General features: G+C 34.8%; 1 non-coding gene across 1 annotated transcript; it reads right to left on the bottom strand.

Annotated features, from left to right (window-relative positions):
- Positions 1 to 92,343: 92,343 nt before the first annotated feature.
- LOC114514909 lies at positions 92,344 to 92,507 on the bottom strand. Its single transcript, XR_003686137.1, has one exon. It is a non-coding gene; the product is annotated as a U1 spliceosomal RNA (small nuclear RNA).
- Positions 92,508 to 144,179: the final 51,672 nt, after the last annotated feature.

Genomic DNA, 144,179 nt, shown 5'->3' with positions numbered 1-144,179 from the left:
ATTCAGAGAATATGAATATTTGAAAATCATATTATGCATTGCCATATCATCTGCAATAGTCTATTAATGCTAATTTTGCTATGTAGTTGGCAGAAATTAGATTTTTGTACATATTTTTAGATTTGCTAGATCAAAAGCAAATTGTATCTCACTGTTTATAAGCACAAGGTCATTATCAATTAGAATGATTTTATCTAAAAAAAAGTGTAAAATTAAAGAGCAAAAACAGGCACAAAAATAAATACCTACCTTTTTTCACTTCTCCCAGTTTCAAGAGTAATTGGCTTTTGATGCCCCATCAATATGATACACTCTGATTTATAAAACTACTAAAAACTGGTATGTGAAAATAAAATGTGCATGCACTTTTCAGCAAAATATAAGAATACATACATCCTTTAAAACAATCATCCAAAGCTTTACATTAGATGGTATATTTTGGTTTAAAATGAATTCCACCACAATTCTAACTTGTTGTAGGCACTAAAGTAGATATTGACTATATGATTTGCAAGGTACAGATTTTCTTAAGATACCAAATTATGGATATCTAATACTGTGGTTTCCAGTTTGTTAATCACACATTACTTTTTATTTGTTTTCATGTGATCATGCCCAAAACTCAAACCTTGCTAAAAGACCAACTAATATACTGTAATTAATATCTATTCTAAGGGAAAAGGGAGAGCCAAAGTTACATATTTTTTTCAGTAATTAATGCTGCAATTATATACATTTCTTTCCCCTTTGAACTCTGCATTAAGTTTTCCTCTTGGACTCTACTAATTTACATTTGTCATTTATTATCTATTCCACTTTGCTTTTGTTCTCCTTTTTCATTTAGGTCTGACTAAATACAGTGAAAATGTACATAGTTTAAGTGTGTAGTTTTATTATTTTTGATAAATGTATAAATTAAAGTATTATCCAATTAACTTGATATAATCAATATACAGAAATTTCCCTCACCATAGAAACTCCTCTCATTCTACTTACAATCACAATAAATTTGTTTTATTCCCACTTGAAAACTTCATATAAATAAAATCATAGAGTGGGTGATATTTTTGTATTTTTTTATCCTTTTTGAACTTAATCCTTGTTGTTTAATGCATCAATTATTCTTTTAATTGTTCAGTAGTATTCCATATTATATAAATACCTCAATTTGTGGCCCAGTTCTCCGTTAATAGGCATTTGGATTTTTTCATCTTTCACTGATATGAGTAAGGCTAATATAGAATATTCTTATACAGGCTTCTTGAAGATATATATTTTTATGTCCTTGGACAGTACTCAGGAATAGAACCTTTCAGCCAGAAAGTAAGTGAATGCTTACTTTTACAAGAAACTAACGCACAGTTTTCTAAAAGTGTTATAAACTTTTACATTTTCATCAGAAATGTTGGGGATTTCACATTGCTCCTCATCCTTGCCAAAATCGGATGGGCGAGATATATGCAAACTGTCCTTGTGTGTTTGAGGTGGTAAGTCTCTGTGCTCTTTCCATTTTCTAGGTGACCAATGATGTGGAGCATTACTGTAGGTACTGTCTGGGCTTTTTAAACCCACTTTCATGAAGTGTCTTTTCAAGTATATTATTTTTTCATTGTATTTTATTATTTGTGCCATGACAGTTGTCCCAATTTTTCTCCTTTTGACTCCCTCCACCCAACATCCCCCAATTCCCTCAGGCAATCCCCACACCTTTGTTCACGTCTGTGGGTCATGTGTATAGGTTTTTTGGCTACTCCATTTCCTATACTGTACTGTACATCCCCGTGGCTATTCTGTAACCACCTATTTGTACTTCTTAATCCCCTCACCCCTTCACCCATCCCCCCACACCTCCTCCCATCTTTTTTTATATTCGGTTGTTGATAGATATATATTTATTGCCATTTTGTTGTTCATAGTTTTGACCTTCTTCTTGTTCTTAAATAAGTTCCTTTAACATTTCATATAATGATGGTTTGGTGATGATATTCTAAATTTTCTATTGAACTGGTGGATTTTTTTTTATATTGAGTTGTATGAGTTTGTGTTTATCCATGTATAAGCTCTTTGTCAGAAATATGTATTACCGATATTGTTTCTCAGTCTGTAGCTTGCATATTCTTTTCCTTAAGAAGATTTTCACATGAGCAGAGGTTACTAATTTTGATGAAGTTTATTTTATTAAGTTTTCTTTTATGGTTAGTGTTTTGGTTTCCCTATGGAATCTTGGTTTATGTCAAGATTGCAAAATCTTGTTTTGCAATTCTTTGTTTTTTTATAGAAGCTTTTTTTTATAATGATGGTGAAAATGATTCATTCAAATTATTTTTTACAATATGGTTATCTGCTATTCCAACCACATTTCTTGAAGAGACTTTCTTCTTCTACATTGAGTATCTTTGGCTTCTATTTCTGGACTCTACACTCATCTATTTGTTTTAAAATTGCCAGTTAATAAACGCCTTCTTGATGACTGTAATTTTCTAAAATGTTCAAGTAGGTAATGCAAGCTCTGCAACATTTTTCTTCTTTTCCAATATTGTTTAGCTACTCTAAATCTTTTGTAAATAATACAAATTGTCCTTAACAGGTAAAAGAATAAAGAACCATGCTGTGTTTTTATTGGGGAATGTCACTCATCTATAAAAAGGATGAATCTGAAAAATGCTAAACAAAATAAGACAAGCAAAAGAAGTATTAAAAGATTTCCATTCATAATATATTTTAGAACAATCAGTATTTAATCTATAGTGAAGTGTAGAATATTAGATGTTTTCTGAGCTGATATGTACAGATCTACAACAAAGTGGCATAATGGAATTTTCTTGGGTAATGGAAATGTGCTATATTTTTACTGGAGTGCTAGTTATATGCCACCATTCATTTGTGAAATTCATTTCAATGTATACACAAAATATACACATTGATTGAACATAAATTGTATGGCAGGTAGAGTTTAAAAGTTACCAACTGTAATTCGTATTTGCTTTATTTTCTCCTTTATTTCTGACAGCTTTGATTTTATCTATTTGGAAATGTTTTAAGTACACTCACAGATAATGTTTCATTGATGAATTGACACCTATGTCATCATTAATCTTCCCCTTTATTTCTTATCTTTAAGTATTTTATGATTACTGCTGCATGGTGTATCTTTTTTACATCATTTTAGCAAAGTATATCTTTTTCTTTTAGCATAATTTAATTTCAAATGGGTTTCTTGTGGACAGCATTTGGTTGGGTCTTGCATTTTTATCTTTGTTTTAACCTTTAGCCAGAATATATAGCTTATTTATATATTTTTAAAGTCTTAGTTTTGAAATAATTCTAGATTCACATATGGTACTAAGAAATAATAAAGATAGATCAAATACTCATTTTACTTAATTTTCCCCAAAGATAGCATCTTGTGTAACTATATAACAAGTAGGAAATTGATATTAATAAAATCTTTCAACCTTAGTTATATGATACCAGTTCTTTGTATTTGTGTATGTATCTTTGTGTTTGTATTTATTTCTCTACAATTTATCACATATGTAGATTCATGTGACAACTGCCATAGTTAAGACAGAAAATAATTTATATCATGAAAGTCTTTTATATTGCTTTAATTCCACAGCTACCTCTTCCCTCCCCATGTCCATAATACCAGGTAATCAATAGTCTGGTCCCTATCTCTAGACTTTAGTCATTTCGTGAATTTTATATAAGTGGATGTGTACCATATACAAGCTTTTGAGACTGACATTTTCACTCAGCACAATATCCTTGAGAGCCATTCAAGTTATGGTAAATATCAAGATAGTGTCCCTTTATAATCCTGAGAAATACTCTATGGTGAATTATTTTTCACCCATTGAAAGATGTATGGATTGTTTCCAGTTTGGGCATATTAAGAATAAATGGCATCTGTATTCAGATTTTTGTGTGAAAAGTGTGTGTGTGCTTGTGTGTGTTCATTCATTCATTCATTCACTCAAGCCATGTTGATCAATGTGGGATATTTTATTGTAATTTCATTTTCATTTTTCTCATGGCTACTTATATCGAATACATTTTAATGTGTTTATCTGTAATCTATATGTGCTCAGTGAACTGCCTGTTCATGTACTTTTCACATTTTCTAACTGAATAATTTGTTATTTGCTGTTGAGTTTTGAGAAAGGATAATAGAGGATAATAGGGGGAAGGTCATCAAAGAACATGCAGAAAGGACACATGGACAAAGCAGAAGGAGGTAGGTTTGAGGGTGGGAAGCAGGAATGAGTGGGGCAGGGGGGTATGGTGGGGTGCAAATGGAGACAACTGTAATTGAACAACAATAAAAAATTTTAAAGAAGTTTCTGTGATGAATATCATTAAATTATTAAATCATAAATCAGTATTATGTAGCAGTTTCCAAAAATATAGGTTTCCAATCTATTTCTATCTTCCTTATTTATACAGATGTGCATAATGTAAGTAGAATAAAGGTGACCCTACAACTATAATGAGATATTAGGATGGATAATTGCAAACAGGTGCAGCATACTTAGCACTGGCAATTTTTTAAAACATGGTAGAAAAAGTTCAACTCAATTGGCTGCATTTTTTGTACTCCTCTGTAGAAATAGGGTGATATTCTTGAATAAGGGATTGTTTAAAGAATATAATTTCTGCTACTAAAGAATACCTTTCTGAACAGTATTCACCAAGAATTTTGACTGACCTAATTAAAGTTATGCTAACCTAGTCATACTTCTTACATTGTTCTTCATATTAGCCTTTCAGGGGGTCTCCTTTGCTATAGAGCAAGCCATGGCCAGGTTTGGCTTAAAGAAAATGAAATTCATTATGACAGTGATGACAAATTATCTTCTGTAAGAATTGTTTAACATAATGGGTCAAAAGAGAAGAAACTAAACAAAAGAAGGGAATGACATGAGTGAATAAAAAATAAAATTACATATTAAAAAATGAGCAATATAAGAAAATTTAAAAATTGAATAAAAAGGGAATGTAAAACTATAGGCATAATGAGCTTTTCTTGTCATTAAAGGCTATTACATTCTCATTTCTTTTATGATCATTTGTAGCATATCCCAGTCTTTAAGAACCTTCAACTTATTCAGCAAAAGCAATATATGCAAAATTACAGGAAACTCTTAGCTTTGAAATGATGGCTTATAGACCATAATGAACCACTAACTTTCTCTGACATAAGTTAATAGCAGTTAGTACGGGTTAAAAGTTCAGTCTGACCTACTATTTAATTTGCTCAAAGTTGAACTTCATTAAATGTTATATAAGCTATTAAAGATAAGTCCTATCCTTCTATAATTTGCCAATATCAAAAACTAGGAAGGAATTTTAATATGTTTTGACATTTCAGTGTTATTCACACGCTAATGACTTTGTTACATCTAGCTTAGGATAGAATCGGCTCAGGCATATTTAATATAAATGTTCTTATTATTAAAGGAAAATAATATCTGTAAATTGCAATTTGATTAATATTTACTTAACAAATATTACTGTGAGCATTGCCTTGGGAAGTCACTGTAAAGAAATATAGATGAAGAATATGAGGATATATGAGTATGAATGAATTTTCAGAAGAGTCAGACATGTCTATTACATACCTGTATACCTAAATTCAATTTATGTGCTTTACAAGAGAAATAAAGTAACTATATAATTTGTGCAGATAAAATTGATATAAAAGGTTCATGGGAATATGCAGATTTTCCATATGCTTTAGAGGGTTGGGTAAAGTTTAAATATGCAGGAAAAAAAGAGAAAGATAAATTCCAGTCTAAGAAAGTAGTATGGGCAGACGACAAGAAGTAGAAAAGATTAAAAATTTTGGGTATAGAAAAGAGTCTGAATTAGAAGGTCTTCTAATTCAAAGGTGTAGTAGACCATCCTGCATGGCATGGGCCCAGCCCCCAGTGGCAAACATTTACTGCAAAGTAGCTTCCTAAAAACCATGTTAAACCTTCCAAGGATGAGTGTAACCGGTTCAACTACCTTTGCCTTTTCATTTGCAAATATCCCTCTTCTGTGATGAGATTAGTGGCATTGGCTCCTTTGTTTTCTGTAAGACTTAACCACCTAAAGTGAACCTGTGCATAGTAAATGGGGACCATGATGTAATGAGCAGAGAAACACAATAAAAGCCTGTCACGGCAGAGGCCTTGGCTTTTCCTCCCCTTGATAGAAAAGCCATGCAGTCCCTTTTTCTCCACCGGACTCAGTAGTCCATGTGAATGTCTCATTTCATCCATAATGACGTGGACACTGCGGGCTGGTGTCAGCATCACAGGGATAGGAGATAGTATTGGAGAGATGAACAGTGCTAGGTTATGGATGGTATTTAATGAATGGCACATTCGGAATTATACATTGAAGATTGTATAAGAACGGCTTTTTCCTGGAATATGGATCTGGCACTTTTTAATGAATTGGAAGTGAGACAAAATGTTATATAGAATCTATTCAGGGATACTAGAGGAGACGAGAGTCAATGCTGACCTAGCTTGCTTTTGTGTCAGTGCAAATGAGGACAGAAGAAACTCATGTGATTGTATATGGAGGAATCACTAGGAATTAGCAGATTATTTGAATAGTGAAAAACACCCAAAGAAATAAAGAAATAAAGAGCACATGATAAGTTACATTTAGCAGTGAGTGGTTAACCTGCCAGAAGCAATGAAACTAAGAATTGGCATTAATGTTTATATAATGAGAACTGATTTGGCCTCTTATTCTATTTCAAACCCATGCTAAGTGTTAAGATAATGGCCATAGACATTGATCCTATTTTCAAAAAAAAAATGCATAAAGGAACATACTGAATGATGAGCATGTTCTGATTGTTTACTTTGTGGATGTCACAAGACTAAGCACCTTCTGCACATCATTATTCAATATTTCACTTAGTCCTAAATACATTCTCAAACCTTGTGATAAATACATCATTTTTAAAGGAGAAAAATGCACCATAAATATTTTTTTAAAAACTTGCCCTTGGATTGAAACCTGAAGAGCAGGACTCCAAAGACCATCCTTGAACACTGACTTTGATTCTTGTAATAGAGGAGGCACAGCATGCTTAGGGAGTAGGAAGAAGGGCATACGATCAGGGTGCAGGAAGCCCAGGAACAGATCTTATAAATAATAGAGTGCACTGATATTTGAGAAGTAAAAGACACTAAGTAGAGCCGGAGGGAGAGCTTCCAGGTCAATTACAAGAGATGATAATGTAAATAAAACTCAAATGCTTTCAAGACATGGTAAGGAAATCAGGCTTTAACCTAAGGGCAAGAGGAAGTTCTACACAAGTTGTAAGTGGAGAAGTAACGTGATTAAATTTGGGGTTAAAAAAATAACTCTGGCCGAAGTTAGGTGAACTAAATATGGGAAAAGGCAGTGAAACTGGAGGCAGGGAAAAGTCACTCATTTTCTTGTCATGCAATCAGAATTGCATAGACCATTATAAAAGCAATACCAGTTCCTGGAAATAGGACTAGCAGGGCTTACACATGAATTGAATGTGGGTTGGGGGAGAGGAGAAATAGACATCAACTTTCACATTCAGAATTCAGTATTGCATGAAGTAGAAGAATACAGGAAGGAGCAAGTGGTAAGATTGATGACATTTGCAACACCATACATATTAATAGAAACACGGAATGTAAATAAGAAACCCTTTGAAAAAGATAATGGTGCATTTTTCTCTAGATACAACTAATTTAAAATGCTGAGGACTCTGGGTAGAAATATCTATCTGGCACTTAGAATTAAAGGCTCTTGATCCACAGAAGAAGCATTTGCATATATCTCTCGGTTTTCAGTGGATTTTCCCACAGATTCTTCCCATGTGGTTCAGGGGGCACCTACTGATCTTTAAAGTAAATATGCGGACAAGGGCTGGCCAATGAGCATTTTCCTTTGCAGCCTTACATCTGTGGCAAGGATGGGCACATGACCCAAGCCACACCTACTAAATGCAATACAATTAAGCAGCTGCTTCTTTCCTACATTAGGAAAGCTGTGTGCTCTTCTACCTGGATTTCAAAGTCATGTGTGGCCTTAATTTTTAATGCATTGGTAAACACTTTATGAAAATGAATTACAAAACAGAAACTACAGAGAGGATGGATTCGACTCCTGATGTAATAACCAACTGAATCTGTCCATAGCTGGTACCAACTTTCTTTTCAGTTATATGAGCCAATGGTTTCTTTTAGAGTTAAGCTCATTTAATTTGTATTACTTTGACTTGCACCTCACTTGGTACTGACAAATGACAAATCAGGAGTTATTCACATGAGGTTACATTTAGAAGCCATGCAATGTGCAAATAAAGGGAGAATTATATATATCTTTAAAAAAGGCATCAGAGGAGTCAATACAATGGTAAAGGACCAGATAATCACTGAGAAAGTTTTCATTGTTGACAATAAATTTCAGACTTCAAAGATATACAATATGGCTTATTAGAAAATCAAGGGAATAATCTTTTTTTATATTTTAACACAGAAATACTTTCTAAAGAAATGTGATTGCTAAATAGATGTAGAGTTGGCTAAGTAGACAAAAGAATTCCAAAATAAGGTTTTTTTTAAATAATGGAAAATTTTGTGCATATTTATAATCTACTGAAAATAATTTATTGTACAGAGAAAGAATAAAGATGCCAAACAGAAAATAAATGACAGTGAATTCGATATCCAGATATGAAATATGAATTTAAAGAGATAAGTGTGATACATTTATTAATAACTCTAGAATAGTTTACCCTAAATTATTTATCAAATCTGATTTCGTTCTATTGTTCTTCCATAAAAATAAAAGCTTGTTGTAAATGTTGGTGACCTATTTACATTTCTGTCATACCTTTTGCATAATGTCTATAATGTTCAAATATTTGTTGATTTGCTATAGCTAATCCTAACTATATTTAAACATTTTTGTAATTATTATATCCAAAAGCAGTGGATGACAGTAGATACCATCTGCAACGTAAAATCTGTGTTCCTAAAAGGTGGGCATTAATATCACTTCTATCATATTAATATGCACTCTCGTCAAATATCTGTGTTTCTCATAATTAATCTAAAATCATTTATGTGGAATTTTGATTGATGTAGATAAATTGTGTCTTCTGAGATGATTTTGATAAAAAATTAATACTTTTTAAAGTCAACTATAAACACCAAGGTTAAAAAATCATTACCACACATTTGTCTTGCATCTTTATTTATCTTACACTAAGATTTTCTGCAGTTTGGACTTTTGGTGCCTAATGGGGTTTATCGGTGCTTTTGGGTTTTATATACCCAAGATTATCCAGATTTTCCTTTTATTCATATCCATCTGGTCAAGCGATCACAGCAGTATCTCTCCAATGTAGACCCCACAGCAGCTGTTCCCCAGCCTCCGGGTGTCGTTACTATAATGGTCGTAATCAGGGAAGCATCTGCAGGTTAGTTCAAAGTTTAAGTAGCAATCAAATCTGATGGCAAGAAATAAATCAAATAATTAATTCCTTTTTACTGTTGACACTATTACAGATATCTCCATTCCCTCTCCCCGCCCACTTTGTCTGTCTCCACCTGTCCCCTGTGCCCTTCCCTCTGGCCTTCACCACACAGTTGCCTGTGTGTGTGTGAGTTGTACATGCATGTTCTTTGACTAATCCCTTCGCCTTCCTTCCTCCAGTCTCCCCATCACCCTGTCTTCTGACAGCTGGCCAAATTTGCTATTTAATTTACAGATTTGGAAACTTATGGTCATCCTTTTTTTACAGCCTCTATCAGGCTTGACTATTATTTTGGTATTTGACATGTATAAGTGGTATCTATGGGTAGGATGTGGGGAGGAGAATATTTACATAAGAAAAATAATACAATTCAAGGTATTGTGTTAAAATTGAATAAAAGATGGAATTAGCAGAGTTATCTCCCCCAAATTTCTAGCAATTTACTCTTTTTCTTTTTTAATTTGATGTAGTCTTATATTGGATTTAATTAGGATTTATTCTAATTCAAATCCTTAGGTCTTCAATGCTGCAGAACAAGCTCTACGTTGCCCATTGTCCCCCTCTTCCGTCCCCATTCAGAGAGGTAATATGCTCTAACGTCGTGGTTCCCTCATTCTTTAAGCCCTAAGAGCTTTACAGGTTTGTCACTTGGTACCTTCAGCATATTCAAATCAAAAAGAATCAGGGGCCAGCTTTGAAAATCCCCTGAGCAGACAAAACAAGTTTAGTCATATAAAACAACACTAACTTGGCCGTTTTTTTTTCCTTTTGCCCCTGGCAAACCATAAGAAAAACATAAACTCTTTTGCAAAATTAATAAGAGCCAACCATTAACTAATTTCCTATCAATCAATAGTGTTCTAATATTATAACCAATCTCTATGAAGAAAAACCAGCCACTGTCTTCTCATTATAGAGCTCCTTTATAACAACATACACCTGAACCTCATTCCATCTTTTGGTTTCAGTGTGTTCCTTTTGCAAACTGTCTTTTGGGTGTGTGCACAAAAACATTTATTCATTATTACTTTCATGTTTCATCAGTTTTACCTCGGATATTTCTCTACCTTTGACAAATATAAGAGACAAACACACAAAACTCACTGGGTTTTGAGTGAATGGCCAGCAAGCAGTTGCAAGGTTCTATATTCAAGGTTCTTCTTAAGGGCTCCTGCAAATTTTCAGCAGCCTGGCATTCAGAAAAGGCACTGAGGGGACTTGACACTCACTCCTACAGTTCCATCTGTCCACAGGAGCAAAGTGTGAGGCCCCCAGGGCATGGCAATCTTAGGTTCCAGCCATTACTCCTAAGCACGCCTCTAAACAACAGGTGGTCTTAATTATCCGATTTGTCTCATGGTCTTACATTTAGCTGTCTAAAATCTGATGGTCACTTACTTCTTTAAAACTTTCAATCTTTTGAAAGGGATAATTTGGGTTATGTGTGTGGACTTTAAATTTTATTTTATATTCTAGATGAAAATGTACTACTTTATTTTAGGAGTTCTTTTCAAATACATAGTTATTTGATAATGTCTCTTATTTGAAGTCTGTCCAGAAAAAGCCCAACCATTGTCAATATAATGAGAATGGATTGTGCAACATTGATAGAACCTAGCAGCCAAGGAGAGTGGACTGGAATGCACATGTGTGAACAACAATGACTTCATTGACTTCACTATACTACTCAGTGGGGGTGGTAGATGCCATTGAGTGAGCATGTATACTGTGTGGCCATCACATTCAAAATGACTGAGCAAGTAGAGCAACGAATCTGCATCAAATTTTGCATTAAGCTTGAACATTCCTCCACAGAAACTATTCAGATGATTCAGAAGGCTGCTATGGGCATCTGGTGATTGGCAGCTTCATCACAACATGCCTGCTCACATATCATGTCTCATGAAGAGTTTTTGATGAAACACCAAATCACCCAGGTGATCAGCCCTTACAGACCAAATTCGACACCCTGAGACTCTGGCTTTTCCCAAAACTAAAATAACCTTTGAAAGGGGAGTGATTTCAGACCATTGATGAGATTCAGGAAAATACAACAGGACAACTGATGGTGATTGGAAGGACTGTGTAAGGTCCCAAGGTGCCTATGCACTTTGAAGTGGACTGAGGTATCATTGTCCTATGTACAATGTTTCTTGTATTTTTTTTAATAAAAGTCTATTTTCCATGGTACATGGCTGGGTACTTTCTGGACATACTTCATGTGGGGGGGGCACACCCACAATTTGGGAAATGTATGGGACATTTATGCACTTAAATTTTGTAGTTAAACACCTACATAATTTAATATAGTTAAATTATGTAGTTAAACGTATACTCACATGTTAAGCATTTTTACAATTGTTTTTTACATTTTTAACCATCCTCAGAGAGGTTTCTCCTGGCAAAGTCAAGTAGATTGATAAGCAATTATACCAGAATCTTTTAGATAGGTATAATTTATAGATATTTTACATAAAATTGCTCAGTTTTCCCCCAGAGAGCAGTGTTCTCTATTTACCTATAATTTTCCTCCTACTTGTTTATTTTGACATCTTCATTTTACACTGCTTTTAAGGCCTCCACAAAATTAACATTTATTAGGAATTTAGTTTATAATATCCTTAGCAGCGTGCTTCTACAAACATTACCCATTCTTTGATTGCGTATTAAAGATTGTAAAAGAGCTTGCTGAGACAGCTCTTGTAACAATATTTTTGCCAATATATCTCCTAGAGCAAAGAAACAAAAGAAAAAAATAAACAAATGGGACTACCTCAAACTAAAAACCATCTGCAGAGCAAAAGAAACACTCAACAAAATGAAAAGGGAACCTCCTTAAAGGAGAACATATTGTCAATGATACATCTAATAAAGGGTTAATATCCAAAATATAGAAACATTTACAACCCAATACCAATTAAAAGTACAGGTAAAAGATGGGCAAAGACTCTTCTCCAAAGACGATATGCAGATGGCCAACAGACAGATGAGAAAAAATTCTCAATGTCACTAATCATCAGAGAGATGCAAATTAAAACCATTGTGAGATATTACCTCTTACCTGCCTGAATGGCTACTGTCAGTAAACCAACAAACAACAGGTACTGGCGAGGATGCGGAGGAAAGAGGACCCTTCTGCACTGTTGGTGGGGATGCAGACTGGTGTAGCCACAGTGGGAAGCAGCGTGCAGTTTCCTCAAAAAATTAAAAGTGGGACTACAATCTGACCCAGTGATCCCACTTCTTCGAATATATCCTCAGAATACTTAGAACTTTTAAGAAAAGTAGTATTATGATATCTAATGTTTATGTCAAACGTACTACTTCTGTGGATTAGGATTTTATTCACAGAAACCTCACCACAAGTGGATGTTGATATATTGCTGCAAACTAAAGACCACTCGGCACCATCATAACGTTCAGCCTGTCGACTGTAGAGAAAGCATAATGTTCCACATTTTTCATGTTTTTAAGAGCTAGTGAATGCATCATTCTTTGATAAGTGCTCTGTTGTTGTTCACAATTTTAATACTAAATTAAGTTTCTGACTGACAAATGAGACCTAATGAACCATTTATAATTTATCTTTTTATGTAGTTCAAAGATTCTTATTAGAATTTGAATATGCTGGAAAATGTGAATAGAAGTCACAGGGAAAGCAACCAAATTTAGTAAGACACACCATATATTTAAAATGTTAAGCTATACATTTAGAAATTTTAAATTTTAATTAATGTGCATAAGGTACATTCATAATGGAAAAGAATATAGTAACACTGGCAAAATAATATGCAACTAAGCTCAATATTACCTAAAAATGCATAAACATTCCAATGTTGGTTAAAATAATAAATACGTGATAGTTAGAAGAACAACCAGAATTGGGTACAAGATTGATTACGATTGCTGCAATAGATGGATCGGAATAATAAACAGAAATCTCATGATTTTAAAGATGTTCTGTCACAATTACCATAATACATTGCCTAACTTTTCCAAGTATCAAAATAAAACCAGCTTACAATGGATACTGTAGAAATGTAGTGAATATCCAACTAACATTTATCTAGGATTTATTACAAAACATGCTGTGTGCTGAAAAGTGAGTCTAAGCAAAATACCTAACTCCTAAATATTATGGTAGATTCAGATGAGCATAAAAGTACTAAATAATTTCCAGACAGATCAAAATAAATTATAAAAGATAAATAATTATAAAATAAGAGATGGAAATATTCTTTACTCGTTCTATTAAGGAAAGAATGCTTGTTTACCACTGCACATCCATTAGGATGGCTAATATTTTTGTTTCAGAAACAGAAATAGCAAGCATTGGAGAGGATATAGAGAAGTCGGGACCCTTGTGCATTGCTGGTAAACTGAGCAGTCACTGTGGAAAACTGTATAGTGATTCCTCAACACATTAAACTCAGAGTCACTGTAAGATCCAGCAACTCCTCTTCTATGTTTACCTGCCCCCAAATTGAAAGCAGGATCAGAAACAGATAATTGTACACCAAAACTGCATTACTCACAATAGCCAAAAGGTGAACACAACCCAAGTGTCCATCTACAGATGAATGGATACATAAAACATGGCATACACATACAATGGAATATGATTAAACCTCAATAAGGGATGAAATTTGATACATGCTTCAAAGCCTATGAACCTTGAAAACATTATGCTAAGTGACATAAATTAGACAATAATGGCAACTATGGTATGACTCACTTATATTAGCTACTTAGCGTGCTGAAAAATCATGGAGATGGAAAGTAGAATCGTGTTTAGCAAGGGCTGGAGGAAGAAAGTACAGAGTTACTGCTTAATGTGTACAGAATTTCAATTTGGGATAAAGAAGTTAGTGGTGATGGTTACACAACAATGGTAATGCATTTAGTGCCAATAAATTGTACACTTAGAATGATTAAAATAAGTAAATTTTAGTACGTGTATTTCACTATATATGAACACAAACAAAAAAGAGTAATTCAAAGAAGGAGGAAGAGGAGGAGCCATGTCAAATATCCAATTAGTGATAGGGGCAGGGCTGAAAGAGCATTTAAAGAAGAGAAGCCTAGAGAAGAAAATTCTGGGCAAAGGCAAACATCTGAATGGAGTTCAGACTTGTGAAGTGCAGGGAACAAAAACGCTGTGGCTGGAGCATAAGATCTGTACATGGGTTTAAACTGAACTCCGCAAGAAATGTTAAAGCTAGTTAAGTATATCCATGAACGTCTGTCTTAGGTTTTGAGCATTATGTATTGTGCATGAGAATGAATGGCTATTTGCAGACACCTGAGGGGGGAAAACAAAAATCAAGGGCAGAACCAGCTGATAAAAGAAAAATATAATAGGATATACATAACTTCAGAACCTGCATCTGTGTGCGTGTGTTTAAGCAAATATACAGGACTGATTCAGACATTGTTTATTCCTCAAATACATGGGAATAATGACAGAGAAAATTTGGGATTGAGTTTTAAGATGGTGAATGTGGAAAAGGAATATAGATAGATAGATAGATAAATAGATAGATAGATAGATATAGCTTCATTATTTTTTCTCTTTAGTCTTCATTGATCAATTAAATTATTTCAGAAATTTATTGAGCACATTACCTGTCCTATAAAATAAGCTCCATAAGGGTCTAAAAGTAGATTCACTTCATTGACAGAGTATATTCTTGTACAGTTTCCAAACGGAGGCATCTGACCTACAGAGTGTACATGTCATCCATCAAAACATAAAAAGTGTAAATAAGGATGCTTGTTAAATAGATATTCTTTCTTTCCTTATAAATCTCACTTTCTGGACAAAAGTGTGTAATACGGTCAGACATATTTGTGAGTAAATATATGTATAATGAGTTTATATACTAAAGTTTTTAAGTATGCCAATAAAAATGACAGACAACTAGTTTCCCATTTTCTTTCAAGTGCTAGAATTTACTCAGCTTTATTCTTCAGCTTGAGGCCAAGAGTAGATAAATATCGAGATAATCAAAGAACTGCATTTCCCCCCACAGACTACTTCCATGACTCAAATATGCATACATTTGATGAAAGAAAAGTGCTTCCTCGTCTAGCAGTATGAAAGATATTTTAAAATGTTAATTTAAAACCAATTTAGGTTTTAAAATCAAGAGAGAAAGCAAGCATATTGAAATTCTTGCTAAAATTAAACATACATTTTTTCTCAAGCAACATCTGAAAGAATTCTTATATTTTTCATATATTCACAAATTTTATTTTTAAGGCAAGTGCAAATTCCCTTCTACATATAAAATTATAATATTTTAAAGTTCAAATATTTTAGAAGAAATATAGTATATGGGCATGGACAATAGTGTGGCAATTATTGGGGGGAGAGTGGAGGTGAAGGGGGTTAGGGGGACTAAATGGTGATGGTAAAAATAAATTAATAGATAAATGAGATTATATAAGTTTAAAACATGACCATGTACTACAACATACATTGTATTTTTTTCTGAGTCACTCTCTTTGTTGTATTTTTCCATTACCATTTAGTCCTCTTATACCTCCACCCCTCCCCCAGCAATCACCACACTGTTGTCCATATCATGTTTTAAATTTGAAAAATGTTTAAATGGTTATGTTATCTAAGATATAATTTTAGAAAATCTTTTGAACAGGTTTGAACTGTCTTTAGTATGTTCAGCCTAAATTATTGTACAATATATTCTTCAGCAAAATTTAGTTTCTATCTGGCCACGCTTATGGCTAATTGAACCTTCTACATACACCTTTATGCAGACTTGCTAAATGGAACTTCTTAACTCCACTAAAACGTCTTGGGGCTGTGTGCTTTTTATTCATGCACTGCTAGCAGATTTTGAAGGTGATGGGTAATTAATGACCAATCCATTTAAAGGTGATTTCCCTTTATTTTAATGGGTTTATGCTTCCCAAAATAAATATTCTCATGATAACACCTAATACATACTGTTATTCAACCTTGGAAAGTTACAATTTTGGAAATTTCATGCTGCTTCTTAGGAAACTTGAATCAACATCAACGCTTCTCAATTCAAAATCCTGAGAATACTTTTGCATCACAGCATGTCTACATTTCACACGATCAGGCCCTGACATCCGGGCGATATTTTTCCTCAACTTTGGCTGTATAAACCGTATGTTGTTATGTCACTTCATTAGTTAAGTCACTGATTGTGCACACAGTTCCTCTCAATAAATTATGCTATATGAGTAAGAATACTTTAAAATCTTATATTAACTGAGGTTCTTAACAGATATTACATAAAACAATTATTTGGATATCTAATCGAAGTGAACACTTGTCAGTTTTAGTCTCAGCAGTTTCAACTTATTTATCTTATTTAGATAAACACCAAGTAGGCTTCCTGTAAATGAGCAAGAACAGGAAATCAATTCGGGAGATGACTTGCCAATAAGGATTAAAGAACAAAGAATAAAAGGAGAGTTAATAGGTTAATTTGACATATCTCCCAAGACAAACTTCCCAAAATATCCTATAAAAATTACATATTATCCTATTATAATAGGTTTATAAAATATTACAAAATATCCTATTACAAAATTACATATTAACATTAGCCAAAATAAATATTCTATTTTTATAATAATGTATTATTTATTCCATAATGTAAAGGTTAGGTAGGTTAATACTAAATGTAATACTTTATGTGTGAATCTAGGATGCATAAAGAGATTACAAATGGAAATCTGGATAGGTGTATAGATGCAGCTTTTGAGTTATAATGCTAAAAATGTTCAATATCTGGCAAATAAATTTTGCTTTTTATACTATATTGATTGATATTTTAATTATTCTTTTTCTATTACTTTTCATAGAAATGTATATATGCAAGAAGGCTTAAAAATATGCAAATACTTTTTTATTTTACAAATGAGTCAACTGACACCCAAATTGCTTGTCAAAGTACCTACAACTATCAAGTGTGAAAATTGATATTTAACCCTTGATCCTCTGTCTCCTTGACTATTATTTTAGCATTATTCAATGACTATAAATGTATTTAGTTTACTTTAAAAGGCACACCTTTTCATTTAATACTTGATAAACCTGAATGAATGATCTTGAGCCTGCTATCCAATCTCTGCTTCTGCACTGACTTCTCATTAGTTAGATAACTACACTATGAATGGGAATATTTATGGGCACTAATATATGAATTTCCCTGAAACATCTAAATTACATAAGTTCATTTTATTTTCCAAGATACACAGTTACATAACAAACCAATAAAAATCAAGCCTCTTTGCCATAATGTCTTTTTGGAGGCAAATTAAGAAATTTATATTCTTATACTAAAAATTAAAGAATTCATATCCCTGTATAAAATATACAGGGATATTTTATATCCCTGTATAATTTAATCCCTGTGTTAATATTTCAGAATACTTTAATAATAAGATTGAGCAAACAACTGAAAACAGTTGAGTAGATGAAAAAAGAAAAACTTTTCTCCCTCTATGTTATACCTCAAGTGAACATTTTATGCGCTTAATATATAATTGTATTAGTAGCCGTATTATTTCCTATTATTTACTTTTCATTTAATATTACTCTGTTCTAGTGGAAATCTAATTAAACTGGTGCTTACCCACTGGTTTAATAACTATCCCAGGAATCCTGGTAGTGTAGGGGAACCACAATGGAGAAATTACTTGTAGGCTACATTATGGATCATATCTTCTTTCAGCGCTAAAAAACTATATAATTATGCAATTTCAACCTTTTGGAACAAACTAAATATTATAGTTGCTGATGACTTTCCTGTGCTAGTATTGGAAGAAGTGTGATAGTTCAATGCCTCTGTTTTTTTGTTTTTGTTTTTGTTGTTCAGGGCTTTAACATACCATCTGTGGCCGAGTGCATTTTCCAAGTGTGGCCACCCCCACGGTGTCCCCATGCAATACACTCTTGTGGTCTTACCTCCTCATCAAAATGTGAAGCCTTTAATCCTTACTTGTTAAGTCTGGGGAGACCTTACTGTTTGCAACCGAGAGAATATGGTATGACTTCAGAGCCTGGGTCAGAAAGGGCATGCTGCAGCCTGAGGCTCTCTTGGAATCGTGGTTCTCAGAACACTTTTTCTCATCCTATTTCCACTTTGATACCGATGTCACATTCTGAGAAGCCCAAGTCGCATGAAGAGGCCACCGATAGATGTTTTAGTTGACCATCCCAGCTATTCCAAATCTTCAGCTGACCCAGCCCAGGTGTGAAGTGTCAGTGAAGAAGATATCTGGGAAGCAAAATGCTTCAGGCCAAATTGTTCTAGCTTTCAGCCATTCAAGTCTTAAAAGACAAGGTGCTGGATATTGTAGAACAGAGAGAAACCATCACCACTGAGCCTGCTCTAAATTTCTGTCCAACAGAATTCAAAGATTGTAAACTTTTTGTGGTTTTACATCAGTAAATGCTGGGGTTATTGTTATGTAACAATAGCAGCTGGAATAGTAGTCTAAGGAAGATACATGTTTGGTGTGTAAGTTGGAGGGAGGCACCAAGATTTAAAGCTGTAGGATACAAAAGCTATATGAAAAAGAAACCTGAAGTGATGTCCTGGGTGATATAAACAATCATCGTGGTCATCCCACTTCTAACACAAGATGGTTGTTTGAAAACAGTGACTCGTTTAACCATATGCTTAATTATCTTTGTTTGGCCATCAGTGACCTCTGGGAAACATTGCTCTTAAATAGCTAGTATAAGTCAATTATCTCATAAGTGTAAGAATCCAGCTATCTTCAGCGAACATTTAAAGAGGAGTATTTCTTTACCAAGGTTCGTTCTTTGAGTGCTCAGTGGAAACACACAAGGGGGATTGTTTTCCAGGTAAAACATGTCTGTCCACACATGGAACACTCCCCATACAGATGAACCTGGTCTGGGAGCATGGACCTTCACAGAGCCTTGTACCGAAGTAACATTTTTGGTAAAAGCTGAAACTTATTCTTTCCCTTAGGACTGTCTACATGGTATATATAAACTCCTCTGCTTAGGGTCTCATCTGATTGAAATTCATGTCTGTGAGGGCTACCGCTTTATGAGAGGCTCACCTGGAGAAAGATCTTCAGGTTGTTGACAGAATTCACCTCCTTGCAGTTTTGGGATCCAGAGCCCATTTTCTTGCTGTCTGATGGCCAGAAATTGCTCTTACCTTTCAGAGACCTCTGGCAGTTCTTGGCCACAAGGCCATTTTACAACATGGTAGATTACCTCTTCAAAACCGGCAAAGAGGTCTCTTTAACACTAATCTACTGAGATGGCCTTACAACGCCATATAATTAATATTATGTTTATCACGCAAATTTGCCATATGACAGAATCTAATCACCAGAGTGACATCCCATCACCATTCTCAGATTCTATTGGTTTAGAATCTAATGACAGCTCCTGCCTTTACCCACTCCCAGAAGGAATTGCACAAGATTATATCCATTTCTGGGGCTGCCCTACAGTGTGTCCACCACAAATCCTTTTCAAAAAATTAGTATTGTGAAAAACATAATTATAGACACAAAAGCATATAGTGTCAACTTTGAAAAGCTGCATTTGAGATTCTAGAATCCAAGTATTTTTTTTTCCTTTTTCATCTTTCCTTAGACAAATAGATTTTTAGTTATTAAAACTATGAGGTCTGTCTGGATAAAGTCCAGCCATTCTTAACATAACAAGAATGATTTGCATGACGTCGATGTAACCTGGCAGCCAAGGAGAGTGAACTGGAATGCGCATGAGTGATAAATAATGACTTCACTGTACTAGTCAGTGGGGGTAGTAGATGCCACTGAGTGAGCACGTGTACAGTGTGGCCGTCACATTCAAAATGACTGAGTGAGTAGAGAAACAAATATGCATCTAATTTCATGTTAAGCTTGAACATTCCTCCTCAGAAACTATGTGGATGATTCAGAAGGTTTTTGGGGACAATGCAATGAGCTCAGCTCAAGTAAAAGTGTGGCGCAAACACTTCAAAGATAGTCAAGAATCAGCTGAAAGTGATCCACATTCTGGAAGGTCTGCAGCCAGCAGAATATCTGAGAATTGTGACCGTGTACCGGCTGCAATCAACAAAGACCAGCAACTGACAGTGTGAGAACTGGAAGCTGATCTGGGGATTCCAAAAACTACTGTGTCTGAGATTTTGACACAGGATCTTGGCATGAAATGTATGGTGGCAAAATTAATTCTGCAGCTTCTGCTCTCAGAATGAAGGAATATCCTGTTGCAGTTGCTAATGATGATTCAAATCACTACCAACCATATAATAACGACTCAAATGACAAAACCAGATTTCCTCAAGGATGTCTTAACTAGAGATAAATGGTGGGTCTATGACTATGATCTGGAAATGAAGGCCCAGTCCTCTCAGTGGAAGTCACCTTGTTGTCCATGCTTGAAGAAGCTGCAGCAAAGTTGCAGCAAGATCAAGACCATGTTAACTGTGTTTTTTATTGGGAACGTGTTGTCCATCACGAGTACATCCCTCCAGGCCCAACAATCAATAAGGAGTACTACCTCATTGTAAGTTCTTCATTGGTTGAAAGATGCATTATGACAAAAACAGCTGCAGCTATGGCTAACTGGTGACTGGCAGCTTCATCACAACAACACACCCATTCATGCATCACATCTCCTGCAGAGTTTTTGGCAAAACATCAAATCACCCAGGTGACTGAGCCCCCCTCTACAGTCCAGATTCGGATCCCTGAGACTTCTGGCTTTTCCAAAAATAAAATCACCTTTGAAAGGGAAGAGATCTTGGACCATCTGTGAGATTCAAGAAAATATAACAGGGCAACTAATGGCTATTCCAACAAAGGATTTTGCAGAGTGTTTTGAACAGTGGAAGAGACACTAGGAGAACTGTGTGAAGTCCCAAGATGGCTACTTTGAAGGGGACTGAGGTGTCATTGTCCTGTGTACAATGTTTTTTGTATCTTATGTCTTCTTCAATTTTCATATTACATGGTTGGACACTTTCTGGACAGACCTGTGTCTAGTATTTAAGCATTCCTTTGTGTCAGATATTATCTTGTCTCAATATATTTCATTATCACTATTTTATATATGAAGAAATGAGGCAGTGAGATACTACCAACTTACTTAAACTCACAGTTAACAAATGGAGAGTCGAAGAAAGGCAATTGTTTATACAACTCTTCACTATTTGTTTTTGTAACTGATGTGTTCCAGTAATTTAGACTAAGCATATTGTAGGCTTTAAAAGAACACCTAAAGATGAAATGTATGTGGTATGTTTATTAAATCCATATTTTTTCCTTTATGGTTACCAATACTTATATATTGATTTACATGAAAATAAAGTGCCATTCCATGGAAACTTTGATTTCTTGACTGACCACAGTTTATTTTGCATGGAGCACTCTCACACAGTGAATGATATAGAAAATTTAATGTTCTATTAAAACCCACCTGGTACAGTTTGCCACAACCTGACTTTTATCCTCCTGTTGTGAGAATCAGTATTACACACTATTCGCTTCCTACACAGTGTGTGAAAATTGATTACAACATATTCCCTGACCTTTTTATTGTGTGCCTGTGATGCTTCCTGCCCTTCTATTTTAATCTGTTTCTTTTAAGCATTACATTTCTTATTGGTTGTTCTCTATGTTCTCTACCCCAGGCTGTCCCGTTACCCTCAGTAAAATTGCCAGTGACACATTGAGTTGTTTTTTGCTACTAGTTTTAGTAGCAAGAACTTGCTGTCTCCCTCTCTCACTCTCCCTATGTCCCTCCCTTCCAACCCCTCTCTCTGTTAACTACTATTTCTCTTCCTTCCTTTTTGTTTTCCTCTCTCTCTCTCCCCATCTTTTTCTCTCTCTCCCTCTGTCTCTCTGTCTCTGTCTCTCCTGTGTCTCCCAGCTTCCTATTAAATACCATGTTTCACAAAGGAAATGATCTGCTATAAAGAGTTGTAAATGATGCATAGAGTTTAAACACAAGTTGTAATTAGATGACAAAAAATAAAAGAGGAAGAAAGGAAAATACAACTGTTGGTCAGTCACCATAGACCTAAATTAATTTGCTTGGTTTAAGTCAAGTTACAGTTACTTTATTATGTAAGTCTGACAAAAACTCAATTTTGCATTGGCTGTGTTTGTTTGTTTGTTGGTTGGCCTAGAATCAGCAGACTTGTGAACCACGGTGGTAGAAACCCCGCTCTGCACTGACCACAGAGACAGCCAAAAGATTGCTGTTGTACTTCTTACCCAAGATTCTTCCTAAATCATGACACCAGGTCTGCTTTTACTAATTTTATAATGTTCGTTTGTTTTCCATATGTTGGAGAAAAAAAACAAAATAGTTTGATAGGGATTTAGCAAAGATAAAGTTAAGTGAAGATCCATGCCCCATGTAATTTCATGTGGCTCACCAAGAAATGTTTGTACTTTCTAATTATTTGGTATCACTTAGAAAAGTTAGTTTAACATATTTGTCTATGTATGCATAAGCATAATATTGACTTGACTTCAGTATTTTATCCTTATTTAAACTTCTCTGGACTGTGGTAGTTAAAGCACTCTTCTACAGATTTGAAACAAGTGTTATGATTTCAAGTTCACTAACATCACAACACTCTAACAATTTTTTCAATCATCCCCAAATTGTTTTTAAACTTTGATCCTTTAAATTAAATTTTTATTTTCACATATATTATTAACTTTTAATTAAAGTATTACTCTCTGGATTATTTGGACCTTATATTTTTTTTGTTGCTATTATAGATTATTCTCTCCAATAAACCCATCTAGAGGAAAATATGTGAATATTTTGTTGCATTATAGGTATATTAAGAATAGATAAGGTGTTTTTATTTTTAACAAAATCACTATATTTAGCACCTACTATGTATACTTAAAGTGAAGATAAGTTTAACATTTTTGGAAAATAGGTCACACAATGAAATGATTTTGAATGAGGAAGCAGATTAATGGAAGAAAGAAAATAAATATAAAAAGTGAAAAGTGTTCATTTTTATTAAAAGTGATGAAAAACTTAATTGAAATGAAGTAACAAATATTCATTTATTCAAGTGCGCAATCAATGTCCTTAGAGCAGCTACTGTGTATCCTTTCAGTACAAAATGACACGTAACTTGTATAGACTAGATTCTAGTCATAAGAGTCAGAAAATAAACATTTACATTTATTTTCATATGGATTCCATTTGTAGGACATTCTTGAGAAGACAAAAGTATAGTAAAAAGAACAGATCATTGGTGGTCAGGGTTTAGAACTGCGGTAATTGGAGGTACTGTTTACATATAAATACACATGCTAAAATCCATAAAACTGTACACCCAACATTAAAGTTAATTTTAGTAAATGCTGAAATAAAATAGAACACAAAGTGGTACACTTTTCACTAACTAGAATGACTAAAATTAAATAAACTGATGATATCAAATTTTGGTTAATGGTGTGCAAAAATTGGACCATTTATTTACTGCTGGTAGAAAATTAAATTTGCAGAACAGCATTAGATAAATTTTGGTATATATACTACATATGAACAACCTATAACACAACAATTTGTATTCTATAAATACAGTGAACAAAAAATGTATATCTAAATTCATTAAAAATGTGTAATGTGTGTTTGAATAATATTCTTTATGATGAATGTTTTTGTATAATATACCCAAGGATGAAAAGAACCTCAAGCCAATTTTTAAAAATTGACTAATAACTTAAACAATGTTAAACTTAGAAATGTTTAATACCATTTTTACACTTAAAAGCATGCAGTGTAAAACAAAACAATTATGATTATTGAAATCTAAGATTTTAAGCATAAGATAGGAAGTTAACATATAAGTGAAAATACGGTTTTCCTAAATTAAAAATTAGAAATAAGAGTATCAAATAAAGGTGTATTCTCTAAAAACTCCATAAAAAAACTAGGTTTCTGACCTCTACTCACTGAAACATGGAAACAATGACTAATGTAATTACTGAAAATTACCCTTAGTTCCCAATGTTCCCTAAGTACCATCTTCCTCTAAGTGTGTTAGGTGCTTTGATGCCTGAAGGAGTAGGAATGGTAAAATGAAGCATCATTCTGTTACCTGAGACAGAAATCACAGATAATTGTTCAAAAATGTGCACATCTGAAAATCAAAAATAATATCTGACTGGATGAAGACATATCACACAAATATGATTAAAAACCTTTAATTAAAATTACACTAACAATGTTTTTGAATTTTAAAATATGTCAAACTCCCCATTTTTGACAATTCATTTGCCACAGAAACTACTATTGATTTAGAAAATTTATGTTTATGAATGCAACTTAAAATAATAGAGAGATAATACAAGAGAGTATAAAGAAACATCTGTGTTTTTATTTAAATTATAAAGAATGGAATCAGGAGCAAAACTTAAGACATAGGACTTATGTTACTTCAAAACAGTCAACTTGTTGTTTATAAATCTAAGCTCCAATCTCCAGGACTGGGCCCTCATTATCTGTTCTAGAAATTATTGTATTGGTATTCCAACTCTGCTTCTAGTTGTTTTGCTTTTCTATAGTATTTTCTTAACCAATAATTCTATATGCTCAATGTTGGAATTAAGTTTACTCTTTATCTCATAAAATATCTTTTCATTTTTCAAAAGTGATAATTGTCCATAGTGAGTTAAAATAAACTCTCCACTGCATTTCCTGAATCATCCTTAGCCTCCCTTCTCATGAGCCGTATGTTTCAATAAACCAAGGGCCTGCCGTACGTAAAAGGGCACCACACATATGGGAGGTGCCAAATAAATACTTACTGAGCAAATGTATAAATGCGCATTTAGAATAATAATATACTACCTAAAATTGTTATGATAAAGTGTGATATTTTGGAATGTGAATAGTATTAAATTGAACCTTCAAAGGGACAAAGCTATTTTCTACTTTGTAAATAGCCCCTAAAAATTACTACCTACTGAAAGAAAAGTTAAAGATAGCATTTTGTAAACAATCCTTTATCCTTAGTTATGATTTAAAAAAAAAAGAAACACAGTGCTTGAGACTTGAATAATAGATGTTAGAGTGAACTAAAAAGAAAAAATCCAAAAGTCATGAAATTATAAAAACAGTCTTCTGTGTTTTTTATATCTTAATGTATTATTAAACCATTATTGACATATTTTATCTAAAGAGCAACATATAGCATAAAGACATCATGTCAGTATTTTTATCAAGACTAATTACTTTTTTAATGCTGAGAACTAATTCATAAAGTACTAGAGTTTAATTTTATTCTTTATATAATATATTATCAAGTATTTTTTAAAAAGAATTTCCTTATTGTCTAAAGATTGGGTTTCATAATATGAAATATGTTTTATTATATTAATAGTCACTTAAATATTTTAGTAGAACATTAATATTGTATTTGCAATGCTGGAGAGGGAAACTTTCATTTTCTGGCACCATTGTCCAGTGTGGGGGAGTTTCTCTGGGTGGCACTGGGCACTGTTGGCCTTTATCTGAACTCCACGCTGTCCCTCCCCCTCAAAGGAAGACAGGTGCATCTCAGAGTGGAAATACTGAGAGAGGAGAAACTGATTATGTTTAGCCCAGCCCCTCCCACCACCATTCTATCACATCTGCCCATGATCACAGAGGATCTATTTTCATGCTTTCTAGGCTGTGGATTAGATTTTGTGGGACAGGTTCCTGTCACAGAGACCTCATGGATTCTAGCAATTTCTGTGCCTAAGTGAATAAGTTTATTCAGGGTGTAATATAAACAAGCCATTTTATTATTAAACCTGTAGCCATGTATGCAAACCTAAACTTTGTCAGTATATTATAATAAAACTTTTTATTCTACTCTCTTGAAGTCCATGACTCTCTATTAACAGAGGCTCCGCTCGTATAGAGGAAATAATTTCTTTTGTGGTTAATTCTAGATTCTGTCACATTTGTCTAGGAAGCCATGAGCAGAAACATAGAAAGGTTTTAAGAAATGGAATACGCATGCAAAGTCGAGTCAGGTATATAACTTTAAAGTTTGGTGTAACGACATTAGGCTCAACTCATGCAGAATTTTTAACAAATTATATTGTACCATGAGAATGCAAATAAAAGTGTGCTGTTAGATTTAAACAATGCAAATTTAGCAAGTGACGAAGGAAAGAAAACCACGGCTTGGCTGTGAACTAGAGTGCCCCCTTCCTATCAGCTCATTGCTGGGATACCCATAGTGTGGGACTCAGAAAGAAATAATAGTTTTTAAATATATTTTAAGAGAAAGTGTTTAAGCTAAGGGTTAACTTTCTCAAAGAGTCAGAAATATCTCAAAAAAAATTACAATTGAAACTATATGCCTAGGTGAATTTTCATCTGAATACGGTCAAAAATGTGTCATAAATATACTTTTTATGGACACTTTTTCATATTTAAATTTATATTCTAGGGTTCTGGTCTCTAAGCAACTGGTGTAGACTGACAGTCATCCTGGTAAAGCTGAAGTCAAACGATTTTCCCAGTAGACTCTGTTTAAGCAGGGTACACTTAAGACTGCCAGGTTCTTCAGCAATGATAAATCCCGGGTTGTTAAGAATATAACTGTGAGCAATGATTTTACCATAAGAAATAATGGTACCAATCACTTAGGTAGGAGCCTGTTCTTTCTTATTCGATGGTGGGCTTTTTAAGGGCCCTAGGAAGGACTTGTGGATGAGTACTAGGATCTCAAAAAGACAAACAAATCTATATCAGTTTGTTTCTGATATACTGCTAGGTTGTAACCCTTGAAGGATCCCTAAATCTACAGCATGTCTCAGGATTAGACCAAATATAAAGAAAAAAAGGAATTTTTTTCTACTTCAGTAATTTTACAACCAGATTATTTATTTTTTTAATTTATGATGAAATAATTATTTAATTTTAGACTTTATTCCATTGAAGATTTTGAGTTTAACCTACCTCAAGGTCCTATAGGTATCTTAAGTACCTTTAGATGATAATATCTGATCAATCAGTACATTGTCCTGGACACAGTAATGGTGGAAATTCAAGCTGAGAACATCTCATCATGGTTGGCATTTTGTTTTGGGGGTGTTTATTTTACTACTTAATCTCATTGTAAAAATTTGGATAATATACACAGATAAAAATTTAGACATTTTTGATCCAAAATTCAAGGTAGCCTTATAGTTAATAGAATTCTGTATATTTTTAAGAATAATTTCCTGTGGAAGAAATTTAACTTACCCTTCAGTAATCTTAGATGATCAGCAAATAATAGAGGCACATGAGACTGCAATAGCTCTTTGGAGACATCATGCCTACAGGAAGCTCAAGTACTTACTGAATTGTGTGTGTGTGATCTGTATGCTTGTGATGGATTGTATTTTCTATAACAAGATGCATTACCTTCCTGTTAAAGTTTTTTCTTCTTCTTCTTCTTCTTTTGAAACTCTCCCTACCAGGTCCCTCTGTCCCAGACCTCTGTGTGGTGTAAGATCATACTAACGTTCCTCGGTCCTGCCTGCGTAAATTCCTTTAGACCCGCAGTTCTCAGCTAGAGACCGTTTTGTGCCCAGAGAACATTTGATAACTTTTGCAGACATTTTTATTTTTTATAACTCAGAGGATGCTCCTGGTCTTACCCTAGTGGGTAAAGAACAAAGATGCTGCTAAACAACGATGCACAAAAAATTCCCCCTCAAAAAATACAAGAATTATCTGGTTTCAAATGTTAGCAATGCTGAGTTCTGGAAACTCTGCCTGGTCAATGAAATGTGTTCAGTGATCTGAACCACTTCTAAGCAGAAGATTTAAGAATGAAAGTACAATTCTGATTCTGATTCTACCTTCACTCCTCCACCGTGAGATCAGCGAAGGGATTCGGTGAGCTGCTGCTGTTATGTCTCAGACCCCCAAACAAAGACGACAGGGAATGGAGTCACAGTCAGCCAACAGTGAAAATGTAATGTAAGCCACATGTTTTAGGGGTCCTGTGTTGCCTCAGCACGATTTAATATAAGCTGATTAACTACCTATTATTTTTAGTAATAAACTTAACATTTTGATGTCTATTACCGTGGCTCCTGTATCTGTTTCTTAATTAGTTCTGATGTCAGTTGAGAAAGAAACATTTTATTTATTGCTCTGCATGTAATTTTAAGAACATGTGCTAAGATAAGGTTGCTAGCTCAGGAAAATGTGAACATTTCTATGAGAAGGGCTTTTATCTCTTGATGATGACAGACATTTTTAAATATGGTGGAAATCACCTTCATTGAAAGGCTAATGCATGCCAATGGTTGGCTTAACTAAGTGAATTATCTTAAATTTAATGTGGATTAAATACATTTTTGCTCAAAGCCCAGATAATTTGTAACTTACACAGTTCCCGGAGGCTAGTTCTCAACAGACTTGGGGAAATGAAGATTTGAGAACCATTTTCATTTGGGGTCTAGTAAACAGCACCCTATAGCTTCTTTTATGAAAGCAACACAATGAAAGTGACTGACTGGCAAGTTCAATTTTGTGGCAACATGGCTACCACAAAATTAATCTAAATAAAAGTCTCCTGCTCTGTAGTTCATGGTTCTTTCCATCAAGGAGAGCCAAAAAGCTTGAATATCTGTCGCCAAGTGTTACAAGACAGATTTGGGATCACTTGGTTTAAAGATCACTTTCTATTCTTCTGAGCCCATGACTTTCTTATCATTTATCAATGTATATGGTGAATAGTTACATGCGTTCGTTTATTTTATATTCTGCTTGGCCTCTTTGGTGTATTGCTCTTCGCCAGCCTGCAAGTCCCCCTGTGAAGAGAGTTATGCCTGATGAGTACTTATTTCAAAGTACCTGGCACATAGTGAGACTCCATGTTTGGGGATTGGGTTAATGGGCAACAATAAATAAATAAATGATTTAATTTGTGCTTATTCTCCAAACTGTGGTTAAAAAAAATCACAAACATGGAAAGCAGAGATTTAGACCCAGCCTTATTTTTCTAAGTGTACAAACTTTTGTATATTTATTTTTCTCTAAATCCACACTCCACAAGTAAGAGAAATGAATTATTTTATTGCAACATCATTTTTAGATCAGAAGTTGACCTCGTATTTCAAGAGATTTGGAGTGGATCATGGCTACTGAATTTCATAAAATGGACTTCATGACATTTCTACGAGACAAGCCAAGGAGTGTAAGAGCGAGCAGAAGGCAATCAGAGGTTAGAAAGTCAGCTCTCCAACCTAGAAAATTCTTACCTTTTGTCTTCATTACAAGTTTACACCATGTTGACATTTAAACTCTCAGCAGGCTCTTTGTTACATTGTGATTGTGAAATGCCTTTTTGAAACTATGTTATATCCCTTGGTTTCAGTTGAGTGATGGCACCTCTTCTATATTTTTGTATTTAGAATATCTAAAGTTACTCCACTAACATAAAGAAGACAATTTTCCTTGGATGTTTTAATCTCATTAAAAATTTTTAGAGATGTTAAAAGAGTTTTGAACTTCAAACTTCTTTATATTCAACATTACATTATTTTATCTTAAAGCCTTGCTTATTGCAGAGGCAATTTAATTTTGCAAAACCTTCTGTGATATTTAAATTAAAGTCTGGACTCCAGAAACCCACACTATGCCCCCGCTGATGTTATCTTGTTTGTGTCTCAGATCGCCACCTTGCTGAGCAAAGAGAAAGTGTTCCCTTGAATTTACAAATAAATAAATACACATTTTTGATGATCAGTAATTTTGTGTAATAATGGTGTAGTTTTCTCCTGTGATCCAATATAAATATACAAACCAGTTTGCATTCTTTTACTTGTGAGTATAAAGACTTTAGCCTTAAAAAAACTTCAGTTGAGTAGTTTCTTATTAGTCAGTTGAGTTTAAATTAAGTAAAATGTATTACACTTTCAGATCGAATTCTTCATTTTTAGTAAGAATGTGTACTCTTCTTGACTGCGACAGTTCCCTGGATCACTTTTCTACCCTGTATTTTACCACTATGCAAAAAGCATTGATTAGTTCTTAGGTTTTGCACTGATACAATCTAGAAAATGTTCACCTAGACTGGAAAGCTCCATTTAAAGTAACTTTACTTCCCAAAATAACCTGAAAGTGTTGAAAAGGTTAAAGGGCACTTCTTGATTTGGAGCACACTCTTATAAAGAGGTATTTAATCATAGAAAAGTATTTTTCCCAGACAAAATTTTTATCAATAAGAACATACAAAAACATGCACAACTGCTCAGCTTAACCCTTGCACTAACACACAGCAGTCTCTCCTTCTGCACTGCTTTCACACGGTGCTGCCAACACACTCCAGGAACAGGACAGTAAATGCATGTGAAAAGTTCGAAAAACACCAGATACACAAGGAAAGGGGTGCACACCAACCCCATGTTTATTTACAAAGGCAACGGTTTATGCACAGATGAATTAGCTCGAATGTTAAGAGTGACAAGAGCCTCAGAACAGTAACTTGGACCCCAGGCCCCTGGAGCCTGACCACCGTCCCGGGACAGAGGCTGTCCCACAGTGCCATCCAGGCAGGCCTCGTGCTATCCAGACAGAATATGGGAGTATTTTAGGAAAAACAGATCATTTGTCCGCCTTACGTGAGGAAAATAACCTTGGAGATGCTGCAGAAAACTCACATGTTCTTGCTGTTGCTTTTGTTGCTACATCATTGTTTTTTGTGTTTATTTTCCCTGATGCACTGGACTTGTCAGCTCATTTGGGTCAGTTTGGATTCCCTAGTTGAGTGTCATAGCCCCTCAGCAATCATACATAATGCGTCAACAGTAATGACCGTGAGAGAATTTAGACAATGCAGCGTGTTTACCGAGGCAACTTCATGAACTATCCTTCACAAAAATCTTTGCTCCTGATCACGGATGCATCAAAAATGGTCTTTATTTTCCCTCCATACTGCCATAGGCCAAATACGGAATGAGTCTTTAGCGTTCTCTGAGCTCCCAGAAATGCTCCTACTTCTCCTGCACTTTAATAAAAATCTCAAATTATTTAGCCTGTGAATAAGGGCTTTAAATCCAGGTTGAAGTATCAATGTGTAACCTACATGACACATATTTTGCCTTACATTTGTTCCTGCAGCAGAGCACCCACTGTAAGTCAGGCATTATGAAGATAAAGCAAAAACAAGACATCTCCTAAAGGATTTCATAACACAGAAAGGACACAGCCAATACACTGATAACTGACTTGACGAATTTCTAAAGTAAACTGAGTTATAAATGAATTTAATCATTTAGTATAAAAATAGGTTGAATCTTGTTAACACTTGTTTTTGTTTTCAATATCTTCTATAAATGTTTAATTCAACCAAAATCAATTCTAAGACTCAACTAACAGAGGTGACTGGAGATTCTACTGTAATCATTTTCTGTATTTCTTCTGTCAAAAAGAAAACAGTCAGTTATTTTACCAGTAACATTATGTTTACGTGGAAATGGCAGAGGAATTGAAATTCTAGACATGCAGACAAAACTATGGTGAACCACGAGTAAGTCCAGAGAACAGAAGGGAGAATCCTGCTATAGAGAAAAAGGGGGCATTTGGGGTGGGTGGTTATGAGAAGGGACCCCTGGGGGATACAGAGTTCAGGGGGGTAGTAATTTCTCATTGGCTGCATGTGGTTGTTTTTCATCGGCTTGTCTGTTGCTGAGCAATAAGAAAACTTGCCTTCCTTCTCCTGGGGTGGAAAGGTAAGCTTTCTCCCTACCAAATTTGTAAACGAAGTTACCATGGGTTGGGGAGGTGCATGCACAAGAGCTCCCCCTTCAGGGATTCCTGATCCACTTTGATTAAGGTCTTTCTTTACTCACTGCCGTACTTTCTTCAAGCTCAAAGTAGATGACACATAGAAGCTGTGTGGCTGCTACCTGAATATTCTCTTTCCAGGTGAAACACCTGTTTTGCCAGTTCCCACGGCAGTCCCAGGCCCACAGGCTCTGCTGTTTCAGGCCATGCAGGAAGCAGGCTAAACTTGGTTGGCCATGCCTGGAAGGAACAACGTTTAAGATTCATTCTACCTAGGTGAACCTCATAGTCACTTCCCCAGAGATGCTTGTACTTCCCAAGAATGCTGCTGCTTCTACTCATTGGTGGCTTTCAGCATCCTTCCAGTTTTCAAAAACTTCTCTTCCTTGGTCTCCTCCACATCCTTCCCCATCATTCCTCTACACCAGAGGTGGCAAACACAAGGCCCACAGTCCGATCCGGCCCTCGACCTTGTTTTACCTGACCCAGCACCTTGTTTCTACCTGGGAACAGCGCTGAGCTCCTTGCCCTTAGTTAAGGAGTGGTTACATTTATACAGTCCTAAAGTTACATTCTTCCCTTTGAGGGCACCCTTGAGGCCGATGTGGCCCCTGGTGAAAATGAGTTTGCCACCCCTGCCCTACACCAATGATTTTCAACCAGTAGTTTATGGGCACACATAAACTAATCGCTGAAATTCTACAGCAAACCAAAACAATATATTTTTTGTGAATCTGACAAAAAAAATAATTACAATTTGATTCACTCACCCAGACTGCTATTGCTGTGTTGGTTGTTGTCATTTTTTTATTTGACAATCTAAGGGAAAAGAGGTCAGTGCCCTTGACTAAATAATCAGGTACTGCATATTTTAAACATTCTTGTGGCACACCAGTTGAAAATTGCTGGCCTACAAGAATAGAATTAGAATAACATGAGTTTGTAGAGAAACCAACAAACAAAAAAGCCAAGAAGTACATTCAGCAGCTCCATGTTGAAGGAAGAATCATAGTGTATGCTAGGGCAGTTTAGCACAAGAAAGTCTGCTTGCTTCATGGGAGCCCGGGGTGAGGGAGGAGAGGATTTGTGCATAAAGCACTGCTTGATATTTTAGTTTATTAACATGATTAATAAACATATACCAAAGAATATGATGCCACACAAATGTTATGACAGAGGGAATCATCAGCCATGAGTCAAACAGAGAAGATACCACTAACCCCTGATCGTGGAGAAGTCGGGACAAAATTGAAAGATTTTGCTGGAAAGAACTCCAAAAGGATTTTCAGACATGGCTGAAGCTTAAAGGACAGAGTGTGTTAATCAGGTGGTTGAAAGGAATGGAGTTTATTCCAAGCAGGAGAAGCAGGAACTATCAGTGAACACTCCAATCTGTTTCAGGAATCACACTTAGAGCCCGCGGCAGAGAGAGCAAGGAGAGTGGTGTGACAGAGAAGGCTGGGAAAACAGCGGCCAGACCACAAGTGTTCTTATCTACTCTAGAGATTGTATTTTATCTTTAATAAGGCACTTCTTAACAATCTCATGGTGGAACCCTCGTTTTCTATTTATTGCTTTAATCATTACACTTTCTTTCGACTACTCATACACCTAAAATAAAACTGTGAGATTTTTAAGTGGAAAAAAAATATTTCACAACTACTTCCTAAGTGTTCATACAAGGTCATTTAAATAGTCATTCTCAGTAGTGTGATGGCATTGAATCTTGTTATTTACATTATGCATTTAGTCATGATTTATTTGTTTATTTTATTCAAGCTCTAATTTCCTTTTCTAAGCCACATTTTACATATTGACATCACTGAATTCTATTTTTCCCCAATTTTTAGTTATCTAATATGATTTTATTGTTTATAATTATATTAATAACCACTTCTGTGGTAAATATAATACATCCTGATTTATTTTTTTAAATTGAGAACATTTTGGCATAAAAGGTAATTATTAAAAAGCATTATAATTTGATTTAGTAGAGAAGAAACAGAAAACAATGTTACTTTCCCTGGCAAAGTATATATTGAATCAATTTCAGTTATGGAATAGTAATTATATTTAGCATTTGCTTACTCAAAGTCACAGTCACTCCAGAAATTTATTTTTTGTTTGTTTTTTTATAAGCAAAACAACATCACACAATATACATACTTAAATAGGGGACAAAAAGAATTATCTGCTTATTCACAAAACACTATATAGTGACTAGAAAATTATTAAGACAGTAAAGTACATTAAAAACAAGATAAATCACTATCTTATGTGATATTGTATGGTTCCTTTTTGTGTGTAGATTTAGTTCAGGGAAGCTGCTGAGACGATTCCTTTCTTCCAGTACATGAAGATGCCCATTCGTGTGTGTGCATGTGACTAATACAAGTAAATTAGCAAAGAGACTTCTAATGCCTCCAACTATCTACTCTCTGTGTTTTTTCTCTTTCCTTATGAATGCCCCCCCCCTCCACATTTATTCTGTGTATAGGATGAGAAGAAGAAGAAGAACAGAAGTGACCTTGGTCTCTCCTGAAGAGAGAAGTTCACAATCGACCACCTCACCATACGAGCTCAGCATCAAGAAGCCAAGAGAGAAACTTCTGCAGCCACTAGTTCCACAACCGTGCATCTTGGTTATGATGACATCCATGAAACAGTTGTTCTGCACTCTTTCTCTCTCCATGTAATCTGGCTCTGAATCAAGATATTAAGATAAGGAATCTAAACTATATCCTCAAACTTTCCGGACAGTTTTGGAAACGTAGTTTGTAAATTAGTAGCCTCCATATGCTAAAAAGGAGTCTGCAGTATCTAGCAAGAGAAATTGTGCGAAGATGTTCAACGCTACTATGTACCTCGAACCAGTCTCACACTAGTCTTAAATTCACTTCTTTTCAATTTGCCCACTAATTTCTGCCACCCCAGTGGCCAAATAAGATGAAATTCTGTTTTGACTTTGTGACTGAACCCTGACAAAATAAAAGTGAAAAAAGGAAGAGGGAAGCAAATGAAAAAGAATGAGCATTGATAATTGTTAAAGATGACAGTGGATAGATGAGGGTTAATTAAATATCTTTTCTAAAAAAATAAAGAGGAAACCTTAACAGTGAAAATGTTACAGTACAAAAGGGGGTTCCTCCCCACCTTCTGAGTTTGTTTTGCCTGCTGCCTGAGGAAAGATGTCTCTTAATACCAGAGATCAGTGAAAAGGAATGGGATTTATTAGTTATTTGAAATAACACAAACTGAAATTCCCCACAAATGCACACAGTCCTCCCAGCACCCTCCATGTGGCAAAAGGAAGCACTTTCAGAGCCTCATGGTCCTGATTCTCATCCAAGCCGCGTGGTCACAACCAAGACACCAATGCCGTGTGGTCCTAAACAGATGCGTGGTCCCAAAAAGAGAGACCCCCAATGGCTGTTGTGCCTCCGTTTAAATCCCAGCGCTAATCTTCCTCTGCAGCCCTATTTCCGGCTCCTCCCACAATTGGCCACAGCTGCCAGCATTCTGGGCAGGTGTGGCCCTGTGGTGTGGAGACAATTATCTCCAAGTTCTTCCGGACCCTATTACAAATCCCTATTTGGGGCTCCCCTCTTGGCTGTACCCTGCTACAAAAACAATACATTGAAAAAAATGCAGACTAGTTAGAATCAGAAAGCACATCAAACAACTCTGTCCTAATTTCATGTGGTTAGTCCCCAAACATCACTCTCTACTCCGTTAGACTACTTTGATATAATTACTAATTTTCTTTTTTTTTTTTTAAGATTTTATTTATTTATTTTTAGAGAGAGAAGGAAGGGAGGGAGAGAGAGAGAGAGAAACATCAATGTGCGGTTGCTGGGGGTTATGGCCTGCAACCCAGGAATGTACCCTGGCTAGGAATCGAACCTGGGACACTTTGGTTCCCAGCCCGCGCCAAATCCACTGAGCTATGCCAGCCAGGGCTAATTACTAATTTTCTTGATGATTAATTGTGTGTCTTAAATGACACTGGCCATTGTATAAATCATGTATTAAGTTCACTGGTTTAATAAGATGATTTAACAAAATGACTGATTTAATAAAATGAACAGGTTTTTATTTTGTTTAAAATATAAATAGTACCTCCCCAGTATAGAGGTAAGTCATAAAAGGCCTATTATTTAACTAACACATGTTTAAATGACAAGTGTTTTGCTACTGCCTTGAATCTCATTTTTTCTCATATGACTTCTAATCACATACAGTGCATTGGAATAGAATGGTAACAAAATTTAGAAACATATGCATGTCCTGCTCTGCACTTACAAAGAACATCTATCTGGTCATGACCCAGCCAGTTTATCACTTTGACGAGTTTTCCCACAGTTTACATAATATAATAAATAAGTAGGTATAAATGCCACATTAGGCTGTGATTTGTTAAATAGAAGATACACTCAGTCAATTATCAAACAGCTTTTCATGGGCTCCATTGAGAGTCTACAGAGAAAAGGAATGAAAGAGTGGCCTCTTCCAATGTTCAGCATTTCCACAGCTTCTCAAGAGCCGTAGCTACTTGGCCATGTACGCATAGAATCTGGACCCTCTCTCAAATTCCACTTCCCATTGGGAAAATAAACCCTGACATTGGACTCCCTCTTTCAATACTCGTATTACTACCCTTAAGCTACGTTTTCTCTAAAACCCATAAGTTTAACATTCCTGGGTCCTGCTTTTCCTCTCAGCTTACACCTAGAGTTTTTCATCATTTTCTTCCAACCCGTCACAGTCGTTCGGGTGTCCGGGATAAGAGCTGAGAGTGGGGAGGAGGAGCAGCTCTCCTCTGAAGCCCTCACAGCACACTGCCAATTATCTCTCTTTTCTGTCTGTTCCACTGAATTAAGTCCCATTAATAGGCGTTCCTCCACTTTCTCTTGGATATATGAGAAGCCCCAGGAAAGAGAATGCATTAGAAAAAGAAAAGGCACATCATCTCATTGATATTGGGCTTCAAATCTTCAGGGCAAAAAAATGACCAACTGAGCACGATGTCATTTTTATTAATCTAGAAAGACATGTGTGATAAAGAATTGGGTTAGCTTCTGTCCCTGGTGCCAGGGAAGTAACTTCATTTGGTGAATTTTATGCATTAACTTGGCTGGGCAAAGGTGCCCAGATATCTGGCCAAACATTTTCCTGGGTGTTTCTGTGAAGGGGCTTATTGGATGAGAGTAGCATCTAACATAGTGGACTTTGAGTAAAGCGATTGCTTTTCATAATGCATGTAAGTCTCATTCTGGGAGTTGAAGGCTTGGATAGAAAAAGGTGGACACTTCTGGAACAAGGCAGAATTCTGCTAGGTGGCTGCCTTTGGACTCAAATTGCAGTTCTTCCCCGAATCTCCAGCCTGCTGGCCTCCTCTACAGATTTTGGACTGGGCAAGTTTCTGCAATTGCATGAGCCAATTCCTTAAAATTTAAAAATTAAATACACACACACACACACACACACACACACACTTATATGGAGAGAGAGTGAGGAGAAAGAAAGATTCTATTCTGTTTCTCTGGAGAAACCCAGCCTGGTGCATTTAATTCTTTGGAATTTCCTAATGATAAGAGTGCTTTGTTTTTCATGGTGATCCTCTCATTATGCTAATGATTTGACTCAGGATGAAACCCTAAATAGTTCACACCAATAGGATGACTCAGGATGCCGCTGGCCATACTAGAAAGACCAACCATTCTATTACACTGCTCAGGCTTTGAGCCACCAGACCGCCAGGCGGAGACTGAGTCAAAGGGGCAATGGTTCATTCAATCATGCCTATATATTGAAGCTCAGTTGAAAACTCTTGATACAGAGCTTTCTTGAGTTTCTTTAGCTGGCTATACTCTTTAAGTATTGGCATACCTTTGTACCAAGAAGAAATGCTTCCCTGAGGATAATGGAGCTTAATGTCCAAAGCCCTTCCAAATTTTTCCTATGAGGATCTTCTTTTGGCTGGTTATCATTTTTATCTTCTTGCTGTAATACAGTGGAGTTGTGAGAACAGAACTGCAGGGAGTGCTGTGTAACTTTCTGGTGAATTACGGCGTCTGACGATAATTGTGAGAGGCCCCAAGTTTATAGCCGGTCGGTCTGCAGTGAGGGGAAGCCTGGGGACCACTGAAATATGGGCTGGTTTCTGAAGTAAGGGCAGTCTTGTGGATGACTGTGGGGTTAAACTTGATTTTGGCAAAATCATTTTAGGAAGAGATATGCTACATTAATTTTTAAGTAAAATATGTTCTTATTAAATTTCCAAATTATAAAGATTACATTATATTTTAGGCTTCAGGGGACTTATGCCCAGAAATATGAGTTGAATAAGAATCACATAAAGTTCTGACTGGAGCATGTCTATGGAATTTTTTTTTTTTTCTAAATCATCACCTTCACTTCAAAAACCTGTCTCCTTCATAGTCCAGCTATCTGACCTTGCCTAAATCATTTAACTTATTCCATGCTCAAGTTTTTTTATCTACAAAATAATGATGGATATCTACTCCACTTAGGTTACATAAGAACTACATTAGGTGATGTATGCAAAATAATTAACAAATTATTTGGCTCATAATAAGCTCCGGATAAAGTAAAAACCCTACTAAACATGATCACATTAATGTTTAACCAGAAATAAAGCTTTAACCTACAATTAAAAACTGAAATTGTACTAGCATAGTATGTACTTATAGGCACACCTACAGAGGAGGGAAACAGCAATGTTCTTTGGTGTTGGTTAAAGGAAATGGAGTTAAAAAATCTGAATCTTGAAAGGCATGAAATTTTGATTGACTTCGCACTTCTGTGAATTATTCTAGCACTATTAGCTTTTGTTTTATCTTTTATAAAAGTGGGGCTGTAATAGTATATTCTTAATAGGATAACCTTGAAAGAAGAAACCTTAACATAACATGAGAACCTAAAATGCTTGGAATAGATCAGTATAAGAAGGGTTCCACCCAGTCCAAGATAGGTCAATACAAGTCTCTCTTCTAGAAATGTGGACTTAGTATTCACTACACCTGCCTCAGTTAGATAATGAAAGTCAGTGATTTAGAATTGTAACTGTTACCAGGGCAAGACAAAGAAACAAAATTCTGCACAGAAGCTGTGATGAAAGGGAGAAAGCAAAATTCATACAGAGAGGAAACAAACAAACAACACCTTTTGAACTCATAAAAGAAGGAAAAATTAGTTCAATTTTTAAATTTTGCAGTTAACATGTAATCCAAAATCTATCGATTTTTTCTATTGCACTTTATGTTTATTTAATATTCCTCATATTTCCATTAAATTGTCTTTCTAATTAAATTTTTTGGTAACTCAAAATTAAGAATATTCATTACAACAAAGATATGAACTATGTACAGTTAATTAAATTGTATGTTAGTCTCAATGCAATTTTATCCCACTTCAGCTATTACCATATGTAAACATCCCAAATGTTTTGTTATGTAAGGGCTGATGAAGTCCCAGCCAGGCCCTGCTTTTGCATGTAGTTTCCGCAAGAAGTGGCTTCCTTCACGAAAACAAATAATGCAATTTAAAAATGGGCAGAAGACCTGAAGAGACATTGTCCCAAAGAGGAAATAAGATGGTGAATAGACACATGAAAAGTTGCTCAACATCGCTAATCATCAAGAAATGCAAGTAAAACCCACAATGAGGTATTGCCTCACACCTGTCCAAATGGCTACTTAAACTAAATGAAGTGTAAACTAAACAAATGAACAAACAAAAGAGTCTCACAGACAGAGAGAGCATATTGATAGTTGCCAAGGGGTTGGGCAATGGAGGGATGGGCAAAAAGGTGAGGAGGATTGTAAGGGTTACAAACTTATTTTATAAATAAGTCACAGGGGTGTAAAGTACAGCATAGGGAATGCAGTCAATAATATCACACTAACTTTGTATGTTGACACATGGTTACGAGAATTCTGGTGGTGATCACTTTGTAACATATACCAATGTCCTATCACCATGTTGGACACCTGAAACTAATATAATATTGCATGTCGACTATACTTTAATTAAAGAAAACTTTACACTCTAGAATAGAGAAAATAAAATTTTCCTAGGAGAGCTAAAGGCCATAAGAATCTCTATTTGAGGTTATGGTGATAAGCTGTATGGTTCACGTTTTTTTTTAAGGTGCTAAAATTTATGTTTACTAAATTATTTGTTTATTTTGTTACATGTATGTAAAATTTTTATAATGATATATCAGTGTTTAAACAAAGTAACTTCCCATATACAATATAAACTTGGCCATAGAAGATAAAAACATTATGTAAAAAAAAAAAAAGAGAGAGACAAAAGTGTCACAGGTTTGATTTCCAGTCAGGGTACATGCCTGGGTTGCAGGCCATGACCCCCAACAACCGCACATTGATGTTTCTCTCTCTCTCTTTCTCCTTCCCTTCCCTTTCTAAAATAAATAAATAAATAAATAAATTTTTTTAAAAAGCCTATAAAAAAAGAGAGAGAGATAGACACAGATATACCTGATTTCATGATTAATCTTCTGATAAAAATTGAAATGGATATAAAATATTGAGCATTTTCATAAATGATATTAATCAGATTACTTATTATAGTAGCATATATATATGAGTGATTCGAAGTAAAACTGAGTTATTATATTAAAACATGTCTAAAATTATGTTGAATCTGCCAGTTTATTAAGATTTTTTCTTTGATACCATTAAATAAAGGAGTGTCATTCTTGTATTTTGTCATGCTAGTATGTATATGAGAAGGGACCAAAACACCCCTGGAACTTATTTATAAAAAATGCGTGTTTACTCTTGCAGGTTTCAATTTCACTTGTCTTCAAAGTACTCTCCCTTTGATGCAATGCACCGATGAGACATTTTTTCCACTGCTGAGAAGAGTATTTGAACTCCTTGATTTTGGTGCTTTTTGGTGCTGCTGCTGTGTTTTGTTTCACCTCTTCCACATCAGCCACATGTTTCCATTTGAGGACTTTTTTTATCCAGGGAAACCACTAAAAGAAAGTCTCTTTGAGCCAGATTGGGTGCATAGGGAGTGTGGGGCATGGGCGTCATGCTCTTTGGGTCAAAAACTGCTGAACATTCAGCGCAAGGTAGGCAGGTGTGCTCACTGATCACCCATCATGCAACGGGCAAACACGTTAAAAGAGTCTTCCAAAAAAATTCCTCAAAGGCAAACAGACTCTCACAACAATGCCAGCTCACGCACTGATACAAACAGGATCCTACAACAGTCACCCAGTGGAGAAAGCCAGTACTACAAGGGGCCCACCCTCCAAATGTAATTCCAGTTCTATTTTGGTCCCCTCATATTTTTTTCTTATGTAAGAGTTAAAAGTCTATAAAATATTCTGAATAAACATTAAAGAAGAAGGATTTATGGATAAAATAATTTATCACCAGGATATCAGAAAATATTAAGTACAATTTTTTCTAAGAAATTTTAACACTGCTAGGTAGTAATAGTTAAACCTTAGATCCTGTCTATTTCAACATTTCACAGCAATCTAATCCACTCAGTATTTCTTGGAGAATAAAACTTCACATACAGCCCAGAAAGAATATACATTTTTTACCAGTGAAGATAATATGTTGTACTACAAATACCTGTGGCTTAAAATTCAGATTTCCAATTTGGAAATACTTAATCTATTTAACTCAAAATATTAATTTTATGCTTTAATGTCATTGTTCACATTATCAATTTCTTAAATCAATTCAGTATTGATTGACTACTATGCTTTACAATACACATTAATATCAATTCATAAAAATCTACAAACTCCTTTTTAAAGAAGAAGAATAAATATTTTAATGGTCAATACTATTGTTTTTCAATAATTCTGAGATGTCAAACTATACTTAGCAATTAGTTTACCAATTTTAGTATAATCTTAATATAGTAATAATAGCAGATAAATAACAAGAAAACATAGATATACTATAAATTTTGGAAACATTTTTTGGGAATCCACTTGTAATATTAAGAAACTGAAACAAGCATATTAAACAAAACCAAACAAACCCACTCTTTTCAAAGTAAACCATTAAAATTCAGCATCAGAGATTTAAAAAAAAAAACAAACCTTGGTACGTAAGTAGATCTGAAATGCTGCATTGCCTAAACACAAGAAAATGTTAATTTAATGTGATTTTTGTTTGAAATTTTTCTGTAAAAAGATAAATTTGTAAATTATGAAATATGTATAGGCAATTACTAACCAAAACCAAGTAATCAACAGGCGTAACATAATACTGACATCTAGTGGCCAGTAAGGCTAATTGCAGGGGGTCATTCTCATTCAAAGCGAAGTGTTAGTAAAAGGATTGTCGTGATTATTTAACTTTATGTTACTCGTGTGGGAAGCAATTATCTTATTGATCACAACATGAATAACAAATATAAGATTACAGATTGCTTTCTATTAATAGTATGTTTTTCTCTAATAACTCCCACAATTATTAACAGACTCCTAGTATATTAAACAAAAACCAATAGAGAATACATAAACCTTCTCAAGTTAATTAAATGAAAAAAATAAATTATTAATATATTAATTGACAACATTTGCCTCTTGATAAATAATCCCAAAGATATTTTCTGATTTTCAATTTCTTCCAAAGGCTGTTTTTCACATGCTCTTCTGCATTTGTAGCCGAGGCACCACCTATTTCAGCCAGGATAGGCTGTTACACAGTTTTAAATATCAACACGCACTTACTTCTGATTCAATTTACTGGTGAGCAGAGAAACTGTGCTCACCTGAATTATTAATGAGGCCAGGCAGAGCAGCTACCATCACAAAATTGCGATTTTTTTTTTTTTTTGTGGAGAAAGAGAAAGGGAAAGAACCTGAAATAATTTCCTATTAATTAAATGGGATGGTTCACGCGTGGCCCCAAGACTGTGCTGGTGGAACCAGGGGCTCAGCCCCACCCAGCAGCGGGGCCAGGAAGCGGTCCCTGCCCCTGCCGGCGCCCAGATGGGTGAGCAAGAAACACGTGACATCAGCTCCCCTGCAATCTCGCTGCTCCACCTCCTGTAGTCAGTCCTTTTCTAACAGTCATCGAAATATTCCAGTGCGAAGGTTTTTACCCCAAGTTTAAGTACATTTACGCTGATGATTTAACATTTATATTTCCAGCCTGTAAATTTCTTCAGCATTCCAGACCTATTTAGCCAACGTTTTACTCACTGTGTATATCTCTTTGGCAATACAAACACCTCACCCCCAAAATGGCTGTAGTAGAAATTCTGTTAACACTCCTTATACTTTTTTCTCTTTTGAAGTTTACCTATTTTTAAAAGACATCATTCTTTCAATTAAACTAGCCAAAAATCTAGCAATCATCCTTGAAAATCCTAGAATATCATTGCCTTCAATGATACTTTCTTTTCCATCCTAATGACATTCTCTTGTCCACAGTAAGAATCAAGGCTAGGTCCACAGAACAATCTAGACAAGCTACACAATTCAGAACCCACACACAATGCTAGGAAAATCAGCAGTAAACACTCATTTTAGATTTGAACCTAGGATACTGAAAACTGCGCCTATAGCCATTAAACCTTCCCACAGCTCTGAAAATAAATACATCAAGATAAAGAAAGGTAAGTCAATATACACAGTGAATCCATATCTTCCTACACTTATTTCAACACAATACAAATGTGATAGAATCTAACTATAGTCCGTGATTTTCATTTATATGAGTCAATAAATTTATTTATTTTATTTAAGAAAAACCTGTTATTTGTACCCAAACAAGTTCTAAGTGAAATATCTCATTCTGACATACATACAAACACATGTACTTACAACAGTATTATAACATTTGAATAATTTATATAATGCATTGTTACATATTACATCAATATACATTTTTATGATATACATGATACTATTGAAGCATTTATGAAAATTTTATAAAGTATTAGATACCCATATGTATGTGGATATATATGTATATATGCCTGTGGATATATATATATATATATATATATATGTATATGCTTTTTATAGTAGATAGGATATTTCAAGTTAGTGCAGAAATAACAAATGTTTATTAAATATCCAGGGTATTTGTAACCTAAATCAAGTTTGAGTCCGTATATTTAGAATGGCCTTTAATTTTAATTGAGTCTGTGGTTTTCTGGCTTCCATTTTAGGAATCAGATGTATGGAATTACTAGTCTTCAAGGTGACCTTTATGCATGTGTTTCTTCACACTAGAATGATTTTATAATTACATGTACACGATGTGTACGGTAGTTTCTATTTATGTGAGCACGTGACATGGGGCAGGGGCCCAGGTACAAGCTGCCTATCAGACACCTACTTTTATATCACATGGGTTAGGCAGTATTCACAAGAAAACAGTGGCTAAATATCGGAATGAAGGCCAAGCTATTTCTATGCATATAGCCCTATACAGGAATTTTTCTTCGTGACAGTGTGGATGGATCTGGAGAGCATTATGATAAGTGAAATAAGCTAGTCAACCAAAGACAAGTACCACATAATTGCACTCATATGTGGACTCTAACAAACAAAATGAACCAAGAAGCAAAATAGAGACAAACTCATGGATTGAGAGTAGGTTGAAAGCTGTGCGGGATGGGAGGACCAAGCAAAAAAGAAAAGAAAGAGAAAAGTCTCGTGGACACAGATAATGGTGTGGTGATTGATGGCAGGGGGCAAGTGGGAAGGGAAAGTGTACAGGGAGGGTAAAATGTGATAGAAGGGTTACCTAACATTGGTCCGGCTGCCTGCCCAAGAGCAGCCAAACTCCTGAGACAGGTGCTGATGAAAAGGAAAGGGGTTCATTCAGATGTTGGCCACGTGGAAGGTGGAGCACTCAGGTTTCAAAGCCCAGTTAGCACCTCAGAACCGGCAGAGGTTTTTACAAGGAGGAAAGGGAATGCAGAACAAAGAGAACCACAGGAGGGGGTTGAAAAGTTCTCTATGTGTAGACCAGCACAGTCCATTCCCATAAAGACCTCCAAACTGGTCAAGGGATGGTCTGAAGTGTGTCATCCTATGTTTGTGTGTGTGTGTTTTTTAACTTCATCCTGGTTTTTCACTGTTGAAGATCAGCAAATGTCCCAGAGCTGGAGGGACTGGGGGAGGGTCAGAGTCAGTATTTTCTGAAGTCAGTTTCTAAGATTGTTACACAAGAATGCTGTTTATCTGCAAGCTACATATTGTCAGAGTCGGCACTTACAGAAACAGTGTCAAAAGAATGTGGGGTGGGTTACAGTTTCCACTATTACAGAAAGAGACTTGGACTGGGGTAATGAGCACATACTACCGTGTACAGATGATGTGTTGTGGATTTGTGCACCTGAAACCTGTGTATTTTGTAAACCAATGTCACCCCAATAAATTTTAAAAAGGAAGAAAAAATGCTTCCTTTCCTAACCCCAGTCATTTTATGATGTAGTCTGGCTTGTTGAAAAAAGTGCTACACTAAGGAGAATATTTTAAAATAACTTTAGAAAGGACTTAATAAGAATTTACATATGTTTTGATTTAAAACTTATCCCTAATTTAGACAGACTGAAGTTGTTACTTCACTTCTCTCTGATCTGATGACTTGGCATCTTAAGAAATTAAAACCTACAGCTAGCACGAGTTAAATCAATTTACTCTGTTTAGTTTTTTTGTTGTTGTTTTTTTTTTTTAGGTTACCTAGAGGCTACGTATTCCTGGTACCCGAAAAGATGTCGTTCTTGTTCTCAAAGTCGGTATTTCTAAAATTATGCTTTCTGGGCCATAGGTCTGTAAATCAGATGATCTCATTGAGATTTAAGAATTTGCATTTTAAGCAATGTACCTGTTTTCTGTGTGCCCCTGTATTTAAAGCTTAACGCTCCAGCCCAGGAGCTTAACAACTGTTTAAAATATTTTTGTCCACTCACTGTATTTAATGCTCAAACATATTTGGTTGAAATCTTGGAATGTTAGAAATCTATTTTATTTTTCCATCTGTCTCTATTATTATTAATTCATTTATAGCTCAGGTGAAATTTCTATAAATTATCGTTGGCACTGATGGCATACAGGAAATTGTAAAATAGATGGACCCACTTGGGCATAAGATCTGCTATCTTAGAGTCCCGGGAAAGTGGGCAAGAGAAGGAATAGAGGAAGACTTAAAGGGTAGAATGTAATTGAGGATTTTGGAAGAGTTTACAACTAAATTAAGAACTGCAGGAGAAATTTTACCTGCCAGATTTCCCAGCACTGCCTTCCTGAGCTGTTTAGTAAAACAAAATTTCGTCTAATTAGCCTGTTCACATGAACTAGTGAGCTGGCGTGATCTAACCACTTGTTCACAACTCCTATTGTAGAATTGATTACCTCCAGGAATTAAGCTAGAGGCTTTGTATCAATTAGTAATTGTAATTGAAGCCGAATGTAATTAATTATATAATTTGAGGATGTTAATGCTAAATCCCATTCTAATTATATAATGAAACTGAATCATTACAGAGAATTTACTTACTTACGTATGAGTAAAACCTCTGTAAGGGATTTGTTGGACATTTTTATTAAGAGCAACAATAAAATTACTTTCACCTGTAGGATACATGTTAGACTGCAGGCAGTTATTAATTATAATGAATGAAATATGTCTCTCTCTTCTTAAATGATTACTGTTCTCTACTCCCTAACTCTACTTAAATATAATTATCTGGTTGACTGAAACCAATTTCTTCCATTTCCCTACTTTCCCATGGAAAGCCTCCAATAATTTTGAAATTTTAATTCACATAGACATTTTGTAAATAACTTCATATATTAAGTAGATTAGGTTCAGCAAGTATAATATACAATAAATGTGTAAACAGTCACCCACACTTTGCACATGGTTGATATTACAGGTTTACAAAGGAAACTTTTCCACAGTGTGGGGAATTTAATTTTTTTTTTCATAGAAAGCTTTAAGAATCCACTAACAAGAGATTAAGCCAAGCAATGAAAATAAAAATTATTTGCCAACTCATCATTAGTTTATTAGTTACTCATAAAAGAAGAATTTCCCATTATTTTGTATATCCTCAATGCCCAGCCCATTTGGCCCTATATTAATTATGCGGAAAGGTAATAATGGGGAAGACCCACTTCCATGACATCCATGTTCTACATGTTCATGCCGGAACTGATGGTGACTGAAGAAAGGTACTCTTGAGTGACGCCAGTAACTTCAGATGCACTTGAACTCAATCATCTCTCTCTATGTCTTCACTGACCTCTGCAACTGTTTCTCTTGCTTTATACCTTTCAATGTCCCATCGATATTACTGGATCTTTAGGTAAAAACAAGCACTTCATCTGAAATAATGGTAGCTATGAAAATGTTTGTGCTTGCTTGATGTCTTTGTTTTTCTTTCAAAATAGTAAAAAAAAAAGCTGAAACCCTTCAAATTATGGATGGATAATATATGCAAATTATTTTCATCTTTAAAACTGCTTTGAGGCAGAAACAAAAATAAATGTGATAGGTGACAGTTTTAATCTTGTTCCTGGATAAAGATTACTTTAAGTATGAGGTTCTATTGAATATTTAGTGGAATGTGTTTTGAAGGACATGATAGCATAGGCTTTGTGACATTTTCTTATACACTATTTCAGTATAAGTACGTACTTTGTTTTGTGGCCTGAGAGTGAATTTCCACTCCCTGAGTAGTGTTGATAAGGTCACAGGAGAGTCAATGTCACAGTGAGGTGATGTGACAAGTACTTGACCAAGCATGGCTTGCTCTAAAGATAAAACAGAGCTAAACAGTGGGAGTAGCCTGCAGTAGCTGGAATAGCCAAGAAAACAGAATGTCCTGTACACTCTCAAAAAGGAACACAAATACTTGATTTTATCCATGAGATTCTTTTTGGACTTCTAACCTCCAGAACTGTAAGACAACAAATTTGTGTTGTTTTAAGTAGCCAAATTTATGACAAACTGTTACAGGAACAATAGGAAACAAATACAAGTACTTGGCTGAATTAACAGACTGTCCTGTGCCAAAGTTTATTGCAATTAAATACAGGCAGCTGTAAATGACTTTTAAATAACACTTAATCTCTCTTCAGATAGGACTATGTATCCAACTTCTCAAAAAATATGGCAAAAAAAATCATTGGAATCTAGTTCTAGGTAGAAAAGTCCCTGCATTTCATACCAACAGCATTATCCATAGATGGAAACTTGAAAATTGGGTCTCATCAAATTTAAAACCATTTCCTCTGTGAAATACTGCAGAAAATACAATGTATAAACTGGGAGAAAATACTGGGTTGTGCTGGAGATTTCTCACGGATGATGCTCCTCAGCCTGTTGGCAGACCAGTTGAAGTTGGTAGCGATCAAATCAAGACATTACTTGAGAACAATCAGTGTTATTCCATGTGGGAGATAGCCGACATACTCAAAATATCCAAATCAATAAAGTTATCGGTGTAAATGAAAAGTATGTCTTTTAGTTTATGGAAAAAAAAACATACAGACTCTTTGGTCAACCTAATATTTGCAAGCCATGTATCTAGCAAAAATTGAATATTTAGAATCTCTTCAATCTCAATATTAAAAAAAAAAATCTAATTGAGAAATGAACATATGCTGTGGTCAAACAATACAGCCCATCCTTTGAGCACAGTAAAACTAGTAACTATTATTTCAATATCACATTTAGAACCTGTGGGTGTACATCGATTCAAATATTTTGTTTTATCATATATTCACTGTCAACACCAACCATAAATATTGACACATCGTTATCCCTTAACACGGACACTTATTGTCATGGTTTTGTGGGCCTGCATCAAGGTCTCCTTCACACTTGGCTTCATGGATATAAACTTTGTGTTCCTTAAGAGGTGATTAGCACTTAGTCTATTATCCTGAAAGTAACTACATTCCTTTCTTCCTTCTATAGTCCTCCCTTCCCAGGCAATAAAAACTATGGCCTTTTGTTTCTCTTAGGTTTTGTTATTCTTCCAAATCTCCACTCCTCTGTCATCCATTCTATTTAAACAATATATTGAAAATGAAGCTCTGGTTTTAAATAGGCTAAGTAAATGAAAAAGGAACTGTAGGTTGAAAATGGACCTTCAAAAATATCCATATGCAAATCCCTAGAACCTATGGATATGTGACCTTATATGGTAAAAAGGATTTACCATATACAAATTCCTAGAACCTATGGATATGTTACCTTATATGGTAAAAAATGTAATTAAGAATCTTGAATTACACAGATTGCCCCGGATCGTAAGTAGGTCCAAACTAATCACAAGCACTCTTACAAGAAGGAGGAAGAGAATGATGTGTTCATAAAGGCGGGTGGTCTGAGAAAAGGCTCATCCTGCCTCTGCTGGCTTTGAAGATGGAGAATGTGGCCTCAAGCCAAGGCAGGAAGGTGACCTCTAGAATCTGGAGAAAGTAAGGAATCAGAATGTTCCCTCTGAGATTCAGAAGAACCATCTCAGCCGCAACTTTAGCCAAAGATAATTTTTTAAAAAGTTTTTAATTATCAACTTTTCATATTATATACTTCTGAAGGCATTATTTTCATGTTTTATTGCATTGTCAGACAACACAAATAAGTCACCTAAAAAAATTAAAAATGAACCATTTGCCTTAATATAGGTATCCATTTTTAAAATAACATCAACATTTTGGGATTGAGGCTGTTTATTAAATTTTGTTTTAAATATTCATTTTTAAATATAAAGATAATTATGCTTAGATAATTTTGCTACTCAAGCTGAGATGAAATTCAGGAAGTTAATTTTTGTTTATTATTATACTTGCATAACTGACATAATTACATTTTAGTAGTGCTATACTAAAGCACAAAGCTAAAATAAATTCCAACATGAATAGTTTTATATGTCTTTAGAGATATTATTTGAGTTACATTTGAGTTAAGATACTGAGGTACTTATTTACTACCACCATAAGGAGAATATCTGAAAAAAACACTTTTAATGTGAACCATTGAGCACATAGTCGACTACATATAAAAATCTTGCTTTATTTGTATGGGTATGATAAATATCTTGAATGTTATTTTGAATACTTCTAGTTTTTGAACTATAGTTGAAATGTAATTAGTTTAAGTTCCTCAAGGCTTATTGCAAAACTATATATGTTATGACTAAAATATTATGCAAACATTTTAACTTTGAAAATTGAAGCATAATAAATATTTTTTAAACAGCATGTACCACAACTGCATTGCAAAGAAACTTTACAATATGAACATATCCACAAAAGCTCTAGATATCAGAATAGAAAACATTATCTGAATCCCAAAAGCCTCATTTGTGTTTTCTCCCAGTCATTGAACCCATCAAAGATAAATATTCTGACTCTAACATAATTTGTTTTTGCTCTTTTAAAAAGTTGCATGTGTAAGGAATGAATACAGCATATACTATGTTGTGCCTGACTTTCTACATGCAACATTATGTTTGTAAGTTCACAAGTGGCATTGCCTATAACAATAATTTATTTTTAATCCTTTTTTGATTAAATTAAATGATTATGTAAATATTCCATGAAATAGTTATTAAATGCACCCTAGGTATAGGTGCTTCTCTCTTTTTATTTAGAGCTATTTGAAATAATGCCACACTAAGTGTGCTTGTGTACATCCTTTCAAATAAGCTGGCCCATCTGTGGGTTAAATTATTATTGCTAAGAGTGGAATCACTTCATTGTGTAGTAGAATATGGTTATGATCAGTTTTGGTAGACAGTAATAGTTTTCTAAAGTGGTGATACTGATTTATATACTTACCCACATTACATGATGTGTTTAAATACTATTACGAAACTTAATTTTCTTCAAAATCAGCTATTCTCTTTTATTTGCTTTCCCATTTTTATATCTTTTCACTTATAAAATGGGCTAAAACTTGCAGAATTCAGTTAAGTAGATAGAGAGGTAGCAGGAATATTCATCTTCCCCTTGAAATCAAAGCAAATTATATAAATAAATTTTTTCCAAGATTTATATAGGTATGTTTTATAGTGTAAATATAAATAGCATTTATGATTTAAATATTTTAGAAGCTATCAAGCATAATTTCTGAATTACATAAGGTAAATGATTTTATTTTCTCATTTAATTTAATGAGTTTATATCCATTAAATTTAAAAGTCCAAACTTTGAAGTAATAACCATATTAAAACTTTTAATAACATATTCATGTATTAATATAGAAGCGACTTAAATTTGCTAATATTTTGCATTTATGATTGTGAGAGTGATTGGCTTCTTACTCCCTTGCCCTGTAATATGTTGGTTTGATTTGATTGATTCAAAATTTTTGCTGTTGAAGTAATTTATACTTAGATGTAATTTTGTGAAAGTTTTTCGTATTTTGAGGTTAATTCATTTAATAGCTATAGGCATTTCCTGATTGCCATTTTATCCTCTTATCAGTTTTATTAAGTTGTATTTTTCAATGATTTTATACAGTTCATCTAAATTTTAAGTGTTGTCAAATTTTCTTCAAAATATACTGTTCTATCTTTATATTATCTTTAAGTTCTATAATGATAATTTTATTCTTAATGATATTTTCTTCTTGGTTGTTTATACTGTAATATATACATCCTGAAGCACCTAATAGTGTAATGTATAGACTTAAGTATACTTGACTGCACACATCATGGCATGACATAGAACACGGCCTAAGACAATGAAACTTATGTAAACTATGGGGACTACAGCAATGTTTCCAGGCCATGGATTGCTCAAGTTTCCCTTCTATCAGAATCACAGAGCTAGAGAAAAGAGTGACATGGTACTGTTTCCCAAGCAGTAAGAAGTCAGAGATCTGGGAAACCAATGGAGTTCTAGTGGTCTCTCTTCTTGTTATCCAAATGGGATTTTTGCTTCTCCTCTCCACGGCCTTGGGTTAAATGAGCTTTGAGGTGCCAGTAACTACAGAGTACTTTTATCAGGTAGCACATCAGCCGAATTAAAAACTGAATCTACCATATGGATATTTTAGGCTCTAACAAGTCTAGTAGACAGAATTACTGGATCGTCTTGGAAACTGGGTAACTGTTATACAATGCAGAGAAGGAAGTTCTGTTATTATGCTCCATTGCTAATATTATTGGTCTTTCTGAAAATACTTACAACCACTAAGGGGTTAAATTATGAGAGTATCAATTTTAGGGTCAAACCACTTGGTAAACATCTCGGACACACCATGTTGCTAACAGAAGGTGCAGAAACAGGAAATGGGTGGTCCGGACAGGAAACTCCGATTATCAGCATAAGTGCCTATGACCAACAGAAGATATGACTAAAGTAGTTATGCTTTAAGTTGATTTATTTGATTTCTCCTCTTAAATTCTCACACTTTTTTTACTAACTTATATGTAGGCACCAATGGTTGTTAACAATTTAAATTTTAGGTAGGAATTATATTCATTTCTGAGAGCTACCATAACAAAGAACCACGAACTGAATGGTTGAAAACAACCAAAATTTAGTTTCTCAAAGCTTTGCAGGCTAGAATTCTCAACTCAATATGCTGGTAGGGCCGTGCTCCCTTCAAAGCCTCTTGTAGGTGTTCCTTCCCTGCCTGTTCCAGTTTCTGGCCTCTGCTGGGGATGCTTGGGAAGTAGCAGCACAACTCCAGTCTGCTGTCTCTCGTAAGGGCAGTTTTATTTTTAAAATAAAAAAAATAAATAAAATAAGAGGCATACTCCCCCTGTTGAAAATAAGGAGATTGCTCTCCCCTTCTTTTTCCTAGAATTTATACTTTAGAGAACTTGAATTTTTAAGTACATTGTCTTCTTTGATATTTAATAGATTACTTTGAAAACTAGATAGGCCTTTTGTCAGCTATGCAGTGCAGGAATGTCTTTCTCAAAGAAATGGAGGCCATCTCTGAATTGTAAGCATCAAAAGAAATAGTTTTTTTTTTCTTTCTCAGGATAAAACCAATTAGTTGCCAGAAGATCACCTCAATTGTCACATAATTAATATGAACTATGTGTGATAAATAGTACAGTTAAGTCCTCTTACTTGAGGACTATAGATAATCTTGAAAAATATATGAGATGAGTTGTAACTAAGAGTAAGATTTCCTTCTGTTCTGTTTCTTGCTAATAAGAATGAGGTTTCCTTCTGTTTTGTGATCTCTGAGTAGATTATTTGTTCTGCACATCACATTCCATGTAATGCTCATTTAAGAATAACAATATTAGACAATTTCTTTACTACCTTTGGGAAGAGAATTTCTTGGTTGGTAGGAGATTTTGTTTTTGATTAAATTTCCTCAGCAATCTTTGTATGACTCTTTCTCTGGGTCTCCATCTTAACATGGTGTTCTCTGTGTGTGCCTGTGTCCACATTTCCCATTTTCTATAATCATGAGTCATTCTGGATTAGGAAGCTGATGGCTTTATTTTAACCTGATGGTATCTTTGAACACTCTCTTTCTAAGTGAAGTCACATTCATAAGTACCAGGTGCTAATGTTACAGGGTGCAGCCAAGAGGGGGGACCCCAAATAGGCATTTAAAATGGGGTCCAGAACTCAAGGTGTCCAGGAGATTTTAAGGTGTCTTCACCCCTTCCCCCACAGGTGTGAGTTGGGGGAAGGGGCACACAGAGCAAGAACATGCAGGGCAGCTTTGCAGCTAATCCATGGCATGGTCATTTAGCATACCTATAGCCTTTGGCTGGTCACTTAGATATGCTAAATAGCTATGGCCATACTCAAGGCCAGGGGGATGGAAAGGGACCTTCCTCCCAAGATGGGACCTGGGAGGCAGGTCCCCTGAGTTACAGCGCCTGCGTGGGAGCTGGGAGAAGATTGGCTCCATGACATGGGGTGACACCTGCCCAGACCCACGATGGCGACCAGAAAAGCTGGAGAAGACAGCAGATTGAGGGCAAGTGTGCCCAAGTGTAGGAGGAGTCGGAAATGGGGCTGCAGAAGAAGATTGGCGTGGGGGATTTAAACACGGACACGGCAGCCATTGAGGGAGAAACCACGTGGCCTTGACAGAGTGGAGACTCCTGCAGCCCTGAGAGAGGGAGAACCACACAGCAGCCCTGGAGGAGAGAACCATGCAGTTTTGGCAGAGTGGGGACTCTCCCTTCCTGCAGCCCTGAGAGAGAGGACCACATGCCTGGCAGATTGGGGACCCCCACAGCTTTAGGAGGGGGAACCACCACCTGGTTTTAGCAGAGATCCTGGTGACTCAGCTGAGGGTGCCGGGAATCCAGGGAGGTCTCCTAGTCGAGATGGAGTTCTAACTGGGAAGAACCAGAAGACTACCTAAGCCATGGACTTCTATTTCCTTTCCTGAGATACGGTACTCTGGACTGGGCAAAGGGGGAAGGAAGGAAGGACTGTGTGTTTGTGGGTGTTTTTAGGGACTTTAGGATTTTTTTGATAAAGACATTAGGTCACTACTTTAAGTTAGTATAGCATTAAATAAACATTTTCTTTCCTTTTCACGAATCTCTGGCATTGAGAGACGTCTTTCCTAGGGCGGCGGACATAACGGACCGGGGCCTTCTTTTAATAATAGTATATTGTCCCAGGCCCCCCCTTGTGTGTTCTGTAACACTAAGACCAATATATTTTGTGAAGAGAAGAGAACACAATTCAACCCATGACAGGAGTATACTTGGGTTGACATCACTGCATAATGGCACAGTAGTTGATAGGACATTGTGCTTCTGGGCTTTAGAGAAAAGGTTTATCTTCTGGCCAAAGTTCAAGGGTGGATGCTGTGAGACAAGAGGGTAGACTGATGTGAACATCCTTTTGTTTCTTTACTCTGCTCTACTCTGTGTCTTTGATGTGTGATTTCTATATATGACATTACCTGGAAATCACATGTCCCTTCATTGAAGTTATATTCAAACATGAGAAAAAGGTGGGAGGAGTTTCAAGAATAAAAAGAGAGGTTGGGTTATTACCATTCTTCCTACATGCTAGTGCCTCGGGTTTTTTTCACCAAAGTCTACAAATACTCTTCAGTGGTCATCTTCTACAGGTATAGTACTTGCTTAATTCTAACAGTCTCTCTGCATGACTCTTCAATGCCAAGTGTGGTATGTTCCCATTGCCCATGTTAGACCAAGAGTTCTTCTTCTCCATTCATAATCTCCCCTCACCTCATCCACATTTGTAATCCTTATATTATATATGTTATATATATATTGTATGTTATATATATGTTATATATTATATATAACATTATGTAAATATTATAAATATTTGGTATGATATTATTTCCAGCCATGGCCCTGATGATTATATCTACCTTATTTTAAATAATATATCTGTAAACTTACTTCTACTTGAGCTTATTAGTAAATTATTTCTTCATGTCCTTGTATGAAAATAACATTTTGCTTCTTGTTATTAAGAGACTTAAAAGGGAAAAAAATGTCTGGCAGCAATGTTTCAAAATAGGAAGACCCAACCCGTATTTGGGTGAGCCTGTAAATGTCTGTAAATTCTTGACCCGAGGTTGGAACTCAGCACAGTGGGCTGCACTGTCCATGTGCAAGAAAAGACAGTGCAGGCCAAGTAAGCCATTGGCTTCTGATCTTTTCCCACTCAAGCACACAATAATGCTTTGTAGGCCTCACAAAAACAGATGTTCTGGGCATGTTCTAAACCATGCATGGCAGCCCAATTATAATTGTAAATCAGACAATATCGGGTTTCTGCTTAAGTGAGATAATTGTATTATTTTCTTATTTAGATCTTCATTCTTCATGGTTATAAAACCTGCTCTACCGATTGTTTATAAACAAATTCTTCCCCAGAAAACAAACAATATCTCTGCACTCTGCACTCTGATAATGTTGCTAGGATTCTTGAAACTCATTCTTGTTTCTCTTTTTTTCTTAATTCAAAAGTAGCATAGTCCCGGCTGGTGTGGTTCAGTGGATTGAGTGCCGGCTTGTGAATCCAAGGGTCACAGAATCGATTCCCAATCTAGGGCACATGCCTGGGTTGCAGATCAGGTCCCCAGTAGGGGATGTATGAGAGGCAACTGAACACTGATGTTTCTCTCCCTCTCTTTCTCTCTCCCTTCCCCTCTCTAGCAACAAACAAATAAAATCTTTAAAAGAATAAAATAAATTAAAAAATAAAAATAGTATTAAAATATTTTATAAGTTTCTTATCTTTTTGTATACTTGTCATTCTTACACTTATCAAACATAAGATTACTAATAAAAACAAAATATTATCTTATATTCCAGATAATAAAAATGCCCCCAAAAGTATATATATTCATAAGAGACCCCAAACTGTTACTGTCCTTGGGAGCTCTGGGATTCAGGTCCCGCCTTGCTCTCAGGAGACAGCACTGAGCAGACTTACAAACCCCCTCTCCAAATCCCCTCTCTGTGCAAGATGTTGGGAACCGCCCTGCCTGGTATCAGAAGCTGTAACCCCCGCCTAGGCTAAGGCTAAGGGAATGCCCTTGGAACCGTAAGCCAGCAAGGAGACAAAAGCTTATCTCCCTGGCAGGAATGCTGCTTCTGCTGCTTTATTCATAACTGAACCCCAAAAAGCTTGGTCTGTTAGCCAAAGACGGGTAAGATTCCCCAAGGGGGGAATGATCTAAGACAGGCATGATCACTTGGGAGGCCCCCCAAAAGAAGGACTTGGGGGGCTGCAGCAAAACGGGGTGGCAGACCCTCGCTCCTCAGCTTTGACATATCCTGAGTTCTCATTGTTTGGGAGAAAATCTCCTTATCTCTTGGTTGCCTTAGTTCCCTTGCTCCACCTAAGCCTGAAACAATGACAGGGTGGTGCAGCTCTGTGCTGAAAAGGGCAGATTCCCTGGGTGATCAGGCCTAAGAAAGAATATGTAAATTACTGTGAAACCTTCTTTGTTTAGAATGCTCTCAGTTGAATGAGAAGGGTCCTAGGAGGAAGTCTTACAGCTCTTTTACCCTGACTCAAAATAAACCCTCAGATTTCCTTGTTTTCTATGGTTCCTTACTTCCCCCTAATGAGTACTGTACTTTACCTGAATTATTATGCAAAATGAGCCCAATAAAAGCAGGTATGGATGGTAAATTGGCGCGCTCCCCACTAGGGGGGTGGCCATTTCGTCCCTACTTCTCCACAGAAACTAGTTTGTCTCTGTGCATATTTTTTCTCTCGTGTTTTCGTCGAGCCATCTGCAGCGTTCCATGATCACTGCTGGTCGGTGACCCACGCATCACAAGCTCCCTTGACTTTTCTATTTCAGGGTGGTGTCACCCTGCACTACTGTATCTGGAAGGTATTTTGCTATAAACGAATCTCTCAGAGGCAGTTCTGTCCAAGGAACCATCCACTAAATCTCACTGTGCAGCACTGCCTTTCTCATGGCCATTCCTTTTCCTCGATCAGCCCCAGATCCTCAGACTTAGCACATCTGCTCTCAGCCAGCGTCCAGCCAGGCCTTCACTTGTGCATGGTGGGGGTATCTCTTTATTCTCAGGCTTTTCTAAGCAGTGGAATACTATTTATTGTTTCTTCATACCTGTCAGCTTGGTGGGGAGGGAATGAATCTATTTTAAATCAAAATATCAAATAATGTTTAACTAAAATATTAAATAATAAGTAAATAATGATTAGATAATGATTAAATCATAGAATGCTACAGGCATACCATAAGGAATCAGACTAGTAGAGTAAGATTTATGTAAAATTTTTTACTTTTAAAAAGAAAGCATTCATTTTCTTTAGTTTTATATATATTTATATATTTGTTTATATGCATCTATATATTTTTGGTAAAGTGTATGGAAATGATTTTTAGAAGTCTGTGCTCATCTGAATAGTCTCCTTTTTCCTCTAGTCATTGATACTTAGCATTTTAAATAATCTCATTCTCAGTGGGCCCAGGGGCTGTCATATTCTTTTCTAAAACTACAGGGGTGTCAGAGTTTCAGGATAGAATTATTAAAATAAAACCTTATACTGATACCCAGCATATCAGAAAATCACTGTTCTATAACAGCTTAAAAGCTCTGGGCTTTGTTAAGAGCATAGCATCACAGCTTGTCAGAATCATCAACCCCCAACTGGGACTGTGATAGAAGAGTTTAAAGAAGCACTGTTCTTTCCAGCGGAAGGAATCAATATTTAAAGTGGTAGTTTTCAACCTCTTTTATACTTTTCTGAATCAAGTTACTTAATTATTTTACTCTGGGAAAAACCACTCATTAAGTGCAATCATTGTATTCTTTTCCCAAAAGCTAACCTTTATAAAAATAGCTTTTACTTAAATATTTCTTCAGTTTAAGTGTGTGTGTATGACTAAAGAACAGGTAAAGTCATCGTACCTAAAAGTTTAAAAAATAAATTTAAATGGTAACAAAGGAAGGCTTCCTGCCTTTTCCAGTTTAGTTGTCTGTAGTCTCAACATCAGGTAATTATATTAGGCAGAATGACAAAACTTATTTAATAAATTGTCCATGTCACCCCATCACTAAATTAAAAGTGAATGGCAAATTATTGCTCAGTTTATATGGAGAACGCTTGCTTTCATTCTGTCCAAGCATTCAGTTGGGGGAAACAATTTAAATATGACACTTTTCATATTTGCTTTGATTAATACCATCATTATTTAAATATTGTTCAAATGAGATAACTTGTTGGATGAAAATTATAACGTTTACCTTCTTAAGTAGGAACATGTACTTCATCCCAGGGTTTGGAAACTTGTGTCTCTGTTTTAACTTGGTTGATGCTGTACGTGAGCCACCTGTAGTCTTCAGGTGTGAACAATTCTGGTGTCCAGGACAGTTTCCAGCTCCCACTATTTCTATCTGTCTGAAGAATTTCTGCAGGGACAGTTACTGGGTCCCATCAGATCTTGGAGTTCACAACTGGGAGAAGCTCTCAAAAAAGTACATACTAACTTCTTGATATTCAGTGGATTGACAAATATGTGTTCTTCACTATTTCTCATGATGCTAGCAGGCTCAATAACAGCTTTACTGACTTCTTTCTGTTTTGATTTCAATTTCCCACTGCCCTCCTAGTGATTCTGCACCTCCAAAACAAAGTACTTATATCAGGTCTGTTTAAAACACTCATCAATTCTTTCCCTTGCATCAACAAATTTTTAATTTCCACTTGTTTATTCCCAAGATAAATATATTTTCACAATAATAACCCAGGATAGTTCCCCCACTCACTTCTTTTTTTACAAGTGTATACTAGTTACTTATTTTTAAAGTTATTTTATTGTTGTTCAAGTACAGTTGTCTGCATTTTCTCACCCCCTCACCCCAGCCATCCCCACCTCTCCCCCGTTCTTCCATACCCCCTGGGTTTTGTCCATCTGTCCTTTATAGTTGTTCCTGAAAACCCTTCCTCCTCCCCCCATTTCTTAAACATCATATTTCCCTCCAGATGTTCTCATTTCCCTGCTCACCTTAAATAATCTCCATAGCATTTCTACGCTATCTCTTCACATTTTATTTATTCTTCAACCCTCTCCAATCCAGCATAAGGCTCTAAACCCTCCAGATTATCAAATGCGTTCTTTACAAACTAACTTTATTTAAAATCTAGTTGATATTTTTTCTGTCTGCATCAATTTCAGCAAAAGTTGGTACTATTAATCACACCCAGCTTCTTGCGAACCTTTAAGTTTGCTCTTAGAGGCCTCTGAAACATTCATGCCATTTCCTGTCTTCTCCTTTGATGGTTTATCCTCATTGTGCATTATAAAAGCCATACACGTCTCTTTAAATTTTATTCTTTCTTATATTTGTAGGAGTTAACCATTTACCCAGAAGCTCAAGACAAAATACTCATGAGGTCTACAGAACTCTAAGTATCACCAATAATTAATGTATTGAGAAAAAACCCTCCTTGCATATTTATAGTTAGCATTTAATTTTTTAACTTTCTTTAGGCTTTTAACATTTTCTCAGTCTCATCCTGACATTCTGGACCAAGTCACCATCATTTACAGCCTGAATAATACAATGAATTCCCACTTCCTAGCTTGATTCTATCCTTGCTGCCTCTCCCTAATGTGTTCTTCACAAAGGAATCAGGGTGATGGTTTTTTTCCTACCTTTTTTTCCCCCACAAGCCCCATGTTGTTAGGATACAATTTCAATTCATTCTTGTAGCCCAGAAGTCCAAAAGAATCTGGCTTTGCACTAGCATTCAAATATTATGTCTTGAAATTCTTCCTCTTCTGTGTCAGCTTTTGCCATATAATCACAGTGGGTAGAATCAGGTATTGTGAGACTCATGTAAAGAAGTGAAATGAAAAAATACTAAAAAAATAAAATAAAATAGCTTGTCCAGGCCAATAAGAATAAAAAGAAAGAGTATAAAGTACAAAAATATAAAAAATAAATTATATATGAAAGTGAATACTAATTTAGAGCAAAGGATCAAAATTAATTACATATATTTGAAGACTTACAAATTCTAAGAACATTACAAAATATAAAAAATACAATATTATTATTAATTAACTGCATGAACTATTAACAACATTTTTCCTGTGTTTGATTGTTGGACACTAACTGTATTTTCATCACAGTATTTTGTAATGTAATATTCTAAAGGAGCCAGTAGAAGGGTAGTTCAGTCTCACATCATGATTGGTATTTGCTCTTATGTATCGTTTGATGCGTGAGGTGTGAGAATACAGACACAGACTTACTTTGGTTTGTGTGTCTGTCAAAACACAGATGCTGATTACTTTAATTTGAGGTTATGCCAATCAGAAAAGAAAAAGAAAGATAATGGACAATTGTAGGGGACCGGTTTGTTCCAGTCTGGCAAATGTGACTCAGCTCTGTATGGAAAACCTACAGAAGCGAAGTGGTGGGCAGGAGCCAGACCTTCAAACCGAGTTTTCCCGTGGGAATCAGGCCTAGAGAATGCATACTGACTGTTATGGCTTGCTCTTGCTAAAACTCCATCACCCTGGTCTAAAACAACAAATGTGTATTATCTATCTTCAAGGTAATTTCCAAGGCTTGTGTGAATTTTCCCAAGGACAGAGCTAATCACCTTGCCACCATTCCCCTCTGCATGTTATTTTCATTTCCTTGAATGTACCTAAAATGTAGACAATAATATTCTATGTAATAGATAATAAATACTTCTTTGATGTAAGACTTGAGAAAAATAATAAAAGCTTGTCTAGGCAAGGGTCGGGGTGCTCTCCTCTTGAGAGAGTGGCTGCACCATTCCCTTTTTCTCCACAGGATTGCTGTCACCTGTGCATTTATTTTCTCTTTTAGCCATAATAGGTGGACCCTGCTGGCCGGAGTCTGCCACAGGTGATAACTTCCATTTCAAGTAGGCATCAATGAGAATTAAATCTTCTCTATTTTGATTGAAGAATTTTCTGCCAGCTGCCTCCTGCTTGTGTTTATTTCAAATTTTGTTTCTCTTCCATTATACCTCACCCTTCTAATATATGGCACCAAAAATCCACAGCCTTTTCAAGGTCATAGGTGTATCCACAAAATGAATGAAGAATATTCCTAAGAGCCTTTTTATGCAAGGATGGTTAGCAATAACTGTATACTAAAGAGCTGTAATATATACACATATATATTTATATATAATTGGAACTTATAATAAATATAATATGATTAGAAAGAATAATATATATTGTAATACATATATAATATATATTTTTCCCAAACAGGCAAAAATACCAGTTATTCAAGAAGGAAAAGATAATCTGAGTGATCTCATATCCATTAAACAAATTAAATGGGTACTTACAAGCTTTTCCACAAGAAAAAATTCTAGGTTCACATGGATTTACTGGTGAATAAACATCAAACAATAAAGGACAGATTCCTCCCAAAAATTAACAACAAGGTAATACATCTCAATTTATTCTATGTTGTCAGTATTGCCTAATCAAAGATATCAAAAGAAAGGAAAGCTACATATTATTATCCTCATGAACATAAATATAGAACTTACAAACAAAATTTTTGCAAATCAAATACATCTATAGATAAAAGAGACAATGCACTATATTCACATGAGATTTATCCCACTAATATAAGGTTGGTTTAACATTTTTAAAAATCAACCAATGTAATTTACAATAATAGCAAACTTTAATAGAAAAATATGATAATCTCAAATGATAGAACAAAAAGCATTCCATCAATTCCCACATCATTACTGATATAAAAAAAGAAGTCTCAGTACTCTAGGTGTAGAAGGTAGCTTTCTTAACCTGAAGAAGGGCATTTATGAAGAACATAGAGCTAACATCATTCCAAAGAGCAAAATATTTTCAAGATCGGAAGCAAGTATATTCATCCTCATTGCTTCAATTCAACATTGTTCTAAACGTTAACGTTGATGCAATATGGCAAGCCTATGGAAAACAAACAAGCAAGCAAACAAACAAACCAAAAGCCATTAGATTGGAAAGGAATCAGAAAATATTTCCTTTATTCACAAATGACACGAGTAACTATATCAGTGATTTTCCAGTAGAGATATTACCACCAAGGAGACGTGACCGTATCTGGAGACATTCTCCATGAACACAGCTAGCAGAGTTTTATTGGTATCTATGTGCAGAGGCCACGGATGCTGTTAAATGTGCTGGAATGCACAGGACAGCCTCATGCAGCAAGTAAGCACACAGCACATCATGACAACTGCATTGCTGTGGAGAAATTATGTTCCAGTAGGAAATATAATAAGCTCTACAAAACAGCTAGTAAGACTACTGAGTTTAGACAGATTTGCAAAATATAAAATCAATGTACATATATCAATTATATTTGTATATAAGAGCAATGAACATTTGGAAATTTAAACTTTAAATTATCATATGCCAGAGTATCAAAAATATGAAATACTTATGGATGTATAATGGTTCAAACACTTAGAAACCTGACAGTTTCCTAAAAAGTTAAATAGTTAAATACACACATTCTATACAACCCATGTAAATATTTACATCTATATAGATATTTACATCTATATGGGTCACATAGATATTATTCTCTTCCTGGATATTTACCCAAGAGAAATGATAGTATATGTTCCTACTGAAATTTGTATATGAATGTTCACAATGGTTTTACTGTAGTATCCAAAAACTGAAAACTAACCAAGTGCTTATCAATTGGTCAATAAACAAATTGTGGTAGATCTGCACAATGGAATACTATTCCGCAAGATATTTGTACCCACATCAAATTTATGATCCTCAAAATATTATAAGTATGCTGAACATCAGAAACCAGATCATTGCCACCAACAGCACCATAAAAGTACATAATATAGGATTCAAGTTATATAAAATCCTAGGAAATAAAACCTAATGTGTGATGACAGAAGACATATGGTTTACGGGGGCAAGGACCATGAGGGGTGGAAGTCAAAAATTACCAAAATGGCATGTGAAAATGTGTTAGATTCTGGATAGGTTCAATATTTTAAATATGGTTTCAAAACTCATCAATTTGTAAATGTTAAATATGTAAAATCTATTGCATGCAAATTATACTTCAATAAAGTTGTTACAAATCTAAGTAAATGCATATTATTCGTCTTCAAATTATGGCAATTTACCTTCAAATATTTTCATACCGCTTTATTTTTACAGATCTATAGAAAAATAAATGGCCGTTTTCTTTTTTTGCCTTTGTGCTATCATTGTACATTTCCCCAACATTTGCAGTAAAACTCAAAATATGTTGTTTATTTTTAATTTAAATTGTAAATTATCCTTTAATGTTCTTGAAAAGAGAAATAAAAAGATTTTTAATTGACCTACATATTTACAATTTCTTACATGTTTTATTTCTAATATCTAGATTTCCATTCATTTGATTTTCTAGAATTCATAACTATAAAACTCAATTTTCTTGTAGGTACAAAGTGCATAAGTTCAGATCACTTTTTTAGGGCATCAGAAAAATACAATACTGCAGGGGAGTGCAAAAGTTTTGAAATATTCACTTTAAGTCATAAGAGGTAAATGACAAATATGTTAATCTGCAGACTCTAGGCAAGAATGACACATTTCACTGCAGGATGTGCTTAAAAGCTTATGCAAATGACATAATTTCTTCATTTTTAGTAGCCTGGCCTCTTTAAAAGACATATAAATATGAACCTAGCATTTCTATTGTGTTTTAAGTTAGCATATTATTCTAAATTGTTCTTAGTCAATGTTTGGGGAAATTTTAACACTTTAGATATATTAATAATTAATAAGAATATTTTTATAAATCTCGAATGTATTTTACAGTATACTTAATATATTAACAATTTAGTAAGTATGCGAAACACTTCAAATAAGCAATATATTATTTATAATGTTACTGTATAAGCATGAAATAAAGCAAAGATTACATTCATATGCAAGAAAGGTTCTTAGTATGGTTCTTAAGTTAACCTCTCTATACTTGAGTTGGCGATGTCAATTTCTGTAAATGAACAGCTATTTAGAAAGAATGAAAGCTACTTAAATTCTTGATAGCTTTTCTTTTTTAATAGATGGACATTTCTCAAAATAAGTGGCAAAGTGTTAACATTCTTAATAATTACCTGACTTAAGCAGTAAAATAGTATTATTAACAATAGTATTTGAGCCCCAGCTGGTGTAGCTTAGTGGATTGAAAACTGGCCTGCACAAACCAAAGTGCCGGGGCCAGTCACAGCATACGCGCTGGTTGCAGGCCAGGTCCCCAATAGGGGGCACGCAAGAAGCAACCACTCATTGATGTTTCTCCCTTTCTCTTTCCCTCCTCCTTTGTCTAAAAATAAATAAAAATCTTTTTAAAAAAACAATAGCACTTGAATACTTAGTATTTTAAACAATGTGTAAAGAATTTATAGTACTTAACTAATTTAATTTTATGACATACCTTTGAGGGAGACACTATTAACAACTTTAAGAAATGGATGAGGAAACTGAGTTGTACAGAAGTAAATACTACATGATACTAATCTACCAAGTGGGGATGCCATGTTTTGAACATAGGCAAATGAAATGCAAAGTCCACCTTCTTTAAAAAAATTATTTACTTACTTACTTGCTTATTTGATTTTAGAGAATCAAACTGATGGGAAAGAGAGAGAGAGGAAAACTGAGGTGCTCATCATCCATCGGCTGCCGTTTTCACGCATCCCTACTGGGGACAGAACCAGCCACCCGGGCCTGTACCCTGATCAGGAGTCGAACCAGCCAGGGCGCATATTCTGAATTAGTACGCTTAATGGTAGCTTTGAGACATGAGAACAGCAAACACAATAAATTTACTTCCGTTAAAGTCTAACCTTTGCTGGTCTGCTTTCGGAGTGTCGATACTTGTGTAAGACTTCCAGCCTGAGCCCAGCGCCAAGTTCCTGGATGGCAGTCGCATGCTGCTGCCACTGTTGCAGTGGTGCTTGGGTGTCCCAGCCCTGAAGCACCACGGTGATTGTGACAATGCCATGAAATTAGCTACCTTGGAAATGAGAAGTGCTGAAGAAAGCACATCCATCATATGTCTGTTTTTCTAGGAGCTTAGGACCTTCTGACAATAGCTGTACGTTTCAAGGCTATAGCTCAAAATTCCACGACATTGAACAAGAATGTCAAAATTGACATCGCACATTTTACCCTACGGCAGCATGCCTTTTTATATAGATGACTTCATCTGTTGCAAAATGTGCTCTAATTTAAATAGCCTCCTCAAAGGCCTTCGCATTTAGCCCTTTTTCTTAAATTTGGAACTAAAACGAAATCTTTTGCTTGTGGTTTCTATGGGGGATGGATGGTTTTGGAAAAGTAGAATAAATAAAAAAAAGTAAAAGTTCCCTGACCTCCCTCTATCCCAATTATCAGAAACTCAACATCGTGACAAATTTATATCACAAAGTATTCACTGTGAAAACTGTGATTATTTTAAGGAACTGGAATGGAAGATAGTTTTAAGAAGTGGGAATGTTCTGTGACTTACAAGATGATAAATAAAAATATTTTTTACATATGTAAGGTATATGAGATCTGTGTAGAAGGTTTCCAGCTATGTAATATGAAAAAATAGAGACATTTTTTGAAGAAGATACAACATAAGAAACATTGTACGTAGGACAATGATGTCTCAGTCCCCTTCAATATGGGCACCTTGGACCTCACACAGTTGTCCCAATTGTCATTAGCTGCTCCATCATATTTTCTTGAATTTTGTCAATGCTCTGAAACCCATCCAATGCTGGATTAATTAAGGTCCATCCTTAATGATTATGCTAGTAAAGTAAGTCAGACACAGAATTTATTTATCTTATAACTGAAAATTTGTATTCTTTGACCAACCTCTCCCATTTTCCCCACCACTCAGTCCCTGCCAACTATTATTGTAATCTTTGTTTTTATAACTTGGATATTTTCAGGTTCCACATATGAGTTAGAATGTATAATATTTGTCTTTCTCTGTCTGATTTATTTCACTTAGCATAATGCCCTTAAGGTCCATCCACGCTGTTGTAAATAATAGGATTTCCTTGTTTTTTTATGCATGCTTAATATTCCACCATATATATCACATTTTCTTTACCCATATCTCTATTGGTGGATGCTTAGTTTGTTTTCATGTCTTGGCTATTGTGAATAATATTGCTGTACTAAATATGGGAGTCTAGATATATTTTGAGGTAGTAATTTTATCTCCTTTGGTTGTACACCTAGAAGTGGGATTGCTGTATATTATGGTAGTTTATTTTTTAATTTTTGAGGAACCTCTATATTGTTTTCCATAGTAGATGTACCAATCTACTTTCCTATGAACAATACACCAAGTTTTTTTTTCTCCATATTCTTACTAACATTCTTTTATTTGTTGTATTTTTAACAATAGCCATTCTAACAGGCTTGAAATAATATTTCATTGATTTTGAACCTTTTTTATTCATGTACCTGTTTGCCAATTGACTGCTTTCTTTGAAAAACAAATGACCCTTCAAATACTCTTTATATTTTGGATATTAACTCTTTATCAGATATATGGTTTGTAAATATTGTTTCCTATTCCATAGGTTACTTTTTCATTTTGTTGATGGTTTCCTGTGCTGAAGTTTTTATGCATAACGCATTTCCACTTACTTATTTTTGCTTTGTTGTTTTTTAATCAGGTTGTTTTGAATAGTTTTGAATGTCATATATGTCTAAATTTTATGTATTTAGAACTTTATCATAGTATCATATTTAATATGATATAACTTTATTAAAAGCTATGATATATTGTAATTGGCAATGTAGAAAATTCTACACTGCTCACATGAACTACCCAGGTTATTATAGTTGGAAAGATAGTTACAGGAGCAGATTCCATCTGATCCTTCCAGTTAACTCCGCTTCACTTCCAGTAGGAAATCACAGTGCTACATGAATATATCTTGTGAATTTTTAATATATAATCTCTAGTCAACTGCTTTATCCTGAAGCTATGAAGCTATTTAACCTCAAATTGCTAATATTTATTGAAATGCAAATATATTTTACTCTTATTCTTAATATTAACTTTGTAATTTGAACTAAAATCAATTTGTGAATTAAAGTAATATTTTGTAGCATTGTAGATATTGCTTAAACTTTAAAATCTGTTAACCAAATAACTTTACTTCTAGAAAAAACTTTGGAAATGAGCTATACGATTAAGAATTTCTATCCATAGATGTTCATTATAATGTTATTTACATTGACAAACAGTGGGGGATATCTGTATAGCAGATATTAGGAGACTAAACAAATTATTCCAAAGATTAGTATTATGTATCCTTTATGAGTTTCTACTAAATCACATGCCCAGGAAAATCTTTATGGCATATGTTACTAAGTGAAAGCATAGGTTGGAATATATAAATTGTGATTCCAAATTTGCCAGAAAGAGACAAAGGAGAAGGAGAAATAGAGAGAAAGCTGTGAAGAGTTGAGAAAACCTTTAAAATGTATCCTAAGTGTTTTGATCTATTTGTTTTGTTTTATTCCTTTTTTTGGTTGTGTTATTGTAAACTGAATTATTACCTTAATTTCAGTTTTGGGATCTTCAGTATACTTTATTGAAACACAAATGTTTTTAAACAACAATTTCAGCAGCATCATGTTTTTAAGAAAACATTTTCATCTTGATTAGTAATACAAAATTTACATTCTTTTCAAAGACCAACTTAAGGACAATCTCCACTTTGATACATTCTCTAACAACTCATCCTTATGGTTACATGCCTTCATTAAATGTTCAAGGATATCAATCATTGCTATCATCATGGAATGACTGACTCTGTAATATCATCTATACTCTACATTCACCTTGTAATCTGCCTAAAACTGCCAATTCTTAGGGCTGCAAAACAAGAATAAGTGAATAATACTTCAGTAATGAGGAAGTAAGGTCCTAATGAGTGAAGAAATGGGGTATTATTCCAGAGTTTTCTGATTGATTACTTGTTTTCTTTTCTCTTTGTTCTGGTTGATTAACCACTACAGCCTTCTCCCATAATCATATATTAATATCCTCTGTGTACTTTTCCTTATCATTTTTCTATATGATTATATGCAACAGCAAAAAAGAAGAAAACCCGAAATTTGATTTAATGAAAATGTTTTATTTACAAATAGAGCAGCAAGTAATCCCTAGAATCAGGGCAATGAGCCACAGCTTGATTTTTCTTTTTTCTATTTTCTATGGCTTCCTAATTATTGTTATTTACACTCTGTTATCACATTCACAAAACATTCCTAAATGTGAAAAAGAGAAAAGAGGGGTGTTATGTTAGTTATTTTATATTGCCATAAGTGATTTGGTGGTTCAATACGAGGACTTTGTACCTGTAAAAGAAAGCATATTGCATGCACATGCATATATTTTCTCTTTGGTTACTTAAAAATAAGGAAGAAATTATACTACCTTTAAGTTTATTAATTTCTGCTTTTAATTTGCTTATAATACATTTAATTTCAGTATTTTACTTTATATTCATATACTCAGAGTAGGGAGTTTCTTTTCAAAACTCAGCATCAATGTGAAAATAAATTTAAAATATATGGCAATGACTATGTGGCCCTTTAATGACTATTTTTATCATCCTTTTTGTTCTCATTCTCATTATACTTCCTCTATGTATTCAAGGAAATATCCAAACTTATGAGAGCAATTTGGAAGAATGAGTATGCAACTTTGACCTCTATTTTATAAATAAATATTTCTGTCATTGCAATAAAATTTCATTAGACATTGTAATAAAAAAGTATGATAAACTTTAATAAGTAGAGGGGAAAAACATTCTCTTCTGCAAAGCTCTGATAAGAATTTGTTTCTATAAGAGACTTTACCCCTTGGTAATTGGAAAATTCTAATCTTTACATATTAAAGGCCAAATGTAGTAATATATTAGTCTCATTATATTTCTTTGGGAAAACTGAGAAATTTCACATTACATGTGTGTAATGACAATAAAATGTCACATCCACATTTTATAAATATATTTGTCTTTGAACTATTGAAATTTAAATAATTTTAGTTAGTGTATGTTATTTACTTTAAGATTATCAACACAATAACATGTTTTAAATATTATAATGTATATGATCTGACATATAAATGCCTATAACACAATCATGCTTATTAGCATTAACCATTAAATAAATGCAAATTAAACACCCTGTGAGATATTATTGCATAACTACTAACCCAAGAGAAAAGTCAAAATTGGCTGTTCATGATGAGTGTTGGCTAAGATGTGTAACAACAAGAACTCCCAGACCATACTGGTGGAAATTTGAAATAGAAATCCCACTTTAGGAAATTGTTTGGTGATATCCTAAAGACTAGTAGTATATTCACCTATCATGTGGCTCAGCCATTTTACTCTTAGGCATATACCCAAGAACAATGAAACTGTATGTACATACTAAGACTTGTTCATACATGTTCTTGTTAGTGTTATTACTAAGAGCTTGAAGTAGAAGCAATTTACATGCCAATTAATAGATAAATGGATGAACAAATTCCTATACACTCTAAAATGGAATACTGCTCAATATAAATAAACAAGTATTTTCTGAGTACGAATCTCAGAAATAATTTTACTGAGCAAAAACAAACAACTCAGAATGATTTGCACCTTCAGTGACTAAAAGTCTATATATAGGTAGGCGCTAACAGAACTGAGGGGATAGCATGGAAGACAGTGGAGGCGCAATGAAAGGGGATGGTTTAAAAACAGATAAAGGGACACTTTTAAAGGTGTTGTGAATACTAATTTTGGTGATGTTTTCCATAGTGTATACATATAACAAATGCATCAAGTCATACAATTTAAATATGCACCAATTATTGCATCAGTTCCACAGCAAAGAGCTGAAAAACAGCAGTGGGCGGGTGGTGTCCATGTATTTCATGAGGATGTTCTACGGTAATGATGGCAGTTTTTGTCCAGCCACTTAAGAATGAACAAATTACTTTATTGCAAGAAATGTTCTTTAATCAGTTTTTCAGATCTTTGTGTGATAACTATCAAGTTAAAGTAAAAAATGGGATTTAATTTTGCTACTTTGAAACATTTAAACCTGAAGAAAATGAAAAGTACAAAGAAAAGAATTAAGAAATCAAATTCAGGTTAACCAGCCATAATTAATGAATCACTTGATTAATTCATCCATTCACTTACCCCTTCAGTAAAACCCTAACATATATCTATTACATGTTCCAACACTTGGTTCTAGGGTATAAGACAAAATAAAATAAAATACATACTTGGTATCAAAGAACTCATGTTTTAAAATTCTTTATATATCAGAAATCAGATAAACAGTTACCTCAATTTCCTTCTGGTTTTTATTTATTGATTTGGCTTATATTAAAATATTTAATAGGTTAGAAAACTATCTGATGTGAAATAATTTTCTAAACAAATAATTTGTACCAAGTTTTACATCATCCAACCCTTTTCCATTGATTTATGATGCTTTCATCAAATTATATTCACACATCATATGTAGTAGATTTTCTTGCTAGATATTCTGTTCTACTTCCTTGTCCTTTCTGTTGCTTCATCTGCCTTTATTACACCACTTTATTTTTATATAATGTAATATCTATAACATATGTAATTATATAAATAAAATTGATATGTAGGGGGTACTTCAACCTAAGGCATTATAAAGATGACAAAACCAAAATGTATTAATATGACAACATATAAATACTGGTAGTCCTTTTATAAGTTCATTTTCCATAAGACTTTAAAAACTCTCAGCTCCAGCAAAATTAAAAAAAAACAAACAAACTTTAGTTTGATTCTTTACCATGCTCCTTTTATTTTTTATTATAGTGATTTAAATTCAAGTTGTTTCCAGCTCAACTGGATATATTGCCATTTACAGCTAATCCTTGGTCTATAATAGTACATTGGTTTTATCAGTTGATTTTTATAAAGGCCTTGTTTGGCAAGATAGAAACCTACTTTCAGTATTCTGCAATCTTTTGTCTTGAACCTTGATTTTTTTCTATAACAGTCTATGCATTTTTGTTTGCTGTAGACATTAGTGTTTTCATCCAGATTTTTATTTTAGCTGTGGCTGAGAACTAGATTACATTTGCTTTCTTTGACTCTTCAAACTGGGACAGAGAATTGAACCTTGAATGAATACCCCGACATGAAGTGATGCTTTAAAAAGCCATATCACTAAAAATCAGGATGAATCAATAATTCAGTAGACTTTAGAAATTCAATTTTTCATAACAGGTAGTCTATATTTAAACTCTAGGAAGACAAAGAATCCAACTAAAACATGGGCAAAGGGCCTGAACAGACACTTCTCCAAGGAGGATATACAGAGGGCCTGGAGACATATGAAAGGATGCTTAGCATCACTAGCCATCAGAGAGATGCAAATTAAAACCACAATGAGATACCACTTCCCACCACTCAGAATGGCCACCATAAACAGATCAACAAACAATAAGTGCTGGCGAGGTTGTGGAGAAAATGGAACCCTAGTACACTGCTGGTGGGAATGTAGATTGGTGCAGCCGCTGTGCAAAACAGTATGTAATTTCCTTAGAAAATTAAAAATGGAATTGCCTTTTGGTCTGGCAATTCCACTGTTGGGATTATACCCTAAGAATCCTGAAATGCCAATTCAAAAGAAACTATGCACCCCAATATTCATAGCAGCACAATTTACAATAGCCAAGTGCTGGAAGCAACTTAAGTGCCCATCAGTAAATGACTGGCTCAAAAAATTATGGCACATTTACACAATGGAACACTATGCAGCAGAAAGAAAGAAGGAATTACTACCTTTCAGGGCAGCATGAATGGAACTGGAGAGCATTATGCTAAGTGAAATAAAACAGGCAGTGAAAGACAAATACCACATGATCTCACCTATAAGTGGAACCTAATAACAAAACAAACAAGCAAGCAAAATATAACCAGAGATACTGATATAAAGAACAAACTGACAGTAACCAGAGGGAAGGGGGAGGATAATAAGGGGGGAAAGAATGGGAAGGGCCATCAAGGAACATGTATAAAGGACCCATAGACAAAGCCAAAGGGGAGAAGGAGCAAGAGTGGGAAGTGGGCGTGGGTGGAGTAGGGGAAAGTAGTGAAGGGAAAATGGAGACAACTGTACTTGAACAATAATAAAAAATATATTTTAAAAAACACAGATCTTCACAATGTAAGACACTGATATAAACATTGTGTATTGATAAAGTTTACCATCATAATGGTTTTGAAGTGTTTATCTTCAGAGAATTATTTTAATTGCTCGCTGGTTGCCATTCAGGTAAGTATCCCATAAATCAAGATATCTGTTCAAGTTTTCCTATTATTACTTTCTGCATTGATCCTGAAACCTTGATTTTCAGGGCTTTATTATGGGATTATTTTAAGCAATTCAAGTATATTGAATTGAGACTGCCACTAATGGCTTGTACACATACAATTATATGATATGAATATTCAATGTTTTTGAGAAATTTCCATTGAGTAATATGGTCACATTAAGCCCTGCCAAATTCTGGGTAATTTCAGATAATTTCTGAGGAATTCTTTCTATAATAATATGCATATCATAATAAAATATCATCATTTAGGAACAACATAATTGCTTCTGTTTTAAATGGCATAAATACTCATGCTGCATTTTTAAAAGTTAATTTTCCTGAATTTTGTTTTTTCATAAATATATTTGTATATTCAATTTAAGCTATCATTTCATGTGTAATTATTTTCATATTTATTAAGGATGTTAGAAGAGTTGATATTGTTTTTCTTCCTTATTAATATAAAATAATATCATAACAATATTAACTACTGTTCATTTGGTTATAATGAAATTGCAGTGCAAAAGTTAATGGAAACCTCTTCCAGCTTATTTATTCCAGTTCTAGAGTTTTGATAAGTCTAGGAAATCAGAACTAACTGACCTCTATCTCATCTAAATAAACATTAATAAAATGAGTATTTTGCAGAACATGATTTCCTTTAATAAAGAATATTGGTAGGGCTTGAAATCTGAAAATCGTTTCAAATTTCAGAACCCCTAAAAAATAGATTCAATTCCAATGTTCATTTGTGCAGAAATATAAAACATTCATCCAAAACTATTCTTATGTAAGTTCCTAGTCAAATTTAAAATGTATTAAATAAAATAATTTTTCTATTAAATCCCAATATATTTATTAACTCCAAGAGATATAAATGACTGTGATTCTACTTTCCTCCACAGTGATGGTAAGTGCACATTCAACTATTCTGGCATTCTTGACAAACTTAGAAAATATGACTGACATGCCCCAAGGAAATCTCATTAAAAGTCCATTGACAAAAGGGTAGACAAAATACTAAACATTCCTTCTGATAATTGCTCTTATTTTAGATTATCTGGTAGCTTATATTTAAATATAGATCTCTACTATGACTTTAATGTTTGCAATTGCATTTTACCAAAGGGATGGTGATACCATTTGACAACAGAGCTCAGTGACAGACATCCATCGACGGCATTTTCCCTGGTCCAATATAAAGCTATTATTATATTTCTTGTTATATTTGCATTCATGGTAATACATTGTTTGAATTTGTTCATTTACTCATTATCTCCTAATAACAGAAAGGGACATTTTTAATAAAAAAAAATTTAATGGACCATACTTTTAAAAATTGTAGTAGTATTTATTGTGCTATGTTAAAACAAGCAGTGCATTTTCTTCCAAAAATATGTGACACAATGTAGACACATATTTGTATCATTATAATAAATATAATAAAAGTAGACCTTTTCACATTTAAATAATAATGTATCTCATTCTGAATATTAGCCAGGCACAATGGGCACTAATGAGAGGATGTCCATTCTCTCATGATAAAAAGTTAAATTTATAAAAAATACTCTGTAATTCAGACTTTATAATTATCTTCACTTAAAATAAATAAACTAAGATTTTAATTGACTAATCCTTGACTAAGGCAGGATATAGGCACAATTAATCCTTGCTTTCTTTTAGTTTTCTCTAATTGCCTGGTTTTCACTTTTATGAAATGCTGGCTCTATCATTAGTTTGGCATCAATGATTGAAGGTACGCCAGCCATCAGATAAAATGTGCATAAATTGGAAAAGATGCCCATGCTCTTCAGTAGAGTGAAGCAATGTACCCAAGGTGTTCCCAGGTGCTATTGTTTCATGTCCAATTAGCAGATTGGCAATCAGCAATTAGCAATCACATTCACAAGCCATTCACCAGTATGGGGTTGTGAGCAACGTAACTCTCTTGGAATAATCAGAATTTACCACTGAAGGTGGAAGTAGGGTCGGCCTACCATGAGTTACCTAGATGGCCTTGGAATTCTGTTAGGAAGAAGAAACCAGGGAATTTACATTTTAAGTAAACCACTAACAGTGTCTGCTACATATGTCTTTGGGTAAAAAAATGGAGAGAGAAATGCAGATGTATGTTGTGAAAGTTGTGCCAACATTTGTGTGCTGTATGCATGCATTTGTTGAAAATGAATATGTTGGCAAAATATGGAATATAATAGAAATCTGAATAAGATATAAGATGCTAAATAGTATAAACAATAAAAATAAAGTTTAAAATGAGGCATAAATTATATACACATATTTCAAATTATTTTGTGCTTAATTTTATCTGATTAAAAAGGAGAAATCTGAAAACTGTTTTATGATGTTTTAATTTCTCTGTGGACACAAAAATTGATAATTCAAGGTAAGTTTTATTATTAAACTACTGAAGGTAGCCAAAAATATAGGCATTTTACTATTATTTATATTATTAATTTAGGCTGTGAAATAATTCTGTACCATTTGTATAACTTTGGTAATCTTAGTTGGGAAAAGAAAAAGAAGTCAAAAGAGAGAAATAGGACTCAATGTGTCCTCCTAACACAGTGCAATTAGTACCATAGTAGAATACAGATCCAGTGCTGGTTCTTGAGATAATCTTAAGTGATAAAAGTTCAGAGTGGAGGGCAGCCGAATTAGTTAATACAAGCCAGGTTATAACCCAGATCACGGTGTTGTAGGACAAGAATAGTTTATTTCTTATTCATAGATACTCTGCTATAAATTAGAAGTATGACTCTGAAATATAGTGACTTAGGTTTCTACACTCTACCCAATACAGGTGGTATTGATACCACCATCTCAGTATTTGGAACTGAGATACTGAAGAGGGAAAAAGGGGCAAAATGACCTTTAATTGACTCAGCTGGACACATATCACTTCAATCCACCCAACAACAAAATAATCTGTATGCAGTAAAAGAGAATATATGGGTAGTCAACATGCACTAACTGCAACAGAAGGTATGGCTGTGTGGGTGGGGGCCTAAGAAGTTAAGAAGGAAGGCAGGATGCAAGAGGTAGTATTAGATTTTATAAATGTACCCCAATATCCATGTTTCATCTCTTGAGTGGTTATTCTTCCATGCTTATCTGTATGATTTGCTTTGACCAGTAAAACAATATCAGAAGGGACATTTCACTCCTGATAAGAGCCTCAAGATCAAGCTGACACCTTCTTTAACATCCTTTATTCATACCCTGACCACTGAACATGGTCCAGATAATCTGACTAATCAACACTTCAGGTGACAGGGAAGGTCAACTGAATGGCCCTTTGGGCTTTCTTTTTCTGGTTTGGGTTTTTAATAATTGTCTCAGCCACCTCACAGACACGCATTTCTTTCATCACTCATATGAATGCTAACTCACATGAAACTCCAGGGGTGATACTTGAGGGTCACCGGACCCACACTCAAATATCTGGTGGAGAAAGTGACACTGAGTGAGCTTTAGACTCCAATTTGTTCCAGCTCCTAGGGAATCTGAAGAGCTCAGAGATTACCAGCAGATTCTAGGCAATGCCTGCGCTATAGTGCCTCAGTGGGTCTTTGGACTCACTATGCAAGGGCAAGCTGGTCACTTCACATCTCTGAGGTCAGTTGCTTCAGCTATCAAATTGAAAAAAAAATGGTAGTATTTAATTCAAGGATTGTTTTGTTAGACTATATCTTCATTATACTATTTAAATTGATGTCACAGTAAAGTTACACACTCTTACATAGAACTAACTATGTTGTCAAGGAAAACAATCACTTGATGATTTTAACATTTAAAATATAGACTGATTAGAAATATCACTAACACATTTTTAAGATCAGTATCTTAATTTTTTTAAAATACTAGGATTGCAAAAGTGACCTGGGTTTCTTTTCTTTTTTAAGATTTTATTTATTTATTTTTAGAGAGCGAAGGGAGGGAGATAGAGAGAGAGAGAAGCATCAATGTGCGGTTGCTGGGGGTCATGGCCTGCAATCCAAGCATGTACCCTGACTGGGAATCGAACCTGAGACACTTTGGTTTGCAGCCTGCGCTCAATCCACTGAGCTACACCAGCCAGGTGACCTGAATTTCTATAACTGAATGCCACTGTCCTAAACTAATGTAATGTCCTCTTTTAAAAAGTCCCTTCTTGTTCTCTTTTTTTCCTTTTTTAATCTAAGCTTTTTTTTCTTTTTTACCTTCAAAGCACCATGTGGAAGGAGGCAAAAGAGCCTAGACGTTTTTTGGCCTGGGTCTGTATATACGTGTTGGTGGTTTCAGATGCATAATTTTGTCTGTATTGACCAGCTGCAGGATGCAATTTGTGCTTTGACCAAGTTTAAAAACCCTTCAGAATATCTAGTGACTTGAGGTAAAGGTATCCAATCCCAATTGGGTCTTCAAAGCTCACTTATACACAGAAAACAAGCTGAAGACCTATTGCCTTTTTAGACCCAGGGTAAAGGAGTCACAAGATATATTTTCACAAGGGCAACTAAACCAGTTGAAGTTTATAACATAATAAAATAACAGAAATAACTGTTTCAGGGCGACAAATGGCAGTGATCTCACTGTGTTACCACAGAGGTTTAAAATGTTAGAGGAATTTTGGTGCATAGGCTATAATTGTTCATGACAAAATACTCAGTGGACACATGAAAAAACAAAAAATGGTGCTCCGAGGACCAACAACGATTCAGAAGACTCTAGAGGTAGTATACCCTTGGTAGTCATTTGCTTTAAATTATGTTTCTTTTGCCAGTCAGAAAGCAAATTACTCATTGGAAAAGCTAATCACAAATATATTTGTCAGAAATAAAAAATCTCTAGTAAACACACTTCATGAAGACTGCAGGTTTTTTTAATTATTTGTTTTAAATTTTAAATATAAATAGAGGATCCTGTTCAAGATTTTTCATAAAATAAATTTAAAATCCAACAGTAATGTTTTTAAAAAATGAGTCAATTTTAAAAGCAGATGATTCTGATTCTATGTTTCATGCAAAAATGTTTACTAGCTCTGAAGAATATTCAAATTAATCTTTATAAAGCAGACTTTCATTACATGGTTGTGTTAGTAGAGGTAACTAGTTAAGAAAGGGAGCAAATAAAATCAGACAATAAGGCTAATAAACTGGGGAGGTGAATTGGACATTAATCCTTGTTTACTAGGAAACTGTAACATTCACAGACTCCACAAGGGACCATACATCCCTTCCCAAGGGACTTAATGCCCAACCATCCCCAAACTGGCAGGAAAAATCTCCCTGGGAGACATCTAGCCAGATAGCAGGATTAGCAGAGGAAGGAGTAGGAGAAGTTCCTTTGCTTGGAGCTTGCGCAGAGGAAACCAGAAGACTCAGCTGGACTTTGAGGAACAGTAGAAGCCAATATGGTAATGTAAAGGGATGGAGTTTAGCATGGGAAAATCTGGAAAAGGGATTGGATTGGATGAGGGCATGGAACCCCAGAAGATCCAGGAAAGGGACTGGCTAGCAATGGGGCCCAGCAAAAGATGAGGACAACCAAGAAAGTAGGTTGCAGAGTTTGAAAGAAACCCTGCTCCTCCTGGAAACCAAGAAAATATATGTAGGATTATCAGGGATCTCAGAGTCATTGCTACTAAAGTCTGCCTGCCCTCTACATCCCCAAGGACATATTATTTCCCTTCATCCCAATAAATCTTGTCACTATGTGCTTAAACTTCTCCCACATGTATGTCCTTTGAAATTACTTTCTCAGGACACCGCCAAGAATTCTTTCAGCAGCAAAAGTTGTATATGAACATTAATATTTAATGCATACTGTATACATATAATATCAGGCAATGGATATATTCTTGGACATATAAAGTGGCATTTCAAAAATCTCAAATCATACTAAAATATGAAATCATATGAAAATCAAATTAAAATGCTAAACTTTTCAGTTTATATGAGTCATTTTCTCTTGCATTTTTTGGGTCTCAAATTGCGTATCTACAGGCTAAGTAATAATGACTCAAGTCCTGAGTAGAAGAACCTGTGTTTCACAGAAAGCAATTCTGGAGCTTCAGTTGAGCTGGAACTAGTTAGTATTGAATAAATCAGATGGTGTATCCATTTAAACCTTCAGTGTAGATTTTTAAAAAGTTCATGTATTTCAATAATTATTCAAATAAACAGACTGGACAACTCAGATATCTAACAAATTTGTGGAAGCCTTTCAGATTAAAAACAAACAAGCAAAATCATAGAGCTATGTATGGCTACAATTACCAAACTATTTTTTACAGAAAATAGAGACTACAGACACATTTTTGGAGAAAAGTTTACTTGAGTGTAATTCTCTCCTAAGATAAACAATATTTATTCATTGTTTAGTTAGTTGCTGTAAACTAAGAATTTTAAGTTCCTTAGGAGGTTGACTACAAAGTATGGTTTGTTTTTATATAACAGACACTATACAAGCACAGTCAACAAACAGATACCAATCATGCAGAGTGACCATGAATGTCCAGAAAATATTCCTGTAACAGAATATAAAGGCAGGAAACCAATAATCTCACGATATAGACAATTTATTTACAGATATCACAAGCCTAAAGATACAATTTTATAACCAGTACTTTTCTTTTTTCTTCTCATCAAGAAACATTGAAGTCTTTATCTTTTAAAGATAGCTGGAATTCAAGTCAGGATTTTTAACTCAAGAATAAAGTCTGGCAATACTTTAATTCATTCTCTAGGTATTTTGCACTCACAATCTATATGTCTTAATGTAATGATGTTTCCTATTATAGTACAAATCAATACTGTACATAAGACAGAGTAAAATGATATAAGCAATGTCTTAAAACTATCTCTTTATTAAGCTTCATTTTTGTTGGACTACAACTAAGGTAAATTATTAAGTTTATAAATGTCAGTATCCATCAAGATGTTATTAAATTATCACCCAAAGTAAGGAATTGATAATATTTACACAGTCACATTTTACTTAATTTTCTAGTCACATTTGTGATTTTTTCTAATAATAATACCATTATCACTGCATATATTTATTATTTAAATAAGCATACCAGCTAATTAAAATTCCTTTATATTTTCATGTTCACTCTGTGCAAAATGTCTTTACTCATATAATATCATTAAGATACACTGCTAGACTTTATCATTGAGAAAGTAAAATCTATCATTAAACCATATAATGGAAATAACAATTAAAATAAGTTATGTAATCAAATAGAGCTAGAGGAATTAAAGTATATGACTGAAAAAAATGAAAGCAAAAGAAAGTAAGAAAAAATATGGATTTTTTTACATGGTCACACATTTTGCAGTAGCAAGCCTGTCTCCTTCTTTAGCTTCACTGAATAGTGCTGACAGGAACTGGCAAAGCCTTGTAGTCAGGAATCACAGACCGTAGTAGATGGATTGGGGATTTTTAGGGCAAGGGAGATGCTTTCAGTGAAAGCACCTATTTATCAGCCTTTGACAACCCTGAGTCTGCAGGAAACACCAGGAAAGGAGGCAGATAGCAAATGACAATGAAACAAGGAATGGAAACTGAAGATTTACCTTCTGATTCTATGGCTAGTTAATTGTCAAAGAGGGAAAATTACTGTAATATTTTTTAAAACATTGGGTACTTTGTATATTATATACTTGCATATTATTCACTCTAATGTATTTAAGTGTATGAAACAATTTTTATTGAATGTCACATATAACTTCATGTAATTTTTCTTTAATGCAATGAATTTAATGTCTTTAAGTTATTTGATAACCTTATTGACTTTAATATGAGTGTTATAAAATATTAGAGTCTATCTTAAATGCCCCTGTAATTGAAAAATATGTATCAAATGTACATGAAGGAAAATAAATATTTGAATCTGTTTAACATTTATTCAAATAGTATAACTGACTGACGATATCTATTGATATAGATTGATTCTAACATATTTTAATACAGACCAAGAGGTTTCCAAAATAATGTTAAAAATTGATGCCAAATGCATGATTCTTACTGTGAAAATATTGCTTCATGTTGACCTATAATGTTACATACCAATTGATTTTGAAGATGCCCCATAATTCACAGGTCATTTTTTGCATACAGTTAGACTTGCAGGACCTTCAAAGTTTTAAGCATATTTTGTTCCTAGATATCACATGTTGAAAGTATAGTACTATCAATTTCAAAAAGTGAGATCTATGATTAAACCTTTATGGAGTATTTAGTTTTACTGCCACCACCACAACCATCACCACTACAGCTGCTACCACTAGTAACTACTACTGTTAGAACTAATCTAACCTTCAGTGATGAAATGTATCGCATAAGACTTCAAGGTAGCCCTGGCTGGTGTGGCTCAGTGGATTGAGTGCTGGCCTGCAAACCAAAGGGTCACTGGTTCTATTCCCAGTTAGGGTGCATGCCTGGTTGCAGGCCAGGTCCACAGTAGGGGGTGCACGTGAGGCAAACACATATTGATGTTTCCCTCCTTTTCTTTCTCCCTCCTTTCCTGTCTCTGTAACAATAAAAACGAATAATATGTTTTAAAAAAAGACTTCAAGGTAAATGTTACTTTTTAGTTAAAACCTTCTTCCTTAACACCTGATGATGAGAGAAACTTTATCATGAACAGATACAGTTGCCTATAGAGCATAGATAAGGTTAATCCCAACAAATAAGTGGTGTCTGACTCTCTCTTCTATAATCCAGCTCCTGTCACAGTGCTCATGGCCCTACCTTGAATTACAGCAAGATATGATTGCAGCTGCTCTCCTCATGCCTCAGGAGTTAAGACATATCCAGCCTCCCCACAGATGTAATCAGTCGTAGCTCTTTTAGGATCTTTGAGCTTCGCAACAGTGCCCCCTAAAGAGGGGATTGATGGACCAAGTAATCTTCAATAAACCACAAAAGTCCTTCTTCCTTTTTCAGGCGAGTGCCCTAACCATGTGGACATAACAATTACTATCCTCGCTTCACATCTGCCTTAGTTGGATTGGCAAGCCCTTACTCCAGAATTCATTTCAAAAACAAAACCAAAAACATGTTTCTCATAAAAGAGAATGTTGCCATAGGAGCCTATTAAGTCAATTTGCTTCTTTATCCCCACTCCCTGCTAACTGATGCCTCTCCTCTGGAATAACAGCATGTCTAAACTGGGCAGTGAAAGATAAAAGGGCTGGAAATCTGCTAAAATTGGCCTACATAACCATTAAAGTGACTCTTCTATGTTTCAGGCAAAAAAAAAACCTCATCTCCTTCAAAATGGATAATTCCCCTATATTCTTCTGTCTTTAATGATGACATTTTTGAAAACTACAAGCTATTCATTTAACAGAAACATCTCCATTTGGGTTTGTCTGATACTTCTGTTCCAATTGTGTTTTCTTAAATTCTGTATTTATCTATTTGTAATCCATTCATCATAGGTCAGATAATATTACTATATTTTCCTTTATTCTGTATTCTTTTTTCATTGTTGAAGTACAGTAGTCTGCATTCTTAATACTCTGGCATTTGTGGCTTTGCTGCCTGGGTAAAGACTGTCCCTCTCTGAGCTAGCCAACTCTTAGCAAAAGGCTTGCCTGGTAGCATGCTTTTTATAGGCAAACTAACCAATCTTGAACCCACAGCACCAACCATCTCCTTATCAAACTCACTCACCAAGCCATCATTACACTTGCCTTAAGCCACCCACGGGCAGGGCCAGGCACCTGATGACTCTGATAGCCATAGTGTGCTCAGCACTTATTCAAAACAGCCAGTCCTAAACCATTTCATCTGCTTTCCCTTGTCTTCTTTATGGGAAACACCAATAAAGGTTCTGGCCAGGGCAACCCCCTGGCTCCTCACCAATACAGTTTTCTTGTGGCCTGTAAGGTATGACATGTCTCTTCTCTCAGGCTGACAGCTGTCCAGAGAGGGTAGCTAGGGTGGGTGAGGGTGGAGGGATTGAACAAAAAATAAAAGGAAAGAGAAAAAAACTCATGGACGCAGACAATAGTGTGCTGATTGTCCTAGGAACGAGGGCACGGGGTGAGGTGGAGGAGTTATATGGGGATAAATAGTGGTAGAAATTTGACTTGGGGTGGTGAACACACAGTACAGTGTTTTGTGGAACTGTGAACCTGAATTTTGCATAATTTTGTTAACTAGTGTCACCCCAATCAATTTAATCAAAAGAAAAAAATAGAACCATGTTGACAAAATTGTGAAGAAATCAACTATTTACACATGAAGTATTTTTTAAGATACACAAATCCATTATTATTCTGCCAATTACAGATGATTAGAATGAATAGAGCATACAGGTATATATATATATTCTTTCTCTAAGGTGCACTGCTGTGGTTTAAAAGTTTATGTCCCTCCAAAATTCATATGTTGAAATCCTTAATGCCCCATGTGATCATATTAGGAAATGTGTCCTTTGGGAGATAATTAGAATACAAGGGTAGAAACCTCATGGATGAGACTAGTGCTTAAAAAAAAAGATTTCAGGAAGATCCTTGGCCTCTTCCCGCATACGCAGCCCTTGGTAAGAAAAAAGAAGAGTGTCCTGGCCGGAGGACTGATCTTGCTGGTTGGTGCCTTGACTATGGGTTTCACAGGCTCGGGAAGTGTGAGGAATAAATTCTGGTTGTTTATAAGCTGCACAGTCTGTGGCATTTTGTTATAGCAGCCTGGATAGACTAAGACGTACATAAAATCCAAATGGACTTGAAAAATAGACCTCAGCAAATCAATACAATATAGGAGTAAGTGATTGGATGAATTATTAACATTAACATAAATAAAACTGGAAAAAATAAAATAAAATTGGGGAAGATAGTGATATTGAAATTGATGATTAGTGTTGTGGTAGGCAGCCTAAAAAATGGGGCCTAAGAGTTCTTGCTTTTTGGTATTTAGGTTCTTGCATAATTCTTTCCCCTCCAGTGTAGGCTAGGTATATTCACACACTTCTAATTAAGTGAAGTTCTGACACATCACATCTGAGATTAGATTATAGAGTGCAGCTTCTGACTTGTGCCTCATTCTAATTCCCTCACTTGGTTACTCTACAGAAAGTCAGTTGACATGTGAGCTGAATTATGGATAGGCCCATCTTGCAAGCTGCTGATGTGTCCATCCAAAACCAGTGGAAACCTGAGACCTGCCAAAAGCCCAATGAGTAAGTCTGGGAGCAGATCTTCCCCAGGTTAGACTGGGATATGACTGCAGCCAGGGACAACATCTTGAAGTATCGTGGGAGACCCTGAGCCAATGACACCCAGGTTCTTGACCTTCAAAAAATGATAGATAATAAATAGTTGCTGTAGTAAACCTGTAAGTCATAGGGTACTTTCTCCATAGCACTAGTTAACTACAATTCTACAAATACCTTCCTCATTTTATGCAAAGGTAACTACTTGTTTTTGAGGGTCCCATGACGAGTAAACAAAAGACAATCTCAATGACATTTAAAGTTATAACGTTGTCCAAGATCGTGGATATTATCAAAGAAGTATGCTTTTCTTTATTTATTTACATATGCTAGGAGGGTGGTTAATGAAAAATAGTAAAAATTTCTGAGCAATTGTATAACTAAGCATCACTTAAAAACTCAGTCCTATGAGGTTCTGATTAAGGTAATCTGAGCTAGCATACAAGATTCTGGATATTTTAAAACATTTCACAATAATTATGGTATAGAGTCAGATTTAAATGCAATGCTAAATTAATATTTTATATTACAAATAAAATACATATAATTCATGAAAACATTATAATATAGTCTTACCGGAACATAATAATTATAAAGCCCAGTCTAAATTAACACACCATCATACTGGTCTGCTAATTTAGCTTTCAATATAAAACAAGGGCCATAAAAGTGTATTTAGTTAGTTTCATTGTAACATCTAAGTCTGTAGCAAAACATTGCAAGTCTTCCAATCAATAAAGTAATATAAACTGAACACCTGTCAGGTTCTCCATTTGATCCCATAAAATCCCTTCCTCACCCCAAAATCATTGTGTTAGGTGGTTTATATTAAAGTGGGATTTGAGAAATAAATTTCACTCCAGTTTCTACAGATAAAAAATGGCAAAAGTATGATTTGTACTTGGGATGTCTACCCCCAAATGTACTATATCTTGTAAACTATAGAGTGCGGATGCTTGGTAGTGTTAGGTACATGGTTACATTGTACAAGTATCACAAAGCAACTTAAATTTCAATTCTGTTGATTGTGTCTTGAGGCAAAACTTACTGCGTAAACTTATTATGGAACAAATTTATATTCACCTGGGGAGCCTCTTCTTAGGAAATCAGGCTGTTTCTTAAGCTCATGTTATCTATCACTTTAAAACAAGTAAGAGAGGACAAGTGGAAAATGCAATGTTCAAACAAGAATTTAGACATTTCAAATAATTACGACCTGCTCATTTATCCACATATGTAAGGAGTACACATAAGAATAAAGTGATATGGAACCAGTGAAATGTTCTTACTTGGATTTCCTGCTACGGAGAGGGAAATTGACAAAAGGCCCCAGTTACAGTGTCCCGAATCCACCCCCACATTCGTGATGAAGCCACACTCCTCACAAGCTGCTTGAGACTAATTACTAAGAGCAGCAGGAGACACTAATGCAGGCCTATAACTACAAGATGTAAGAGCTCTTTGATGGGATCTTTCACTCCAGGACTTCATCTTTTTTAGATTGGTGCTCCAGGCTGAGTACCTGCCTACCCAACCCTTCTTCTCTCTCCTCCACAGAAGCTCTGAAGGCTTTCCTCACCATCTCTGGCTTCCCCCCTTTTTACTGCAGAAGGGATTTTCTTCAAAAAATATTTTGTCAGTCTAATCCAGCTAGGGTGGCTGCTTCTCAGAAGACCCTCACTAACACAAGTGATGCCAAAACCATCCCCGTGGAGGGATGTTTTATAGAAATGCAATGGGTCAGGCATTTGAAAAACACATGGGGAACTGTATCAACACAGAGAGTAGAATTAGCTTGTTTCTGTTAAATTGCATCAATGCCCTGCTGAAGAACAATAAGAAACCTAGTCTTAACACACAGTTAAATAATCCACATAAGCCTCAGATGGTCTCTTTGGTAGTTTGCCAAGAAGATATTTTTTGTCTTGCAGTTGAAAAGTATATGCAACTAATCAGCACACTAAAGATATGGTAGATTTGGCATTTCAGAGCCATTTAGATGTTTGGCCAAGTTAGGTAAGTCTGTTATGGTAAAATGATGATGGGGTTTGGACAAACCAAGAGCTTCTAAGCATGGAATAAAGAGCATTTGCGTGGCTGCTTCTGAGAAGGTTTATTTTGTCTTGATGGACAGCCAGTCAGAGCCTGTAGATGTGGTCCACCATTCCCTGACAGGACATAAAACTTCTGCCATGGTGGAAGAGGTAGCAGCCATCTTTCCCCTGTAAAGAAACTGGTGCCACATTGAGGAATTGTCCCCACCCTTTTTCCTGGCTACCCAGACAAATAAGTAGGACTAAATCCCAGTATAAATAAAATATGCAAAAGGAAAAAAATACAGACATAAAAGTGTTGTAGGAATTAAACAGCCAATATGGGAAGAACCAGAGAAATAACCCTAGTGTTAAACTAGGTTATTTTATGTGTAGATGCTTGGTCAAAACTTGGAGCAGAACTGGATAAGCCAGAATGTATTGACTTTGAATTTTAGGGTGGGGGGGCTGGATTTAACACCCTTGATACTACAGACATTTAAAGAACTTAAATACATGGTGTCCAGATGGTGGGACCTATCACCTACGAATGTTCATGGGTCATGGAAAATCCATGGACCTAAACGTTTTCAGTTTAGGTGCACTGTTCCGCTCCATATCCCAGGTGACCTAGAAGTCAGCTTTGTCTGGAGCCAGGATAGGATTAAGCTCTGAGGCAGATTCAGATACTGACACCAGCAACACGGCCACACAGGCCATATATTCTGCAGACCCTATGATGTTCAAGGTTTCAGTGGTAGAAAAAGATGCAATGTGGAGCTTAAGGCAAGCTCTAAAGGCAGAATGCAAATGCAGACCTCTTGGATTCTGGACGGCCATTCTACCCACAGAAGAATATCACACTATTTGCACAATAGCTCTTGGCATGACTCTGAGCTCTACTGAAAGAAATTAAGCCCTGGACCGTGGGAGATCAAATATCCTTGCTGCTGAAACTATATTTTAAGTTGGGTTCTGTTGATCTTCTAAATTATAATGTAGTATAAACCCAGACACAGACCATCATATTGTGAAAACGGTACACTGATCCCAGCCAGGACTGGAGTGTACAAAGTTGCAGAGCCTCAGACAACCCTGTCACCCATCACAGGTTACCTAGTCGACCTCACACCTATAGCTATTTGGGTGGGATGTGGAGGGTATATGACCAGCATTAACCTTAATGTCATAAGCCTATAATATTTTAAATAAACATAACTTGTTTGGCGTGATCAGGATATTATCAGAGAAATGCATTACTACCCCGAAAGATGAGGAAAAATGGTATTGTATGTGGATGTGTATATGTTAGACTGTAGTGTTACCTTTAAAAACATGGACTGCATTATTCAATTGCTCTTTGTAGTGCATGTAATAATTTTGTTACTTGAATTGGCTTAAATAAAATTGACAGAACATAAAAAAACTGTCAAATGAAAAAGTGGAAAGTTTACACTTTCCACTGTACTCAGTGATATTTATAATTATGGGCTTAAATGCTTCTAGGTGTTGCTCTGTCCCCTTTCTCTTTAATTCTCTAAATGCTTGTTTCAATTTTTCCCTCACTGAATACTGTCTTTAATCTCCTGCTGCCCAAATTTTGAGATGTTTATTTGACTATTTATGCCACTTAAGGTTTCTGAACAATTAAGTTTCAAAAATCATAGAAATTCGTTCTTGGTGTTTTGTATGAGGTCCCCTCTCCTAGACAAAGAACTCACAGCTAATGAGACTGTAGGAAAACATGAAAGATTTTTCTAAAACTACATGGTTAGAGTAAAGACAGAAGTAGATCCTAGTAGAATTGATTATTCCAAGAAGGAACAGACTGCTTATTAAACAAATAAAGAAACAAACAAAAAGAACAGAAAAAGCACTGTCCACTATATTCTGTAATTTATGCCATTATTCCAGAGATTATGATGTAATAGACAGATGTCAGAATGTGACCTTTAATATTAATGTGATAAACTAGATTGAGCAAATTGAGTTAAAAGTAACTCTTAACACGACAGCAAATTCAGGGATGGTTTAATCAGAAAGGATGTTACTCAATAGCGATTTGTAAAGGCATTTAGTTGAGTATTTTGTCTGAAAGAAGAGCAGAATAATACCATTATGACTCAGGCTCATTAGTCATTCTATTATAAGTCAGAAATCATTATCTGTGGTAAAATATGTATTGAATATAATTCAAGGTCTTCCACTGAAAAAGATCTAAGCACAGAAATCTCAATTTTAATAACTTAATATCCAACCAGATCGATCACATCTTTTCCTTCTGGTCTGTATTGTCTATGTCATATCATTCATCATGTAACACTTAAGTTGTTTATTTACTTATCTGCTACCACTATGAGTTTCTTCAAAGCAAGGATATTTTTAAAATTTGCATCTATATCTCAGTATTCTATAAAATGCCTGGTATAGTATGCTGTAAAAATGATTTTTCAGTAAAGAAAAACTCCAAACCAGAGATTTATTAGAAGACATTCAGGATTCATCACAAATGAAATACGAAAAGAGGAAAAATAATCTATCTAAAGGTTTTTAGGTCACAAATAAGAGAACTTTACACAGAAGGGCAAAGAGGTAACATACTAATTGGAAGCATCTTTTACAAAGTACAAGTTCAGATCTACTCAATTCTGAGTTATTGAGCTACTGACCAAAATTAAAAGTCAAGTGTGAGTAAGGGTCTAAAGCATACTTCAGCCTGTAGGGGAAAGTTGAGAGTGTGAAACTTTAAAAATATCGTAAATAGCAGTGTGGAAACTATTTCTTGTGTGCATCTAGCAGACATGAATTTTCTGTACCATAATAAAATTAGATTATACATATTGTAATGATAAAATAATTAAATTATGTTTTTAAACTATTTAACACATAGTATTTTAGTTATAAATGTGATTTAAGTATAAAGTAAGAGAACTGTAAAATAGCAGGAAGGAAAGAAATAGGTAGGATAGTTCAAGGTTTTAATGTTTATTTTAAAAAATACAAATAAAATTCAATAACAGGTAAAACAAAAACAATGGCAGGTCTTTATATATTTTTTTTTAATTTCCTATACTTTGTACTAATAGAGGTAATTAGCAGAGTTTTAAAATATATTTAATTACTTAGGTTAAAATGTAACTATCTAAAACAATATGAAAAGCAGAGCAATGTAGGAAAAAGGTGAGTTTTTCACATGAAATATAAAAACAAAATGCATATAACAAATAATGGAGTAAGACACTGAAGCATAAAGCTATAATTATGTGTTTCACTTTTTTTTTTTTAAAGATTTTATTTATTTATTTTTAGAGAGGGAAGGGAGGGAGATAGAGAGAGAGAGAGAGAAACATCAATGTGCGGTTGCTGGGGGTTATGGCCTGCAACCCAGGCATGTACCCTGGCTGGGAATCGAACCTGGGACACTTTGGTTCCCAGCCCGCGCTCAATCCACTGAGCTACGCCAGCCAGGGCAGTGTTTCACTTTTATAACTGTAGCCATAATTCCATGATAAACAATGACAAGAAAATATTCTAGGGAGATAGTGTTTATTCTCATAATATATTAAAGTCTTAAAGCATCAGGTATTAGTCACTGAATTACTTTTTTCTAGGCAGTAAATGACAGCCCACTTCTCAGGCAGAATTAATTTAGTGCGTTATGTTTTCAGAACACACAAGGTAATGTCAAACTATGAAATAATTGTCACATAATTAGTTTTATTAATGTTAGTAATATGGTCATGCGCTACCCCATAATCAAAAAAAATTATTCTCCTAGTAAGTCAGTCAGTAAAAATAAGTTAAGTGTTTTGGAAGCTAATTAAGTTGGTGAGTCTACCAAGCATCATTTGACATACTCAAGTTGCTAGATGGCACCATTTACGTGGCAGAGGCTGACCCAAAAGATTCGTATGCTACTCTGCAATTCAAAATTAATGAGTTTTTGTGTTCTCTGAAACTTTAACTGTATAGCAGGCCTCACCTGAAACATGCTTTTATAAACATTTAAGGAAAATACATTTTTTTGAGTAATTATCTCCACTATCATACTATTGTGACCAGGACGAGGACTGTTCACCCCTGCATACTGAGCACAGGCGCCATTGGGTGGATTCTAATGACACAGAGGGACATTCAGAATGATGCCTATGACGGAATTAATAGATGGGAAACTTCTGTGTGCCGGAAGTATCTTTATGAAAGCCCTTCATGTTCTCTATTTCAAGTAGAGAACAGGCTGACAGTGACCAGAGGGGAGGGGGGTGGGAGTTTCAGGGGAAAAGGGGTAGGGTTTACAGGAACAGGTATAAAAGACACATGGACAAAAACTAGGGGGGGTGTGGAAATGGGAGGGAGGTGGGGAGGGCTGGGGCAGGTGGGCTGGGATGGGAGTAAAAGACAGAAAACTGTACTTGAACAATTAAAATAAAAAAAAAGAAAGCTCTTCATGCAATTAATCGTGTTCATTTACAAGTTACATTTTAAAATATCATATAATATTATAATACCTAAAATTAGAAATCATGCTTACTTAGTTGTCTTCCTTATTTTTCATCATTAAGAAATAATCACTTGGGTTGGGAGGATGGGGGAAAAAGGTGAGGGGATTAAGAAGTACACATCGGTAGTTATAGAAGAGTCTCAGGGATAAAAATCAAAACATAGAGAACATAGTCAATAAAGACACATACTAGATTTATCAGCATGACCACTTAGTAAGGTATGTAATTCTAGTCACTGGGTTGTACAGCTGAACCTAATGTAATATTTTATATTATCTGTAATAAAATAAAATTATAAAAAATGAAATAATCACTTACAGGTTTTTCTTTTTGCCATGACCATGTGAAGAAGAAAATTTAAAGGAAAAACAATCCAAAGAAAAGAGATGAGACTTAGTAACTTGGTCTTTTAGAGAAATTTATACTGCACTTGGGTTTTCCTAAGGAAATGCTGGACATGCTGAAGTCCCTAATATTACTTCCTGCAAAATATAAGCAAAAAAGTAGACTCACACATGCTCTGCTTTTTATTACAATATAGATTTTTGTTCCTTCAGACAACACCTTTTAGTTATTTATGCATTTATATGGGGATAATATCTGAAAGCAAATACATGTGCTGGTACTTTGTAAAATCTATGAAGCCAATTTGATTTTATTTCTTCTGTGTCTTTATGATATTGAGACTTATCTTTCAATATTTCTGAATGTTAGAATTAATGATCACAGGTTCATAAATGCCAGAATACAAATGATAGATGTTTTGATCGATAGTTTGTAATTATTTGTTATGAAAATATAGTGAATGGTGACAATGTAAAATATCAAGTTCACAATGTAATATACAAATTTACAAGATTAAAAATGATTTAAATTTCAATGAACACACTGGACAATTTGAAAATGCAGTTAAGATGACAGACTATAGTTTGGAAAATGAGTAGAAGATAATGTTTTGAAATAATAATATAGGTAAATATACAGAACATTGACTCAAGGAAATCTGAAATATATTTAAAGGGTATTTTGAAATATTGTTACAATCAACATTTTTACTTCTTTTGAAGTTATAAGACTTATTTGGTCTCTCTCCCACAGATACTTTACTCGGTTATTTCTTCTATGTTTCTAAATTCTGATAATAGAAGCCTTACTTATACCCCAAACCAAAACCTCTCCGAGTTACTCACGTGTCATGGCTAACAGTAACACTCGATGACCAATTGATAATAAAAGGTTACCAGCCTGTGTGTAATCCTTATTTCCTTCCCCGAAGATACCCAGGTACAAATGGTGTGTAGTTTAGTCAAATATTCTAAACATGCAAACTGGATCTCTTTTTTTCCCCACTGGGGAGGGTGCAAACACAGTCCCCCACTAGCAAAAATTATGCAGTTGAGTTGCCCACATTTCAGAAAATCGCAGGGGTCAGCATATCCAGAGTGCGATGGATAACCCTCTCCCTGGGAAAATCACCTTCGTGATCATGGTCTTTCCCCTGCCAGGTAAGTATGCCAACTGGATCTCTTGATAGCATTTATTAACAGATGTTCACTTTAGCAGAATGTTCTCAGAAGGACATACCTGATTTGTCTACACTGCTTATGACAAACACACTTGGAACTTATGGATTTGTGTGGTATGGTACTCTGGAACATTTTAGATATGCAATTATCAGCGTGAAAGTATTTGTATTTTCTTATCATGCTATTATAAATGTATCGCCTCTTAGCTACAATTTTACTTGTAAACTACTCTGTGAAAATGGATCTGGGTCCTTTCAAATATTTGCTTTTCCTATGCCAGTTGGCACCAGGTTTTGCCAACAGAGAACACTGCCAGAGAGTTTTGTCTTCTATATTTGGTGCACTGGCTTTGCAGGCTCCTGCAGTGTCCACAGCTTTTCTAGTGCCGAATTCTCCCAGAACAGGGCAGGCAGCAATATCTGACAGCCAGCAGCTTCCTTTGTCACTTCCTATTCCCTGGTGGTTTTGTAAGAGAGTGACTCTCCCAGTGCTCAGCTTGTGCAGGGCAGGGAAGTCAACAGCATTCAGCAGGCGACTGATTGTCCCAGAGTCTCTCTGCCATGGCTTCTTCCGCAGTAAACAATGCCCAGCAGAACTCTGAAATGAACAGCTTCACCCAGTACCAAGTACCAAGACTGTTTTCTAGCCAAGTGCCAGAAGGCATATTTCCAGCAAGTTCTGTTGGCATGGCATCACAAAACTTCTGTCATTCACTAGGCCATAGCTGTATCCTCTCCAATACACTGGGAATCTCATTTCTGAGAGATAAGGTTCTTCATTATGTAAACTATCTTAGGCATAACGCTAGTGACTGCTTCTTAAATCTGTTATTTCTGCATTGCTATTTCTCTTTACTTGCTAATATCTCCTTAACATAATCACTTGTTATAGTAATGATCCTTTATATAAAACTTACACTGTTCAAACGACTATGTGGTTTTTTTCTCCTGTTTGGACACAGAATGATACAATCCAAAACACTCTGTGTGTTTACAACCTCAAGTCGTGTCTCTCTCCAATCACTTTTAAAGCTTAATACAGTGGCAGAGTTTGATTCTGAGTGAGGTATCTGATTCTTGTGAGTCCAATTTTATACAGGGTTAGCTGGAACTAATGCCATTGAGTGTGGTTAGTAGGGTACATGAACGTCTCGCATGAAATGGACAGCAATTTGAACATTTCACCTAAAATATCATATGGTGTGCTTGAGTGTGACATTGTTATGTTACAGAATTACATGCTTATGATTTTGTAATAAAGGATTTTGATGTAATAAAACAGAGGCATTATTTGTGCTGGACACACTCTCTCTCTGTCAAGCTATAACACAAGATCTATACATCTTCACATGATTTGCTCCATTCAGTTTTTTGTTCCCTTTCCAGTTTGTGCTCCTACCCCATCCTTGCTTCACCTCCTAACCACGCTTTGTAAGGTTAGAAAAGTTGATGCAGGTCCAATTTTCTATACCTGTCACATGGGGGAAGCAACCAAAATAAAAATACTTCAGCACAAAAGAATAAGTCATAAAGAATAATTATTTAAGGACACCATATTGAACAGCTTTTGTTTGCTCTTTTGAAGAAAATGTTCCAAGTCAAACAGAGTTATTTCCATTATTATTGTCATTTCTAGTTCTCATTGATAGTGGAGTAAATGGGAGGAAAATCCATTGATTTTACCTAGAAGGGCAGTGCTTTACTTGGTGTTTATGCTCCCTAGGGATGATTGATCCAAACCAAAATAATAATAATGAAAAATAATTTGTTGCTTAATTTCACACTAGTGAAAACTTTCTTTGTGAAAAATACATTTGGCAGACAATAGTGCAGTGGTTGCCAGAGGGAAAGGGGAGGTGGGGGGACACATTAGAGGGTAAAGGGGATAAATGGCGATGAAGGAGACCTGACTTTGGGTGGGCAACACACAGTACAATACACAGATGTTGTGTTATAGAATTGTGCATGCAACCTATATAATGTTGTGAAGCAATGTCACCCCACTAAATTCAATAAAATAAAAAAATATATATGTTTAATATCTGATTATAACATTGCAATGCTGATAAACTAAAAAAATACAGTGTTCTTGATAAGTTCCTATTGAATAATAACTCTTCTTAGGAAATTTAAATATGTATCTGCAGAATTATTATTTTTCACTTGAATATCTTATTAAAAACTCACATACAATACACCCCAACAAAAGTCTTTATCCTCTAATACTGCACTTGTCAAATAAACAACCAGTGTTTCCTGTATCTGTAAATGTCACCAAAACTTACCCAACTACTGAAGGACAGAACTTAGGAGTTAAAAAAAAAATGTTCCTCTTATTCTTTGGAAATTTTGTGGTAGAAGACAAGATGAAGTAATAAAAGGCTGAAGGCTCGTTTAAGGATCCTTTTCTTTTTTCTGTCTGTGAAGATACTTGCGTAAATTATAGGGAATTAATATTTCCCAAAAGGTGTACCCTTACTCTACCCACAGTTTATTGAGGTTGTATAACTGGAGAAGGTTGGCAGTGTGAAGACAAATCACCTGCAAACTAGAGGGAAAAAAACAAATAACTTCTAGAAAAGGTAACTCTCTGTTAAATTGATCTTATTTAGGTTATTTATTTTTTAAATGAGACCAGATATCTGAATTGGAACCATGCTTGCCCCCATAAAGATCAGCAGACATTTCTGTATACATATCCCCCACCCCCAAATAAATGTATACCAGATAAAGAGCTGTATAGGTATAAGAAATTGTATTCCAACAAATAAGAAAGAAAAAGAAAGACAATGAAAAAAAAAAGGAAAAAAGCACATTCTTCAGAAAGTGGTACAAATTGATAGAGATCTATTTAGCTGGACAGAAGGTATCGAACCATGCAAAATTCTCCCTAGGCCAGGTACTTGAACAGACTCGCCAGACTTTACACAGCATATTCATCATCACTGTTATTTCAGGGAAAGATTACGACCAGCAAAAGAAAGAGAAAACAGGTGAGCATCGTAGGCCCATGGCACATCCCATGTGTATGTCCTCAAGGATTTTTATTTGCAGTACATACTACACTGTCTTTAATTTGACCATCAAGATCTGTGCAAGAAACCTTGTCAATAAATCAGGCTTGATACACTGTTTAGGTCTATTGTAAACTGTTATCAATTACATTGACCCTCGGTGTACAACAGGCTCTCTAGCTGGGAAGGGCCAAGACCTACTCTCAGCCTGGGCTATGAAATTAATTCCCCTCCTGTGGATAGATAGTGTGGAATGCTCACTCCAATACTGGCTTTGCTCTGTCCAGCTTGCCATTCCAGCACCACTGTGCCTTCCTGCTTCCAGGGTTTTAGCCAGCCCTTCGGGTCCGATGGGGCTGGAAGACACACTCAGGGACAGGGGGACCTGTGATAGATCCAGTTCCTTGCCCAGACCTGGGAAAACCAGGGTCTAGGGCCAGCAAAACTCCTCATTCGAAGATCCAAATCAGGAAAACTTGCACCCTGCCATGTTACCTGGTCTGAGTGTGATCCCCACTTGGTTTTGTAGATGAGCCACACCACTGATGGAGATTGCTGCTTGGGCATTGCAGGTATGAATTGATACCCACTATGAAATAGTATGGAGGATCCTCAAAAAATTAAAAATAGTATTACCATGTGATAACAATTCTACTGCTATGAATATAAAGGAAACAAAAACTAGCTCAAAAGATATTTGGATCCCCATACTAATAGCAGCATTATTTATAATAGCCAAGGTATAGAAATAACCTAAGTGTCCACAGATGGATAAATGGATAAAGGATTTGTGGCTGTTAACCTGAAAATGTAGGAGATAGTAATAAAAAAAAAAGGATTTATTTGGGAGCAAAGGAATTGCAATTCAGGAAGTACACATTCAGGCAGAAGCTCACAAATGCCCCCACCCCACCTATTGTGTGGGAAAGAGGCTCAGGATTTTAATCTAAAAAAGGAAAAAGATGAGGTACGTTATATTTTTCAAAAAGAGTTCATTGATGCCATATGAGGTAAGGTCAGACTTGTGCTACATAGATTAGCTTGAGATTTGGTCATCAGGCAAAAAGCTAGATGTCTGTTTCATTGACTCCATAGTGATTTGATCATCAGCAAAGTCCTAGTTCATCAGTCTTCACAAGTGGGATAGTATCCTTCTTTCTTCTTGTAATGTTGGTGGTTTGATTCATTTCAGAAGGTAAAAGATATGCAAAGCAGTTCATCTAAAATGGCTACTTTGGCTCTATTTTTCTAGTTTTAAAATTTATTTGTTGGTTTTAAAGAAAGAGGATGGGAGAGAGAGAGAGAAACATTGACCTGTTGTTTCACTTGTTCATATATTAATTTTTTGCTTCTTCTATGTGCCCTGACCAGGAATTGAACCCCCAGCCTTGACCCACAACCTTGGCATATCTGGATTACACTCCAGTCAACTGAGCTACCCAGCCAGGATGAGTCATGTTTTGTTAAGACAGTTATACCAAAAGATCTTGGGAGTCAGAGGCCAATTTTATATTTCTTATACAAGTAAAGGGGAGCTAATTCATCACTTTGCATACACATTTTTCTTCATCTTAATTAATTGTATATTGATGAAATATTTTGTTTCATATGAGTGTTTCCTTAAATAGTTTTTTTTTTTTTTTTTTATACAGAGTTAAAATAAAAGCATGTTAGACTTCCTAACTCGTATCATAGTTAATGGCAAACCAGATTTGGACAAGGTTTTCTTAAATGCAAACCTGTGGTTAATTTTACCAAAACATTCCCCTATAGAGACAAGCAATAATCTGGTTGGAAATATTATTAAGTAAAATTTTCAAAAATATTTGCATAACACTCTCATGAAATCCTCCATGTAGGAATACTGCCTCACTGAGTAGAGTGAATTTTACTTGGTGATTGGAATGAAAAAAGAATGTTAATAGTTATCACTATTTCCATTAATTAAAAGTGTTTTAGGAATTTCAGTTTTCAAATTCAATTAGTAAAAATACATTTTAATCTACTGCCTTTATGGATTAAATGAATTTTTTTAAAACCTGACACATAAGAGCCATTACTTTAGTTAAAAATAAACATATCTCAGAGTTAACATCTGAAATGACATTAACTAAATTCCTATTAGACATTCTACTAGCAATGAGGTAAACATTATCACAACGTTAATTTAATGATGTGACTAGATGTAGCTTTAAAGAAAACATAAAGCACTGTAACTACACTGACTGGGTGTGGAAAGTATAAGCAGCAATATAGAGACTTCATATTTCTTCTGCAAGAAGGTCTAGTGATGTACGATAACAACAAAAAGGCTGCAGACTAAACTAATTCTGTCTCCAGGGAAGAGGGATGGGCAAGCACATTCTAGCAATAGTGCGGATGGATTCCAAGGCTAAGAGTACAGGCCTGAAGAAATTAGTTTTTGAGGTTACAAATTAAAGGAAACTAATTATGCATTTTTATGCTTTATGTTTACTGCTCAGCATTGTATGTTTCCGTAATAATTAATGTCAAAAATTAGTGTTATTTTACCAAAGAATAACTCACAAGCATATGTGTCAGCCACACTGTTAAAAATTAAGTTTATTTGTGTGTTAGGGAACATGCCTAATAGCATTGAATTAATCAACACTTTATTTAGAAATATTTCTCTTATATAAAAGAAGTCTGGATGTAAGCAATTCAGAATTAAGCATGTCTATGGAGTTCTCTATATTCTATTCCCATCATTACACGTGGTTTCTATACCCATCACCTAATGCTTTCCTTTGACTTCCGGAACTCCAACCATAGCAATGCAGGCGAGCATAAGAAGTAAAGAGAGAAGCGCTGACTCTTCCCTTAAGAATTTGCTCCACTAAAGTAGCTCCACAGAAGTAATCTCGCCCAATGCCTGCACTTACATCTCCATGGCCAGAACGTAATAATGTGGCATAAAATGTTTCACAGTTGAAATCTGAAGACATACTCCTTTTATTCCATCTAGGGAATGTTGTGCTCAGGTTTCTTAAAAAGTGGTGTAAGTTTTTAAGGGAACAAGGTAACATGGATGTTGTAACATCAAAATATGAAATGTCCCACCTGTAAACCAAACACCTGCTGGAGCATTAAACTAAAAATCTGCAGATTTCCAATTATGTAGACAGGGCGAACTAAGCCAATAAAGGTTAAATGACTTTTGCAAAGTCACACCAATACTTAATAGAACCACAAGAATATAAATCTTGATCTGGCCACTAGTTCATGACTGATTTGAACATAATATGCCACCTTCAAATTTAACCATTTTTAACCAAGTACAAAAATGAAATTTACATCTTAGGCAAACAAAAAAGTGGCCTTTAAATCTTTTTAAAAAGCTTTTTAAGTCAATTTTTAAGTATAAAGTAACAAATGAATATAACTGCCCAAATCAGAAGTGTTCATTTCAATAAGTTATCACACAATGAAAAAAATCTATAATTACCCACCAATTAAAACTATTTCTGCAATTCCAGATGCCTCTAATATGGCACCTCTAAATCAATAGTTCCTCTCTCCACCCAAAGTTAGGTATGAGCCTGATTTTTAACACCATAAATTAATTACATACAACTTATATTTAGATAATGTTTGTATATAATATTTATTTATGCAATGTTTATTTACATAAATTATATTTGTATGTAATGTGTTTGTGAAATATATCCTTTTATGTAGCAGTAACTCATTCATCTCCTTACAGTACCATTTTTTAAGGACATTTATTATTTTTTTAAGATTTTATTTACTTATTTTTAGAGAGAGGGGAAGGGACAGAGAAAGAGAGGGAGAGAAACATCAATGTGTGGTTGCCTCTCACACGCCCACCACCAGGGACCTGGCCTACAACCCAGGCATGTGCCCTGACTGGGAATTGAACTGGTGACCCTTTGGTTCACAGCCCATGTTCAATCCACTGAGATACACCAGCCAGGGCTAATGGTGGTTTTAGGAACAGTGTAATCAAATTGTTAAAATACTGGTGCAATCCACTGAGATACACCAGCCAGGGCTATGTAGTACCATTTGTACAGTTCATTCAATGTTCTGCTGTTAGACATTCATATCATTTCAATGTTTTGACTGCTGCCTCTATGAACATTCTTGTACATGGGTTTTGGAGCACTTATACAGGCACTCTTCCTATATAGTATTAGGGAAGAATTGCTGAGTTATACTATTTGTAGTATTTGATTTTGTTAAACTCTTCAAATTGCACCAATTTTACTTCTACCATTAGCTGCTGAGAGTTCTACTTTGCTTCACTTTCTTACCAAGACAAGAAAGTCTTGTATTCATAAATTATTTGTAAATTAATTCATAAATTAATTTGTAAATTATTTATAATTTATGTTATAAATAAATAGTTCTCTACGGTTACACAGCATTGCAGAGAGACGGTCAGGTGTTTCTATTCCTGTATTGGCATTCCTTGGGTGAAAACTCTTTCCACCTCAGGACAAATGCTTAGGAGGCTGGCAGCAGAGTAGCCAGAAGCACTTCAGCAGCTGAAGAATGAAATCATTTAGTAGTGAAGGGGCGTATGCCTGATGCATACCAACGCTGCTTTAGTCCGGCTCTCAAGTATGTGGTAACGGTGGTTTTAGGAACAGTGTAATCAAATTGTTAAAATACTGGTGCTATTTAGAGGTAAATGCCTTTTCCCCTTCAAAAATACTGACTTCATGAGCCATACCGATGTTGTACTAAAAACGATTATGGGCATGAAGAGACCTATCCCTTTAGATCTCTGAAAGAATGCATGTTGCATTTAATGTAACTCGATTTGGTCTTTTAAACTTTAATTCAAAACCAAATCGCAGTTTCAATGATTAGAAATAACTTTGCTTTAAAAAGGGATTCAGGCCATTGCTAATGTAAAATCAATTAGGCATGTCACTCCTTAAATCTTAGAAGAGTAACTAGTTAATACTGTTATTTCCCTGAACTATGATTAGATACAGGTTTTACATGTGACTTATTTGATAAGGATGTCTTTTCCAATGTCTACAAATGCAACACTACTAAACTTGTTCTAAGAAATGCTATGTAGTGATAAAAGAGATATCATTTATTTTTATCATATTTTATCTGGATAGTGTCATTGTTACTGTTTCCTTTTATCCATCCTAAATATGTACTTTTAAAAATTTGAGCATATAGATTGAATATATACACATAGATAATTTTCTTCTAACATCATTCTAATATTAAGGTGCCAAAAGCATTAACAGAGAAAACATATCCCATGTGATAAGTTCTCCAAACATTAATATTGTTGTTATCAGAATCACAAAAATAGGAGAAACTTTATGAATGTTAAAACAGAGAGGCTACTAGATTTTTTTAAAAAAGGCAATATCTTAATGCTTTGTAAAAAACAAGCAGATTGAGCGAACAGTTAAAGCAGCAAGTAGTCTTCTGTGGTTATCTTTTTGTGAAAGACGTCTTGACCTGTCCAAGTGAAACCCAACAGGATCATGCAAATACGCACAGTACAGCCCTGTAGAAACAGTCCATTCCCCACAAACCTCCACCTATAAATTCTCTATCATTTTTAGATTATGTCAAATTCCAACTTTTAAGAAATTACACCAGAATCGTTCAACTGGACATCTTCCAGTCTTTTCTCTCTGTGTCTCTTGTGTTGTCACCTTATATGTTTTCACATTCATTTTGAGATACTTCTTGCTGTCCACAAAAATGCATTGCTTTAGAAATTTAAATTTGGTTTGACCAGGGATTTTTGAACATTGTCTTGCATTTGATTGGTGTATAACATTTATTTATTGAGTAATGATGTCTGTATCTAAGCAATTCTAATCCAATTTTGTTTTAAATTATCAATCTAAAACTGGGACTTTCAATGAACAGAGATGTGCCTCAGTTACTCTGAGGATATCCTATAAAATACATATTAAAATATAATAAAATACATATTTTACTATTTGCATAAGTAGACAATTTGTGGAAGTGTTTAGGTATGAGCCATAGTTAAATGCATGTGTCTTTGTGTGTGTGACTTCTTCCCAAATTTCATGGTGAAACAAAAGTATTTCAGCAATGTCCATACATTGTGGCTCCACCATAAATCAGTAATTTAGGTCCACTGCCTTCACATGTGTGTGTTTGTGTGCGTGGTTTCCTTCTTGCTTTAAAAACGGAGAAACAATTTCTGAGGACTTTAAGTGATTTACATAAAATCGTAGACATAATACATAAAGCGTACTCAAGCTCAGGTGGTCTATATTTATATTGTTGCTTGTATTATTTTTCTCTTGGTTTCTTCCTGCTGTCACTAAATAATTTGCTTCTTGTTTTGATATTTACATAAATTATTTTTTATGTTTGTAATCTTACATACTTTCAAGTGATATGCCACTTCATTTATTGATCATTTATTTACATATTTATTGATAATCAGTAATAAAAGTTAAAGTGTGCACATTTCTAATATATGTCAGAGATGATCTACTTAGAACCTGGGTCATTTTATTGTCTGCTTTAAATTTCATTGTAACATTGGAAATTATAATTATCTTGAATCATTATTGATTGGCAGATAGTTATAAAACCTTTGTATGTACCAAAGAATATTTCAATTATTATAAATCTGAGAAATATTTTGAAATATTGTATTTAAATCAATATTGTATTTGTTTAGTATGAAGATTTCCTGGTCAACTAGAAGACTCAACGAATAGTTTTTAACTAATCATGTGCTTCAGATTTGTACTTTAATATATTTTTGGAACTGTATTATAAACAAAACTTTTCTCATAGGTGCTCTTTAACAAAATCAGCCCTGGCTGGTGTGGCTCAGTGGTTTGAGCACCAGCCTGCGGAACCAAAGGGCCATCAGTTCAATTCCCAGTCAGGGTCATATGCTTGGGTTGAGGGCCAGTTCTCCAGTAGGGGGCACACCAGAGACAACCACACATGGATGTTTCTCTCCCTCTCTTTCTGCCTCCCTTCTCCTTTCTCTAAAAATAAATAAATAAAATATTTTTAAAAATCATATGATAGTTAATCAGCAGAATGAGTGTAAACATACTCTTCAGTGAGCTGGCCCTCCCAGACTGAGCCAGTAGGAAGCGGTTCGTGTGAGTGCTGAACTTGGAAGGATCTCACTTTGTGCCGGGGCTTTTCCTCAACCAGGAGCAAATTTCATTTTTATAACTTTGCAGAGAAGATCCCTGACTCAAAATCTTAGGATGCATAAATCATTCAGCCATTATGAGTGCTATCCATCCAGCACTGCCCACTGGGCACAGCTTTCTATGAGAGCAAAGGAACCTGGGAATCATGTGTGCTCTGCTCCTTCTCTTATTGCCCGTCCTCCCCTGTACCCCTGCTCCAAACAACCCCCCTATATTTTATAATTATACTAAGTGGGAATGATAACCTGTGTGTTCCAGTCCTTCTGCAATTAATGATGATTAAACAAATTACTGAACAAATATAGCCCTTCAAATAATTATTTTAAAATACATTTAAGAAGAGAACGTTAGAAATATCTATTATATATCTTTAAGAAGTCAGTTTCACTTATTTTTCCTATGTATTCACCATAAAAATTAATCATTAAAAACATTTTCTTTTGAAAGAGGATTAGTACATAAAATAAAATATAGGTATGATATGAGGTAATCTCTTGGAAGCCCAGTAACAATTTTAGGGAACTCTTGAGGCAAAAACAGAGACTCTCATTAATATCACTAGCTTATTTGGAAAAGACAAAAGGGTTCTAAAATGTAATGGCTACAATTCTTCAGAAGCACCCATCTGGAAAAACTCTAATATTTATGCTAATATAATTCTGTTCTTAAGCACATTATGGCATGTGTGTTTGTGTGTGTATCTTAGAATACTGTATTGCTAATGTAGCATGTAAAATATGAGGCTATTTTTAATTTAAAATGTTCAAATTTGAATTATAATCTATATAATTTTATGTACTTTCCATCTATAAGTAAAAATGCAATTTCATGCATTCTCCCAGTTATAATAGTTTTCTACATTAATAAAAATAAAAAAAACAAAGTGCTGGTTTTTAGGTTTTAGTTTTACCTCAAAGAAAAATGAGTGATTATTACTTTCTCAGAAATAAAATGTTTGAATGTCATTAAATTGTGATAATAATAACAATAAAGGCTGTGCCTTAAGATACAGCTTAATTTGCTGAATGTGGGAGATATAATATTTCAGTAAATTAAAAGAGAATAAACTTGTTTTCAATTTTGTTTATTTTTCAAGCTTTCCCTATGAACAGTAGGAGAAAACTTAACATATGTCAAGCCCTTGCTACATGAACTAAAAGCTCCAGCCTCCTCTTTTTTAAAGTGCAGAACCTGGGGACTTCCCAGAACTTTTCAGAGCCTGAATTTTAACTAGAACTGCAGTTGATGAATTCGATCGATGTTTGAGAACCCTTGCTTCAGGCCTATAATCCTTGAAGCTGGCTCTATGTCAGCATTACCCAGGAGGGTATTTAAACTGCTGATGACTGGACCCCGTTCCAGTGTTCCTGGACATTAGGTTTTTAAAGTTTCTCCAAGTTTTTCCAGTGTGGTGCTAAGTTGGAAAACTTCTTCTCTAGGCCCTTTAAGAGTGCTTTCTCTCCTGTAATTCTAAACACAAGCATACAATCAGGACACTGCTGCCTTCATTTTGTAGATGCAAAGGGAGGGCATGAGAACCGAAGCTTTCATGTAGCATAGTTAGTATTTAAATCACAATCACATTTTTTTTCTGTAAAAATCATATTCTCTTCAGTAGATGGTCATGGATCTGAGACCAGCTCAAGAGCACTTATACTGAGCCCTATATATATCATATAAAAAGAAAATTCTTGGGCTAACCTTTTCATAAAAGAATCATTAACACTAAAGAGATTTACTAGTCCATTTCAATTTTAAAATTTTTAAAATTTTAAAATTTAAAATTGGGCTTTTAAATTTTTTTTTTAAATGAAAGAGCACACAGAGTACCACCAAATTCGAGGGGTGTTTGAACGAATCATTAAGTCTTTAAGCGTATGGAACTTCTTTGTTAGCTTTGTCCTATGTTTGTTTATGTATAGACAGACTTATTCCTAAATATGGATGCTGCATTAAAGGAATAAAGGAAGGTTTGGTTAGCAAACATATAGAGTTTAAATGTCTTCTAGAAAGTCATATTAATTGCTTATGTAAGGTGCATGTTCATCACCACATTCTGGAAATTAATAGGAAAATGGTCATTTCAGCAGTTCCCATAGTTGTACATTTCATTAGAGAAAAGTAATGTTATTATACAGAAATATAACAAAGCTAGATAATAAGCCCAAGGGAATTTTATTGTAAACATTTTCTTCATAAAGAAAAAGAAAAGAAATATCTAAACAAAAATATTACATATTCTTATTTTTAAAATTATGTTTTTGAAGCAGACTAATTCTGTAAAAGTATTACATATATTTGTAAAATACAGAAAAGGTAGTACTATAAATTTGGCCAAGCACTTACATGATATGAGATAATTTATAAATTTTATTTTACAGACACTTAGTAACAGCTTTTTAGATTGATATAATTCACATTACATTTTATAGATGAGGAAAGCAGAGATTAAATTATCAGAGTAGATTTAATTTAATCAATGAGTTCTGAAAAGTAACAGCTATTAATAAGACTGAGTAGCTATAGGTGAAATTGAGATGATCTTGACTTACTAATTCTCCCTTATTTTCATCAATAAAGCAACTCCCATATCATAGGCCCTATAAACCATAGTTGGAGAATAGATATATATATCAGGAATCAGCCAATAAGTGAGCAAATCCAGCAATCCTCAGGATTTTGTAGATCAAATTTTGTTATATCACATCTATATGCATTTGTTTCTGATTGTCCATGGCTGCTTTCACATTACAACAATAGAGGTGAGTAGCTGTGATAGAGATAATGGAGACTTTCTGGCTTGTAAAGCCAAAACCAAATTTGCTAAAATGCCTTGTACTGAAAAAAGGTTGCCAAGACATGACATAGAACAATATTTTATTAAATGCTAAATTTGGAATATTAGGATTATAATTAGTGTGCCTTGAAAAAAATTGAATTCTCTGATATCTCCGAGAAATGATGGATTAAAGAAACTAAACAGTGTTTCTTATTTTTTTTGAATTGTAAATAAGTTAACATTATTTGTGAATTTAAAGATGAGAATACAAGGTAAAGCTTCAATAAATTATCTTTCATCTATAGGATCATATATATTTTCTTTCAGAGCAACTCATTTATGAATGCTGGGCTTTCAGGAGAGCACAGTCTGGCAGCATTGCACTAGACAGTTACATGTTAATTTCTTATTTCAATAAACAAATTTCATTGTTCATCTTGAAAATAAAGTTAGATAAAATGACAACGTGTTTGTATAATCATTGTTTATAAACACTCTCTTTCAAAGGCCAAATGAAAAATAATTAGCTGGAAATCTGGGAAATTACTGCTTTCTTATATTCATTTAAACTGATTGAACATCTAAGTTTCTTTTCTTTCACCTAATTACTGTAGAACACATAAGCTCTTTTCATAAAATATTTACATAAAATACAAAAAATGTTTTCATTGGGAATTTTCTTATATTATCTCTGCAGAAGCTTAAGCAAGTCAAAGAGGTGATACAGAGTGTCACTATGGTCCTGTCCTAGTTCCCAGCCCCTCTGGTGACGATAGTTGCTCTAGGAGTTGATATTATAGTAATGAAAAGAGAGGTGGAAAAACAATCTCAGTGTAATACTCCAAGAAACACTTATTTCTCTGTTTAGATGTTCATAATTATGTGGTGACACTAGGCATGAGGTCATACTTCCAGAAAGACTCATTCTAAAACAAAAGAGAAAAAGAAAGAAAGGAAAACATTCTGCTGAAAAATAAGGCAAAGTAACTAATCCTGCAAAACCCATGTGATTCAGGAATCATTAATAGAATTGATTTTTTTTAAGTGTGGCTATTGTTCAATTTTCCATCAAATATCCAGAAATGACTGTGGTAAGAATGGTATATTCTGACCACATCTGTTTTCAGGAACACTGGAACAACCAATTTGGTTGCAGAGAGTTTCTCATTAGTCAGAGCACTGCACAACAGTCAGGGATTTATAGTGGAGAAGAAGGAGCTTGAAGACAGATACACAGTGTAAACATTGTTTGACAGTTATAACAATATGCTGTTTTAAAAACAAAACAAAAAAAGAGTAAATGTACTTTATTGATGACACGTCACTGCATTCAGTTTACTATTGTATTTTGTGCATGATTTTAAAAGACACTCAAATTTGAGTTTCAAGGTGTACTTCAAACATTTTACATATGATTTTCTTGCTTAAAAAACAAGGTATTTACCTTTTTAGTATAAGAAGACCCTTCTTTATTTTTCTAAATTCTGTAAATTCAAACCTCATAAGATTTGAAGCTAAAAATTGCTTATTTTTATCGACAGCATTGAACATAAAATCAGAAAAGTTTCATACAGCTGTTGTCTGATGAGGAATAATATAAAGTATATCAGCTCAGAAGGAGTGGGATACTTAGTGAATGTCTACATGTTCAAAATCAGCACACATTAAATAATTCGCCCCATCTCATGGAAACTTGATCATTATCTTTGTCAATGTTTCATGAAGTGAACATTCTAATTGGTGATTTTATCCTCAATGCTTAAGTAAAAGGTATTTTTATATTTACCATGTTTTTACTGTTTAAATCTGAGAGTGATTCACTCTATATGTGTGTGAACAGAAAACTAATAAATTGTAGGAATTTATCCAATTGTAGGAATTAAATCCAATACTAGATTGGAATTTATCCAATTTTAGAATTAAATCCAATACTAGATTGGAATTAACTCCATATATGATTTTGGTGGCATTTGTATTTTCTTTTGTATATATTGCCCACCAGTTTGTATATTACAATTTTTAAAATATAACTAACACAGCATAGAAAACAAACATTTATGGAAGTCATTTTAAGGTGAAATTTTATATAATATTCAAGGCTTTCTTTTTTTATTGTTGTTCACATACAGTTGTCTCCATTCTTCCCCCACCACTTCCACATCCCATGCACTCCTGCCTTCCACCCTCTATGCTACCCACTTTGGCTTTGTCTATGTGTCCTTTATACATGTTCCTTGACAACCCTTCCCATATTTCCCCCCATTACCCCCCTGCACACACCATACCCACCAAACATGTTTCAGAAAAACAAAATAAGACACACTGGCTATTACATTTCATTTCAGTGACAAAATTTAAAAAATGCTATCAGAGTTTTAGGGGGGAGAGGCATAAGGGAACCAAAATGGTAATGGGAAAAATATAATTAAAAAATTAAAGGAACAGCTAACAAATAAAATTTTGAGATATTTATAGTGTAAAAAGAAAAAAAAAAAACAAAAAAACCCTACAATGAATATCCAAAAATCATTTATTGAAGGTTTATGTGCATGAGAAATAGCTAATCCCTAAAGAAAAAAATAATTACTGCTGGTGTGAGGTCAACAGCTATTTAACTGAGCAGACATCTACACAAACAACTACAAAATATTGTTGTACAAGATAAGACAGATAAATTGATATAATTATATGATAACACAGGCAGAAATGGCTGGCTTTCCCTGGAGAAGGTGAAAATTTTGCAGAGCAGGAAACAGTGGAGGGAAAGCATTATCGTTGTCCATGTTTTTATAATTAGATATTTGGCATCTGGGAATGGAGGACAACACAATTGTGGAATATAGGAGAAAATTATGTGCCAAAGTACAGTTTAAGGAAGGATCTTGAATATTTTGAGAACAAGACTACTTCTTTAACCACAGTGCACAGTACTGTTCAAAGTATAATAAGAAATGTATCAGAAGAGTTACATTGTTTTAAATATTACTGTCAGCCAAAAAACACAAAACTAATATTCCCTGAAAAAAATAGATTTTATTACGCACATTTTAGGAGTTAGAAAGTGAATTTTTAAAGCAGTAAATGATTGATTATACATTTTAAAAAGGAAGTTGACTACTGACTTTTTGGGGAATTTAGTTGCTAGTGCCCATCAGTAAATGAGTGGATCAAAAAACTATGGTACATTTACACAATGGAATACTATGCAGCAGAAAGAAAGAAGGAGCTCCTACCTTTTGTGACAGCATGGGTGGAACTGGACAGCATTATGCTAAGTGAAATAAATCAGGCAGTGAAAGAGAAATACCATATGATCTCACCGATAGGTGGAATCTAATCAATAAAACAAACAAGCAAGCAAAATATAACCAGAGACATTGAAATAAAGAACAAACTGACAGTAACCAGAGGGGAAGGTGAAGAGAGATAATGGGGGGAAATAGGGGAAGGGCCATCAAGGAACAAGTATAAAAGACACATAGACAAAGCCAAAGGGAGTAGGTTCAAGGGTGAGAGGTGGGGAGGGGAGCCTGGTGGGGTGAAATGGAAAGGACTGTACTTGAACAACAGTAAAAAAAAAGAAGCTAGAATTAGTAAGCAAAAAGTAAAAAAAATAATAAGTATATAGTTGAAAAATCCATGTAAATGTTAGTTCTTCTGAATAATACCTGGAAGTTATCAAAGTCCTTCGATGAACTAGAGATGATTAGAAAAAGTGGCTTACTCACATAAAATATACAAAGATCTAAATAAGCTCAACAAATACAAGTTATTCCTATAGACACATGGTTAATATTATAAAATAAATAAACATGGACATAGAAAATACACTTAACTTAATTGTCTTCCAAACCCCAGCAATTCCTATTACTATTCAGTCCTTTCTTTCTAAAAACATCACTATTACTTGTTACGACATAACCATTTTATTGATTGATTTATTATTTTTAATATAAGCTGTGACAGCAGAGGTTTCTGGGGGGTTTTCTATATCCACACCTATATCTCTTCTTCTCATTATCTATCATCTATCTATTTATCTATATCTTTCAACTTTTATCTTTTTAAAGATAATTAACACATTGAACAATATATTCCTAAATCAATTAAAAATGGGTACTAAAACATGTTGGAAAGCATAAGTTGATAGACAATTAAAAATCGATAGAGGGACTATGAATATCTGAAATCTAATACTTCAAAGAGCTGGGCAATAGAAAGTAAAAGCCAATGAGGAAAATAATTTGCTTGGCAATAATTCAGGAATTTCTTGGCTATAGAGGCGCCATATACTTCAGAAGCCAGGGATGCAGAGTGGAACTCAAAAGACGCAGTAGCTGAAAGATGTATGAGGAGCTATTAATATCTAGTTCCCCTTCTCAATTTCACATAGCCTGTGACTGGCTCACCTGTAACTCTGGAGAAGACAGGCAGTAGAATAAGAATGGATTGTTTTTTACTCTCTGGAGGTGTTTACACACCTAAGGAAAAAAGAAATAAAAATAAGAGAATCAAAAGAAATTCTGCATTCTGATAACCCCAATCCATCTTCTTTTTATAGGATCCCAGAATTCTGACAACCAGTCTCGGAGCCTGTAAGTAGAAGCACGGCACGTATCCCTTTAGAGAACTAACTGAAATAAGCAAACAAACAAACAAACAAAAACTATCCATAATAAAATTTGAGGAACCCACAATGAAAAGTGCCATGCAGACTTATTGCCAAAATTATGAATATCACAAGCCAACACATAGTTTAATACTGTTTTAAATCACACACAGAAATAGAGAGTGAGAAAATAGTAGACACAAAGCCTAATGAAAGAGAAAAGCATTAAAAGAAACAAGAAAGAGAAAAGGCAGACATTACAGTGTCCAAACCCCCCAAATCTGTAGTTTGGTATCATATAAAAATGCTAATACTGAAGTAAGAAGAGACATATAATATATATTTAGTTATATGGACACAATAATAATATAAAATGTGTAATGTATACATGTACATAATAGAAATAGAAAGTGATTAGAAAGAGTGGAGGATAAAGCTGACGAATTCCCCAAAATTGTGGTACTAAAAAGCAAAGAGATACAACATAGGAGGAAAAAAAATGAATCCATAGGAGCAATGCCTATTCATGATACAAGATAGAAAACAGAAGAGGGGAAGAAATAAGAATTCTCATATGAATAATTCAACAAAAGTGCCCAAGATTATACATGAATAATTTTTGTGGGGGAAGTACACAGCCAGCAAGATTAATAAAGATTCATAACGATTAATGGTAACAAACTATTGCAGCACCAAAAATAAACAGAAGTACAGGGTGGGGCAAAACTAGGTTTACATGTTCATATGGAAAATAATACAATAATTAATACATAGCAATACAAGAATTAACTATGTTTTTGTGTACTCACAACTGAAAACCTACTTTTGCCACACCCTCCAGAGAGAAGCTAACTAAAAATTAACAACTAATTAAAAAATAACATTACCTATAAAAGAAAAGTGTTGAAATGGCATTGAGCATCTTGGTAGTAATACTAGAAGACAGAAGCGAAGAGAATAGTCTTCAAAATTATGAGTTAGCATTTAATTTATATTTAGACAATTTACAGTATTCACTCTCTACTGTATTGCTGTAGAAAAATGACTATTTCTACCATAATATTAACCCCCAAATAGCATTATAGTTTATTTTCAATAATACCAATCTTTACTTAATCTAGAGAATAGTGCTTTTTAAAATAAATGTTTTCTTGACCACACATACACAAATAACCCTCAACACTTACTATTAATAAGGCCATTATCCTGCATATATAAAATTTGTAGTTCTTAATAGGAAATATGAATGAGATATAATTCACATATATTCATCCATTCAAAATTTATAACTCAATTGTTTTTAGTGTATTCACATATGTATTCAACCAACATAATGGCCAATTTTAAAACCATTTCCCTGTCACACAAAGAGGCTCAATTCATATTACAAGAATGTCCTACTTCCCCCAACCCCTCTGCAGACAACCACCAATTCATTTTCTGTCTCTATAAATTTGTTATTTTTGGCAATTCATATAAATGTAATCATGCAATATATAGTCATTTGTGACTAGCTTCTTTCATTTAACTTAATGTTTTCAAGGTTTATCCAAGTAGTAGAATGTATCAGCACACCATTCTTTTTAATGGTCAAAGAACATTGCTTTACATGTGTCTACTGCATTTTATTTCTACATTCATAGGTTGAGTGCATTGGGTTGAAACGACTTTTTGCCTGTTATGAATGGTGCTGCTGTGAACAAGCTTTTGTGCACATGTATTTTTTTTCTCTTGGGTACACACTGATGAGTAAAACTGTTGGATCATACAGTAGCTCAATGTTTAAAATCTTAAGGAGATGGCAGGCTCTTTTTTAAATCAATGCACCATTTACATTCATCACAGCAGCGTGTGGGGGTTGAAACTTATACAGAGCATTTGAAATACTTCGTTAGCCATCGTTTTTATTATAATCATTCAAATGGCTTCAAAGTGGCATCTCACTGTAAATTTGCTTGGCATTTCATTGACAGTTAATTATATTGAGCAGCATTTAATGTGCTTGGTTTTTGCTTATACTTTTACATTTTATATGTAGGTCTTTGAGGTACTTTGAGTTAATTTTGTACATTATGTAAGAAAAGGGAAGAACTTGATTTTTTCATATGTGTTTGTAGACACTGAACTGTCCCAGTGCCACCTGTTTAAGGAACTACTCTTTGCCTCACAGACACGCCTTGATAACTTCGTTAAAAATCAGCTGAGCATTTGGCAAGTACATGTTTATAAGAAACTGCCAAACTGTTTTTTCAGCAAAGTTGCACTTTTTAGACTTTACAAATAATGTCTTAACCTAACAATAGTTATACTTCCATATTCCCTTCACATCCTTTGTGCTCTTGTCATCAAACATTTTATTTTTACCTGTGCTACAAGCCCTAAAATACAATTATTGATTTTGCTTTAAATAGTTGATTGTCTTTGCATGATATAAAAAAATGAGAAAGAAAATGTCTTTTATATTTATTAAAAAATCAATTGACCATAAAAGTGACTATTTATTTCTAGACTCTTGAATCTATTCCAGGTATCTGTATGCCCTACCTTGTTCTGGTATCATGGTGTTAGGTTACTATATCTTTGTAGTGATTTTGACACTAGGGAATGTGAATCCACCAACTCTGTAATTATTTTTTAAGATTGTTTTCTATATTCTGGGTACCTAAGATTTTCATATACATTTTAGAAGCAGCTTGTAAATTTCTACAAAGACAGCTGGGTTTTGATTGGATGGTCTGCTGTGCCTGGTATAGAGCCTCCATCCTAAAAGTAGGGGATGTGTATAAGAGGATTAAATGGTAGTGGGAAAATACAATAGTATTCCAAAAAAATTTTAAATGTAGGGGATGAGTAGAGGAAGACAGGCTGGTGGGAGGAAGATGGCTGCCACATTCTCACCTGGAATACGGGCTCTGTGATAAAGAGCTGGGGGAATTGGAGGGAGTTGGGAGTGGGGAAGCCCCAACTTTTGAGCACACCTACCGGGAGTGGCTCTTCCATCACCCTGCACTGGAGAAAGAGGGAAGAGGTAGTGTGTTGTGGATCAAAGTCCACAGACTCACAGGTTTATACAGATATAATGTTTTCTCAAATAAATAGATTTTTGTCATGTGTCCTTAGGACAAAATCCATACATGTTAAATGTGTGTGTGTGTGTGTGTGTTTAATATTTTTACCAGTTATGGTTGTTTTTCTGGAGAGCAAGTATATGAGGGTCTTTATGTCCTCATTCCTAGAGTGGATTCTCATCACTGTGTTTTAAACCATTATATTCAAATACAATATTTTAAAATTAAAGCAATGTAAAATCTTCTAACTAATAAATTGCTAGTAGCTTGTATATCCAAAGGGGAAACTACAGTTGTATAAATGTTCATTTGATATTAATAAAATTTTTCATTTAGGGAATAGTATTTTTTTTAATTTGAAAACATTTGATATCACTCTCCTATGATTACTTGTTGGAAATAACTAATACATTTTTAAAATCTATATCACAAGTCAATGTTAAAATGATAAAATAGAACTGAAAAGTTTCTAAATATAAACTAAAATAAAAATGTGGGAAATGAACTGAATGAGAGTAAAGAATGAGAGATGCCATGGCAATAACATGGAAAATACAGGAAATATACCAAGGTCATGACGGCAGTTACCCTTCATTTTCCGATTTCCTTGTTTTATAAGATATATAGATAGTTTTTTTAGAGACTAAAATAAATTTTAAAAATCAATAAAAATAGCTGATTGTGACCTATGTCAGCCTGATTATGTGTGTATTCTCCACTTGGATTGATGTGCTGGTGATTGGTATCACTGTGGCCACTATTCTTGAAACATGGTTCATAGTTTCTCTTCCTCCTCTTCTTCCTTTTTCTCCTCCCTTCCCCTTACCCCTCCCTACTACTCCTTTTTTTGTAAGAGCTGATAGATCTAAATAAGTCCCAAAGTATCATGCAAACATGCAATACTTATACCATAACAATTGTGGTCTGGAGGGATCAATCATATGATCACTTTGACTCATTTCAGTCTGCAGACACAGATGCGCAACTAGCTCCTCACCGAGCCATGGCATCACCATCTCAGGAACTAGACTCCATCATGTGGTAATATACAAGTGCTGTTTTCTTTATTTACTCATTTGGGCAACACTAACTGATTGAGAAATATATCAACAAGTGCCCTACAAAGAAACAAGAAACATTCTAGATATTTCATTCAAAACTAAGTTTACAGAGAGAGAGATTTAAGAAAACAAATAGGAAATGGTGAAGGGACTTAAAGAACAATAATGAGGACAAGTTATCACCCAGGGTAGGATAAGAAGACAGACACAGGGATGAAGTGGTGTCATGAGAACTAAGAAGTCAGTGACATATGTAACCACATGAGTGTTCCCTGGAAGGAGCTGAATGAGGAACTGGTAGTACAGGAGAGAGGCACCCACTGCAGGACAATCAGTTTGAGAGTGACCTACAGATAGAAGAATATCTGGCTTCACCCCTTCTCCTTCGCTCATCTTCCAACAGTGCCGTTCATGATTCAACCCACCTAGTAGCCAACGAGCAAAGTAAACATGAAAATATAGTTTCAGAACAGCAACAATTAATTAGAATTCAAATGATAAATCTGGCATTTTTTAGGTAATAAAAATCAGCATCAAACAAAACTAACCTATCCCTTGCCCTTGGGAGTTTAATGTGTAGTACTTAATATGTACCAGTTACTGAAAATAATTCCAAGTCTATCAACATACTCTGCACTAATCATTAAACTGTATAAAACTCTATGGGTTGAAAATTATTATTGTCTCTCTCATTCAGATGAGAAATGGACAGACAGGGAGGTTAAATCCCTCAGGAGGTAATGCTCACATGTGACGGAGCCAGAGTGCAAAACACGCATTCTGGCTCAGAGCAGGTTCTCTTTGGCCTTACTCCAGGCCATCTTTCCAATGCCATGTAGCTTCACTTCTTTTCTCATATCACACATAAAGATAATCTTAAGGATAACATTGAGAAGTTTTTTTTTTTAATCTTAAAGGTTTGAAAAGATTTAGAATACTTTCAAATACTTCACATAAAATTGTTCACTACTCCATATATATATGAAAATTATATATATATATATATATATGTGGGGTAGTGAATATATATATGTATGTATATATACAATCTTTCTCTGCCTCTTGAATAATTCAAGCATAAGCGGATAGCCATGCATTATTAATGTTGCACAAAAGCATACTGAATTTTATGAGTAATAAAAGGAGAACTTCTAGAGAATGCTCCCATACCTCATTTTTTAGGATTTTCAGATGGTGAGAATAAAGAATCAGAACCTGAGAATAATATTGTAAATTAAATATCATACATGGAGCTAGGGGTCAAGGGGTACTTCTGAATAAAGGAAAAAACTTAGCCTACTTTATAATTTCTCCATTGCTATACAAAAATCAAAAAAATAAGCTAATAGAGGGATTTTTCTAAATAAATGAGTGTAGCATTCCCAATGATTGCTACAAGGTACCAGAATAATTCTTTTCTGAGTACATGCTGTGATTTCCTTTGTAAATGCGTCAATGTAAAAGTATTCTGATTGAAAAGTAAGTTGCACCTCTTTCCCATTTATGTATTCGGCACATCAGAGATAACATTTGTGAAAGTATCTTTATTGCATAGCGCTTTACATAGAACAATAAAACAAAAAAAAAATCTCCTCATGAAAATCAGAGGTACTGTGACAGTATTTTCACTCCTCTATCTGTGGTTCTTACAAGAAAACTTGCTGTACCTTGCCCCAAGTGGGTGGCACCCCTTCTGGTTTAAAATTATATGGATGCATGTCATCATGACTGACAATAAGATCTTGGATTCTTTTAAACTTCAAACCAACTCCTAGAGTTGAAGATAATTGAAATGTGAACTGACGACTGTGGAATCCTTGCTGCCCTTCGTGAACAATGTATGAAATGGAAACCTCTGCCTGGTGCACAGAGTACTGGCATCATGTAATTACCACCATGCCAGCCAGCTGTCCACTTAGTCAGAATGACAATAGAAAAAAGCTTACTGCCTCTACAAGCAATTCAGTCTGCATGAAGAATACTGCATGATGGGAGGCTTAGGTTTGCAGTACGAACTTATATTTTTCTGTTCCCACTTCTCAATGGAAAGGTCTACCTTTGAACGTCTTTCACATGTCAAACTCATTCTTATCCTAATTTTCACAAGAGGTACAAAAGTTAGATTTCTTAAAAGCATCGAAATCCTAATATCCACCTGCAGATTGTTACAGAAAAGCCATTTCCTAAAATCTATTAACCTTCAACAGAACTCTCCATTTGTAATATTAAGTAGCCGAAGACTGAAAAAGGGAACGGGGGGCTGACTGTGGGAGGGGTCTTGACACGACTGGGAGGCTTCAGTTGTCTTCTAAAGACGAACAGGAAGCTGGGTCCTCTGTCCACAACTAAGAATTATTTATTGTAAATTCTATAAATGCATGTTTATGTGGTAAGTATTTGAGCATATCACATTATGCTTTTAAGTAAAGTATGTAAAAAATATGTGTTATAATTTTATTGCAGAACTTAATTCTCTATATAGGCTCACTCTACATGTGCAGTATAAATAAAAGTAATGATATTGAATAAAAACAAAAACACTTATTAGGCCATAAATGACAAAATATACGTTGTCTATATAAGCAGCCGTCATTGGAATCTATAGATTTATTAAAATAATGTGATCACTGAACTTAATTTTGATATTATCTTGAGAGATTATTTGAAAGACTAATAGAAATTAATTAATTTTAGCACAGGGAAAATAATATAGCTTTGTATAATGCTATGTATGATGTTCAATTAAAGGTCACTAAACGTCAGAGACATCGTCAAAAGTCAACATCAGGGAGGAGCCTTTTATTACCTTAAAAATGCCTAGTGTAAATTAATTTATGATATATATTTACCTTTACTTATCCACTAATGTACAGGGCTGTGCATTTCTGTTCTTTATTTTTTTACATTCAGAAGTGGATATTATGCACAGATTTAAACCCAAGGCCACACTGGGCTTTGTTAATGTAGGGGCAGAGAGTCCACAAACCACTTTAGCTCAGCCCACTGGCTCTTTGTTAGGCTTACCAGTAGGGGACGCTGGAAGGAGAGGGAAGTTCTAGAGAGAGAATAGGCCTGATTCTTTCTGAATAATAATAATAATAATAATAATAATAATAATAACACTGCAGAGGCCCATCTCTTTAATTCTTCAATTCTTTTCCATTTCAACCTTAGCTGTGAGGTCAGAGGACCCCGCTACAATCCTGCCAAAGTGTGCTCTTCAGTCTTTGTTCTAACCCGAATTCTACACTGCCTGGAATTAAACCAACTTATTTTTAAAAATAAATAAATAAACTGGCTCATAATAGCAAAAATAAAAAAAATACATGAGATAAATACAGCATTAACATGCTAATACTTAACATGTCTGGTGGCATCTCAGGGGTCCCTCTCCTGAGCTTTGAGAAAATAGCAAGGCATCATCTGAGTAGTTCCTTCTTATAGCTCCTTCCAGTCTCCAGTTGCTTCTCTAGCCTTTTCAGTTTTTAATTATCCCAATCTCCTTTCTTTGTTCTACCAGCCCCAGGTGGGTCAGTGCCCCTTGTGGTTGCTGCCTCTATGCATCTAGTATTTAGTTTTACACCTTGTCTTCGAGGACAATTGCCAACTATTTTCCCATCCTTGTATCTTTTTACAACTGCTCCCTGTGAGTGAAGTTTACTCACCTTTGGTTGAATCTGAGTCGGCATTGCAACAACTTGTTTTCTCTGGAGCATGGAGTAGAAATGAGGCCTGGCAACTTCATAATTGGTCTCCTGGAGTTTTTTGTCACCAGATAAGTAGCCATCCACGCCACTTTGAGAGAGAGGTCTAGGTAGGCCCTGATATTTCAGCTGCCCTGAGTTTCCAGACATGTAGGTGAGCCATTTAGGATTTTCCGGGCCCGGCAGAGCTCCTCGTTGTTTGAAGCTGTGTGAGATCCTGGTCAGAGCACTTGGCATAGAAGGACTGCCCGGATGATGTGAGCCAACCCCTAACTCCCAGAATCAAATTCTATTGAATATTATTATCAGTGCAATAGAAATAAAGACAGCTAGTAGTTGTGTCATTAAATATTAAGCATTTCTTTTAATAATTTTTTTTTGTCTTCAAATGTACCCATTGGATTACATCACATCATTATCTTGTTTAATGAATTCTTCAAATTTTTCTGATATTCAAATTCTTGTTACAGTATTTTTTATTGCTTGGAATTAGGTTATTTATAAAATATATTAACCAATTGTGGAAAATATGGCAAACCATATATCATTTCAAATAAATTATTTCACTGGCTTCAATATTTATGTTTGGATCTGTCAATGTTCAGGCAGGAAAGACACCACACAACAGGTATTTAACAGAGTGCATTGATTACAAAGTTTAAGTAGCTCTTGAAGAACTAAGAAGGCTTTATCGGTTAATCCTGCTATATAACTAAATACTCCTTTATTTAGTGGCCTATGCCAATCATAATTCATTTTTTCTCAGGATCCTGGGAGTGGGCTCAAATCATTCGGGCAGTCCTTCCAGTCCAAGTGGTCCAACTGGCATAATTCACACAGCTTCATACAACTGGGAGTTCGTAACCCTCAAGTTTTACTAGTTAGAATATACAAACTAAAAACATTTGAAGCTGAAACCTTGACCAAGATTTGGATTGTGCCAGGGTAGTGGAGTGTGGAAGAACTTTGTGGCTGGTAAGCACTTTAAATGTAGATCCAAAACTGGCATGTATGCATACATTTTTTCTTTTTGTAACTTAGTATAATAAATGTCCGATTCCTTGTCCTTCTCTTTCCCTGGGAGAAATAGGAAAAGGCATTTACCTCATACTGCCTATTTAAAGATGTGATAGTGAGCGTGAATTTTACAGTGGCTAGAGCAGGTGATTCGAAACGTTTTGAGCATTTTCAGCAAAACCCTAAGATCTGTGTGGTTACCCTGCTTAGAAGGACTATTAAAAACCTATATATAAATTTGGAGCATTTTTACTTTTGTATGTGCAAGCAAGAGAATGCAATAAAAAGATCAACTATATAAGCAACTGTTATAATCCATGGTGAATATGCAGAAATTAGTTTAATAAGAAGACAAATAAAAGTTCATAAACATTGGCATGCATGTGGTTTGAAAGCTGTTGTGAGTTAACATGATAAATTTCAGTAAGACAAGATAAAGCACATGCATTTGTGAACTAATTGTCCTATAATTTATGACTGTCTCAGAGACTCAAAATCTAGTTAATGTACTACAATATATTTAAACTAAAATTTGTAATAGTACCTTTTCATTCACAGAATTACTCAATTAATGATTTATTTTTAGTTATTTATCATTAGTTATTTATTTTTAACATACTTTTATATTATGTATTAATTATTGTTTGAGAAATTGGGTCAAACAATATTACTTTCCTGATTCAATTTTGTTTTAAAAATGTAATGGCATTATGCCATTTTCTCTAGTATGTCTATACACTCTTAAATATACTGTCAAATGTCCCTTTTGTTATTTAAATATGATTATAAATTGTTTTGGTTATGTGCTGCTGCATAACAAAGCATCCTAAGAGTTAATGGCTTGAAATGTGTGCAGGCAAAATACTGCCTACAGCCTGTAGCCTGGTTTTCTATGAGCTGGTAGTGTTATAGAAAAGTGCTTTTCATGACTTTATAAGTCTGTAAGAATAGGGACCTTGAATCACAAATCCTAAAATATTTAATTTTCCACCATTTGCCAAAATTGGTTTTTAACATCTGACTTCAAACAACCACCAATTTACTATAAATCACAATTTGAATGGACTAAGCTGGTTTGTTTCTTTATTGCTTTTACTTCAAGGTCTGTAATGTGGTTACAGTCAGATGACAGCTGGACGTACGTAGCACATGAAGCTGGTTGTTCAAAACTCATGTTCCTCCATGTGGATTTTCTCTCTGGTTGGTACCTCATCAGCTAGGAGCTCTCCATATGAACCTCTCAAGTTACGGGGTACCCCGAGTTTCTTCAATGATGCCTCACAATTCCATGAATGAAAAGGAAACCACCTTAATGTTCTTCTTAATTATTGGATTTAGCACTTTCAGAATGCTAGTTCCTGAGCATTCTTTTTGCCAAGTTAGTCAACATGCTAGCCTAGATTCAAGCAGAAAGGCATAGCCCCATCTCCTCGCGGAAGGGCTACCATGTGCATGGTGCAAAGGCAAACGTTTTGAGACCGTCCACATTTGGACCACAGCAACTACTTTCCATTTTCCAAAAATACCTATTTCCTTACTAGATTGCCAGAAGAATCATCCTCTAAAGTATGAGCTTGAATTCTAGAATTTCCTAATTTAAACCAGGACCAGTGTAGATGAGGCTCCTTGGTGTGATTTCCCAGGTTCATTCCTTGGATAGTGTCCCTCTTCTGAGTTAAGGTCCTTTGAAATAGACCAGGTTGTTGTTATTGTTGTTGTTCTTGTTCTTGTTGGTTGTGTTCCTTTTGGCCAACATACCAACAGCGAGCAAAGACAGAGAATCTGTACTTGGGCTTCATTCAGATAAGGGGGAAATGATAGGAAGAGAGGAATAAGTAGCTCATGGCAATTTTAATATCCAGCCAAAGCAGCAGTCCCCAACCATTTCAGCACCAGGAACCAGTTGTGGGGGTGGGCAGCACGGAGCTCAGGTAAGCTTTGCTCTCTGGCCTGCTGTGGATGGTGGGTGGGAGACTAGAAGCAGAGCTCAGGCAAACTTCCCCAGAGGCCAGGTTCCTATGAGGCAGCCAACCAGCACCGGTCCATAGCTCGGGGTTGGGGACCCCTGCTACTGGTGATATATACCTTGTTCCTTGATTAGAGCTTCCAGTTCCATTGAAGTGGATCCCCATGGCTGTTGGTTCCATCCTCCTGTATTTTAATTTGCCCTCTGAGTTAACCTCACTTTTGTGTAAGAAATGCTTCATGTTTGCAGCTCAATAGCTTTTTCAACCTGCAGAGCGCTGATAGACTCGGAGGGCCTACGGGCACTCTTTTCATTATGAATTGCACCTGTTCCTTTCAGTCCAACGTGATACAATTCCTTTAATGAAATTTATAGATTTTTATGTATCAAATTATAATAACATCCTTTAGACAAAAAATATATCACTCATATTTCTTTCAAAGCCGGAATCTTCTCTACTTTGGACCTCCAGTGAAGCTACTAATATAAAGTGTCCTTTAGAGTCTTAGAAATCCTATTTTTGACCTAGAGCCATTTTTGTTTGGGCAATAGTGTCTAGAGGTGGGAAATTAGATTATTCTGAGGTTGAAAATGGGGTTTGCAGTAATCTTTGATCTAAAATTTACCCTGAGGTCAAGTTCTACTGGCAGTGGCCTAAATTTGACCTTTACTCTGAGGCTGTTTCCTATTTCATTTATTTATTTATTTGCCTTTTAAAAATTGAGAATAAGACAAAGTTTTATTTTTGAAGCTGGAACATTCATGCTTTTTTGTTTCCTCTAAATTATCTAGCCAATTTGAGCCATTCTCTTTTTAGTTCATTGGGCTTCTCCCATACTTTATCATTGACAGATTTTTTTAAATCAAACAAAAACAACAAACTAGTTCACACTTTTAGCTTTTTGCCTAGAAATCTCATTAGCCACATCAACAGGTTCTTTATGTACCCTTTCCATCTTTCATGATGGCTTGACTGACTGTATTGTTAATTATTTTCTTTTATATAACTTAGGTCCTTTTCTTTCCAGCTCAAATAATTTCCTTTTTCCTTGAAGCCTAACCTTCTTCTCAAGGTGTTTCCAGCTTCTACCAATTGCATCATCCCAAAATAAATGACTTGTTCTAAGAATTTTGTTTTTCGCAACAGCAACCTACTTCTGTATAACAAAGTCTATTTCATTTATATATCATCAATAACAAATAACCCTAAACTTTGGTGGCTTACATAGCCATTTTGTTATATCTCACGATTATGTGTGTTGGCCAGCACAGAGCTGTGGGTTGCTTTGTAAATGTAGCTTGACATCTTTATGTGCATATAGTCATATGGTGGCTCTGCTTATCTGCTGGATCTAGACGTCTGTGCCTCTGTTCTTCTCTGTGTGGCTTCTCTATATTGTGTCTAACATTCCAAGACCTCTTCGAGTGGCTCTCTCTCCAGCAGAATGACTTGGACTTTTTAAATGGCAGCTTAGGTTTCTGTAAGGGAGGCTATAGGCTGTTAGTTATTCTTAATGCCAAGACTCAGAAGGCCCCAAACCCTACTTAGTCCACACTCTCCTGACAAAGCGGTCGCAATGCTAGTTCAGATTCAAAGGCAGAGCATCCCACTCTTGATGGTAGGTAGTGAATGCACATACGGGGAGTAGTGAATAGGTTTCACACTACATTTAGAAACCAGCTAACATACACAAAGGCATGTGCATGTGTTTGTGGATATCTGTGGTTCTTTTTCTTAGAAACCAAAATATTTTTTTGAATTATAAAAATGTTTAAATATTGAAAAACAGGCTTATCATCTATTTTCTTGTTTTTCTTTCCAGCTTGAAGAATAAAAGAGGTGTGGTCTACTTATCTCCCCCTGCTCCCAATGAAATACAGTTACTAAAAATAAACTGAGGCAACGCATAAACTAGAATACTTTTTTGTTAGTTTGCACCCTTTTAGGAGATTACTTTTCATGTGGACACTGGTCTCCAGTGTATGCAGTGTTATGGATGAGATACGAGGCAAATTCACACAGACTACCAAGTCCTGTGGAGGAAAAGGGATGGTGCAGCTTCTCTCTCAAGGGGAGAGCAAGCCTTGGAGCACCTTGGCCAGTCTCTCAAAGGGAGACCACCCAAAACCTTGCCTTGACAAGCTTTTATTGGATTCAATTTGCATAGGAATACAGGGTGTATACATAAAGCTCATCAATCATTGTCAGACAGAAATGGTTAAACAATAGATAACATTCAAAGAACTCTGAGGGCCTATTTTGAGTCAGAGTAGATAGCTAAAGGGCCATAAAACTTTGAGGAACAAACTCACTTCCTACTAGGTCCCTTATCATTCAAACTGAGGGTATTAGCAAAGTAGGTTTCATAGGATTTTATGCATTCTTTCTTAGGCCACATCGCCCTAGGGAACCTGCCCTTTCCAGCACAGGGCGGCACCCACCACCAGCATTGTTTCAGGCTTATGTCAGGTGGGGGGAAATAAGGCAGGCAAGAGATTAGGAGACTTCTTGCAGACAGAATGAGGACTCAAGCTATCTCAAAGCTGAGGGGCAAGGGTCCATCACCCCCTTTTTCTATTGCCCCCCCCCAAGTCCTTCCCTGGGGGCCCCGTGATCATGCGTGTTTTAGATCACCACTCCCTTGAGGAATCTTACCCATCATTGCCTAAATGATCAAGCATTAGTGGCCAGGCAGGGTGAAGTAAAAGGTGCAGAGGCAGCACCCCTGCCAGGGAGATAAGCTTTGTCTCCTTAGTGGCTTATGGTCCCAAGGTCACTCACTCAGCCTTAGCCACGGGGAGGTTACAGCTCCTGAAACCAGTCAGGGAGGTTCCCAACAACTTTTATCAATCACATTGGAATATTAAATTGACATTTAGAAATTTGTTACAACACTAGAATTTATAACAAGATTTTTAATATATTCTATACTTGTTATAGGGAAAGAGTGTGGGCTGGATCACTTACATAATAAGTGAGCCTTGAAAATATGAAACCTCAAAAGCTGGAAAACCAGCAAGAACAGTCAATATCATCAATGATATAAACAGGAGAGCAACATTTCTAGAAAAGTTTGTGTCCCAAAGTTATTAACACCTTAATATGTGCTGCCTGAGATCCTGGCCCCTCACCCTGACAGTGACATAAAGTAGACACTGACTATGTCCTGCACTGCTAAACACTTAACATTGTGTAAATGATACAATATGGCTCACACCAAAAACAATTACAGCTATCTTTTTAAACAAATCATAACTTGATAGACTGTTCAATTTAGAGAACAATTTCTAGAATCAAAATTTAGTGTTCAGTTACTTCATCTCCCTTACTGATAATGAAAACAATACTTTTTTCTCTTTGGATGGTTATATTTGCAATATTCTGTGGAAGTTTTTTTTTTTAAAGAGTAGCCGAAGTGGTGAAAGAGCATAGTTTTTCTATGTCCTTTAGGGGAAAGAAATTCCATACTCCTTCAAGTATATTTTTGGCCTTGTTGATATCTCACATACAAATGTTACTCAGATAATATTGACATATTATATATTATTACTGAGGTGATGGTTTTGATAAAATGTAAATTATAAGTTCTCAGAATCTGAGTTTATATTGAATTCTAAAACCAGAATTAGATTTTTGCAATGCATGTGAAAATTATGCATGATAACTGCCACCTCCAGGTTACTATAACAACTTTGAAACTTGCTGAGTTGTGTTCAACATTTTCCCTCAACGTCCCCTCACTGTAGAGAAATCACCTGTAAAATAAGATTACATTCAGGAAATATTCCACACATGTTGCCATCTTTAATGTAAAAATTTGTGTATTTAGAAATTTAGCAAAATACCTATTTTAACATAATCTTCAATTGGATAGTTACCTTGTGAAGAGAGTTCTTATTTCTTTTCAGTTCTTTTCACTTATCATGGCTGAATATTTGTATAGGACCTAGAAGACATGAGAATCCCTGCAATCTGTTAGTGTTAGTCTATGTGAAATTCATAATTCTTGCAGGAAACTGATCCCTGGATATATTCAACCTCTTTAGATTGGGGTAGATCAATTTTAGGACAGTGATTATTCTCTACTTTCCAAATGACTGTATTGGGTTGAATAGGTAAGTTGAGCTTCACAGGCATGCTTTTCTGAAATCCAATGTGCAATTGTGCAACTGTATAGTAAACCTTGGGATATCATAGCAGCAAATTGGCTTCTGAGCAACAATAGAGCAAATGGTGACTTTTGCACTCAAAATAGATAAGCAGATGGTGAATAATTCAGAGAGAGACTCGAAATATTTCAAACTTTTAAAATGGTAGGAATAAATCACAAGCACAATAAGATGCAGGGAGGAGGGATGGCTGGTATGATCTCTTACAACAGGGCTCAAACAACTTTCTATGTGAAGAAGCCAGTTTTAATCCAGATGGCTAACTGAATCACTAAAATTATGAGTAATTTAAATACTTACTTAATCTTGTAGAAGGTCAATATACTTTTCTATATGCTGACAAATACCCATGGCTTATGACTTTTATTTCCATCTGATTCCAATCCTATTGCTACTAAATTCTTTCTCTTACCCATTGTTAAATCTTTTCCTCCAACACTAACTCCAACGTGGAATGTAACTTTACCTTATGGCCTCATAAACCAATTAAGCAGTATAGGTGTATTTTACTAGCAAAAAGTACCAGGATCTATGGGGGAATTCATTAATATTGCAACACAAATAGTAGACAAGGTAAAGCTAAATGTTTGAATTTTCCTAAACTTCTCCTGTTTGTACACCCACAAAAATTCTCCTAGTTGCCACCATGAAGCCTTATATCTCTTTTATGATAATTTCATATTTTTCCCTTTTTGTATGCTCCTAACATTCAATATGTCTAAGCAATTTAGATGAGTTAAAAGAGAGAAAGCTTAAAAAAATGGTAAAATCTGTGAATGCTCTTACCTATGTCAGCATGATAGCCTTAGGGCAAAAGCTGTGGCAGTGTTCTTTGTTGAAATAAAGATAAGTTAGCTTATCTAAAATATTTAAATACTAACATTAAAATATTTGTGTAAGAAATACTAAAAATATTAACCATAGTCCAACTATTACCTATTTGGTGTATTATCATGTAGTCATTTGATATATACACTATCACCCAAAGGTAAGTTCACAAAAAAGTATATCTTATTTCTTAATGATGACTCTTATTTACATATTTGGCACTATGGAAGCCAAGATGAATATATTAATCTGTAAAGATAATTTTATATAGGGACCAAATTGCAAGAGGATATGAAGAAGAGGCTTGGTGAAAATACAAGTTTGTGGTAGATGATTCAACATTCAGGATTATTAAGTAACTGATAATTCAAGTCATGTAATATTATAAAATTTACAATCAAGAAATAATAACTGATATTCTTGGCAAAGTTAAACTTATCTTGCACATATTACAGCTAAACTTTTAATATCCATGTTCCCTCAATAGAAATATGTTTATTAATTTTGGCAAGTAGTGGAGTAAAAGAGTATTTGTTGTTTTTTTTAGAAATGATCATCATATGTAAAAGTATGTCATCAGTTGTGTATTTATAAGGAAATGACTTAAGAAAAAATGTTATTTTATTGGAAAAAATCTCAAAACACTCTCAACCCTATAAGAATAAAAATGAACTTCTTCAGCTGAAAAAGGGCATCTATAAAAAGCTACAATTAGTATCATATTCTATGGTAAAAGAATGAGTACTTTCTCCCTAAAATCAGGAATCTGGCAAAATGTCCTTTCTCACCACTTCTATTCTGTATGGTGCATGAGGTTTTAGCCAGTGCAATCACTCATTTAAGCAAGACAAACTGATAAAAGACATGTACTTTTTTAAAAACTGTGAACATGCAAGATGAACATGTGTAAAGAAAATATTAAGAATTATACACACACATGCACACACACACAGGAAAAAAGCTATGAAAAACAATGAGCTCAGCAGGAACTCGCAATAAAGGTTAATATACAAAAATCAAATGGACATCTATATGCTATCAATAAATGATCTAAAAATGAAATTAAGAAAGTATATACACTTAGCATCAAAAAGAATAAAATACTTAGAAATATATTTGAGAGCAGAAGTACCTAAAAGACACACACAAAATTTCAAAGTCTGCATGAGGGGAAAGTAAAAATCTAGTTAATGAAAACTTTTATATCCATGTGTTCAAAAGCTCATTAAGATGTTAATTCCAGATCTATAGATTTTGTGCAGTTTCTATAATGTTTAGTATTTTTCAAAAGTTGCAAGCTATTTCTGAATATATATATATATGTAAAAGCAAAAGACAGTTATAATAATAATAATATTGACAGAACTTACACTTCTGGATTTCAAAAACTAGTATGGATTCAAGGGCTTATCTAAAAAAAAAAGCACAACCATTGTCAAAATCAACTTGTAATAACTCTGGGAAACAGTGGGAGGTTTACAGGAACCAAGTGAGTGCTAAACCAAGGAAAAGCCACCTTAAATATGAAAACAAAGTTTTGCAGCAAGTTTACTTGTCCTGAGACACCTCACACCCCTTGAATAGTTCCTTGAATTTTTGTGTTATCTTTTTTCCACATTTCCATACACTGATGGTTCATCAATATGTCTAGACTAGGTGTCATTTCCTCATCATTGAGTTCAATTAGCATGATATCATCAGTGTAATGGACCAGTGTGATGTCTTGTGGAAAAGGGAAAGGGGTTCAAGGTCCTTCCTGACTAAATTAGGACTTAGGTCTGGAGAGTTGATATACCTCTGAGATGTTTTGCTCTTTTTGCCAGAAGGCAAACTGCTATGATGGTCTTTACTAACAGGTATAGAATAAAAAGCAATTGCCAGGTCAATAGCTGCAGGCTAGATTCTAGGGGGTCAAGTAATGAAGCCACATCAGCAACAGCAATTTAGAGACACCACCTAATTAAGTTTATAATAATCAACTGCCATTTTCCAAGATCAATTTGCTTCCTAAATAAGCCAAATAAATGTCTTCAGTCAGGGTATGCGAAAAGTACCACCTCTGCATCTTTCAAGTTTCAGTGAATTTTTTCTCAAGTTCATTGAAAAGTGCACATTTAAAGGGTCTTGCAAAATTTAAAGAGTGTCCTAAAACTAATCCTATACCTAAAAACAAATATTTAGTCTTACTTAAATAAATTTTCTGTAAAGAAATTAAATTTCCCAGTAATGTTCATCTTGGCTTAGTTTCATTTTTCTTCTTAAAATATTATACCGCTATTCTCTTAGAAATTATTATAGTCTTGGTTTTATAATGAATATAATTTTACTTTATAAACTCAACAAATGACAAAAGACTTTTAAATTAACGTCTTTCTTGGTCTATATTGCCCATAATTTTGAAGGATTGAAAGTGGAAGAAGTATAATGGGTGATAGCGCATCACCTGGAAGATCCATGGCTACTGTGAATGGTTAGCACTAAAGGCTGAAACACTTTTTTTTTTTCAGGAATACTGTCAGCTACCAAGTTAATGATGAAAAAGTTTTTAATTTTTACAAGTAGGAAAACAAGACAGTACTGAACTGAATAGATTAGGATGAAGCAGAAGATATCTTCTGCAATAATTTGACACTCAGATAATGCAGGTCTAGAAAGGAGTGCAAATTTTAACTGAAATAAGATGCCAATATCACATTCTGGTAGTAAAAAAAATAATAATGCTGAAATTTGCATGTTGGAATGTATAATATGGACCTGAAGTTGTATAAATATTGTGGAAACTTAAGGGGTTTTAATTTAAAGTACTATGAAAGAATAATAATGAGTTCCACCTAAGGTTATATTTAAAACTATATTATTGTATTTGTTTTGCATTCTAAAATGAACACTGTATATCTTAGCATAATAACATTTTAAACACTAAATTTTCAAAGGAAAACCTATGTAAAAATTGAATATGAAAAATTAAAACCAAATGATTTCTTTCTTAATTATTGACTAATAATCTTATGAAAACAAGGAAGTTACACATAATTTTTTTAACATAATTCACTCTAGGACTAAGAACTAGCACATGATATTTAATAATGATGTGCAAAATCTCTGAATTAAAGCATGTAATTCAGTGAGAATTATTTCCAAATTGGATTTGGACCAAATGACACTAATTTTAGAAGCCCATATTCATTCATGCATTAGTTATGTTATTTAGAATAAGTTTATTAATCACAAAACATGGTTCTGTTTTAAGTTAGGATGTTGGGATTAAAAATTGAATGGAACATGATAGTTTACTATAAAAATTATGCAAGTATCAGTGGAGATGCAGCTGTATTAGATTTATGTGGCTGCTGTAACAACCTGCCACACACTCAGTGACTTAAAACAACAGAAATTTTTTTTCTCATAAATTTGGAGGCCATGGATATGAAATTAAGCTCTCCGGAAGGCCACAGGTCATGTGGAGCTTCTAGGAGAGAATCTGTTTCTTGCATCTCCAGCTTCTACTGGATGCCAGGAATTCCTGGTTTGTAGCCATTATCACTTCACTCTCTGATTTTCATCTTCATCTCTCCTTTGCTCTCTGTGTGTAAACCCTCTGTCTCTCTATCGGCACACTTGTGATGGCATTTAGGGCCCAGCCTGCTAGCCCTGGAAAGGCTCCTCTTGTCAAGATCCATAACACAATCATACTGTTAAGATAATCTTTCTAAAGAAAGTCACATTTACAGGTTCTAATACAGTATTGTGTATGAAAGAATTAAAAAAGATATGGAGAGTACCCACTTAATGATAGAGTTTAAGTAAGATGATGCATTTAAAACTGTACAAAGAAACTACAGTTTAAAACTTTTGTAAAGCATACAAGATAACAACAAATTGTATAAGACAAAACTTGGGAGAAAAGCACAACAATTGACTTATCTACCACCACGTTCGGAGATTTACAAATTCCTGTGTAGCAATCAATGCACTGAACAGACAGCTTGCTAAGGATCAAATGATTTTTACTGGTGGGCATTTAGGTTGCATCCAATGCTTGACTATTGTGAATTGTGCTGCTATGAACATTGAGGTGCATAGGTTCTTTTGAATTGGTGTTTCAGGATTCTTAGGGTATAATCCTAAGAATCAAAAGGCGGTTCCATTTTAGTTTCCAGTAAATGAGTGGATTAAAAAAACCTATGTTACATAGGTTTTTAAAAATTTTCCATTTATACAATGGAATACTACACAGCACAAAGAAAGAAGGAGCTCCTACCCCTTGTGACAGCATGGATGGAACTGGAGAGCATTATGTTAAATGAAATCAGCCAGGCCGTGTAAAACAAATACCATATGATCTCACCTATAAGTGGAACCTAATCAACAAAACAAGCAAGCAAAACATAACCAGATACATTGAAATAAGGAACAAGGTGACAGTGACCAGAGGGGCATGGGGTGAGAGATAATAGGGGAAAATAGGGGAAGGTCCATCAAGGAACATGTATAAAGGACACATGGACAAAACCAAAGTGGGTAGGTTTGAGGGGGAGAGGTGGGGATATGTGGGGCAGGGGGCCATGGTGGGGTTAAAATGGAAACAACTGTACTTGAACAACAATAAAAAATGTAAAACAAAAAATTTTTAAATTAAGAAAGATCTTTAAAATCTACAATTAATGATAAGACATGTGCATATATATGCAATAAATAAAACTTAGTTTCAGGCATATATTAATTAAAATCTGATCACAAATTAGAAAGATACAATACCAAAATTTTGTAACTATAATATTAGTTTGTTAATTAATTTAAAATTCAATGAAAGCTTTCAGAACTAGTGTGATTTAATTAAAGCACTCTTTCAAACAAATACTTTAAAGTTACATTCATATATATGAGAATCATAGGGCTAAAAGTTAATGACCAAAATATCCAATCTAATAACTTAGAAAGGCTAACATAGCTAGTAAAAAACAGTAGAAGAAAGGAAAAGATAAAAATAAGAACACAATTATGTAGTCAAATGTATTTTGTTGAATGTTAATTATTTTTGATGAATTTGATATATACAAAACTGAAGACGCTGGAAAGCAGTAGAAACACAGATAAAATGGCACTGAAAGAAAACTGGGAATACAATTTTGTCCATGAATTAAAAAACTTAATTGATTTTTTATATGTATATATAAATTATCAAATGCTCAATAAGTAGAAAGTTAAACATTTTTAGAATTTTATATAATTGAAAAAATGATGCTTCTACAGAAATTAAATTACCATATTTTGCCGTGTAGAAATGTACACTTTTTGCCTAAATTTTTGAGGGAAAATAAGGACATGCATTATACATAGGTAGTACTAATTCCATACCTATATAAATGTTTTTACTTCTTTTATTTATACTTATGCATTCAAAGTGTAACTCTAGAAAGCAATAACAATATTTGTATGTTCAAAAGTAAATGCTAAAATTCCTCTATAATACAAAAAAGAAGTAACTAAATATAAATAAATAAATAAATAATCAAATTAAAAAATTAAAAAGAAAGATTTTTTTACTTGAATGTTTGTCCAAAATTGTGGCTGTGCATTGTATGTTAAAATAGGCATTATTTTTAAGTTGTCACAAATAGCCTCCGAGCAAAACTGTGTGACAGTGCATACATGAGAACCTCAAAATAGGAATAAGTGGGGATCAAACAGTGAGCAGCAAGGTGACACATGATGTGTCAGCAACTGTGAGGAGTGACAGGAAGGCAGAGACTTCTGAAGGGGTTCTTCCAGGGAGGCAGCACTGCTTCCCGGGGACAGCTAGGGCAACCCTCTTGCAGCATTAAAATGTGAAAATTCATGTATAGGTCAAATAGAGAATCTTACGCATTACATTAGTTTGAAAACATAACATTCAAAATTTAATTATGAAATTGAGGAATTTTCCAAAGCAACCCGCCTAGCTAAAGTTAAAAAATATATCTTTTTTCTTTAGCTCTACCATTCATATGTGCATTGATTGTTCTGGATTACTATTATTTCAACTCTGCCCCAATATATGTTTTATAGCCTTAATTTCTTTTGGAGGATTACCAGTTTTAAATTAATCTGAATAATATATATTATCTGATTGCTAAGGGGAAAACCTTGATAAAATATTGTGTGCCATTAATATTTTCACTTAATATATATTTCTTTAATAGAATTATTCCAAAGTTATTCATTAGGCAAAATAATTTCCTAGGTTGGGAAATTCTCACACTATGGTGGGGATGCATATTAGGTTAGAAATACCTGATAAGTTTAAAAATTAGACAAACTGAACTAACTGAACTAACAAACAAAACAGAGACAGACTCAGAGATGCAGAGCAGATGGCAACTAGTGGGGGTGATTAGGGGTGCAGGGATTGAACAAAATGGGTAAAGGACTCATGGACATGGACAACGGTGTGGTGATTGCTGGCAAGGAGGAGGGTAATACAATAATTACAGAAATTTAAACTTTGATAATGAAAAGCTTTATTCTGAGAAAATTCTACTTACCATCATGTTATAGAAACAAAACTACGTTCATGGACAGCAGAAAGCACACAGGTGCTGACAGTAAAGAACACTCACATGAACTAGACAGTACATAAGAGTGAAAACTACATTATGGTGACAGAAAAAGAAGAATGATATTTGGAAACTAAAATACAGTAGATAAAATGTCAAATTTCGGGACATGGTCGTAAAGTTCATTTTAAAAAGTCAGATATGAAAAGGCAAGAATGTGTCAAATAAGCCCCACACATACACGGTCTAGTTTATCCAGTGTATTCAGTTGCTTTGTTTAATGTTATAAATACATTTAATAACCGGCTTATTACTCTTTATCGATTGTCAAAGATGTAAAATGAAATAAAATGTTGCAAATATTTTGTGTGAAAACAGCATTACAAGATTGTCACCATCAGTGGGAGAAGCTTGTGGAGGCGCATACCGCTCTGCTGTTAAAGGTTAACTGTGAACCTCGGTTCAGCTGGATTCGACTGCCTGCAGCTGGGGAGCAAGACTCTGCACCAGTGAAAACCTTGAGAGGTGTACGCACCAAAGGAAGTCATATTTTTAGGAATAAAATCAAAGAATTATGATAGTGCAGAATAAAACCATATTCTTTATTTAAAATCAAAAATATTCTGATAAGTATTTTCTTCCTATGACAATATAACACTTGGGCAATGTTTTCACCTGTCTTTTACGTAGAAGCATTTTAATGAAACAATAGTCATAATGCATATCTATAGTTTTAGGTATATTTTTAAAAATGCATACATATATTTTTAATGCTTTTTCTTTTGTAAAATCCACAATAACATTTTTTAGACATACCCTGATGATAAAGAACTGCTGAAAAAATATTTATAGTGAATTTTGGATTTAAAAGAAATTTCTATACCCAGTGTATGTGAAAAAAATTCACGTTATGATGCATACTTCAAAATAGTTATAGATTATGAATGCTTAAAATCATCCAGTCATTGACAACTTATACAAAAATTATTTTTGCCCAAGGAAGTCCTCTAAACTATGCTTTGTGTTGATTTTTCTGTGAAAGAATAACATTAGCAAAAAAAGTGAAATATTTATTACTTATTTACTTGGTGATACACGATACCAACCCTTTCTGAAAAATAATATAATATGGAAATATATCACATAAGCATTACAGGAAATTTATTTTAAAATTGGCCGAGAGGACTTTTGGATATAATCTGGGAGAAACACCTGTGTGAAAGATTCAGCTTGGACAGCCCTGTGTGAATCTCACAGACGGCACACGGCCCTTAAGTCCCCCAATACTGTCACTGGCCTTGTCTGTTTACCTGTAACTGACATGTCATTTCCATTTCTGAATCTCAAAATCCCTGATGAATCTGTGTTCTTTCTGATTCCTGATATCTCAGTTTCACTGAAAGATGAAACAGAATGTTTTAGAAAACTTTTGGCTTACTGACTTTTTTGAAGCTGGAAGGGATCAGTAAAACTTTCTTCTTTATAAATCTATAGATGGGAAAGAAGTTCAGAGGTTATAAGCGACTAAGTTATTCCAATGTTAAATAACTTAGGATGTATTTAAGCATTAGTTTCTACCTATGTATTTGAATTTCTTTCTTTGATTTCCCTTCCTAAAACTAAGAAGAGAAAGCAGTCAGGTGAACAGTGGTGTACATTTTTAAGTGCAACCACCCCCCTCTTTCCATGTTCACTGGCCTTTCTGCATTACTTACAGTGGGGGTCAGCATCAAAAGTGAGGCCAGAAAAATAGGCTGGATGTAGAATTAGAGCTTGACTCTCCTCTGCCCCAGGAAAGACACGTCAGCAAAACCATTACATCAGCTGTCCTGTTTTTAAGTGCCTCTAGCAAGAAAACCACTAAGTGAAGTTCTCTGGCATAACAAAAAGTATTAAGAGGCAACATCCTTGGCATTGAAAACTTATGTCTTGGATATAAAAATAAAAAACTAACTAAAATATGAATAGACAAAGGTACGTGGTTGTCTGTGTACATATTCAGAAAGTAAAAAGTACGGGAGGAATGGTGTAGAAATTTTAAAATTATGTAGAAGTACACTTGCATAGAATGTACTTAACATATATGGGGCAATTTAAATATCAGGGTAAGTAATAATAGTGGAATATTATAACCTACTGAATAAAATAAGATTCTGGTATCTGTATTCATGTAAATAAATGTAATAGAATAAAGTTTTTTTTCCTTATTGTAGAACTCCAGCTAGTAAAATTTATGAGAACAGGTGGAATTAGAGAACTACCCTTCGGCAATCACAGTAGTTCCAGTTGTCAAGAGAAAAATCTTCAGTGGTTGCTCATACTACCGTGGATGAAACTATAGTGAGTAATAGGACTTCACCTAGTTTCAGAGCATCTTCTCACAACACATCCATTAATTGCAGACATGATATTTGTAACTTTGGAGAAACCTAGACAATGCCACCTTAAATATGGCCAAATGGACATCGCCAGTAATGGGACAAATGAAATCTTGTGGCACCCAGTAAAAATATAATGAAAAACACAGTTCTGATAAGGTATAATGAAAAGAACATACTTAAGTGATATTTCTGCCAAAAATTATAAAGTAAGTAAGCAGAGGAAGGGGGAAGAGAGACTTCAGAAAAATCTAAAGCAATATACTCAATAAAACGACAAGCTTGTAATCTCTAAAATATTAAGATTGTGAAAGATACAAAAAAGCTGATGAACTGTTCCAGATTGAAGATGATGAAGGACACCTTACAAATAAATACTAGATGTGATCCTGGATGGATACTTTTGCTATAAATATTATTATTGAATAGGAGGTAAACATTTGAGTGCGTTTATAGATTAGATGGTAACATGATTACCAATATGCATTTTCTGATTTTTTTATGTTTCTATTACATATATATTTTAGAATTTCTTTTTTAGAGAGGTTTCAGAATCACAGCAAAACTAGGAGGAAGATGCAGAGATCATACCCATTTGCACCACATACGTGTAGCCTACCCCATGGATAACATCCGTCATCAGCTTTTTTGGATAGCTTCTTTCACATGGTGATGTGCATTTAAGGGTCCTCCATGTCTTCTCATGGCTGGATAGCTTATATCTTTCTAACTAGAATAATTTCAATTTCTGGATATACCACAACTTATTCATCTGTTCATCTACTGAAGGGCATCTTGGTTGCTTCCAAACTTTGGCAATTGTGAATAAAGCTGTTAGAAATATCATTGTGCAGAGTTTTGTATGGGTGTTTTCAACTCCTTTGGGTAAATACTAATGAAGATGAATGGTGGATTTTAGGGTAAGAGTGTGTTTAGTTTATAAGAAATTGCCAGACTGTTCTGTGAAGTGGCTATACCACTGTGTATGCTCACCAGCAATGAGAGTTTTTGTTGTTACATATCTTGCCAGCATTTGATGTCTTGGGTGTTCCAGATTTTGACCATTCTAAAAGGTGTGTCATGATATTTCATTGTTGTTTTAATTTACATTTCTATGATAACTAGTGCTGTGAAACATCTTTTTACATGATTATTTTCCATGTGTATATCTTCTTCCCTAAAATGTCTATTAAGGTGTTTGGCCCATTTTAAAAATTAGTTTTTTTTCTTATTGTTGAGTTGTAATATTTATTTGTAGGTTTGGGGTAACAGTCCTTTATCAATTGTGTCTTTTGCTAATATTTTATCCCAGTTTGTGGCTTGTCTTCTCATTCTGTCTCTCTTTTTTAATTTATTAGGGTGATATTGCTTAAAAAATTATATATGCTTCAGGTATACAATGCTGATACATCTTCTGTATATTACATTGTGTGCCCACCACTCAAAGTCAAATCTTCTGGGATAATATATTAGGCCCCCTTTACCCTTTACTACCTCTTTGATCTCTTCAGTTCTGGTAACCACCACACCAAGTCTGGGTTTATGGGGTTTTACTTGTTTATTTTTCTTGTTCATGTGTTGCTTTCAGTTTTAGAGCCCACATATGAGTGAAATCATATAATTCTCATTAAATCATATAAAAGTCAGACTTTTTCTGTCTGACTTACTTTGCTTAGCATGATATTCTTGAGATCCATCCAAAAACATGAAAAAAAACCCACAAATATTGCCATTTGTGACAATAGGGATGGGTCTTCTCATTCTCTCACCAGTGCCTTTCACAAGGAAGACATTTTAGCAAAGAAAATATAGGCCATGATATTCATGCTTCCCTGACAAACAATAGTTATTTCCCAAGGAAGAAGAACTGACAGCACTATCTGTCACATGTAGTTCATTCAACTTTACATGTTAGTTGGAGTGACCATCTGCGTTATCATATTGACTCTATAAAAGTAGAAGGTAAAACTCATGTCCATAAGGGAGAAGGTGATTTCCCAACTTGGAGTAAGGTGCCCATTGAAAAGGGTGTTTCCTACCTTGTTGTTTATAATACAAAGAGGTGGCTCTTTTGTTCTTGAGAAAGATATGTCTGGTTCACAAAGTTCACAGAAGGTTTATTTTGTTTTTTAAAACTTTATATGCATTTCAAAGACAGAAAAAATTACTCCCACTTTTAAGTTTTCTTATGGAAGTGCTCTAAGTAAAAGGAAGGGAAGGGGATATCTTCCATTATATTAACCAATGCCACCCCAATAAATTTAATTTTAAAATGATAATGAGGCCTCTTATTTTTAATGTTTATTTGTCCTTACAGCTAATAGTCAGCACAGTGTAATAGGAAACTTTCTAACCCAGCCCAGTGTATACCATCTCTGGGAAAGGACATCTGCTGGGTGACTGAATCACTCCATGTCTCTGCAACTCATCCTTCCAGAGTTTAAATATATGCTTTCATAAGAGTTGTGCTCTTTGAAACTCTGCATCCCACTGACTCACATTTTCTATTGATTATGGATATCAGGCTTAATTTTCTTCTATCCACAAATATATAATTTTGGTTACTCTGTCTCTTATTTCAGAATTTTGTCTTGTCCATGACAAATAAGGCTGAGATTTCTAATTATGCATATGTAATCTATTTCTAAATGTCTTAACTGACCTGCATGTTTCTCTAAATTTATCCAAGTTGTGCGAATTGTTGAAATCCCATAAATCTCCCTTGATCCTCTAGATATTGAATGGGATTAATTTTTTCCTTATAAATTAATGCCTTCCATCATTATTCATTCCCTAACTTAAAAACATTTATATTAGTGTTCTTAGAAAGTATTTCAATAAAAATCAAGGGAAGCAACTCTTATCTTTGGTGAGCTATTGAAAGCAATAGCAAATAAAACAAATATACAAATTAATGGCAAAATAAAGTAAAAAATTAACTTATCAAACATTTTTAATGTTATAAGTTTCATCTTTTTTTACTTAAAAACTAAAAGAAACTTTTTGAAAAACTGCCGATATACACATGTATGAACATATCCAATTTTACGAGGCATAGAAAGGTTTTAAACAGGAACTATGCAGTGTTTCAATTAGTGTAGAAAATGTACTTTCACAATAAATCAGTTGAATTGGAAATCTTCATAATTCTGGTGTATCGGTCTGTCTATTGTGCAGCTGAATAAAGAAAATGTATATTAATCAGGAATATCTATTTGTTATAGGTTAATTGAAACATAGTCAACCCAAGGAAAATTTATGAAGTCTATCAAGTTTATTGTGCATTTACTGTCTTTTTTTCCTTTCCTGCATGGGATTGCTAACCTCCATTTCAAATAGAATGCCCTAGGGTTCCTCACTTTACACTTCTTATCTACCAAATGGGGAAGACACTGGTAAGCAGTTATTTATATGTTTATTGTTATACAATTATTTAAACATGTCACATTAAACAGATCTTTAAATATTAAAGAGTTAATAGATTAAAGGATTTTGCTTTTTTCTCTTCTTCTTCTCCCCTCCTTCTTCTTCATCTCCTTTTGGATGGTATAATAAAGTCAGGATAAACGATGTTAGAATGCGGAAAAGAGGGGAACCCTGAAATTGCAGTTGATCTTAATGATAAAGCACACATATACACTCAAAAATAAGTAAGCCTATCTGGTCACGCAAGTCAACCAAATATTGTGTGTGTGCATATGTGACTGTGTGTGCAGCAATTTACTTTTAGTGTGTTTATATTTATACATGTACATAAAGATTTACATATGTGTTTGCATTTGTTATTGCTTCTAACGAATTACTACACTTAAATTAAATCTTTACAAATTTATTGTTTATATAATTCCGCAAGCCAGAAACCTAAAATGGGTCAGCTGGCAGTCTGCCTTCTGGTCTTCCTAAGAGAGAATCAACTCTGCTTTTTTTTTTTTTTTTTGTATCTTCCAGTTTTTTAAAGACTGGCTACATTTCTCACCTCAAATCAGGCTTTACAAATGTCATTTTATCCAGTGATCTACAATTACAAGTTAAAATATTATACTAAGTTAGCCCTGGCTGGTGTGGCTCAGTGGATTGAGTGCCTGCCTTCGAGCCAAAGGGTCACTGGTTCGATTCCCAGACAGGGCACATGCCTGGGTTGCAGGCCAGGTCCCCAGCAGGGGATATGCGAGAGGCACCCACACATTGATGTTTCTCCCTCCTTCCCCCTCTCTAAAAATAAATAAATGAAATCTTTAAAAAATAAAACAAAATATACAAATTTAAATGTAATGACTGACACCTACAACATTCTGAATAAGAATGCAACTCAGACAAAGTGAAGAATGATTTCCATTCTAATTTTAGATTGTTAACTTTAAAATTACATGGCTATACTTTTCACTACTTGGTTAATAACATATATTTCATTCAATTTAGTTTTTTGTCCTAACACTTAGCATCTACACTTATGACTTCTTTGCACTGCATCTCCAAGTGCCCATAGTGTTAGTGCCCAGGGACAGAATTTGGAATCAAATCTATGCGTGTAGGCATCTATGCATGTAGGCGTGGGTAAGCAAAAGTGCCTCCTTCCTTGAAAACAGACCCTTTCCCATAGCCTAATGAATGTTTGTGAATGAATGTTTTATGGATCCAATCATGTCTGTTTTGTTTGATAGATGATATATCCAACGAGACATGTCAAAAAATGAAATTAACAAGGTCATGTATGTATCTGTGAAATATGATGGCCTTGATTAAATGTAACAGGCATCTTAAAGAATATATGCATGACTCAGGGGTCATCCCTAATAATTTCCAAAATGCTGTAAATTTGTATGGAGCTCCATTCACTTTAACAAAAGTGATGCATTTTCAAATGTAAAATGGGAGATTTTCAAATGTACTACTCAAGTCAAGTAGTGCATTGACTAAGTAGTGAATTGACTAAGTAGTGAATTGATTAAGACAGTGACCAGGCAGGAGAGGGGAGGGAAATTCTGGGGGAAAGTGTGAAGGATTTGCAGGAACAATTATAAAGGACACTTGGACAATAAAAAGGTGGGGGTGGAAACAGGGGAGGAAGGTGGGAAGGGCTGGGGTGTTGGTCTGGGGTCAGGGACGAAAGGCAGAAAACTATACTTGAACAGCAATAAAAAAATAAAAAAATAAAATCCACAATGTTGATATTTGGACTGCAAAAAAAAAAAAAAAGAATTGACTAAGCATCTACTCTATTGACATAGAGTATATTTTTTGTGCATATTAAAGATAATAAGCAAACCTACTCTCTTTGCCAAAAATAAATGGAAGGAAATATACCATTTTTACTTTGCTGACCAATATACTCTTTTCTCCTTTACATATGCATTAGTTTTTAAAATTATATTTTTCAAAAATAATATAGAGCATGAGAGACACCTACTGGTTTTTCTAACTATTGAATATTTTATGCAGCTGTTAAGATTCTATTCAATTTGAAACTTTTTGAAATGTTTTAATTCATGTTTTCATTTGCCATTCATTTAAAATATTTTAATAAATTATTTTTAGAGCAGTTTTAGATTCACAACAAAATTAAGCATAAGGTTCCCACTCATCCCTTTTACCTCTCACCCATAACATTTCCCAATATTTACATTTTTCACTAGAACAATAAATTTGTTACAGTTGATGAACCTATATGATACCTTATTTTCACACAAAATCCATAGTCTTCAGGAGCATATGTCAGTGGTATGGTCTTTCCTATAAGTCAGCCGGGCAATTGGTAGGCTAGCTGCCTGCTGAGCAGCCTGGCAACAAGGAATAAACAAGAGTCACACAAGGTAACTATGCTATTCACTCAGCTTTTGTTGAATTCAGGTTCACTCGAAGTAGAACATCAACATACATTAATATCCTCTACACTCTAATAATCTAAGAGAATTATAACACACAGAGCAGTCAATGGGAGAAGAATGAACCTGAGCCCTAAAGCCTCAGTCTGCAGGCCTGGGAGATGGCACGGTGGGCAAGGGAGTTGTCAGCATCTTGAAAGGAAGGATCTCTGGAGCCAGGTGGGCAGTAGGGCAGGTGAGGTCCTCAGTCCAGCAGGGCAAAGCCCCCAGTGGCCAGGATCAAGGGAGATCAGCATGGCATGGAGCAGCACTCTGGTGTGTGGAGCTTGGCTGACTCAGCAGTGGTCTGGAACCTAGTTCAGTTATACCATGAAAGTGGTGTACTCCACCCTTCTGAGTCTTTCTGATAAATGTGTTGGCATCCCTGATGGCAAGTGGGGAATTTCCCAGCAGCCTATCTCTAGGTGGTCCTGCTCTGCAGACATGGCTGTTCTAGGCATGGGTGCAGATATCTTAGGCATGCCTCCTTGCTAGATGTGTCCAGGGTGACTTAGGTGGTTTCCCTCTTGAACCAAAGTGTTGTGGCTGCTTGGCAGCCATCTTGGTTGACATGAATGACTCTACTTTATTTTATATACTTCATGCTATTTTGACATGACCAATGCCATTTTATGGGTTCTGCTCTATACAACAGTTACATTAGGATTCACTCTGGATGTTGTTTATTCTATGGATTTTGACAAATTTATAATGACATGTATTCACAGTTACACATACAAAATAGTTTCACTGCTGTATAAGTTCTCCATGTTCTATGTATTAACTCCCATATCTTCTGGCAACCACTTTCTTTTTAAATCTCCATAGTTTCACCTTTTTCAGAATATCATAGAGTGGGAAACATAGTACGTAGACTTTTTAGCTTGGCTTGCCATGTGTTTGTTATATTACAGATGAAATATGGTACTTAATACACATGTATCTAGCATAGTTTACTATTGCTTCTACCCCCAGTGAATTTGAACTTTAGTTATTGCAATTGTGTTCATCTCTCGGCTGATACAAGTATTAGTGTAACATTTGAATTTCAATTTTTTTCTACTAGTTTGTACCCCATATTGTCAACAATATGAGAGAACAGACCTAGATATTTCAGATATTAGTCATTTAAGCCAGGCTTAGGATGCACACACATTAAAAACAAACAAACAAACATACAGTTATACACACCTGATTAAATCAGAGCTACGCAGGACACTGTTGTGATACATAGCAGAGGAACATATGAGCTGGTTGCCTGTGCAATCTTGGTTCATGCCTGTCTTATTCTCATAATTAATCAAAAGTCTCCTGGTATGTATAATAAATGATATCATGATTTTTATGTATTTTATAGATTTTTCATGAGGAATACCTCTCCAAAGCTTTCCTTGAGGCTTTCAATATCCAAACTCATTATGCCTTAACCCATTTATTTTAGCCATTTTTCTCCTCCATTATTTCTTTTTTTGTCTACCACAATATTTTAGTAAAATTTTTGTCTTGTTCTAAATATAAAGTTTATGTAGTTCTGTCATCATGTCAGGCTACCATTAGACTTTTTTTGTTTCATTGCATATTTTTCATATGTGTAGATGGTAAACACTACTTCTTAATTCTTTGTATTTACTGTATCTTTAACATCTTTGCAAATGGAATATCTGGCTATCACTAAACAGAGTAATACTTTGAGTCAGTACCAGTGGTTTTCACAAACCAGGGTGAATCATATTTTTAAGGTTTTATTCTCCATCAATCTACACAGCATTTGGCATTATTGATTTTTGTCTCTATTTTAAAATCTCCTCCCTTCTCCTATATCATAAACTGTTTTGTCCCATACTTACTCTTGACTTCCTCTTCTCTTTCCTGTTTAAATTCTGTTTTCTATTACTATACCTTTTAATGGATTTTTTTCAAGTTTAGTTATATCTCTTCTTTAGTTAGAAATAATTTTGCTGGTATTTTTATTCTGTGTAGTATAATGTGTTATTCTGAGGAGCTATTATGAAAGCAATTTCATAAACCATTTGGTATTTTGATGTCATATAGAGGTTCTGAGGTCTGATACCCTTTTGTACACAGGTGTTAGGCTTTTCTTTCTTAAATACACTGGCAGCAATGGGCAAGTGCCAGGTGGTAATACAATTAAAGGTCAGTATGAAGCAAGTTAATAGTCTTCCAAGGAAAAACAAACAAAAACAGAATGAAGAAGCAACATCAACAGTAACAGGAAACTCTTAAGAAATGGGATGTTAAATTATTAAAATGAGTGGAATTAATATAACCTGAGAAATAAGTATCTTCTTCTAGAAATAAGAGGAATCACTATTTTGAAAATATTTGACCAGTTATGAATATAAACTACCTACCATCACTTACTCTTGCTCTTTTATCTAATAACCAAGAGAGAGTTTGTTCAGCTGCTTCCCGTGTGAATAAAGGGAAGACAACCCCATTCTTGTTTTCTAAGATGAGCCTCCCATTCATCTATGCTGATTATTTCATTCTATTTTCCAGTCAAGTGGCTTAATTGTTTGCACTCCGCATTTCAGGGAAGCTTGAGTTCATACTCCAGGGATATTTAGGTGATTTTTTTTCTTTTTGTTCACTCCTATTTCATCTTGCTGATTTGCTTTCCCCTTTTCTTGCTTCTGGTCTTGAAATGCGTGAAATGAAAGTAGCCTCAAACTCTACTGTCTGCCATTTTTAAACCGTGAGGGAAAACAGTCTTCAAATCATGCAAATGGCAAAGGCAAGAGTAAAATTAAACAGAAGACGAACAAAAAAGCAAAAAGAACAATGCGATGAGGACATGGGAAGTTGGAGGCATAGTTCAGCCCATTTCTATTTCTGGAAGCTGAAAGTATCTAAACTGGCAACACTTATGCTAAATCCTGGACAGAATGGATACAAATGGAAAAGAAGCTGTTAAAACCAGAAGATGGAGCAATGGAGTTCACCTAGATCATGGCACACATATGCAAAGGCTTGAAAAGGTTTACTTACTTAACATTTAAAAAGTAAAAGTGTCCGTGTTTTATATAATAGGTGGTTGTTAGTGAAAATTAGGGAAGAGGGAAAGTTTTAATTATGCTGCTATATTGTATAGAATAACCTTAGTTTAAGTATATTAAAACATACTTTATAAGCAAATATAATGTTTTGGAAGTATTTGAGCATAAAGATAAAAGGTCCAAAGTTCATAAAAACTTAAGTTTCTGGAAAAATTTTTAATTTCATTCAAAGACCTTGCCCCTCATTTTATGCTTCATATTGAGTTGGCTTTGTGTGTTTTATTTTCTGAGAAAAATAAAGTTTTTTGAGTTCTAAATTTTATTATAGATTTTAGTAAATATCTAATTACATCATTGTTTGGAATTATATAACAGATTTCATTCCTAACACAGTATACTTGATAATTTGAGTTTTCCATTCTGCTTTATTAAAAATTATATTTTACTGATTATGCTATTACAGTTGTCTTG

The sequence above is a fragment of the Phyllostomus discolor genome, chromosome 7 (genome assembly GCF_004126475.2).
Source record: "Phyllostomus discolor isolate MPI-MPIP mPhyDis1 chromosome 7, mPhyDis1.pri.v3, whole genome shotgun sequence".
In the NCBI taxonomy this organism is placed as follows: Eukaryota; Metazoa; Chordata; class Mammalia; order Chiroptera; family Phyllostomidae; genus Phyllostomus; species Phyllostomus discolor.
This window is presented reverse-complemented; position numbering and strand designations above follow the sequence as displayed.